The 144179-nt window shown below is 39.1% G+C and overlaps 1 protein-coding gene across 1 annotated transcript; it reads left to right on the top strand.

The window, feature by feature from the left end:
- Positions 1 to 5485: 5485 nt before the first annotated feature.
- Positions 5486 to 91802, top strand: LMBRD1 (LMBR1 domain containing 1). The gene is made up of 16 exons (XM_050893833.1): positions 5486 to 5545; positions 6113 to 6289; positions 15998 to 16058; positions 27106 to 27203; positions 28203 to 28270; positions 33785 to 33873; positions 38871 to 38944; positions 56658 to 56783; positions 59348 to 59500; positions 67546 to 67610; positions 68386 to 68488; positions 69661 to 69765; positions 71047 to 71196; positions 77386 to 77461; positions 90520 to 90611; positions 90777 to 91802. Exons 1-16 carry the CDS (start codon positions 5486 to 5488, stop codon positions 90894 to 90896), a joined length of 1617 nt encoding a protein of 538 aa, XP_050749790.1. The 3' UTR covers positions 90897 to 91802.
- The last annotated feature ends 52377 nt before the right edge of the window (positions 91803 to 144179 follow it).

Genomic DNA, 144179 nt, shown 5'->3' on the forward strand with positions numbered 1-144179 from the left:
ATCTCTGAGTCTAGGCAGGAAAAGAGGCACATCCACTACTGGAGTGTAGGGGAGAACAGCACCACGGGGATAACTACCAGGCTTATCTTGTAAGCCATGCTAGCTTTAACCTGGCTGCTGGAAACACAGCACTAGTGTACAGCGCTGCAGCCAAGACTAGATCTATGGGACCTAGCCAAGACTAGATCATTAGGATCCCAAGCACCCATGTGGCACCACACAAACTTTCAGCTGGGAGGTGATCAGTAACTTTGGTATGAATGAGGCCACTTCACTGGCTGGCCCATACCACAACCCCCTACCTTCCCTCAAGCAATAACTCTCTGCAAAAATATACCTGTTCTTCTGGCCTCCTCTTCTGTTTGGGCAGAGTGGAGGTGGTTTTTTTCTGCACTGGTGACCAATTGCCTCATCTCTTACTTCTTGACCCACGGTCTCTCATTAATTAGTCTTAATGACCAATGTGCCTTATGGTGTTTTGTTCTGTGGTTGCTCATTTTCACCCCATGACATAACAACACAATTGAGTAAAGTGCATGTAGACTTGGGGCACTACAAACAGTAGCCCTCCTAGAAGTTGTCTACAGTGACTGTGAAAGACAGACATAGCCCTGGCACGCCAAGAAATGTCTAACCAATGTATCCTCAAGGGTGGTCCTGTCAATAGACATTGTGAATACTCAGAAATCTGTCAAATTTATCTGTGAGCACCGTCTTACAGACAGAGCTGTGTGAATACAGCCATGGAAAATGTTAGTCTTAGGTTCCCCGGAATACTAAACAAGGGATGAAATTTCTGTCTCAAAAAAAATATCAGAAAAGTCAACACATCAACTGAACACCATTTTTAAGACTGAAGTTTATAGGACTTATGTTGGCACAAGGCACAGGAGAAAGGTCACTATTTGAATAATTAAAAAAATACTAACCTTGCTATTAAACTGTGGGTTTTTTTACATTTTTGCATGTACTTGACACCTGCAGTGTCCCACCCAACAGTAAAAAATTTTAAGTTGATCCTCTGAATTCTATTTGTAGATTATTCTTCAGATAAAGGTCTGCTGATTTTATTAGAATAAGGGATAACATGCTTTGAATTTATAAACTCTGAATTTTAGGGAATAAAGAAAAAACATTCAGATAGCTAGTGGTAACATGGCATTGAACTTCCATTTTGCCTACACCGTACATAAAACTATTACTTCCATTTTGACAAAAACTGAAGTTCTTCCTTTAAACTATGAATTACAGTAATCATTTTACACACAGGGACATGAAAAATTTTTCACTGAAACCTTGAAAACCTTCCCTGTTACCTAATTAAGACTAGGTTAGCAACCATATTTACCAAATAGGAATGGATCTGACAAAGCGATGCTAATTTCTTCAAAATTCCCATTTACTGCAAAAATACAGGAAGATTTTAACAAAAGACTCAAAGATTATATTTTTCTGTTAGTGGGAAATATATCTTTGTTTAGAATGGAAAAGATTTTTTTGATCATGCTGAAGTTACTCTAACTTGCTTTAGTAAATAAGCTGTAAAATATTTTTGTAACCATTTCAGTCAAAACAAAAAGATTTGTGGTAGGATATAGCTATAGCATTTCTTTTTTTTTTTTTTTTTTTTTAACAGCAGCCTTAATTCTTAACTAGTTACAGGTCTCTGATGCTTGGTATTTCAATATTTTATTGATAAAGGTATGCAGTGCTGTACAAAACATAAAATCTTTATATACTCCAAGGGCAAATTACTTCCCTTCCCACTTGGGAATAGTTTATTTTTAATGCTGTTCTTTAAGTTTTTAATTCTTCATGGGTTCTAGGGCAATTCTGAATTATAACATACATATTTAATAGTAATGACATCCAGGGAATTATTTTCTATGGTGGAGATCATACATACACATCAATAGTAATATATAAAAAAAAAAAAATCTAAGAGGACATACACAATACAGTTATCTGCTTACTGACCTATAACTAATTATAGTTATATAGTATCTGCTGCTCTTCTCATCAGACTGTGAGCCCACCTGGATTGCCATGAATTGTCCTTCACTTGGCTCATGAGCACCACAGCCACTGCACAGCCACCTGCCTGCTGCCTGTGCCCTCACACCAAATGGAAACCCAGGACAAGCATCTGCCCCTCCAGAATGAGCCTCCCAGACACCACCACTTCTCCAACAGCAGGCCCTTTCTTGTAACTGTCGTGGTTTAACCCCAGCCAGCAACTAAGCACCATGCAGCCGCTTCCCTCTCCCAGTGGGGTGGGGAGGAAGAAAAAAAGTAAAACTCATGGGTTGAGATAAGAACAGTTTAATAACTAAAGTAAAATAAAATACACTACTAACTAATAATAAAATTATAATAATAATAGTTGCAATAAAAAGGAATATAACAAACAAAAAAGAAATAAAACCCAAGAAAAGACAAGTGATGCACAATGCAATTGCTCACCACCCGCTGACCGATGCCACAGCAGCAATCCGCGCCTCCAGGACAACTCCCCCCTGTTTATGTACTGGGCATGACATTCTATGGTATGGAATATCCCTTTGGCTAGTTCGGGTCAGCTGTCCTGGCTATGCCCCCTCCCAGCTTCTTGCACACCTGCTTGCTGGCAGAGCATGGGAAACTGAAAAATCCTTGGCTTAGGATAAGCACTACTTAGCAACAACTAAAACTTCAGTGTGTTATGAACATTATTCTCACACTAAATCCAAAACACAGCACTGCACCAGCTCCTAAGAAGAGAGTTAACTCTGTCCCAGCCAAGACTAGGACAGCAACGCTACAAGCTCACCTGAAAACTGCACCCATGACCAACCATCCAAGCAGCTTGTGAATAACCACTGCACTCGGCTTCCACCTGCACTGCTGTCACAGTAAGTTAACACATGGTACAGGTATTTGCCCCTGCAAGCAACATTTCCCTCCACGAGCCAACACATCCCCTGCAAGGTTTACAAGCTCTCCAGAACCCTCCTCAACTCCATTATCACTTGGTTCATGAATCTTGCCACATGTCAGTGCCCTCCACACTGCCCTGATAAACAGAGAAGTACAGCATGTGTCCACTGCTCTGAGGGGAAGCTTCCAGTTCTCCTGTCCTCCCAAACACAGCTCCCTTCTTGCAAAGCTGCAAGCCCATCTGAACTCCTGCTGCCCCCAACCACGCCACACATAGCTTTTGACTGCCGTCACAACATTTTCACAGTAAACTGAAGCCCGGCAAAGATGTCAGCCCCTTCACAGCAAAGCTGTTCCACCACACACACCACCAGATACCTTCTCCTGAGAGAACAAGTCCACCTGAGCACACACCTCAGGTGCCCTGGATATAGCTCACGAGCACCGCCACACACTACTGTCTCATATATAGCCCTCATAATAAATTAAGGCTCAGCAAAGGCAAAAAACACTCTGGGGTGAGGCTCTCGCAACGCCTGCACCAACAGATCCCTTCTCTCAAGGGTATAAGCCCACGAGAAGTCCCACTTCTCACCTGACCTCACACTTAGTTCGTGAGCACTGTTGCCACCACAAGCTCCTGTCACCCACACTAGCCTCACAGCAACTGGCAGCTTGCCACTCCAGGGCCAAGCTCCCTCTGCCCCAAACGGTCTCTTCTCACAAGGCTACAAAACAGTCTGAATCTCAACAACCTCTTACTTTGCTCATGAGTACCTTTGCTCTCACAGCAAATGGAAACATTGCAAAGGTATCTACTGCTTCAGGATGAGAACATGGCCACTCCTGCACCCTGGCAGGTCCCTCCCTGCAGCTCTGTGAGTCCCTTGTACCGAGGCTGATGAACTAACAAAGCTCATGCACATTTTCACCCCTGAGCTGCCTGCACACCAAACAGAAACCCAGCACAGCAGTCCATGCTCCAGAACAAGGCTCCCAATCTCCCCCCTCAGGCACTCCTGCAGACACCTTTGCACCTGACCTGCATGAAGCATTCACAGCAAAGTAAAGACTAAGACAGGCGTCAGCACCTTTAAGGTGAGCCTCTCACACTCCCCATGCCACCAATTCCACACTCTCAAGGCTACAAGCTCCCCTGAGCTCCACTTAAGCCCACACCGACTCCCTTCCCAAGGCCACCCTCACACCGGCCATTAGCGTCCCCCTCTCTGAGGCAAGGCTTCTCGAGAGACCACCATCCCGCCCCGAGGTCGCGTATGACGCCACACCCTGCTCCCGCCCCCCACCGCCCTCACAGACCGCGGCGGCCCGGCACCGCCGCGCCACGTCCCCTCTCGGTAGGCTCCGAGCCTCCCCCAGCACCCGCCGCCTAACTCACGGGTACCTCACGCCACTTGAAAGCCTCCCAAGAGACGGGGGTTGCTCCAGGGCGAGGCCACCTACCGCCGTCGACGGTAAGAGCCTGCCTGCGACCCCCCCGCCCCACCCGTCGCTCCTCAGCGCCATCGCAGTAAAGTCAAGCCCGGGACAAAGGCATCGGGGTGCGAAGCTCCCCCACCCCTGCGGCGCACACCCCAGCCCGCCAGGCCCCTTCGGCCGCAAGCCGCGCTTACCTCGTGAACACCGCCCCCTCGCACCCACCGGACGAGGCCCCGTCCGCCCCCGCCGCCGGACGACGTTCCCGCCCTCACGGCTCCGCCCACCCGGGCTCGTGCGCACCGCTGCCGCCACACGCTGCCTTCCCCCCCCCCCCCCCCCCCCGCGAAAATTGCTCCACGTGTGTCCGCACGGGTACGAAACGCTAACAAAGCCCGCACACCTGCAGGCGCCTTTAGGAAGCTGTACGTGACGTGGAGAAATATTTTAGGTACTTTCACGGAGAAAAACAACAATAAAAAAATTGAAAGCGCTTGATATCTCTAAGTGCCTCTTTTATCTTTCCCCAAACCCCCTTTTGCCTCTCCCGCGGCCCGTTAGGCGGGAGTCCCCACAGACCGAGCGCTGCCCTCCCTCTGCCTCCCGGCCCCGGGAGGGGAAGGACAGACAAACCCCACGCGGGAGCAGGGGGTGAGGACACCCGGCCGCACGTGGCAGCAGCCCCCCGCCGCGGCTCACGCTCCGGGGGGGATCACCCTGATGGGCCCTAAATCCCCCATTCCTGGCCCCCGGCCGCTGCGCTCGGTCGCGGGACGGCGGCGAACCCCGGGCGTGGGAGGGGCTCCCGGTAGCCCGCAGCTGCCGGCTCTCGTCACCTTTCCCCTCCGGCCGCGCCTCTCCCGCGTCACTAACGCGGCGGACAGTCCCTGTGTGGCGACCCCCTGGCTACCAGCCCCTCATTGCTGCTTGCTGCGCCGATAGCGGGACATGCCAGACCGGGACAGGACCCGCCAGCTGCCAACTAAAGCGAAAGCTGTCACAGGCACATGACGTCACACTCTGCGGCGCGCCCAGCAGTTGTTAGGTACGGTCCCCGTGGTGACGTGATGCCCGCCCCGTTAAAAGTCCACGCCTCACGGGGGCGGGTATGCTGTTGCTGACGGAAGCGAAAATGGCGGCGGCCGTCTCCGAGCTGCTGACGGGATGGTGCCTCTTCGGAGTGGCGCTGCTGGTGAGAGGCGGCTGTCCCGCGGCCCGGGCTCGGCCGGCCCCATCATACACCCCTTCCCCTCCTCAGGGCCGGTGGGACCCCTGCCTTCCCTTCCGCTAGCCCCGGCCGGGCCGGCTGCTCCTCCTTCCTCGGCCCCTCGCTGTTCCAGCTCCGGGCTTCCAGTCTGGCCTCCTCGTTCGGCCTGTACTCCCTCCCCGCAGCCTGCCCCGGCAGCGAGCGCTTCCCTGCAGCTCCTGCCGGTGCCTCGGCGGTGGTGCCGTAGGGCGCAGCAGAGCCCAGAGCTGAGGGTGCGGGGCTGTCTTGCCTTCCTGCATGGGTGATCAGCGCTGCTTGTTTGTGTTTTAGCCTATTTCGTGTGTGAGTGCTGCTCTTCTTGTTGCTCAAGCTGTTCTTTGCAAAGGTGCAAAGAGTGAGTTGTGTGTGGTGAATATAACACTGATGCTCAGGTAGAAAGGGTGTTGATGCTATGCCAGTCATCAATACCAAGATACAGAGTCTTAACTTCAGTACCTGCTTTCTGACATCCTTATTATGCAAATCATAATTATCTTTCCCTGTGTATTTCAGGCTATTCTAATTTTCTGCTGGGTTTATGTGCGCAAGTATCAGAGTCGGCGGGAAAGTGAAGTGATTTCTACCATAACAGCTATCTTTGCATTGGCAGTTGCTCTTATCTCGTCAGCACTACTACCAGTGGACATCTTTTTGGTTTCATATATGAAAAATCAAAATGGTACATTTAAGGTATGGAATTTTAAAAATGTTAATTACCTTTTCAAAAGAAGCACTTGTGTTGAAAGAGGATGTTCTTGAGTTGTCAAAGTGTTTAAAACCAATGCTAATACCTGTTCTAGTGCCTGAGTTTTTTTGGAAAGCTGGGAACTAGTACTGTGAATACAACACTGAGCTCTGTTTGTTATTTGAACTGGATTTCAGTTTTCACTTCTATCACTTATTTTCTATATGGTACTCATTTCCAAATGCTCATTCCTTCTGTTGTGCTAAAAGGAGTGCTTATACTATCCTGAAGATATAATTAAATCTCTTAAATGTTGCTTTTTAGTATATCATAATGGGGCATTGTAGAATGGAGTTTGTTGCCCCTTTGTTCAAAAACAGACTGTATTGCCCATTTGCAGTTTAAGATTATTTTGATTGTCTTTTTTGCCAGCATTCTCTTATTCTGGTACTGAAACATTAACACTTCTAAAGATTTACTGTGTTAACTCAGGCTCTACATTATAGGTAGATTAATAAGCACTTTTTTTAAAGAGGGAAAGGTGGAAAAACCATTGGGGGAGGTGAATACAGCAGTATCTCTTCTTGGCTGATGGTGCCTTAACTGAACTACTGTTTTTATAAACTTAAACTGTAGGGGGTTGCTGTGCAAAATGAGTTCTTAATGAGATGAGTACTCACTGTAGTCTGCTCTAAGCATTACTGTAAGTAAGAGTTCTTCCCAATGCTTAAGCATTGGTCTTTTTCATTTTCAAGGAGGGTTCTTGAAGGTAGTGACCCAGTGTCTTTGTGAGGGCACTACCATTAAAAACAGGTCAAATTGAAGCATATGAATAATTTGAATAGCAGCTTAGTTTGGTTTGGAGCCTACCTGGGTCTGTAGTAAAAGATATGCTCCTGAAACAAATGAAAGAGTGGGCAGATGGTAGATGCCTGCACACTAGACTCAAAGACTGTATTCCCTTCCAGGCCTACTTCCAAAGGAAAACCTAGGTCCTGCCAGATCCTTGATAAAGCTTCAGAGCTAGCTTGCAGCCGATACAGTGCCTTTTGGCTGGTGCTCATGGAAATGCAAGTCATAAGAAGCCTTTAGAATTGAGCAGTGACATGATTTTTGTTGTGTTTATCGCTCAGTGGTAATACAGAATAAATTAAGCTATTGTTCAATGTTATTGTTAAAAGTTTGTGTCTTCAGACCTTGTTTGTTCAGAATTAAAATGGATATAGAAGATGGAAGAGACCTTTCATATGTCACGATACTAGTAGTTCAATGAGAAAAATACTGAGTATTAAGAAATATATTGAGCCTAACTAGCTAGAGAAATAACAATGATGTAACTAGGCCCAGCTGAAAAATGTACATCTGCTGGAGACTAAGCAGAATTTCCTGTTGCAAAGGAGACCTGTTTTGTTAATGTATGCGTTCCCTGATTTGAGAAGCAAACCTGTGAGGAGGATAGGCCAAATGTGGTCATGCAGTCACTACAGTCTTATTTAAGGAAGTATGATTAATAGAAGGAAAATTACTGTACTTAAAATAGTGGTTTTTCTTGAGCTAGATTTCTTTGTTAATGGCCACATGCTGTGATATGATGGAGTGGGTAGATACTGTTTAAAAATTGTACCTGAAAGCAAGCTTTCATGGTTGTGGTAAAGCTTGTATTTCTTTAAAGTACCTTTTTGCCTATGCCTCTGAGGCTTCTTGGTCCAGCTTAGTTCCTAGTGTTAGTAGATGCTGCTGATGGCCTGTTGAAAGAAAATTGCTCTGTGCTGCCTTGCAGAAGAATTCTTCCTTCTCTTTTAAGGCTCAGCTGAATGAGTTTCTAGGTTTGCAGCAATAACATGAGCTCTTGTGATATTAATACATTTGATCCAACACAAGTGTTGAAATTGTGATATAGAAGTATTAACGTGGCCTTCCTGATAAAGTTGAGTGGATCTGAAGTCAGTCAGAACATACAAGCCTATACGGAAACACACAGCTTTTTTGATTTGGTAACTTCAATTTAGGAGTAATGTCAAGTTAGGAGGTTGACAGCATCTTAACGTGAGATCTTCATGAATTGTTAAAGCTTTTAACACTATCCTGGGTAACGTGCTTCTTTTCTGCTGCTGCTTCACAAGTAGGACAGACTGGATTGGGTTCAGAATATTTCCCAGAGACTACTGCCCTTCCTCTGGACTGTTCTTTCAAACCCAGCACCTCCAAAGCACTATATCCGATGCTGGGATCGGAAGGACTATGACTCTGGCAAGAATCCTTTGTTGTTTTGGATGGCCAGAGTGAGTTAAGTCTTCACTAGATTCTTCTCAGTGAATTTTTGAGGCAGATCCAGGTAGCAGATGTGGATAACACTCTGTGTAGATAAATCATTAGTTCATCAAAAACCCTTCCAACTGGATAATTTCAGAGCTTATGCCAAAAGAGTAGTGGCAGTTATCCAGATCCTAGGTAAACAATTTTTTTTCTGTACGTACTCTTTTCCTCTACCTCCCAACTGTAATTCCCAGTATCAGTGTTAGAGAGATGAGAAAATCAAGGATGCTCAGCTTACAAGGAAGACGTACTCTATGTGGACTTTCACTTCATTTTTAATGCATCTGACCCTACTATCAACTTGTAGATATTCTTGAGGTTTTTCTGTGAACGAACTTGCAGCAAACTCTGGGAGAAGCACGTTATACTCACAGCAGAGGTTAAATTGAAGGCATAGTCTGATGGTTTGAAGTTCTCATTGTGAATTGTGTGTGCAGTGGCAGGTGAAGGTATGTGTCCTGGCTACAAGGATTGGCTTAATTGTCTGAAGTATAGTACCCGGGCAGATTACCCTTCTCTGAAGACTGTCAAAATGCTGCTGCTTTCTGGATGAATTCAGTTACAACAGTGTTGTGTAGCCCTCTTCCATGATGTGTTCTGAGGTGTCTTCCTTGACAAGGGCCATATCCTATACCTTGGTCAGCCTTTGTTAACCTTGACGTTTTGTCCATTTTGACAGGACTGCTAAACTTAAAGTACTGTTTATACATTTTTCAATTAAGACAAGTTATTCTTTACTATAAACAAGTGGCTTATGGCATTTGGTACCTGTTGGTGTCTCTTGCCATATTTTGTGAGACTTATCAAATATTATCTTAAAGCTTTTATAGTGCGTGAGTGAATTGAGCAGTTTTGGTATTAGAAGGTTTTGTACAGTAGTTGTGTCGTCCTTTAGAAAAAGAGCAGTGGTGCATGGACTTGGGTGGTCATTATTCCTATGTACAATAGCATTCATTGCAACACCACCTTTTTTGGAGGCTGGGATTACTTTGATTCATAGTGCTGTTAAGTAGGAAAGCAGGCTTTTGGTTCTAGTACTAATCAAAAGAACTTGAATATTACCTTGTAAGCGAAGTCCTGATAATATTCACCAGCACCACTTATCTTGAAGGTTCTGGCTGTTTGCATTGACAGTGCTTTAGTGTGTGCAATGGACTTCAAATACATCCAGTTGGATCTGATCTCTTTGATCTGAAAGCTAGTTTGATTTATAACAAGCACTTAGGAACAGAAAACCTCACCCTAGCTTGGAGGCTAGGGTTGCTGCTGGAACCCAAGACCTCTGGGTCTGACCTACAAGTCTCATAAATATTTAAAACATATCTGATGCTGTCTTGCAGTAGGAAGACTGCTTGAAACAAGGATGTTATCATCACCATGCTGTCTCTTTTATTCTATTGTTGATGCAGCAGAAGGCAGGGGAGGTGATGAGAACTTTTCTTTTTGAAATGTATGGATTCTTGCTACTATATGAAGTTAAAAGCCGGTGGCATTTCTTTCAGTCTGGTTAGACTGAACACCTCACAAACCTTGGGTGTCTGCCTGAGCTGTTAAAAGCCAGTTGTCTCCTTAACGATTCAAGGAGTAGCATCTGTTTAATGGGAGATCCTTTTTTCCAAATCATTCTATTACGATTTTTTGCACCTTGGGGGAAACTTCTGTAGCTGCTCAGAATACAGAACCACTAGAAATGTCAGATTTTTTTTTATTCTAGAAAGGTGTTAGCTGAGAAATCGTTATCGACTGAGGCCATGCTTTCTGTCCTGAGTAGGAATTACTACTCGTGAAGTAACAATACTTGGCCAAAATATTCATGGTAGGCAGAGGTGTCTGAGATATGCATGTTTCTGGATGTTACTCTCCATCTGGCAGTCAAAATCCTGGCTGTGTCCCATTTTGGAGGTAACAGGCTGGAAGATCTGAGACCAAGATATGAAATTTCTTTATATCTAACCATGCTATGACCCACTCTCCAGTCTTTGGTATTATATCTTCCTTTTGTTGGCTAAGCTTTGGGAGAGGCTAATCACAGAATGATGGCTTCATCTACATTTGATGAAACATCACAAATACCAAAACTTGGAACGTTACACCACTTTGAATTCTGTTAAGATAGATTTGCAGAGAATGGGAGCTATCTTCACTGGGTACTCATGAAATTCTTGCATGGTCCAGCAGTGATAGTAGAAATGTCCCCTTTAACAGGGACAAAAGAGTGAAGTTCATGGCTGTTCCCTCACCAAAAAGTGGGGAAGGTCAAAAATGTCAGATTAGCTTGTACTGCTTTTGTTTGTGGAAGTTATCTGTACAGTTTGAGTAATACTGTTCTGTTGAAATACATTAACATAAGTCACTAACTGGACACAGCTGCTGGGAGAAGGAAGACTCTGATCAATGATTACTGGGGGAAGCAAGTGTTTGTCATAACTAATTTTCTATGACTGTAATTATAAAATGAAACTTTTGCTTTGGTTTTGCATTTAGGTAAACTGAAAGTGTCTTAAACTGCCTTTTTATATCTTTATTACATAGCAACATTGTACTAAACTATTTACTTTTTATGCTTGTAACTATTTAAATTTCCTGAATCCTTCAACATGGCTTGTGTTAAGGAATACTTAAGAGTAATAGCTGAATGTAGGCCATCATACTCATTGCACATATCCTTGCAATTTGTTGATTCCCTTATCTATCAATACAATGCATTGTTACAGGTATTTTAAAGGTGATATGATGTACGCTTGCTAAACTGCATGGAACAAAATGAAGTACAGCAGAGCAGTGCAGAGTGCCTGAATTCTGCAGATCTTTGAGAATTTGTGGTCACGTTTTCACATCTTAAACTGCTGCTGAAGGCAGCAATAAATTCTCACCTTCCTAATCTATTGGGCTTCTAAAGTATTTGCTGTATATATTGTAAACTTGGGCCATGAGGGATGGAGAGGAAAACAGACTAGATCTAGAGGCTGTCCAGATGAGTTCTCACCTGAGTCCTGGATGTGCTTGTCCAGTAAATTCATATACCTATCAACTTGATGTATCAGCACTGCTGCTGAGAATGTCAGAGCTCTGACACTCACTAGGTAGCAGTGATAATTTGCCAGTAAGAACAAGGATTTTTACCTCCTTAGTTTGTGTAAACGTGGGGCTTCAGCAGCTGACTGAAAGCTGACATAATAGATATGATATACTATTAAATTGGCTTGCATTACAGATTCTTCTTGTGCAGAATAATGCAAAGTTTGTAAGTTCAGGCACATGTACACAATGGTGAAATGTGCACGTCTTTGCATCTTCACATCTTCTAATGTAAGATAACATCTCAATATTTTAATATGCTGTAATGTACATTTCCTAGTATATTACTCTGGTCCTGTACACAACTTAACAAAATGAAAAGCAATTACAATGTTTTAAAGTTCTACATCTCTATCCTGTTATAAATGTTATTAATGCTTTTCTGGAGTTGGAGGAGAAGCAGTTTTTTGGCAGTTAAGCCCTGTTGTATTTAAATTACTAGGTACCTCTTCCTGTAAAGTGGCTGTGCCACTTAAACTTCAGGTCTTACTGTTGCTTTTCTTGCTTATTCTTGGCTGGTGTGGGTTTTGAATGTCTCCATTGCTCATAGGAGAGACCTTTTTCAAATGCTTACTTGGAAGTAAATAATGCCACCTGTTCAGTTCAGTCTCGCTTTTCCCTTAGGCATAATTAAAGCAATGCATTTCCTTGATTTTTAAGACTAGGCAATTTAAATGCTTTAATATTCTGTGTAAGTATTCTTAACTTATTATGATCAAATTCTTTCATGGTGTATTTTCATACAAATGCCTAGAAATTTTTCAGTTGAAACACTCTTGGGCTTGAGCCTGACAGTCTTCCAAGATTGGGCTTATTGTGTACCTGACAGACACTTAACTTAAGGTGTTGCTTCTGTCCCTTCTGCTGAAATATTTTTCGTCCTTTCTTTTTGCTGATTAGGTGACAAAATGCACGCATACTTTTCTACTCAAATTCCAGTTGGATGATAATCTAATTTTTCAGACAGTGAACTTAAAAAACTTAATGTAAAGTGGCCTACTGGAAGTCTTAATACAGTAACATGAAGGAACGCAGTGCCGATTTTGAGATAATAGAAAAATGAAGTGTTTATGGTATGTCATCAAGCCCATATTCCATGAAAATTTAGGCAGTTCTGAGAGAACTGAGACAGCAAGTGTTAAACTTCTTTAAGTCTTATGTGCAGTCTTTAAGGAGTATGCTCACTTGCATTTTTCATATGCTCCATATTAGTGGATGCATCTTTACAACAACTGAAAGGGCTTGAGCTTACCAGTTTGAAAAAAGCCTACACACAGAAATTGAAAGGCGCTTTGACAGTACTGGATCTTTTCTTTTCTCACCAATTCAGTTATGTTGGCACATCTCCAAAATTGCTAGCTTTTTAAGAATTTTGCTTCTGGATAACTACTTTCTTGATCTTGACTACATGTAGAGTGGATTCCACAAGACTTGAACAATTCTGGAATATATTTAAGCTGTACAGGCAGGCTTGGACCTCTGGATTCAATCCCTGAGTTTGGCTGCCAATGATCATGTTAGGAAACATTTAGCTTCCTTAAACCAATAGTTCCTCTTGAGGAGAAGAAAAAAGGGATGAGGGCAAGAACTTGACTTCAGCCTTCTGGCTGGGTGCAGTTACCAGCATAGCTAGAGTTGTATTTTCACTTCCATTCTCTGAACAGTTCCCCAGGACTGAGTAATGCAGTTCTGAAAAAGATCAACTTTTGCTCTTGTTCAAATAAGGGATATCAATGCTGTTACATTTGGGGAGCTGTAGGATCTAAATCCTAAGAAACATGGATGGGTCTCCTGCAGTTCTGTGGTAAGAGTTGAGATATATTACCCTACTAATTTCTGTTAAGAATTATGGCTTCTTGATCAGCACGTGACTTTTTGGATAGGAACTTCAGGAAAACAGTCTGCTTTTTGGTATTATGTAAAGAGCTTCAGTGCTTAGGCCAGAAACTCAAGACTGGCATATAGTTAGTATCTAAGCTCTGCTAGTGTGCATAGTATCAAGTAATCCAATAACGTTTTTCTAATACCTGGTTTAGGGTACTATTTTCTGAAGCTAACTTGAATATTCATGCAATTCAAGTCTTGGTCAAACTAAGTTGTAAAGGCTCATACTTCTGAAAAAGGAGATGATGGCTTAAACAGTGGATAACTAATAAAAATGAAAGTTTAAGCTACAACTGAGCATAATAAAAAGCTATTTGCCATTCTTTTGTCTTAAGTACTGTTGCATCTGTATATGTAAATTTTAGTCATAGCTATTCTGTGATAGAAATGCTGTGTGCGTTGTGTGCACTGCATACTGTGTCCAGCTCTGTGGCCCACAGTACAAGAAGGACATGGAACTGTTAGAGCAGGGCCACAAAAATGATCAGGGGGCTGGAACACCTCTCCTATGAAGAAAGGCTGAGAGAGTTGGGGTTCTTCAGCCTGGAGAAGAGAAGGCTCCGGGGAGACCTTATTGCAGCCTTTCAATATACAAAGAGGGCTTATAAGAAAGATGGAGAAACACTTTTGACCAGGGCCTGTAGTGACAGGACAAGGGGCAACAGTTTTAAACTGAAAGAGGGTAGATTTAGATTGGACATAAAGAAGAAATTTATGGTGAGGGTGGTGAGCCTCTGGAACAGGTCACCCAGAGTTGTGGATGCCCCATCACTTGAAGTGTTCAAGGCCAGGCTGGATGGGGCTTTGAACAACCTGATCTAGTGAAAGATGCCCCTGCCCATGGCAGGGGGGTTGGACTAGATGCTCTTTGAAGGTCCCTTCCAACCCAACCCATTCTATGATGATCTTAAGAGAGACCCTGTTATCAAGATACTGTGGGAATTAGTACAACACACTTGGGAGCTGCCAAAACTACTCAATGTTCTTTCTGGCCTGTAAAATCTTCCCTTTATGAAACTGTCCTATGCTTATTCCTGTATGCCCAGTCATTTGCACCTTTGCTAGCACTCTGTAGCCAGTAATTTTTTTAGAAGTAGCATTTTTTTGTATCTGTCTATGTATTTGTGCTCTTTAATGAGTGATTCTCTTATAGTGTTGCCAAATACAGTAGTAACATGAAGTACTGTAGAGATTCTCAGAAGAATATGGGTCTTTATATACTATTTATATCTAGACTTACATGCTTGAAAAATAGATGTTTGATACCTTAGAAAGGGCTATCTGTACAGAATTAATTTTTCTTCCTAATTCGAAGTTCTAACAAAGCAAATTCTGCTTATCAAATTTGACTCTGCCCTTTCTGTTGAGTTGTGTCTAGAAAACATTTTTATCTTGATTATCTGACTTTTCTTAGTAGAAGGTGTTCCCAGACTCTAGTTTGTGTTGCCATTTCTGTGACTGAAGTTCAGTACTGTGGATATGAGCCTCAAGTGGGATTTTGGGGCTGCTCTTTTAGCAATTCCCAGTGTCAGCCTTACTGATATAAAACTAGTGCTTTTTTGATTGAGAGGTGTTGATTTCAAAATGAGTGGATCCTTGACTTGATTGAGTCCCTCCATTAATGCTTTGCACATGCATATTTTCCTGAAGAGTTGCAAAGCAGATGTAAATGTGTTAATTATAAAATTAAATCCAATGCATCCAACTGCTGGGCTGGGCAACTCACAGCTTAGTTGTTTGTGCAGTCTTTTCTAATGTACCATGCTGCTTCCAAGCTTATCGTATGTTGGGTTTTGTAGAAAACTCATCCTGAGGACAGCTTTGTTCCTGCAAAGACTTGACTTTGAAGCTTAGTGTCTGCTGCAGTGCTCAGAGTCCAGAAAAAAGGGCTAGAACTGCAAATAACCATACCTCCAGTTGTCTTTCACAAAACACTTTGAAAAACTGTTCAGATTGAGCTTCAGACTCAGTAGCTGCATTTTCTGATATGTAGAAAACAAAAATCAGTTTCATAAAAATAGGTATTGCTGTTTAAATACTAAGTACACAACAAAAGTAAATTGCTAGCTGCTAAAAATCATATTTACTAATTTATTTCAATTGTGTGTTGACAATGTAATGTATGGTAACTAAGGATTCTTAATCTGGAAAAAAAAATAGAGCTTTAAGTATGAGGCTAACAGCCAAAGTAAGTATAAGCAGTGGGGATACTACTGCAGTGTCTGTCCCCTGAAATGCAGCACATTCCTTAATTGTCTTTGTTAGGTGAGTTAGCGCTAACTTAAATTCCAGCACTTAAAATGGGCAAACTGGGTGCTTAATGCTTTTCCTTAGGCGTTTGATATGAGCAGGTTTTCTAGTTTTGTAAGAATGCTATTGAATGAAGTGTTCTTTTGTTTCAGTTCATGTTAAATGTTTCTGTCCTTTATTACTAGGACTGGGCTGATGCTAATGTTTCAAGACAAATTGAAGACACTGTACTTTATGGATACTACAGTAAGTATTTAACTTCTAATTTTTTTTTTTAATTAATAGGACCTTTAAGTGAAGGCATGAAGTTTTTAGGGGTCATACCAGATAATCCCTTTTGGGCTAGACATTAGTCGTACACTTAGTGCCCTGCAGTGAATTTTTTTACATTCAAGAGCCCCCTAAAAATGCAAATATACTGAAGGCTAATCCATGAAAAGGCTAATGGCTTCTGTCATATAATCTACTGTTAACATGTTTCCTGTGTGTGTATTTAGAGGTCCATTAAGGGAAACATGGTTTTGCTGTAACTTCTATGGCCCTTAACATATGCAGCAGTGTGAAACTTACCTACTGTGTATAAAGTTCATGCAACTGTGAGTGTAACACTTGTGTTTTAAGTGTTCAGATTCAGCAACTACCATATGCAAAGTAAGAGCTACTGTAAAGGAGCATAAAGGAGATGGATCAAGAGCGGTAATCCTAAACAAAACTGAAGCAAAAAATGAACTGAAATCAAATCTAAAATGACTGTTCACCAAAACTCTGTAGTTTTAGATCAGTTATTTTAGTTGTCATTATGAAATGTATCAAAAGTTCCACTACTAATGAATATATGTAAGAGGTAGCTATAGAAGAGTGATGCTTATCACAGTTTGAGTGAAATGTGTGCCTTGGTCAATGATACAAACTCAGAGGTAGTTGCCTGCTTTCGGTCATGTTTCTTAAGACTTGAAGTTTTTTCTCTTGGAAGACTATGGGTTGGCTCTCTTGAACATATTTCTTTAGATCAGGAAATAATTGGTTCTACATAGCGGACTTTTTTGTTAAGTTACAGAATACTTAATGCCTGCCAGTGATAGCGACAGAAACTAGAATGTGCAGTTTCATGCTGAGTGAAGCCTAAAGCCAAAAGTAGTAAGAAACCTCTCTGTTTTCAGAAAAGAACTTTTTAAATACTAGTTTATCTTCCACAAAGATTCTTCACTATAGAATAGTGGAATTGCTTTGTATTTGCTTTCTACTTGTCAGGTTGTTAAGGTCTTACTTAACAGCCCAAGTGTTTCACAACTCCTAATGTGGAACAGTCTTCAAGCTGTTCTGTGGACTATTTTCTATAGGTTTGTGAGACTGATGGATGAATTTCTGTAAGATGTTTTGGGCTAACTGAGTCTCTTTTTAAAGCAAGATGTCTCTTGGTAAATCCTGAACTACTTTTTGGAATAGATTTGAGCTTAAACCTGAAAAACTGCTTTTGGTTTTGGCCTATCTGGACCAAAGTCCTTACCTTGAAGTATTGTAGGACTAATGTTTTATTTCATAGCATATCCTCCAGATGGTGGTAGAGATTTAAAGATGGTTTTAAAAGTATTTTTCTTTTTTGATCTTAATTTGAGGAATTGATGCACATTTTTATAACTAGAGCTACATTTAAGTGAACAGTAATAGGTAACTTATTTTTTCAGAATTCTCCATCATTCCTGTATAAAAACACAACTTAATGCCTCTCCTGCATCATTAGATCTAGTCTCCTGCTGCTGTTGCACAGCATAGTGACATGAAAGCTGAGAAGGAATAAGTTAAACAATTCTTACAGTCTTGCAATACTATTCCATTTTTTTTACTCTTATCCTCTTATAAAAGTATTTGGTCTTGGCATGGTTTTGTTTAAATAAACAGGATGAGCAGAACTGAAATCTCCTTTTGTACTTAAGGATATGAATACCAGCACTTTCTTATCTCCTGAAAATGCAGTGATAACTATATAGATCTTGCCTCCTGTAGCTATATTGGCAACTTATAGTATGAATAATTGGTATGCTTAGGTCACTGCCCTTCAAGTCACTTCTAGTTGTAGCAAGAATTTGAAGGCTGTGGTTTAACTGATGTTGTAGAACACTATGGATTACTTTACTGCCTGTATTGCGGTTTACTGAGACAGCTGTCACTAAATGTAGAAAAGCTTTTTTTCTCTCTCTTTTTTTTTTTTTTTTTTTACAAAATCGTTAGTCCCTATGAACAATGTTCTCTCTCTCATACCCAGTTGGTTTCTTGGCTAGACTGATACAAAAGTAGAATGGCTCTGTACTAGTAGAATGATAAATGAGGTAACTTTCAGAATGAAGCTTGAAATAACTGTATTTTGAAGTGGCACTTCAGTAGCCTAAAAGCTTTACTTAGGAAACCAGTCTACTGATTGCTTTGAAGCCATAGTGGCTTAGTGTGTTAATGCTCATAAAACCAACTGTAGTAAATGTGTCTGCCAGTACTTGAGTGATTGAAGAATGATCAGTGGTTGGCAGATGCTCTAAAACAGCATGTCAGCTTGTGTTTGGAAGGAAAACCCTTTTCAGAAAGGGTTATAATTGGAAATCATCCAACGGCAGTTTCCTCTGTACCACAGAGAATCAGGCTGAAACAATTGACAGTAACCTGGAGCTGTGTTCTGTAGCTCTTATTCCTCTAGTAAGTAAATCCTACCTGTTGGAGTCAGCTTGATGTTTGATGTCCTTTGCTAAAGTGTTGTGAATGGTGAAAGGATGCCATTGGTAGATCCCAGTCTTCCTGTGAGGTAGACTGAGATGTCTTGACCTGCATGTGTTAAGTTTCTCCCAACTATAGTGTGGCAAGGACTGTCTGCTAAATTCTATGGGGATCTCTTTGGGTGTGCTTTAAAGTCTATGCTAAATGTCCAATTTTCCATTTCTTTTTTCTTAAATAGAATTATTTTCTGAAGTCAGCAATAGTTATTGCTGGTTCCTAGGTTAAAAGTTCTTGCATAAGAATTTATCCAGTTGGTATAACTTGGATGACTTTTGCATGGAGTTGTTTTTGCTTACTGCAAGTGTTTGATACTGAGTCATTGACACAAGGACTTGGGCTTCTAGGAATTAGTAGGCGCAAGTAAAATGTGGCTGCATGTTTTCATGGTCTGGTCCTAGGAAAAGACATGCTAAATACTTTGGAAGACATGCATAGCTGTACTTGACCAATATTGTGGAGTTACGTCTATAGAAACACTCTCCTAGTAAGTGTGGTTTTTGAGAAGCAATGTGCCAGAACATAAATTGGAAGTCTGTTATAGTACTGACACTTACTGTGGTGAACTGCATTAACTGTCCTGAACAAGTGTCTGATGATGACTTGAAATTCACTACTGTTTTGTATTCCTTAACTTTCACTGGGGAAAACAAGATGTCTGTTCTTACAGTCTTGATGAAAAACTATTTTGAGAAATTTTTTATTGGATGTAAGAATAATGTATTTGGGAAGAAACACTCATCTTAGATTTTCTGAAGTAGCTTGTGACTTCTCAGCAGAAGTAGTGAGGGAGTAGATAACAAAGCATTGCTTTGAGCAACTTAGTGGTATTGATATTATGCAATGTACCAGTATATGATACCATCTGGAAGAGCAGAAGTTTTGTGTGATGGAAGAGACTTCTGATCATATAATATTCTTGAGCCTCCTGTATTCTCTCAAAGGGATTTGAGGGACTACATTGATCTTGGATACTCTGCTTGAAATCTTCCCAGTTCTTGAAGATATTTTGGTTCCTTCTACCTACTGCATTTTGCTATTCTTTGTTCCTAGTGTTGTTCCTAGTTGCCCTTGCATACTACTAGGAGGAAAAAAAACCAAGTAAAAACATAATGAAGGGACCATTGCTATAATTTAATTGAAGACTACTACCAGGTCTAACTTTCTCATAGTTAAGGTGTCTTTGTATTGATATGGTGCAAAACAGCAGAAAATGAGTCATTTTAACTTGAGATAAGAATTGCTCTGAGAAACATCTTTAAAACAAACCTTACCAAGGAATTCTTGCTGAAGGTTGCTTAGCCTCTGTGGCAGGAACCATTGTTGTACTGGCTATACAGTGAAGCACTTTTCCGGTGGCAGTGCTTCAAGCTTCTGATATAACCCAGAAAAATGTTTTGAAACAAAAGTTGAACCTCTGAACCACAGCAAAAAGCAGTCCCTGATTTAAAACTAAAGTCCATGGAAGTGTGATAATGAAAGCTGAGACAGTTTGTCATGTCACAGGGGAGTTAGGGGGAAGGGAATATCTTTGTCACTTGGTTGACTGGCTGTTTGCTGCTACAAGACCTTTGATTTTGAAGGTTAGCTTTCCAGGGAATAAACAGCCCTTTTAGTGGGCTGAACAACAGATGCTTGCCCTTGGGTAACTAACTTGTATGAGCTGATGAAAGGTGCTGCTCTTCCTTTTTCATAAGTTCTGAAAAATAAAATACAAAAACCAGATGATCAGTCTCCTGTCTTGTTCCTGATAGGAACTTTGCCAAATCTTTTAAAGTTTCCTTTGTAGTATAATAGGAAGAACAATGTTTTACTACTTTAACTATGCAAGCTATAAGTTTAATTTTCAGTTCTAACTAGAAAATTCTCACAGGCAGTTTTATGACTTCACCTGATGGATGAACAAAAAGGTCTGTCTTGGAATGATTTTGCTTGGGAAAAGCAAATGCAAAGCTGCTTTTAAGTTCTTTTTTTTTTCTGTGTTACAGTCCTATAAAATTACTATGGTAACAAGGTTTTTCAACAGAGTAAATAGCAGAGCTGTTGCAACAGTAAGTGTAAGTTGGAGTTTATGCTACTACATGTAAATAAAGTTACCCTCACGTTGTAATATTAAATCTTGTCTTGAAAAGCATTGAAAGCCCGTAACTTCTAGAGAGTACCTTTAAGGTGAACTTAAGGACTAAGTACCAGCAGAGCATTAATGACGGATAGAAAATTTTGGGATGAGTCTCATGCTGAATCTTCCTGTGTATGCAGATCCTGTCTTAAAGTTGATACAGAGTATGCTATTAGAGCTTATGGTTTTTAATACAAAACATCTTTTACAAGTCAGCATTGGCTGAGAACTTCAGTTCTTTTAGTAAAGCATAAATTTGAAGGAATTGTGACTATTTAATGGCTTCAAATGTCTGTGGGACAGAAAACTGCAACCGAAGTTGATTGTTCCTCATTTTAGTGGAGTTGACTACCTGACAGGCTTGTGAACTGCCTGAAGGTATTGGTCTCTACTTGGGGATTTCCCAAGGTCTTCACTGAAGAACCCCCAAGGAGGACCATTATAGCTCTACAGGTCTGCTGACTTCCACAATTGAGTTGGCAGAAACAAAGCTTTAGCTGCACCTGGAATTAACTTCGCTCAATTTTTGTAGTCAGTAGCTTAAATACTGTGAGAAGTATCACTTAAGGATTAAAGCTAGATGCTCTCTGGAATGGAAGTGCACTCTTTGTGCTAGAAGGGGTCCTGTTTCCAGCAGCACGCTAGTGTGCCTTTTGCCCCCCTGCTTGAGCCATTGTTGGTATTTGATGGATGCTTGTGGTGTGCTAACCCAAATTTCAAAATTGGTAGACATTCACTTTGACTCACAGAAATGCTGAGGCTGGAAAGGGAACTCTGGAGATAATATAGTTCAATATACTCCCTATTCACAGCAGCTCATTTATGTCAGACTCCAGTTGGATTCTGAATATTTCCAAGAATGAAGACTATTATGTCTTTGAGTAGCCTGTTCCAGTTTCTGACTGCAGGCAGAATAAAAGTTCTTTTTTAAATGGAAATTCCTGTATTTCAGTTTGTGCTCATTCCCTTTTCATCCTTTCCCTGGGCACCACTGAGAAGTCTGCCACAGTCTTCAATCCCATGCAAGTATTTATACACATGGATAAGATCCCTCCCAAAGCCACCTTTTCTCCAGGCTGAACAGTCCCAGCTCTCTCAGATGCTCAAGCCCTTAATTGCTGTTGCTCTTCGCTGTACTCTCCAGTATGTGTGTCTCTTGTACTGGGGAGCCCAGAACTGGACATGGCACTCCAATTCTGGAGTGCTGGTGAGACCACATTGAGTCAAGGGGAATAATTACCTTCCTCCATCTGGTCGTGACACCCTTCCTAATGCAGCCCAAGGTGCTGTTGGCCACCTGTGCTGCAAGATTTGTGGCTCTTTTCTGCCAGTGTGGTGAGTTAAGGTGACCCAGCACAAGGTCTAGCAAACACTGGAGCTGGTGCAAGGAAGAGTTTTAATATGGCAGGTGGATGGTGGAGAGGGGGAAGCGGGACCCCTCCTTGGATAAGATGTGACTTGCCTCTTAATGGTCACTGAGGAAGGCATTTCAGCATCTGACTGCTGTGGTCAAGTAATTAAGATTCTGGTTTTTCTTTTGTTATTGGTGTGGAATGTTGACTTGCTTTATGGTTTGCTTCTCGGGTGCTTATGGTTAGAAGTAAATAGTTATGTCTGAATATTTTAGCTACACTTATGCAGTCTTGAACTCACAAGTAAAAACTATGTATTTAACTTGGAAACATGATCTAGCTCTGTAGTGTGGCTTTTGTCCCTGCCTTCAGACTCAAGAATGGATCACGGGGTAGAGAGACTTGAATCTAGAAGCAACTCCTGTAGTGTACTTCACATGCTGAATTTCAGCTTGAGGATTTTAGTTTAGCTAAAGACCAACCCAAATGTGGTAAAGACAAATCTGACCTAATCATGTTTTAGATGAGGGTGAAAATTGAAAGCTTTTCCACAGAAATAACTGACTGACTAGGATCAGATGAGGCTTCAATATCCAGTTACACTTACTACTGCTCTAAGTATACTGTAGTTGATTATCAGTACCACAACAGCATCAGCCTTGCTGCTAGCTTTTTGATGTCACTTGCCTGCTTGAGATGGACTCATTTTGAGTAGGAAAAGGGAATAGGCCAGGATGCTCCAGTGGTGGCTGGCTGGGGAGTCCTAAAGGCTGAAACTGCAGGAAGTGACCAGGCTCACATGCTTTCTCTAAGTATCTCCTCCTTTTGCCACTGTTGAGAAGACAGTACTGGGCTTGATAAACCATTGGTCTGACCCCACTTTTGCTTTCTGCACTGATTTTTACAGGATTGTTATGTTTTTTCCAAATTTATATTGAGAATTGCAGAAATGGAAGGATGTTTTATTAGCAAAGGCTTGCAGAAATACACCTTATTAGGTTCTTCCACTAGTTTAATAGCCAGTACAGTCTTTTTTAAGAAGGTGTAGGGCTTGAGCTGAAAGAGTTCTGTGGGAAAGGCATTAATTTGCTATGATCTGGAACAACTAAACCATGGGAATCAATCTTTTTAACATGCTTCTATAGATAGTATGGGACTGGCTAGGTAGGTATTTCTTGTAGCTTGTTAATCAGCTCTTAGATAAGTTTTAATTAGTTTAGTAGTATTGTCTGAAACCAACTTTTTAACCTTATATTGCTAATTTGACAATAAATATATCTTTGGTCAGATGTGGCTTGGCTTTTCAAAATAAAGACCAGAAGGTACCTCTTGCTCTCTTCAAGTTGTTGAGTGGTGTTTTCTAATACTTGACTGACTTTACTTTCCTTCAGAGTTGATTTTGGCTACTCAGGTAATTTCTAAAAAATAACTCAGTTGCTACAAAGTAACCTTTCAGTGAGTTGAAGCATTTAGGTTTGATAGTTGAGGGAAGAGTATACAAAAGAAGGTGGGTAATATTTAGCTTCAAATTACTGAGGAGTTAGCTTGACGTAAGAGGGCTTAGTGGGATCTTTAAAAGGTTCGATCCTTCATCATGCGCTGCTTTACTCCATTTTCCAGAGGATTCAACACTTTACTACATCGGGTTGCAAAAACTCTAGGCTAAACTCTACCCTATTGTTTTCCTGCTGACATGGCATATTGTTAAACCAGTATGGAGTTTTTTCTTAATTTGATAAATTCCTGGCAAGAACTTGGGGGTTGGAGAACACTGGCAAGAGCTTGGGGATTGGATTGAGTTAACTATGACTTGACAGAAAGTACAGTTATTGAACCTTTTGGTAAGGCTAATCTGGGTGGTCATTTGTTTTGTTTACACTGACAATGAAGAGAAGCTTATAGATGTTAACTTCAAAGGTATGAAACTTAGGGAGGATGTCAAGAGCTTTATGCAATATTCTATTTAGAGCTGCTTAGACTTGCATCTAAACTTGACTGAAATACTCCAGAATGCAAACAATATCCTAAACATTGTTATCCTCCGAGCCATTGGATGTGGAAAAGGAAATGAGTTTGAAGAAATTGAAATAGAACCATTGGTAACAATGCATAGTTCAATAGAAGTTAATTCTTACTGAATGAAAATACCTTGTTTTGATGTGTCTTTGATCTGGTTTTACATGAACTCTTTGCATATTGCAATGTATTACTGAAATGGTGGGTTTGGAGAACTAGTATAGTCATTTTTTCTGACTGCCTTTACTGTGGAAGTCAGATCTGATATGTAAAAATACTTAAATTCAGCCACTTGTTTGGCACACAGACTCCTCTAGGTATTCACATGGTCATGGTATCGAACTGTTATCACTTCTGTAAAGGTTTTTTTATAGAATTGCCTCTGACTTAAGCTTTACTGTAATGGTTTAAGCTTGCTAATTCACTATTTGAGTTGAGGCACCACTTAGCCTGGAAGCTTGGAATAGATGACTTAAAGCTAATAAGATATATTTCCAAAACTTTTTGACAAGTCAGTTGCCAAACACTTGTGACAGTCCTTTAAAAGCTGAATGCAGTGATGTTAATAGCAGTATGTGAAAAGAATATTTTTTTGGTAGTGTTTCTTGAACATAGTTGAAAACTTTGCTTACTTGACTTGTTGCATGCTGTTCGGATGCTTGTGCTATGAATGGCTTTTTCAAAACCTGGTGAAGGCTGGACAAACTATACATCAATTCAACAGCCTCAGTCCAATTAAATAAGACAATTCAACAAAAAGTTCAGTGGTAAGTATAGCTGATTGTCAGTAGCCATTGAGAGTAGTCCTCTGCTAATATACTGTTGCAGATCAGTAAAACTTAGAAAACTGGACATCAGTATAAATAATTACAGGAGAGTGTCAGGAAACAGTTTTCAGAAAGGAAAGGATTTATAGTTTTATAATATGATAAAACATACTATGTAAAACAAATTCAAGATATAGATTAGCTATGTATTCAGTAACTGAACACCAGTGGCTTAAATTCAAAAAAACTAAGTTTAGTGTCAGAAGCCTGAGCTGTTCTCTTAAAATTGAATTAAGTTACTGCAGCAACAGCATCTAGGTAGTACCTATGTTTGATTGGTGTAGTGGTAAATGGTAGCCTTATTTCACACAGTTCATAGATATTCTCTTGAATTTGAGTATTTCTTCCTTTATCCCCTTGGAAGAAACATGGATCAGTCCCATTATCTAATGAGCTATGGGTGTACCTCGTATATGGAGTAAGGTACGCTGAAGTTAACATAGTAAAACTTGGAAGCGAGGATGTTTTCTGTGCTTGCAGTGACCTCTATGGGCTGATTGTTCTGATCTTTGTTTAATGACGCAGGTAACTTGCCTGACTTACTGGCACAGTGCAGTGTGGTTTTAGGACTAGTCGGGAAAAAAACCCAGATTTTAGGTTAGAGAGGCTCGATTTCTGAAAGCATTCACAATATTGAAGTGGTTTGAGTACTGCTCTAAAGGTCTAAGAATGCTACATTTCAGAGTTTGAAGTTTTAAGGTGTCTTAGAGCCCTGAATTTTATGTTTTTGGCAAATGTGAGAAAGTTTATAAACTAACCAAGAACTTGTTCTGTTTGTTGCACTGTCGTACTAACTCCGCACTTTAAACAGTAGATACCTCTAACACCTTGAAATATTTTTTCAAAGCATGAATTCTGTTTAGAAATAATTTCTCATTCATACCTAGGTTCTAGGTGTTAATACTTTATTTGGCTTCTACACTACATTCAGTAAAAATGCTGAGATGGATTTCTTTGAAGGACAAGGATACTGTAAGGAGTGCACTAGCCAAGATAAGAGGCCACAAACTTAACTTAGGGACAATTATATTGGTTAGTGGTGGGAAGGCACTAATTAGTTATGCAAAACGAGGCAAAGACGAAAAATAGCCAAAGATCACAGGATTTGTGTGGTCCTGGGTATCTTCACTTAACCACTCAAAGGGGTGATTTTGTGCTGGCACAAGCAATCTTGGTTGTGTGGTACTTCTAACATTTTGAAGACTTGGTTAAATATCCTAGGATACCTTTCTTGTGGGGTGCAAATACTGGAACATACTGCTTGACAGTTTTTAGTTTCTAATAGACTTCTGAAATGTTCATGGTATAAGGTATTTTGAAGTATTGAAGGATTTTGCTAAATAATGATGTCCTAAAAAGTACGTAACTTCTTATAATACAGAGAGCTGAAGATTTAAACTTGAAATTCTTGACCTGAAATTGGTCTCCTCCCTTCATATCACTGGCTAATCAGTCCAACTGATTTTGAATAGCTTTCTTAATGTCTTCAAACTTGCCAGTTAGTATTTGTGAAGACTTATATGTTAGTTTAACCCTTCACTTATGTTAAACTAGCTGGTTTAAAGTCTCTTAAGATCACTTGTGCATCAAAGTAACGACAGTATGACTGTTTTGATTTAGTGGCTACTCAGATAAATGTCTGTTGCAATCTCCAGTTAGTCCCCCCTTTAAAAAAGGGATGTTAAGCAATGATGCTATATTGCTATGGCTTGTTCAATTTTGTGAATTGAGGTCATCAATAACAGGACCATGCCTTCCATCTAGCATGTACTTACATTAATAGTAGAACATCCCCTGAAATGGAGTCCAGTGATCAAAATAGCTTTAAATTTGTTATGTTTTTGTGTATATCTTTTCTATGAACAACTTCTGTTATTAGGTAGCATAGCTTGCTTCTTTGCTACCTCTTCCCCAGTGTGCTAGACCTGTATATCACCTGCATGCAGATGATTACTTTTAGTCTTTTTATCATTGCTGAATTGAAGGTGGATCTGAAATTCTTAGTCTGAAAGGGTTAATTCTAGAAGTCCTTTGGAGTTCACAAAACAGTAATAGTTCATACACTGGCTAGTAAATTTTATTAACTTTTCAGTGCTTGAAATTAGCAAGAGCTAGAATGAGAGGAAACTAATATTTGATTCTTTCCTTTGAATTACTGTGCAGTAAACAAAGTGCCAATGTAACTTTGTCTCTTCATTTAATTAAATTCTTTCTCCTAGCTTTGTACTCCATCATACTGTTCTGCGTCTTTCTGTGGATCCCCTTTGTCTATTTCTATTATGAGGAGAAGGAAGAAGATGATGGCAACACGTGCTCAGTAAGTTCACTTTAGCAAATGCACCAAGCAGTGAAAAGACAAATGAATACAGGCAAAACTGAAAGCAAGAATAATTGTCTAATTTCAATACTACAATGTTAATAGCATTTCAAAGTCTATTAGTACAGTTCTTTTAAGATGCTGAGGCAGCTCTTAATAATGGTTATCTGACATAGTCTACTCTAAGCACTGTGATCTCAAATGAAATGAAACTTCAGTGAGATAAGTAATTAACATCTGTGTTGCCCTGAATTCTTTAAACTTCCTACAAATTCCTTTGAGCCTGATTTCATATAGAGGAAGCTAAAACTTCTTACATGAGATTTTCCTTAGAATAGAAAACATGTATGAACAGGTTTTAAAGTAGAAGACAGGAAGATTATACTGATCCTGAGATAGACACTAAATTTGAGTACCTTCCTTTTTGTAGCGTTTGCATTTTTTTCCTTGAAGTAGGCAATAGTAATTTATATGAAGCTAGCACTTGGTTATTTTTGTAATGCACTAAAGATTTTTGACATGCATGACATTCCAGAGAATACAATAAATGCATGCCAGTAAGGTGCTAACTTCTCAAATGAAAATACTTTTCTTAAAGAATCTTTTAATCATTGATCATGATCATTTCCACCTCTATTCAGTTGTAACCTTAACATGAGAAAAAAGACTTCTAATCATAGTCATAATATAAAGCATGGGTAATACGAATTTTCTTTCAGTGTATTTGCACTGAGTGAATGTACCCTGGCTTCTGGCCACAGCTACTCAAGTGCACAGTTTATGATGGAAGCATAATTCAATGTCACTGTTCATAGTTCCCAAGCTATGAGACTCTTCAAGAATGTATACTTCTGGCTTGTATCTAAAACTACTCATGTTTTCTGCGGAGGTCCTTTTGTAGAACACCTGTTATGCTAAGTATGCTTTGCCATAACTTGTTGGACAAATCCCCTTGGATTTATTTTATGTTAATATATTAACTTTCTCTTTAATATACAGCAGGTTAAAACTGCACTCAAATATACTCTGGGATTCATCACAATTTGTGCGGTTCTTCTCTTAATTGGGTAAGTATTTGTATCAAATATTAACAGGGGATATACTAAATAGAACACCAAACAGAATTTTGTTCTGTGCAAGATCAAAAAGGTAGATTATGGTGCACTCAACCCGTGTAATGAGTATGTAGCTTAATCTCTAATAGGGCTTAAATATCCTGAGAATTAGGTACCTGAAAAGTAAGAGTTAACTGGAAGCTAAAATGGTTTTCTTAATTGTGGAGGTACTTGTGCTTCCAGGTTCTGCCTGTTTGTGCAACATGAACGTCTATCAAGGGCATGATGGCTATGACATTTACAACTGTATTGATATCTCATTGTATAACAGGGAATAAAATATTTGTGCTCTTCCTGTTTTCTGCCTCTATCAAATGCTTTCATGGACATCCCAAAACAACTTTTAGGAATATTAAGTAGGTGTTACGTGGTTAGTAATTTCCTAAGTGGAAGTGTTCTGTGAAGGACATAAGGACAGTGTGGGGTTATACTTGATATAGTTGTCTGCCTTTCAAACAAATGCCAGCAAAACCTTTATCATACAAGGCACATTACTAGAAGTGGGTAACTTGTTTGCAGCAAGTGCTGTTATTCTGAAACTCCAAGCAGTATTACAAATTCAATTTAAGATGACCATTAAGCAGTACATGCACATCAGTATTAAATGTTTCTAATGTATGCTGTGTCATAAGCTTTTTAGCATTTTCACTGCAGCAATGAAGTTGGTAAAATTTACAAAATGTATGCTAAAATGATCCATATTGAAGTACTGGAGTGTGAAGTAGAAACTAGAGTGAAATTAATGCTTCTAATTGTATACCACCTTATTGGAATATTGTTTTAATTTTGATAAACACTTAAGGTACATTTCTAAGAAGTCTGTCCTGTCGATTAAAAGTAACATATTTGCTATTATGAGAGACTAAAGGAGTTTGAGTTAGCTTAATCATGGTCTAGAAATATTACTAAAGCTTCTGACAAAAGCTGTTTCTCTGGCTGTTGGCTCACATCATAGGCATACATATATATACTGTATAATATATCCAGTTTAGAAAATTTTGCAGTATCTCTAGCAGGTGTCAGCTGAATCCTCAGTAGCTGTCAGCATGTTTGTTCTTTTCTTCCAGTAAGATGGAACTTGATTCTTGAATTCTTAATTGTTGTCTGTGCTCTTAGGCTTGTTCTTTAAAGTCTTCGCAACTTGCAAATTACAGCAGCTTCCATGATCCCCTCTGATACTGTGCCATATGACAGTGAGATTGACTTGCAAACCAGACAGCTGTAGTACTTGGCCTGGGACTAAGTCAGTTACTGAACGGTGCTTCTCCATAGGTACAGACTTGAAACCCACGGATCTAAACAGCAGGAGTATCTGCTGCAGGGAGGCAGGACTCTTTTAGATACTGATAGGGATTTTAGTATTTCTGGGTTCTAATTGGAACAATTTTTCTGCTATTATATGTATGAGGTTGCTTGCTTTCTTTTAGGATAGTAATGATTAAATAGTAGCATCATCCTAATGCCCTCGGAATGGGAAAGCACCCTTGCTACTTAAGATGCTCCTGCAGAAGAGTATAATTCTTGTATGTCCCCTTTAAGGGAAACTACAAGACTGAACAGCTCAGTTCAGGAAGCATATGAGGTGACTGTGCTGAAGAAAAATGTGAACTTTTGTTCTAGTATAGTTTATATATATATGTGTGTGTGTATAAAATAGCAGGTGTCTCAGTGTTTATGTACATGCTTGTTATGGAGAAGTTATCTATCTTAGTCAACTGTCCGCACAGCAAGGGCGAAGAACAGCCTCTGAATTCCCAGTGTGATAGGAAAGGGATAAGTGTTCCAGCTGAAGCTTCTACATGAGGGGCTCAACTGAATGTGGTGGTGAAGACCAATCTTGCAGTACTGCCTATACCTGGCAGTAGCAGGAGACTTTTCTCACTGGTGGTCAGGATTAGACCAACATTAAAACAGACTGGAGTTTTATGTAGTGGATTTAATTTTAGGAGGCTAGGCTTAATGGCCTAGAATACTTATGCACACAGGTTACAAGAGCAAGAGGGGTTGCAATATTTCCTGTTAAGCACCTAGCAAATAGTCTGTCATCTTATGCTTACATGACTAGTCTCATATCAAGACAACCTGTGTTCTGATTGATTTAGCAAGTAATCTGTGTAATTAAAACAGGTCAATAAATAGCTTGGTTCCTTTAAAGGTAGGTCTAAGCAAGAAGTTCCTGCCTCTTTCCTGGTCAGCATTCCTCAAAGAAACCATAAAAGCTATATTAAGCTTGAAGTTTAAGAATATCTTATTCTTACCTGGATGTTTACCTTGCTCCATTAGAGATCTGTGTGACTATTTTGGGAAACACAATATCTGTTTTGTGCCACATGATCTTGGAGGTTTTTTCCTAAGTTGATAACACGGCTCAATGAGCAGGATTCCATTGTCGAAATTGTTAGCAGGAGTAGTATTTATACCTCTTACTCTAGTTGTCTGTTACAAAGCCTCTTGCTGTGGCAAAAATGTCCATGTATGTAATAGCACTTAAATGCTCTGCACACAACTTGATGCAGAGTATCATTAAAAGCCAAGTATAGCACAAAGTTATACTGGGATACTCGGAACTAATATTTACTTGTAATGCCTTTCACTTCTTAGAAATTATCTACTTTCCTTGAATATAGTTAATTTACTCTAAATGTCATGTGCTGGAGCAAGGAGCTTGAGATACTACAATCTACATTAGGACACCCTTATACAGCAGTCTGGTTTGAACTAAAATATTAGCTTTTGAGGCTAATGAATGTTTGGTTCTAAAAGGAATGTTTCCGTGACTGTCGGTGTTTGGAATTAAACTGGTTACCTTAAATTTTCTAGAGCCATTAGCTTTTAAAAAGGTATGAATATATGTCTAATCAGCCAGTAAATAATTATGCAAATTGTATTATAGCAGAACTCACTTCAAGGAAATGAGTTTAAATCTAGTGTGTTAGAAATTATTTTCCTAAGGATGACAGTTAATGGCACTCTTTGATTTAAGGATCAAACTTGACCCATCTACACCTGTGTGTTATTAGCCCTGCCAAAAGTTAATAGTTTTAAACTGCTTGTCTTGCATTTACTTTCCTTCTGCAGCCTAGATATTGATCTAGATCTTAATCATAATATTCCCAGGATGTGTTTTAAACAGCATAGCAGTTTGCTTCTATTCTTAAAATTACTGTGGTTAATAATTTCATTTGTGTCCAGAACTCCAAGCGTAAGACATCACAGCTGAGCTGCTCTGTTTGCTTGCATTAACTGAATTCTCAGCTATGCCTGTAAAACCCTGCACTGGCACTTGTACTCTATTCACTTGCTGTCAATGGGCTGACTTGTATTACATCAGTGATGACAGGTGAATGGAGTTATTTAGCATGGAAACTTCTCATTCTTGTTGATGGCTACTGTGACCCTCAGGCTGTGTTGACCATTTAGTCCACATAGCAAAATAGCCAAGACTTTTGTCAAATTTCGTCTTGCTTAGCATGCATGAAGAATAGGCCTAAACTGCTGTGTGCTGTGCTGGTGCAATGGATGGTTTGTGTTTCAGAGATCCTTTGGGAGGGTGGACTAGATGCAGTTCTGTAGAGGGCTAGGCATGCTAACTCTATCTCGTTGTTCTTGTGGCCTGTTAAGCTAGAGGGCAAAAGTCTGTTCAAGTGGGCTATTTAGCCTTCTGGCTCATTTGCTACTAGTTGAGGGACCCTGTTCAGGAGGGGAAATAAGATTCCTGCTTGCTTGGGACTAAAGTGTGTGAATTTATTGCTCCTGCGTTCCTTTCCGAGGCCCTTGGTGCATGGAACTTGAGCAGGAACAGAATAAGATGTCCATCTCCTTCAGTCAAGATTTAGCTGAATACTAATTGAAAAGTGTGTATAATGGGTACTGTGGCTTCTGCTCTGATTATTGTCCTTTGACATGCTAGTTGTAGGTAGTCTCAGGAAAAAAAAAACTTAACCCTATTGCTCTGGGAGGGGGGGAAAAAAGGCAAGCAAGTTGTAAGTGTCCTAGGATGTTCTTACATCTCATTTGTGCCCTGCATGTGGTCCACAGATAGCAAATTCATACTGATGCTAGAATAAAAGGACTTGAGCTCACTTAGTTTCCCAGACTCTCCTATTTTAACCCTTTTAGCAAATAAACCTGCAGTTATTTGTGTTGCTCTCTTGTAAATGGAAATTTTGCCTAACTTTGTTTTAATACCTGCATCTTGATTTTTGCCTGGATGCTATTTTACAGAAAGAATTACTACTAGAGGCAGATACAAGAACAAAATCTAAAGTCAGCAAGCATGCATCAACTTAAGTAAATGCTAGCCTTAATCTACATCTTGCACAGTTAAGAAGCTAAAAATCAAACACTTAAGGTTTTAGTTTTTAAAATTTTAACTTTGCAGAGTACCAGTTTGGTTTTGGTTTTGCTGTGATGATTATAAGTGCACACAGTTAGTTTAGCACTAACCTTTGAAACACATGCTTATGTGCTGTACTTGAAGTTTGAGGCATACTCCTGGAAGATGCATATTCATTATTCGTTTGTTTATTGGGACTTGAAGCAGGGATTTAGTTATGTACTCTTTCTTACAAAAGTCCAAGATACTTGCGAGCATTCTTTATGGACTTTGGTTTGGGTTCTTGCATTCTCTACCTAAAAAGTTTCCCTCCAAATCTGACTTCCTTGTGATTTGTAGGCATTCTGTTTTATGTCTGGAAGCTATGGTTTCAGATTGGTATGGAGGTACTGGTTTTCCAGCTGTTACAAAACTAGCTGTTTTGTCTGTGGAGATGCTGAAGAGTTACTCTTACTATTCGACTTTAGATGGGGAGACTGACAGCAGGAAGCTTTCAGCCAGGGGACTGCTCTGCTTGACATTCTTCTGAGCACTCTTTGCTAGTCTCTGCTTATTGGAAGGTCAAAAATATGTAATGGACTTCTCTGCAGTTCAGATCTCTGGGCCAACTACAGAACAAGGAATGGAATGCAGCAGATGTGTTATAATTTTAGTTGTAATAATGGAAGATAAACATGTCCCTTCAATGCTTGGTGTGGGAATCATTAATTGTTTTATTCTAGCTTCTAGAAGTGTGGATTTATAAGAGAATTTGTCTCAATTGGTGCTTAAAGTCTTTTTGCTCCTCTGCACAAGTCAAACCACGATAGTAAATCAGATTTAATACATCTTTTAATGATGCTTGAGTGCAGGGTCCTTCTCTCTGTTAGAACTGGTAAATAGAAAATCACTTGTTCATTGACCTCAGACGTGACTTTGCACACACTCGCACATGTACTCTGCTGATCCAAACACAGCATTTGAGGGGAATGTGAATAAAATGAAACATTGCCTTCAGAATTTTTTAAACCTAATGTCATACAATTTTTCTTCAGGAATAAATGGATTTCTATTTTCTTAACTTGGAAGTAGAATTCTTTTGATATTTGACTAATTAGGGCAAGTGAGATGACTTTCTTGCTTTGTTACAGTGCTTTTGTTCCTTTGGATATTCCCAACAAGAAGAATTCCACAGAGTGGGAGAAAGTGAAGCTCCTGTTTGAAGAATTTGGAAGTAGTCGTAAGTTTGAGATTTGTTCTGAGCTTTGCATAACTTGCTACTAACTTATTTTGGCGTACTCATCATTGACTGAACAAGAAAACTAACTTTCTTGGTGACAGTTTTCTAGCTTGACTAACTGCTCACTACAGTAAGTCTTTTTGTTTTCTTTCTGTTCAGACAAAAAAAAAATCAGAACTGTCTTTAAAGTACAGAGAGGAGACACTGGCAGTGTCTGCTTTCAGCACAGTCCCCATTTGGCAGCAAGGATTCCAATGTTGTGTCCTATGATATTAATGGTGGGGAGGGGAAGGTACTTTCTTCCATGGAGTCTTCACTTAACACAGCTTTTAGATGTTACTTGGTGTGTTAGATTTGTGTGGCCGGGTTTTGGCAGCGGGGGAGGGGCTACAGGGGTGGCTTCTGTGACAAGCTGCTAGAAGCTTCCCCTGTGTCTGACAGAGCCAATGCCAGCTGGCTCCAAGACAGACCTGCCTCTGGCCAAGGCCAAACCCATCAGCGATGGTGGTAGCGCCTCTGTGATAGCATATTTAAGAAGGGCAAAGACTGCTAAAAAAAAGTTGCAGCAGAGAGAGAGGAGTGGGATGTGAGAGGAACAACCATGCAGACCCCGAGGTCAGTGAAGGAGAGGGAGGAGGTGCACCGGAGCAGAGATTCCCCTGCAGCCCATGGAGGTTAACAGTGGAGCAGAGATTCCCCTGCAGCCCGTGGAGGACCCCACGGCGGAGCAGGTGGCTGGGCCTGGAGAAGGCCGTGACTCCGTGGGAAAGCCCACACTGAAGCAGTTTGTGGAGGACTGCAGCCCGTGGAAAGGACTTGTGTTGGAGAAGCTCATGGAGGGCTGACCCCCATGGGAGGGGCCCCACGCTGGAGCAGGGGAAGAGTGTGAGGAGTCCTCCCCCTGAGGAGGAGGAAGGAGCGGCAGAAACAATGTGTGATAAACTGACCACAACCCCCATTCCCTGTCCCCCTGCACTGCTGGGGGGGGAGAGGAGGTAGAGGAATCGTGAGCAAAGCTGAGCCCGGGAAGAAGGGAGGGGTGGTGGGAAGGTGTGTTTTTAAGATATGGTTCTATTTCTCATTATCCTACTCTGATTTGATTGGTAACAAAATTAAAATGATTTCTTTTCCCCCAAGTTGAGTCTGTTTTGCCTGTGACTATAATTGGTGAGTGATCCCTCCCTGTCCTGGTCTTGACTCACAAGCCTTTTCATTGTATTTTCTCCTCCCCATCCTGCCGGGGGGGGAGGAGTGAGCGAGCAGCTGTGTGGTGCTTTGTTGCTGGCTGGGCCTAAATCATGACACTTGGATACCCTAAAATTGCTGAACTTCAGTATGATGTGTATCTTGTCATATGACAGTGCTTGAGTGCTTACCTAATTAAATGTGATGCTGCTGTTCACTGTAAGAATGAGACTATTTCATAAGTGGCATTGTCTATTTAGACAGGAAAATCCTATGGGTGTTATGATTTTTTTCCTTTGTTCTCCTAGTATTGACCTTTTCTAAAATTGTTTTGTTTGTGTTTGTTATACTTCTTTATGCTAGGGCTATAAAGAACTATTGTGAAGGCCAAACACCATGAAGTTGTATTTAACATTTAGCTTATGCAGTTCGTGTATTCAGCCAGGGTGTGTATTCATGGCAGAGGTGTGAGGAAAGTGTTTTTTAGGTGAGGTAAGACAGACTTGATGTCACTTTCCAAATGTATCCAGAAAAATGGTAACTAAAAGTTATCTAACTAACATTAATCCAAATGCATAAGTACTCTAACGCTTGTGCCTCGTTCTTGCTATGTATCAGAGTGTTGGCTTCTGTCTGAATGTTTTAGAATATAATGATATGAGCCTTGGTCAAGTCGTATTCTGCATTATTCTAGGAATTTTGTACTGACTAAAAGTTCCCTACAATGACAGTTGCCAGTTCTGTCAGCACTTGATGTATCCCTTCAGGGCCCATCAACTTTGTATGTCCAGTTTGCTTAAGTATTTTCTAATCTGATCCTCTTCCACCAAGGCTACATCTTCCAGCCTTTCCCTGTGGTCTCTCAGACCTGGGTTTCATGAAGTTTGGTCTTGATAGTAAAGACTGAGGCAAAGAAGGCATTCAGTACCTCAGAGTTTTCCATGTCCTGTGTCACCAGGGCCCCTGCCCCACTCAGCAGCAGGCCCACATTTTGCTTCGCCTTCCTCTTGCCACTTATGTACTTGAAGAAGCCCTTCTTGTTGCCTTTGACATCATTGCAGAGTCTTTCATCATATGTGCTGTGCTGTAAGCTGTACTTGCAAGCATAGGCGATAGGGAGGACAAGTCCATAGCTTTTTCATAATTTTGGCTGTCTGCTTGTTTGTGTTTCTCTTGCTTCATAAAGATTCTAACTGACAGCACAGAATAAGATGCTTAAACAGTTTATACAGGTAGTGACAGTGGTTGAGCTGAGATGTAAGCTAATTTTTCTAGGCTACCTTGACGTGGCTGTCAGTTAAATATTCAGCTCTGTACATGTCCTTACTCTGGAAGTATAGTGTAGCTAATGTTTATTTCTAGCAAGGTTTAATCATTAAGTTGCTGGGTTTGGATGTGGAAGTCTGGTTTTGATTTCTGACTCTACCAGCATTCTCTTGTGACTTTTCATTTCATAGGATAGTTCAGATTGAAGAGACCTCAGGTCATCTAGTCCAACCTCCTGCACGAAGAAAGAAGCTGTAAGGTCAGACCAGGTTGCTCAGGGCTTTATCAGCTAGCTCTTGAAAAAACCCTGAGGATGGAGACTCTTTTGTCTCATGGTGGAAAAAAAAAAAAAATTTCTCCTCTTACCCAGTGTGGGTATACACACTGTCACCCATTGTCTCACACTGAGCTGCTATGCACCACTGAAGAGCCTGGGCTCCACCTCTTCGATAAGCAGGCAGGCTATACTAGGTCTCTCCAAAGCTGTCTCTGTTCCAGGCTGAACAAGCCTGGCTCCCTCGACTTCTCTGCACAGCATGTGCTACACCCTCTGACCAACTTAGCTCTCCCCTTAACTTGCTCAGATTCATCTGTCTTACCTGTAGTGGGGGCCTCAAAACTGGCTGTGGTATTCCCTATATGGTCTTTTCCCTTAATAGATGGGCATGCTCCTGTTGATACAGCCTAGGATGCTGCTGGACTTCCGTGCTGCCAGGGCATGCTGGCTTATCTTCAGCTTGCTGTCTGCCAAGGCCCCCCCAGGGTTTTTGTAGAGCTACTCCACAGCCAGCAAGTCCCTGGTCAGTATTGTTGCGAAAGGTTCTTTCGCTTTTGTGTTCCAGATACTGGAGAAATGAGGACAAAATTCTTGCCTGTTGTCTTTACTTGTACCTGTTGTCCTGTCTTTATATAAACTTATCCTTTTCCTTTGTCTTTCTACAGTTAACCCAAGAAATGCAAAGATCTTAATTTTGGATGTTTGTTCTATGTCCATTCAGTTTGTAGTGGGATTATAAAAGGAATGCAAACTCATCCACTGAGGCAGAGCCTGATAATATACTTCTGATATACAATTATCAATTTTTCAGCCAGTTAGTTTCTTAATGTTCCATTTAACATAGTTCAGACTTTTAAAATGGATATTAAATGTTGGTTTCAAATACATGTACAGGAGGATCATGAAATATGGTGTTTAAGTACATTGTGTAATACGTTAGAAATAGGGGTCACTTACGTGTGGGGTTTTTTCCCCTCTAAACTTCAGAACATAGGTAAAATTTTCACAAGTACTAAAGAGGGAATAGTGCTGGGTTTTGTGTGTTGTGTGTGTTGTCCCACTTCCCCCCCCCAACATCGCTGTAGTATTTGAAACTTATGTACATATTGCTGTTAGCTTTGGGACAGTTGTTTGGTATTATCTAGCAAAAATAGCCGAGGAAAGATTTGAGCTGTGAAGTTGGGTTTGGTTGTGCTATTCTATTTTTTGGTATTTTTGGAAGGAGGCCTGTAGGGTTGATCAGAAGAAAGATGCAGCTTCTCATAGAGGATAACTGTAACAGGATTTCTCAGTTTGTGAATGCTTGACACTATGTTCAGGAAAAAAGAATGGAAACCATCTAATGAATGGAAACTGGCTAATAATTCTGTGTGAGTAGGAATAAAAGTTACTGTGCTCTAAATTCTTGAATTAACTAGAGGGGAAGACATGGGTGAGAACACTAAGTAGTAGCTCAGTTATTATGACTGGGTGCAAACATGAAATTGATTGCTTAATTTCTATAATAGCTACTATAAGTTTCCATGCTACTATTTAACCAAAAGAGCTTGCCATGTTGTGTCCTGCATGGTGAGGTTAGGGACAGGGCTGTTGTGAAAAATTATGCAGGAGGATTCAGGGAGTTGGATGCCTTTGGGGATGAGTTTAGTAATGCTTTTCTTCCACTATCGCTGTTCATTTCTAGAGTGATAGTAAGGCTACAGTAACTCCTTAGTGCCCTGACCTTTTTCAGGTTTGTACATCTGGATGTGTACGGTCTGAGTGAAGCTGAGGCCTGCAGTCTGGCTTGTTTGGTTGTTTGGAGGATCCATGCTTGCCTGATTCTCTGGATAGTGTTTTATTATGAGAAATCAGGTGATAACAAACAAAACAAAGATGAACCATCCAGAAAGCATGTGTAAATGGTGAAAATTACCATGACACACTGTGGAGGCCAGAAATAAGTCTTGAAGAGGCATTAGACAGCTATGGGAGTAAGTTGATTAGTGGCTATTCAACTATTTGACTGACTGCAACATCTGTGAACTTGTAGCAAAGGTGAGATGGCTGTCCTGCTTCTTGCAGTATTAGAGGAGTATCTACTACTGACAAAAAGCTATGCTAGGTGACTTTTTCATCCGAGTTGTTATGGCTGGTAACTATGTCTCATTTTTTTTTTTCTTCAATCTAATGAACTTAAATATCTTCAGGAAACCAATTCAGGAAGAAATGTTCTTATACCTCTACTGTAGGAATTTTCAACAGGCTTTTTTTTTTTTTTTTTTTGCAGATGGCTTGACTGCTCTTTCATTTTCCATTAGTTCCTTGACTGTGATTGGAATGTTGGCAGCTATCACTTACACAGTAAGTTCTTATGCATATGTTTCAGCTCTTTACATTTATGATACTTGCAGTTATCATAGGCTTTACCTGTATGGAAAACTGTCATCATGCTAAATAGCTTCAACAGTGTCTTCTAGCTCTGGATTTTCGTGGTTTGAAACACTACTTCTAAGTTCTTGGAATGAGAGGAGTAACTTTTTTACTGCAAGTTTAAGAACCACTGTTTCAGACTTGAGCACAGATCAGACTTTTAATTTCAGTACGTTTGTGCAAGGGGAGTTCACATTATTCCTTACGGCTTGTAACACATATTCACTGGCTCCTTCTGTTTTTAAGCCTCTGTCTTTCTCCATCTAGCAGTGAAGAACTAAATATTGCTTTTTTTATTCATTGAACTATGGCATAACCTAGACTTGGTCTGGTCAGTCTATAGTACTGAATATAACCTTTCCTACAACTTTGAAGTTTTTATCTCTACAGAGCTTTACAATGAAAAGTCTGCCAGAATAACTTGATTTGTAAAGAAGTATGCAAAATGTTCTCTATCATAACTGTCTTTGTAAAAGGCTGTTCTTCCTTCAATAAATGGAAAAGCAGTGTCTTTAACAGAGCATTGATTCACAGTTCTGTATTTCTAGAATTTGAGTAAGAGTAAATATCTATGCATGTCAGGATTCAGTTTTAGGTGTGAAGAATCTGCAGCATCTTCTGTGATGTGTGCCTTAAATCAAGAATAGCTAAAAAGTTAAAAGCAAATACAGTTTGAAACTGTTCAGAGGCTTGTTTTCTAAAGCCTCGCGAATATTCTTGTTAGTCCTAGGCATGCAACTAAACTACTGCAGTTCTTTCTGTAGCTTAGGAGGATTCAGAAGTGTTCATTCTGTAATTGATTGTAAATCATATGATTAAGGCTATGTTAGTTCAACTGCTTGACTCCTGCTTCTATGTGCAAAGCAGAGGAACCATTTTAACTTACTAGCTTTGGCCAATGTTTGATGTTCATGTGGTCACTTGCTTTTCCAATCTGTTCTGTTTCTTCAGTCATTTGAATAATCAGCCTGTTTGTAATGCTACATGTTAACTTGTCATCAAGGTAAAATTTTGCAACGAAGATGAAGCTTTAAAGCTTAAGATAACGGCAGACAAAGCTTTAAAACTTCTGAGAAGTCAGTGTTTTCCTGATAGGTTTTAATCTTTAAGTCATGTCCTTGCTAAAATAACTTTCTCTTCCATTGCAGCCTGGCTCTAACATAGTAAAGTTGTTCTCATGTAGCTTTGCTAGTGAATTCTAAGTGGCTCTGTACAACAGCTTATGCAATAAGTTATTTTGAAGCTTTGCTAGCCAAGGAGATGTTTTGTGGTAGCTTGTTGTCAGGCAAAGGATAAATGGATAAAATTATCGTAGAACAAGGATGTAAGAAAGAGGGAAGAGTGTTTTAGTCATAGCAGGTACTTACCCCCTTACCCAGTTAAATACTACCTTTAGACTCTTAAACAAATCTAAATTGAGTAACAAGCACAGCTAATGATTTTCTGTCTCTTTATAGTAGTGACTTCAGCTGGTGTAACTTACAGCAGGATTATGGGAGGCAATTCAGTACAGCTTCTTAGATATAAGTGTCAGAACACTGACAGCTTGGTGGTCATCAGGCTCTGTGCAGTAGGTAGGAGAGCAATTTGGTGGATCAGCTAGTAGGTATCTCAGGTGAGCTGAATTGCTCTCAGCCCCATTGACTAAGTGCTTTAACTTGACCTAAATCATAAATTTTATTACTTTAAGCCTTTTCTGACTGACATGGGTCACTAAATCATTCGGGCTATATTGCTGACATCTAGATCATGTTCTGGTCAAAAAAGATCCAGACCTTCGCTTAGCCTGTAATAACATGTCAGCTTTTAAAATGGTTTCCCTTAATTATGGAAGGAAAGATTAATCTCTTGTTCAATTACATTACTGCAGAGCACATGTAGTGTTTTTTAACCTCTGTCAGACTAACATTAAGAACAAACTCATTAGCTGCGAGAATATCCTCAGTGGTTTTATTTTTTCAAACAGCTACCCAAGTATGGTTTTTATAACTGTTAGTAAACATCTATAAGCATCTAAAATGCAAGATTGTTTTATTTGCACAAATTTATTGCTGACTGAAATGTAAACAGTGTTTAAAACAGTAGCATTTGGAAGTTTTTTAACTTACTGCTAGTATTCCCTTCTTCTGATGTTATTTCCCTGTTTATTTTTGAGCACAGATTGGTTGTAGGTGCCATTCAGCAGAGTATCACAATATGCTTCTGTCCTCAAAACTAGCTGAACCTGGAAATATGTGACTTCCATTTAATGTTCAGTAACTTCAGTATGCTGTGTTGTCTGCATAGTTTCTCAGATGAAGACAATACCTCTGTCCTCAGTGTTGTTGTATTAGTCTTACTGTATTTAGGAGTTGTACAAATACTGGGTGGTAAATGAGGTGAAACATCAAGCATGGGAACTAAAATGGTCTTCTCTGAATGCCTTAATTACTAAGATTTTAGGCTGATTTGTTGCTTTGAAAACTTCAACTGAGCTGTCCATGCAAATGCCTGGAGCATGGAGTTACGATTTACTTTGTTTTTAACTGCTGTATTTGATCCTTCTGAAACTATCCCTTCTGTCTTACAGTAGGTGTTAAGGCAGGGTGGGAGAAATGGAGGAGCTATTTCACAGAATTTCTAGAGATGAGCTCACACAGGAGGTGGCTGTTGTCCACCTTTGATATGAGGGTGTTTTTTGTCATTGTTTGCAGGTGATCATAGAATCTTATGCTGAAACAGTGAGCTGGCTTTGATACATGGGTGGACTGAGGTACAAATGTGTCATGGACAGTGAAAACCACTTATTAGAAGGTCTGTGTTCTCAAAGTTGGAGCAGGAATAGATTTTTTTTTTTTATGCTCTAGTGCTTTCATAGCACTTTGGCCACTGCCAGTGATGATCAGCAATAGGTAAGCAATTTCTAGTTGTAACAGCATGACAGCATGAGCAGTGCTGTCGTTGTGGTCTGAAGAGTGAATTGCAAGTGTGGCCTTGACAGCACGTGGATGCCATGTACCTGCATTCCCGTTTATATTGTGGGCTTTTCCCAGTGGTACAACTTAATGCAAAAGTTACTTCAGTAGTGAAAAGTTCCTGGGCTGTCACACTTCCCTAAGCCTCAGGGAGAGATTGGCCCAGAGTATAGCCTCTCAGTCTCTACCAGTTTGAATTACTCCACTCCTTCCACTTGGGAGGAGGAGAAGCAGAAGCATGATTCTGGAAGGAGTAACTGTTTTTCTTTTGGTAACTTCCCACTTCTTTGTTTTGGATTTTTTGCTGTGTTAGTCTTGCATAAAAAAAAAAAAATCACCTCTAGATAAGACAAAGACATTAGTGCACAGGCAAGTCTGTGAGGCATTGTCTGTAACGCTTGCCTCTGACTTTAGACATCTGACAAGTAAGTAGTTAGGATCCTGATTTTTTCAGCCAGCCTTCTGCATGCCTATCAAATTGTTTGTCCCAGTTTCTAAAGGTGGGAGGCCTTTGTGCTTAGTCATCAAACCACTGTTTGATAATCAGTGGTAGATCTTTTTTAAGCACAAAAAGAGAATACCTTTATATAAGGGTGAACACAAGAACAAACACCTACTTCAAAATTTTCCGCAAATGCTTAGCAGATGATTGGAAAAAAGGGTAGAGAGAATAGATGGGTACACAATGTGTGGTATCTGAGTTCCCTTGTCTCTGAACAGAGGTGATCTCAGATCTTTGGTTTATACTAGTTGAGTTGAGGATTTGTAGTACAGACATAACTGAATTTTTTTGATGTTCTGCTGACTTTTGAATATCCTGTCTGTTCCATTTCCAGTGTTGCAACTGTATTGTTAAAGGGAAGCTAAGAACAGGTGTATCTGGTCTTCTGTATACTCATATTCATGTTTTTACTCTAAAGAAAAAAAATCTATTCTAAAAGAATGTCTAATGAAGGTTGTATTGTAATAAGTTATATGTTAGCAAATACTTTCATACCTAATTAAGAATGGTTTTACATTGAATGCCTACTACTTTAACACAAAGTAAATAGGAATGCTGTGCCTGCACTGACTGCAGTTGACTGATTTCATCTTAAAATTTTATTTGTGGAAGAGTACTGTGAAACAGATGAATCGAGTGATTCTATTTAAGTTGCTTGGAGTACAATTTATCCATTCTACAATTAGTCAAATGTATGTTAACAGTACTGCTTTGCGTGGCCTTCAGTGTGAAGAATTAGATTATGGCTGTTCTAAAATTGCACTTCTTCATACAATGTGATAACTTGGGGAAAAGAGGCTTTGGCAATGGCAGCAGGCAGCCTTGAATTTGAGTAGATACTGAGAACAAAAGCTCACTTCTGCATGTGTACGCTCCTAGGCTTTCTCTATGAAAGCATATCCTCGTGCTTCCACAGGAGGAGGGATGCAGGGGAATGGTGTTCTTTAGATTGTAAATGGCTACAGTTTAAATTATGGAACTAACAAATTTACCCCAATGACTAATCTAGTTAAAATCTATTTTTTAAGGAGTACCATCAGCATCGATCCAGTGTTCTGGGGCTCTCTTAAGGCCCAGGTTGATTTATATATTACTCTGAAGTACATGGTGAGCTATTCATGCAATAAAGAACAGGCTCCTTATCAGACCACACAATATTGCAATGTTTGGTATGTTTGGGCTTTTTTGAGGGGGAGGGGGCACATAGGGGACAACATAAATTGAAGCATTGTGCTGGACTGGAATTGCTGACAACTGAGGACTTGTGTTACTGAGTATGATAGAAAGGTAGATAACACTACAGTTCGATGTGGTTGTCGTCATATTAGCTTGCTGGTTTTCATTTTCTATGGCTTCTAACATCAAAATTGGTTCACTAAATTTGACTCTAGTGATAGCTACCGAGAAGAGCTTTTCTTGTAGTTTGAGGAAAAATGCAGAATTTCACTGAGTTGTGAGCTTCTTCCCAGCTTCTGAATGGGGTAGCATGAAATACACCGTTAAAGCCAAAGATGCTAAAGAAATAAAACTTATTTGGTATGAAAAATTACTGAGTTCCTCAATTTCTGTGAAATACTAGTTATGAATTTGGGGAGGCATTAGTAATGCATACTGAATGTGAAAGCATCTCATTCCTAAAGGTAAATCACTGGGAGGGTACTAACATAGAAATTACCAGCTTAAGAAGTTAATGTAAAAGTTGCTTATCCCAGGGAAGGTCAGGGCTTCCTCAAAACTGCTTTCAGTGATGACTTAATACAGAAGATGGTATATGTTTTTGCAGATGCTCTTGGTTAAAAGCAAGAGTTATTGTAAGAATTAGATTTGAATTTAAGTTTTATGCTTGCTATGAAATATCTTCAGGAGTCAACAGCTCATATTTGAATAAAGGAGCAAATTAAATATTTTATGGTGTTTCTTAACATCATGTCATTCAAATGAGAATTTGAAATGAGATGCAAGGAAGATGACTGAGGAGGAGTAAAAGGAGTGTTTAGAGAAGATCTTAACTCCACACTTGAATTGGAAAATAAATGTGGCTTGTTCTGTTTAGTTTTCCATGTGATGACATTTGGGACAGTCCTGCAGAATGTGGCAACTGTGACTTCTCTGGACCTATAACAGTGTCTGGCTGTGGGCTGTGTGGTTCTCGAGTCTGAACCTTTTTCGGTAGTGTTAGCCTTCTATAGGAAAAACAGAGCTTCTCTAACACTTGATTGCAGAGAGGTGAAAGGTGTCTAGCATGAGGCTAAACATTTTGAAGATAGTGTATAAGGATAAGCTAGAACAGACATCTTAGTTGTATTTGACAAGTCTCTCACCTTATTAAAAAGTCCATAACAGTAAATTCTCAAATTGCTTCTTATATTTATCCTATAAACTTTTGTTCTATTAGCTTTGTTTCTGTTTTTTTACTATAGCTATTCCAATGAGCAGTTTTTCTTCCTAAAGTACTTGTTTTATTAGGAGGTGGGCACAGAACTGCATTGTCTAAATTTTCCAAACACTTAAAACTTTTTATGGAGTGTAGCAAACTTACAGGTTAGGACCAAAAAAAAAAAATCAATTAGATGTGTGGTAAAGCAGAATACTGTTGTTTTTAACAGCACGATTTGTTTGAAATGAGTATACAACAGTTTAGGTGAGTACTATTTGTATACCTTACTCATATTGCTACAGTACCATTTTTTTTAAAAGTAAATCAAAATTCTGAAAGCAAGTTTATGGACAGATATGCATAGCACTTAACTCTTGAAGCTTCAAAAGTTGTATTCTGAAGAACGCTTCTGAACTAAACAGTTTCTAGAGTAATGCTTTCCACTTCAGCCTTCAGCTCTTGACGCACTACTGTACTGTTATAACATGCTAACATCTCTTGTCAGTGATGTGCATTTTCTAAATTCCCATTGGGAAGTCAAGCCTAGCCCACACTGAGGGTCTCCCATAAGATCCTTGTAGAGAAGCTTATGAAATATGGGCTGGATGAGCAGACAGAGAATGGCATTCAGTGGCATGATGTCTAATTGGAGGCCAGTCACTAGTGGTATATGCCAGGGGTCAATACTGGGTCCAGTCCTGTTCAACATCTTCATTAATGATCAGGGTGATGGGGCAGAGTGTACCCTCAGCAAGCCTGCAGGTGACACAAAACTGGGAGGAGTGGCTGATACTCCAGAGAGTTGTGCTGCCATCCAGAGGGACCTCAACAGGCTGGAGAAATGAGCTGAGAGGAACCTCATGAAGTTCAGCAAGGGGAAGTGCAAAGTCCTGCAGCTGGGGAGGAACAAACCCAGGCACCAATATATGCAGGGAACCGCCCAGCAGGAAAGCAGCTTTGAAGAGAAGGACCTGGGGGTTCTGGTGGACACCAAGTTAACCATGAGCCAGCAATGTATCCTTGCTGCAAAGAAGGCTAATGGTATCCTGAGCTGCGTTAGGAGGAGTATTGCCAGGAGATTGTTGGAGGTGATCCTTCCCCTCTACTCAGCTGTGGTGAGGCCACACTTGAAGTGCTGTGTCCAGTTCTGGGTTCCTCAGTACAAGAGAGATACAGGAAGGGGCCCAGTGTAGGGCCACAAAGATGATTAAGGGACTTTCCTCCTATGAGGAAAGGCTGAGAGCTAGCACTGTTTAGCCTAGAGAAGAGGAAGGCTCAGTGGAAATCTTACCAATGTGTACAAATATCTGAAGGGAGAGTGCAATGAGTATGGAGCCAGGCTTTTTTCAGTGGTGCCCAGTGATGGGACCAGGGGCAAAAGGCACAAACTGAAACACAGGAGGTTCCCTCTGGACATCAGGAAACTTTTTCACTGTGAGGGTGACTGATCACTGGCACAGTTTGCCCAGGGAGGTTGTAGAGTCTTGCTCCTTGGAGATATTCAAGAGCCATATGGACAGAGTCCTGGGCAAGCCACTCTAGGTGACCCTGCTTGAGCAGAGGTGTTGGACCAGAGGACCTCCAGAGGTCTCTTCCAACCCCAGGAGTTCTGCAGTCTGTCCACTATGTGGACCTGCAGGATTTAGCAGTGGTATCAATGGGTGGCACTTTACTGTGTTGTACCTCATGGTGTGAGATGTCCTCTCTGTTTAAGCTTGGCTATAGCCTATGAAAAGCTTGAGGGGACAGTGATTGACAATAAGATTGGTTCTTTATTGGATTAATTTAATTCCACAATACTGGCTTTACTGTTACAACCTGATTTAACTCATGTTGGACAGCTTTTTGTTCCATCACAGCTGTTATTTTGTGAGAAAATGATTTATTAGAGATTCTTACTATTATTTATTCACTTCAGTACAGCTAATGTTCAAAAAAGTGCAGTGGGCACTTTGTTGAAAAACAGTATGCAGTATCTTCAGAGAAGTAAGTAGTTCCATGTTTTAGTAACTACTAACTCTTGCAAGACTATTCTGTGTCAGAGGATAGTAATAACTTCTAAATAGTTTGATAGGTGGCCATTTTCAGAAGCTCCTTGTGTAAGTGGAGGGGATAATATGCTGTTCTGGGAAAAAAGAAAACAAACCAAACATTTAATACTTACTCTTAATCTAAGCAATACAAATTACTTTTTCCATCATTTTGTAATGTTAAAAACTTGGTTCTACAAGAAGCAAACTTGCATGCTTCTGCAAATGGATGTAAAAATATAAAAGTATTTTTTTAACTGCGGAAGCTGCAGTTATGTTTTTTGTGACTAACTTTGAGCTGATCCTTATTAGTACGGTCTTCTAGAATATGATACTAAAACTCACACTTCATGTTGCATTTCCTTGCTGAATACACTGAAGAATAGTCTAGTCTTTTCTTGACATTGACACTTTGGAAGACTGCGAAGAGCAGAGAAAGATGCAACTAGGGAAGATGTATATTCTAAATTTTGAACTTTTTAAGGGGATATAATAAAATAGTGGTTTTATCAAAAGTGTAGATGAAGTCTACATATGTTCATGATAGATACGTTATTACTGACAAGAGCATAAACATAGATGTCATTTTTCTCAAGTACATGCAATGTTTAAATGAGTAACATGGTTTAAACTTATTTCTTGGTATGGCTTGATTTTCAACATAATCTCGAATTGGTAGCTGTTTTTCTGTTTTAAAGCTTTAATAACACAAAGTCTACTTTTTTGGCGTTACGTAACGCATAACACTGAAGTACAGTACTTCATATTTAAAGTTGTTTTATAAGAAATGTGAACAAGTGATCCTCAGGGGGGCTCTGCAAATCCATGACCTTGATGATTTATACCGACAGCTTTCCATGTCTATAAATGTGGAATATAACAAGAAAATGATAAAATAGGACTGCCATGCTTTGTTTGAAACAGTTTCACAGATGATGTAGTTTGCATCTATTCTTTCATTAATGTGTTTTTGCATTGAAATGGTTTTATGTTGCCTTAGGTATTAATACAATAGTTGTTGTCAGCTCCAGATTGCTATTTGAATTCAGGGCAGAATAATGTATTACTCACACAATGATAGGCAGATTAATTTTTGAGTGATCTTCTGCATCTCATTTAGCATGTCCTTGAAGGATGATTATAATTGGCTCTGTAATTTTTCCAAAACATTTAATAAGCATTATTTGATTTCTTATGAAACTGTAAAGTGATACTTTTTCCTCCACCCTGAAAGAGATGTTGCAAAGCTCAGTTTGTCTACTGACAAATTTAATGACTTTCACACCTAATTTTTGTCCAGAGTATGATTTACTTTTCTTGTAGTTTACTTATTTTTATTAACAGCCAAAAAGGTTTAAAACCTCTTATCTGTCTAACCTTAAAAGCATTCATTTACTACTGATTTTCTTTTAAGTAGACATCAAACAGTTATTGAGAAATCCAGAAGTTAGTAGCATTCATTGTCATTACCACTTAATCACTTCAATGTCAATTCTTAAATATAAAAGAATTGTAGTTATTTGATTATGTTCACTTCTACATGAAGCAGTAAATAACTGAAATAGCAAACCAATTTGAGTGTTCTTTGTTTTAACAGCCCGATTCCTACTAGACTCTTGGAGAACTGTAGATATTAAACTGCTGGATCAATGGTAGTTTTGTACTTTGAGACTTTAGAGTTGCAGCTTGAAAGGAGGTTAATCTTTTGTTTAGTTGTTAATACTCTTCTAAGCCTGATGGAGCAATGCAGAAGATGGTAACTGGGCAAAACAGTTATGTTCAGTATTACAGCTGAGTCAGAGTTAGCTTTTTACAGATGATATGTCCAGCAAGCACAAGTTCACTGTGTGTAGGAGAAAAACTGTAGTGTAGAGGCTGTCATACTTGCATCTTACAAACCTTGACCGCATTTTTTTGTCCACTGAAACATTGACAAATAAGTGAGACAATCTTTGAATCTGTATGGTGGAGAGAAAACATTAATATGAAAAATGAAGGTGAATGTGTAGCAAGATACTGTAGTGATGAATGTTAGAGAAATGGATAACAAGTACTCAATGCACTGTTCATCTTGTACACAAGATGGCTCAGGAAATGCCATACTGAACATACCAGTTCAGTTTGGTCAGTCTGTTCCATGCTTTGAGATTTTTTTGTAGCAATGTTAGTCAAAAATTTATGTGCTCTTATAGCAACTGAAGATTGGATACTAAAACTTCCCATTAAATAACTGAGATTTTTATTAGTTAACATATTGAATGATTTTCCAAGCTGTATGACATGAGCTTTTCAAAAAAACCAAAAAAACAACCCCAACTGTCCATGAGATGGTCTGCCATCTTCAGATGCATTTAGGTGGCTCTCTCCTCTACTCTTCACAATTTAGGGAGGATGTGTGAACCACTGTCACTGTTTGCCGTGCTTAATGGTGTTCTGGAAATAAGATTCTTGAATTTCAATTTTTATCTTTAGAATCGTAGTATGTGTAGATAGCCAGAGATGGGAGACAGATTTCTTTAATGTGAGAAAGTAGATGGCTATTACTTGTAGAGTCAGATTACTTTTCAAGAAAACTGTGCATTCTAGGTGCACAGAGAAGAAAGGTACAGTTTCAAGAAAGGTGGAGTCCTAGTTCCTCTTACACAAGGTCAGAAGTATTGCCTGTATTGGTGTGACATACGAAAGCGCACCACACTTGAGACTACTTAATTGGACTAGCTTACCTGCTCAATCAGAAGCAATGCTGACAAAGATGTGTTGTATCCATATGAAATAGTGTTCAGTATAGGCAACTGAACTATTATCAATTTCTATGAGGGATAAAAGGTATCATAATGTGACTTCCCTCATGCTTAACATAATTCAAATAAAAACCTAATTAGGCTATGAATGCAGAAAATCTCTTCTATACCAAAATATTCTTGAAATGGAGGGGTTTTTGTGGGACATTCATATTGAAACAAACTAACTCGTACTTGACTTGTATTTCTTTAAAGCACTGCATATCCTAAATTAGAGTTTAGCTGTTTTTAGCTTGAATAGATGCATTTTTGATCACAGTCTAGTTAGTAGAATTGAACATTTTGTCTTTCATTGTCACACTTTCAGGTGAGGTCTTGAAACAAGCTGTTGTAAGAGAATAGGAATTTAAATATACAGATATTCAAAGTTGTGAGCACTTCTTCTTATGCCTTTATACAGTGATATAATAAGATTTCTCTATCTTTTTTATTTGGCTGTTTCATGTGACTTCACTAGAGGGCAGTGCTATGCAAGAAATGGTTCAGTATTAATTTCTACACTTTTTGCACAAGATTATATATACACCTTTTAAAACACATCAGTGGTAGCACTTAAAAGCCACATCAGCTTGATATATGGACCTCTAAAAATAAATGGAATGGGGAGTCTTTCTGCTATGCTACACAAGTACTTTCTGATAACTTCTTGAAATCACAAGTTTAATTCTTAAATATCTTTAACCAGAAAAAGCTGGTAAACTACCTTCAATTACAGTGCTGGTTGTGTACCAAACTGACCAGAAAAAACTTACCTGTTCTGTTTGATCTCTAACAAGGGGAGATTATCCTGTTTGGACCACAAGTTAATCATTAGACCATATCTTATTAGCTGAACATAGCAGATGTAGAAAGTGAAACATAATCAACTTCTAGTTAAACTGTAATGCCTGGTGGCTTCAGGCTTTTTGCAGTAGGTGTTCAAAGTTAGCTTTAACTCATTTAACTCTTTTTCTAAACATGTTTGCTATATTAATTTCAGTGTGTTTTTTCTGTGCTCCTCATGACTGATCTGTGTGCTTATGGCTGATCTGGTTGATTATTAGGTGTTCCAACCTTAGTAATACACCCTCTTCAGTCGAACTCTTTGGTAGCTTGTGCAATTTAAAAATGTTAAACTAGTTGTTAAGGTTCCCAGTGGAAAACCTTTCTGGATCTTTTTAATACTCAAGGGTTTATCCCTGACGTAGTTGCTTGCTGCAACTTCTGTAAAATGCAATTTTACAACTTGGCTCAACTTCACTTGTTTTCTGTCTTCTGCTTATAAGTGACTATTAACATACCGGGCAACTAATAAGAAAGACTATTCCCTTGTCTAGCCATGGGCTATGTGAGTTTGGCAAGTCTAAAGTGTTGTAAGATGCTGAGTCTGCAAGAGACCAAAGGATCAGAACAGCAACTGTTCCTTCTAAATCTTAACTGTGGAATGATGGGAGAATAGCTGGATCTGCTGCAGACAGGATGGGAAGGAAAGGGACACAGGAGAGTGAAGATTAAGTAAGCTGGAAGCAATGCTCACGTAATCGCTATTGAGGTATTTTACTGCTCTCTCTGGAGCACAGAGTATATTTGGGTTCAATGGCATGCTGAGAGAACAGCTAGTGTATGCTTCTCACTGTTCTTCAATGCCTACTGATACTGCATAAACTGTATTGAACTAATTGTTGCTTTCATGTGAGTTACAGGCTCCTGCTTTACTGATGACAGATTTCTTTGCAAATTCCTGTCTCAGGCCTAGCTACTACTTCTGTGAATAACAAATAAGGAAGAAGTCGTAAGAGCTTTGTTTAGACTGTTCTTTTTATAGGATAGGTAAGCTGGGTTTTTTGTTGCTTTGCTTAAGTTCTGGTTTTTTTCTCTTCTCCTTTAGAGTAGAAGGCCACCTACTTCAAGAAAACTATGAAGTATAAATGTGAACTTCATCCATCTAGAGATATTATCTGTATTGCCTGTGGGCAGACTCTCAAATGGGAATGAAACAGCTGCTCACAGATGATGCCTCTAACTTGTACTTACTAGGTAGTGAGCTCTTAGGGTTTGTCTTTCCAGCCCTTAAGCTAACTGATGGGGGTGATCTCTTAAATGGATCACTTGTGGGGATTCAAGAGAGGGGAATCTTCTCTAAAATAAGTTGGTTTAACTATAAATTTAGATTTTTTTTTTTTTTCCTACTGTAAAATGGGGTTTCAGTGAAGCTGATCAGGCATTCAGTAACAGCAGAGATAGCAGCCTGAGACTTTAAAGACATAACCTTGCAGCACGTATTATCAGATACCAGCCTGAACAGTTAGTGTTTAGTACTAGATTTAGTTCACTTTCAAGAACCTATGTGGAAAAAACCCATGTATGCTGTAATTGCCTGTTACATTTGGATGACTGTTTTTACTCTTCAGTGCAGTGCCTCTTATCTGACTTAACACTTCTAGGCAAAGGTTGTCTAAAAATAAGTCCTAGAAACTGTTGTTTCAATGGTATAAATATGTCAAGACTTAATTACTTGTTTTATCAAAATTCATGTATATGAACTAAGTTGTCTTAACTACTTGAAAGGCACTTCTGATCTGGTTTCATTCATATTCCAAACTTTGAACCAACAATTTGTTTCAGGACTGAGCCCTCTCTTGGCTTTAGTGTAGAGCTTTGGTTTTCCTGTGCTATCTTCAATACATTGCTTGCTTGTTGAGTTGCAGATGCCCAAAATAATAGCCCATGAATAACTTAATCCCCTGGGTTAGTGCAAGTGTTAAAACTTCATTCTGGGCAGCCTTGAACTTCTACCTCCAGCCTGAAGGGAAATGCACCCCTGAAACTGAGCTAATACAGCTTCTGTTCAGACCTGTGGCACATCACATGAGATGACTCATCTTTCTGTCCTTCATTCTATATATTGATGTCTTGAAGGACCAGTGTGGCTTTTCCCCCACTGATGATGGGAGGCTTACTTGCATAATCATCTCACTATTAGCATCTTTTGTATTCAAGGAAGCAACTTAGACTGCCTTTATCGCTAGAGCAAGCTTGATGTTCAAGTATGTAATTCACATCTGCAAAAACAGCAAAACAATGCATCACTTTAAGAGTTGCAGTTTGCTTTGTAGAAACTTCGATTTAGAAGATTAAGAACTCTGAATTTTATTCCTTAACTATTTCTGTTGAGTAAATACTTGATATATGTTAGTTGATGATAGCTGTTTGAAGAACAGGTGGGAGCCTCTGCTTAATGGTGAAATCTAATTGCTTCTAAGCTTAGATTTGTAAAATTGTGTAGGCCTATTGTCATAGCAATCTCTCATTATTTATGTGTTTCTACATACTGAATGGCTTTAGCTCTGGCTGGTAATGTTTTGGGTTCCACAGAGGGACCTTGATTAGATTGCAGTCTGCATTCTAGTTATGAAATTGGATGGCTTATACTTTCACCTAAACTCTGGAGTTATGTTACTAGCAGCCAGACCTGAGTGAGCTCTTCAGGGTCAATATGGGCCCCATACTACTCAGTCTTCATAAATGATCTGGATGATGGGTTGAGTATGTAGTCATATAGTTTGAGAATGACATCAAATTGGGAGAAGTAGATACAACAGAATGAAGAGCCACCATAGAGACATTGACAGGTGGGAAGATTGGGCCAACAAGAACGGCATCAGGTTTAGCAGATGTTAAGGCCTGGTCTTGGAATGGATTAATTCCAAGCAATAGTTCATGCTGGGATCTGACTGGCTGGGAGATGGCTCTGCTGAAAAGGACCTGGAAGTCCTAGTGGACAGCAAGCTGAGCATGAGCCAGCAATATGCCCTGCAGCAGAAGGGCAAACAGTGTCCTGGGCTTGCATCAGCAAGAGCATAGACAGTATATCAAGGGACGTGGTTATTCCACTGTACTTGGCACTTCCAGAGCTACACCTGGGAATACTGTGTCTGGTTTTGGTCCCCCAGTTTAAGAAACTGGAAAACTGTAGAGGCTACAGTGGAGGCTTGTGAAAGTGATTAGACAGTTGGAGAAAGCAACCCATAAAGAAGGGTTGAAGGAATTGCAATTCTTTCTTCAGCCTAGAGAAGAGGAGGATTGGGGGAGACTACTTTTTAGCTCCTGTAGATAGCAAAGCAGCTTAATGCTCTCAAAGGAGATACTCTAAAGGGAGAACTGAGCCACATTTATGGGCAGAGTTGTAAAGTCTAGCCTAAGTTAAATTCTTTTCCTTACCTAAAATACTTAATCTTGTAGGTAGGCCTTTCTGTGGTTGTATAGCTGTGTTCAAACCAGAACTTCTAGAATGTCTTGGAAAGCATGAGATTTCGTTGCCATCACTAGCCTGTGATAAGAGATGTCTTTCCCTTGTGTAGCTTTTAGAGCAAAAAGCTCTAACATAGGGACTGAAATTGCCAGTTACCTTTTGTAGCTAAAAAAATGGAGTTTAAGTTTATTTGGAATGGTCTGTAAACAGTGCTGCAAATACTTCTTTTTAGCTGTATTTTTGGGTGACAAATGAGGCTGTCGGCTGTGAAGTCCTGAAATGCTGAGCAGATAGCTAACAGCCTACCTTATTCTTTAGGAGTCTATGGTAAAACCAATTCTAATACTTTATAGCTATGCAAAAAAGTCATGTAGTGCAAGTTGCCAAAGATATAGCTGAATGTGTTCTTTGCTAATATATACTTCAAGAAATATTTGAAGGAAAATACTTTTCTCCTACCCTTACTTAAATACTTTAAAGTGTTTTAACAGGTACCACTGTTTCCTTGGGTTTGAAGCCTGTTGAGAGGCACATATGCTGTCTGCTTGTTGAACTTAACTGACACTGTTCCAACAATTTACTGGTAATTGTCACTTTGAACATAAGAAACCTAATTCCACAGTGTCCTCGTTTCAGCTGGGAGAGAGTTAACTCTCTTCTTAGTAGCTGGTACAGTGCTGTGTTTTGGATTTAGTGTGAGAATAATGTTGATAACACTCTGATGTTTTAGTTGTTGCTAAGTAGCACTTATCTTAAGCCAAGGACTTTTCAGTTTCCCATGCTCTGCCAGCAAGGAGGTGTGCAAGAAGCTGGGAGGGAGCATAGCCAGGGCAGCTGACCTGAACTAGCCAAAGGGTATTCCATACCATGGAACGTCATGCCCAGTATATAAACAGGGGGGAGTTGGCTGGGAGGCATGGATTGCGGCTTGGGAACTAACTGGGCATCGGTCAGCGGGTGGTGAGCAATTGCATTGTGCATCACTGTTTTTTTTTTTTTTTTTTTTCTCCCCCCTTCCTTTTTTTGTTATATTCCTTTTCATTACTATTATTATTATATTTCATTATTACTATTGTTAGTATTATATTTGACTTTAGTTATTAAACTGTTCTTATCTCAACCCACGAGTTTTACTTTTTTTTTCCCCTTTCCTCCTCCTCACCCCACTGGGAGGGGGAGGGGGAAGCAGCTGCGTGATGCTTAGTTGCTGACTGGGGTTAAACCACGACACACAGTAAGTGAACAAGGCTGTCAGACTGCTAAACTTTTGTTTCATGCTTTCGTAGCCTATTACTTGGAGGAATGTTTCTTGAAATCATGGAATATTGTCACTTGCAGAGTGAGACTGAAGTTTGTGGGCGCAGTGTCAGATATTTATATTGAAATGGTTATTAATTTAAATAGTTAATGTGGTTTCGAGCTATAAAAATAGTAAATAAGACCCCTTTTTTAAAGGGGCTTAGAAATGGGTGTTGGTGGCAGGGTATATGGCATGTTGAAAAGTACACAAAAATGGACAGTGTCTTGCTTTGAGTACAATGCATGAGACATCAGTATGTCTGAGTAGGTTCTTAAGCAGGTCAAATCAAGTCTTGTGTACAGAAAGCTCATGTGATCCGACAGCATGTATAGTGACATTTGTAACACACTAGCATTTGTGTTAAATCTATTCTCAGTATGAAATGTAAAACTGTGCTTGAAGGAGGGAGTGGTATTCCTGTGAAAAATCTAGAAAACTGCTCATTTCTGAAGTTAGCGAATGTTCAGATATCAAGCACTCTAGTAAAACTGCCTGTGTTAATTGTGATTAAGAGAAAGAAAAGAAACATTCCTGCTCAGTTCGGCACCAAGAACAACCTATCACCAACAGCCTCCCACCCACAGGAAAACAAATAAAAAGCCTATGGCTAATGTCTCTAAACTGCTTGGAGAAATTTCTGACCTTGGCCTAGATCTGTAAGACTCATAGAGGAGCAGGAAGGAAATAGTGACATTTTCTTCTTGTTTACCTCGCCTCAAATAGCTGTTTCTTCTTATGTTAGTGGAAAGCTTACAGACTTTGCATTGGAAAAATCTGGGCATAGTGTTGATGTAGAAGCTGGCAAACACTTTGAATGGTATAGGATTTATAACTAGGAGTAAATGCCAACAAAACTTATGAATGTGAATGGGTGTCTAAGCGGTATTGGAATGTAACTGAGTTTAGGTGTTCACCTAGCTTCTGCTGTGTCTTTTTACTGCAGAATTTTTTTAATACATCTGGTACTTTCTACATAATTTCATTTTAAAAGTTAGTTGAAGACTCCTGGCTACAAAGAAATTATGTATACTTTGCTTCTAAAACTATTTAAGTGCAATATTTAGAAATTCCTGTATTACACAATGTTTTGATTACGATCTAAAGTGGAAAAGTGAAGGTTCTGGGAAGCTAGATGATTTGACAAAAAAACCCCAAGGGCTAGCTTGATAAATCTTCAGTGGGCTATGCTTATATGAAGCCTCTATTGTCTTGGTGATAGTGAGACACTTAAGTACCATTGGAACAATGCAGGACGGTGGAATCTGCATAGCATGTTTGTTATGTTTTGCTCAAAAAAGGAAAATAATTGATTGCCTTAGTAAGAATCTGTAGAAGGAGGGTGGGAAAAAAACTCAGCAGTGATACCTTATAGCTACAACATACAGCAGCCTTATCAGATGAAAATGTATCGCAGAAAATTTGAGTATGTATGTTTCCTTTTTATTCTAGGCTTATGGTATGTCAGCTTTGCCTCTAAACTTGATTAAGGGAACTACCAGTGCAACTTACGAACGTTTAGAGAACACTGAAGATATTGAAGAAGTGGAGCAACATTTATTAAGGATTAAATCAAAGGTATGGTCTTCACTGTTCTCACTTTCTTAATGAATTTTTTTTTCTTGCTTGCTTACTAGTTTACGGTCATGCTGTAGAGTTTTTGTTCCAGAAAGAATAGCAAGTCAGAAGTGACTAGCTTGCAGTTATTTGAGTTATTTGGAAACAAATGTGGTCACCTGCATATTAGCGATCAGGTTTTTCTTTATCAGTCCTGCAGCAGTAGTTATTTATGTCTAGCTAATAATGTTGCTGACGAGCTAAACTCAAACTTCTCCAGTCCTGCTTGGATATATGGAAGAGATACTTTGTAGAAGTTAAGAATATTAACCTCACTTAGTCTCCTACCAGATATGGCATCCAACTTGTTGATACTTACTCAATGTAGGTATCAACACTGAATACTTGCCACATGGAGCTGTCATGAGTTAGATTCATCAAACTGTTAATCATCTTTATGAATAAATAACAGCCCCAGATATTCTTGCTTCCCAATTAATGTACCTTGCTGTTATAAATAATTTGTTTATGAAAAGCATACATATTGAAATCTCTGTTCTGAATCCTGAACATCCCTAGGATGTTAACACCATTTGTAAACTCATGATGGCTTTGCAGCTCACTGAAATGCTCTGCCTAATGTAAGCAGGACACTTTTAACAACATAACAGCACAGGCCGAAGGACAATAAGATTTCTGCTCTACATACAAGATGCTAGGGATAATCTCCCACTGTTTTCCCAGCCCATTTCAGATAATGGTTTGACCAGTGTTTTCACAGCCCTGAGTTGGGGGAAGGGGCATTAAGATGCATCACTCTCATCCTGGCAGTCCATCTGTGCTGTTGTGTGCTCTGTGATAGTAGACTTTCAGCAGTGTTGAAACAGTTCCAACAGTCTTCCCTTGATACTTGGCTACCTCTACACACTGTGCGCACCTTCAGTGTTCTAGAAATCTTGTTGCATAATGAAAAGTAAAAAGTAGTCTCCCCCAGTTTAAATTGTAAAGTTTCAGTTTTGTACAGAGTACTACAACAACAAAGGCATCTATATTACTGAAATCGACATGAGAAAAACGAGAAACCCCTGAAAAATGGAGTGTTACTTATTACAGAAGAGTATGTTGGATTATGAGAGTTTGCAAGCAACTGGTCTTGTTGGTCAATCTAGTTAACAAATAGGATCAAAAAGCAGAAAGTCTTTAAATTATGTCTATATCTTAGTGTGACCATTAGTATAAACTAATTTTCCTTGGTTTATGGATTGTGGTCAAGATTCTGCCTCAGTCTGTAGTTGGAATCTTAGTTCTTCACTTTCTTCACAACTTCATGCAAATGTAACCGAGTGTTACTGAGAGTAAGGTACAGTGAAAACTAGAAGTATGGAAGTATACTACTTAATCTAATGAAAAGATCCAGTATGTAGTATGGTCTTCTGCTGTTAGTACACCTGGTAGCTTTATTTCATTAGTCTTGAATAATCAAAGCTTGGACTTGCAGCTTGGGAGCTTGGACTATTTTCAGAAAGTCTTTTTCAAGTCACTGAGCTGCTATACAGGGTATGGAGAATATGTGTTCCTGTTAGAAGTACATTGTGATCTCCAATTTAAGTGTTAAATGTGCTTAGAATTTGGTCTTAGCCTTGTAACCTTTTTAGAGATATTTATTTAAAATAGATTCACTTAACTTTAACAGGTGTGAAGTGTTTCACTATTTGCAGGAAGGCTCTTTTTAAAATAAGAGGAAAAAAAATTGAATAGGGAATTTCAAAACTTAAAAATATATAGTAGGAGATGTACTAAAACTACAAGAATCTGTTTTTTAATCTAAGAATCAGTTTGTTATACAGTAGCATCAATGTTAGAAACAATTTTGGTTCAGCTACCTAATGCCTATTTTGTTGCTTTTGCTTATTAGCGTATAACTGGGACTTAAGAATGTGCTACTCAATTTACAACAGTGCAATGGCACCTGCTCAGTATTTAGAGGCTCAGAATTGAAGTACATTATTGAACATAATCATCAAACAAACAATTATCTGGTACACTCAACTAATTGTTGGGGTAACGATGCCTCTTGTTTGGATTTCTGTAAGGTTAATTTTTGGAACAGCAAGTCATCTTGCTCTTGCAAGTGCAAGAAACATAGCTGAGTATCTGTAGTGGAATGCTGGAAAGAAAATACAGATGCCAAGCTTAATATATTGGCCTAGTCATGAAATTTGATTGGAAAGGACCTCTGAAAGTTGTCAGGTTCAACCCTCTACACAAAGCAAGGACCCCTTTCAGGTTAGATCAGGTTATTCAGATCACATCTGAGCATTTTAAGCGTTTCTAGCCATGGAGACTGCCCACCCTGTTAAAATTTTTGAACATCCCCATTGTGAAGAGTGTTTTCTACCACCTAATAGGAATTCCTCTTGTTGCAGCTTGTGACTTTTGCACTTCATCCTCTTGCTATGCATAGAAACACTGTGAATTATATACTACAAAGTCTTTAGAGTTGTTGTAACTCATTAAACTAGATGTCAAGTCTATTTTCTTGATTCAATGTCCCTTGATCTCTTACACTATTTTTTGGTAACCAGTGCAGAGATGGTCGGCCTCTGTCATCCAGGGATAGACGGACTGTACAACAACTAGAAGATAGACTAAGGACACTTCGAAGAAGAGAGAGGCATCTGGAGTCTATTGAGAAAAGCTGGTGGACAAAGTTCTGTGAAGCTATCCGACCTCTAAAGGTAAAACTCTTTCTCACTTTTTGAGACTCAAATTGGAATAACTTTCAGCATTCTTCTTCCCATATACATCATAGGTCAAGCTTATCAATTACCATCCTGAATATCAACTGCTTATTTTTTTTAATTACTATTATGCTACACAGTGACAGCCCTATAGCAAGCTCTGTTTGAGCTCTTGAAAAACCTTCTATTTGCCTAAAATATGATTAAGAGTAGCTTAGGTTAATGTAAAATACATGTAGCCAGCAGAAGTGAGAGATACTTTGAGAATATATGCATTTGGAATGAGCATCTTGCCAAGTGATTACCTGATCAATAGTAAGCTAGCTGCACAGAACTTACGTCTTTATACTTAACCAGTGCAAAGGAGACTAGTACTGGGGCAAAGCTTTGATCTTGGTCTCTTTTTGATCTTAGGACTTTGATTTTAGTAGATACCTGGTTTTAAAAACCAGTACTTCAATGGAACAGTATTGCCATATAAAGTATTTTTTGCCAACTAGATGTAGGAAGAAATTTTAGCATTACTTTAAACTGTAGGCTGCACTTTGGAAGGCTGAGGGGGGGGCTATAAGCAATTTCCTCTAATGTCATTGCTACTGTTAATGCTGAGTACCAACGGAAATGGGCTGAAATTGCAGTTGAACAAAAGCTTTCAGTGTGAAATTCTTAGTGGAGTTATCTTTCTATGATATGTTAGAAATCTAGACTTAGCCCTTTCATTTAAAGGACAAATATCCCTAACTATTCACTTTAACAGTTTGGATGCTTCCTTTGATTCAAAATAGCTTGTGTAGTTCCTTTAACTCTTCACACTAACCTTAAATTTGAGAAATGCTTTGGCCTTATCTATTGTCTGTAGGACTTTAACAGTTCATTGTGTTCTCATAGGATAATGTACAATATCATTAGTTACTTACAGATTATCACTTATGGTCAGGATGGTATTCCAGTGTCTCTTTGTTCTTGTGGTTTGAATGCTTTTTATTTTCTCAGTAACTGTGACAGTCACTGTGAATTGTTGACTTAAGAATCGCAGACTAAAGGGGAGTTGCAGATGGATAATTTTTCCTGATGGATTTTCACTTACAATAGGATTGTGCTATGAAGCATGTTACAAAACTTGTTTACTTTCACTTTTCCTTCAGCTGTCCTGTGAAGGTGATAATGTCCATCACTTAATAACATCTTAACTCTTGCAGGACTGTGTTACTGTTACTTTAATAGCATTTGAGTTGTCTTTGCACATACATAACTTGTCAATCGTTCAATTAGTGGCTTTCATGAAAAAGGATCTTTAAATATCCATATATAATACTTCTGATCAATGTAGAAGTACAGAAAATATCTTGGAGCTTTGCTTATTGCTTTACAACACTTCTGTCTTTAGTGCAACTTGTATATTATTGTTCAAGAATGTGGCCATTTCTCAGACTTCAAGAGAAGTTCCATTTGTTGTGAGGCAAGTACAAGATACGGAGAATGCTATTTCTGCTTTGTGTTTGGGATGGACAGGTTTATGGGAGTTGCAGACTCTTACTGGGACTGACAGAACAGAATAACATGCTCAGGAATAGCACTTAGTCTTGGAGGTCTTTTACAGTGTTAACTTAGTGTCTACATTCAGACTTTTATAAACATATTGTCTTTGCATAGTGTCCTCTTATATTCTTGCTTTAATTATGTTGTTACTGCTAATTATCTATTAGCATGTGAATTGTTGTTAAACAAAGCCAAAACTTTGTTTCTCTGAAGAGTAAGCTTTCTTTGATATGGAATAAAGTAAATTTTGAGAACAATTGTTTTACTCAAAGCTAAATCAAACTCAGATGAAGCTGTTAATTTTTCAATTAGTCAAAAGCAACACATCTGGAAGATCCCAAGGAAATGAGTAATGGTCAGCATGGGGTTGTCAAGTAATGTCAAACTAGTCTAACTTCTTTCTACAAAATGTAACCTTTCCTGTAGATAGCAAATCTACTGCTTCTCCTTTTTTTTATTATGGTTTCTCAGACTTTCATCTGATACTCTCAGCAGCAAGAGAAATGTGGTATACTCTAGGGATAGAAATAAAAACTGTTTAGGGAAGAAAAACTCCAGAGCACATAGTTATATTTGCTCAGTATGTGAACAAGACTATAGGCTGTGAAACATGGACGTCTACTCAACAATGGTAAGTTGGGAATATTGCATCAGTTTTTCATGGGGTACTTGAAAACAGTTGTGAACCAACTGAAGAGATGTCTAAGGTGAGTAATGTAAGAAAATGAAGTGCTCCATTTTGAAGGTTGATACCTGTGTGAACAGAGATGTCATGCAATAGTGGGTTGATGTGGCTGGCTGCCAAATGCCCACCCAGCTGCTCTCACTCCCTGTCAACAGGATGGAGGAGGAAATAAGATGGAAAGATGTGTGCGTTGAGATAGACAGGGCAATCACTTACCAGTTACCATCGTGGGCAAAACAGAGTTGAGGAAAATTGCCAATTAAAATTGATTTGAATGGTAAAAAACAAAGACCATTAAAACACTTTCCTACCCCTAACCCGCTCTTCCCCAGGCTCATCTTCACTCCTTTAGTCCTGACTCTGGAGTGGCACAGTGGGGATAGGGAATAGGGAGTTGCCATCAGTCTATAACACCTCTTCTCTGCTGCTGCTTCCTCCTCACACTTTGTTCCTGTTGTAGCATGGATCTACTCCATGGGCTGTAGTTCCTGGCAGAAGAACCTGCTTCAGCATGTGGGATCTCTGTAGGCTGCAGCTTCCTTCAGAAAATATCCACTTGTTCTGGTGTGGGGTCCTCCATGGGCTGAGTGTGGTTATCTGCTCTAGCATGGCCCTCTTAACAGGCTGGGGGGGGGATGTCTGCTCCATTGGCTGGAGCAGCACCTCCTCCTTCTCTGTGCTTGGTGTCTACAGGGATGTTTCTCACTTTCCTCTCACTCTGCTCTACTGTCTAGTATTTTCCCCTTCTTAGATGTGTTTTCCCAGAGGGGCCACCAGCTTGGCTGCTGGGCTCAGCTTTGGCCAGCAGTGGGTCAGTTGGAGCCAACTGGAAACAGCTGTGTCCAGCACAGGGCAGCCTCTGGCCTCTCCTCAGAGAGGACACCCTTACAGCCCCTCTACTACCAAAACCTTGCCATGTAAACCCAATACAAATAGTGTTTCCCATGAGGAATCCAGCTTTGGAACCCACATTTCAATAATGTGCCACTGGTTTTCTTTACTCTGTTAATGGATACCAGCCCTGAGAGGATGACTGCTCCTTTGAATTTTTGTGTTGCTTCAGTGTTGTTTCAAAGTCATGGAATAGCTGTCCCAAGCAGATTCAGTTTCTTTTTTTGCTGGTACATGACTACCACTGTAGGAATCAGTTGGGCAGGTGAATATTCTTTTAGCTTTTTGGAGGGCCGAATATTAACAATTTTTGGAAGTTAATTCTGAGGCTTTTTAAAGAGTTACTACCTAAGTTTGTGGATCATGTGGTCATTCCTGGTCAGAATAAATTAAGTCCTAAGTTCCATGATTATCTTAACACTTTGGAATTATCCATAGATGAAGCAACTTAACTTGACTGAGATCTGGGAGCAGGGATAGGAGGCAAAGAGCTCTCTGAATAACTCAAACAAGGACGATGCAGGAGTCAAGGGAACGTTTAGGAAGTTGAAGGGAGGTACGAGGGAAAACGATGTAAGCAGAACATGAATAACATCAGAAAAGACTTATCAGCTTGTGGCTTGATTATGTGCAGTAGCAGTGGAAAAATAGGCTAATCAATTGAATATTTCGAAGTTATTTGGCTTAGAATAAAGCATGCTTTATTCTAAGTAGCATGCTTCCATTTTTACTATTGAGAAATGCCTATATTGACATTTTTTGTTTTGGTTTTTGCTTAGCCGTGTCTTTTAATCCTGTAAGTTCAAATGTAAAACAAAGCTTTAAGTAAATCAGTTCCTACTGTCTTGCTGCTTCCTTACTTGCCCGTGTAGAGGCTTTCTATTAAGATGCTAAAGGAACTAATTTCAGGCAGCAGTGTAAGTTGTATTAGTATTATTTCAACTCATTGTTTTTTTTAAATATCTGCAGTCTTGCATAAAAACATGGTTCACTGTTTTTTGGCGTTACTTGTATGCATACTAGCTTGTACAACAGATTGTAGATTAGAAGACCCAAGCAGATACTTAGAGGTGATCAAAGTGATGTAAGTGCAAGGCAGCAGCTCTGAAACCTGTTCTGTAGCAAATGATTGAGTACAGGTGGGTATGGGATCTGTGTTTCATAGCTGAGGGATATGAGGAAGTGGCCTGGCAATGGAGCAGTTCAAACTGATTGTAGCAGAGGAGGTAACATAGTTTGAAGTATGGTTGCATTGAGGTCCTGCTTTCAAAAGAACTAGGGAGTAGGAAATAAGATTGTCTTGCATTGAAAGTTAGACTTGTCTTAATATAGATCAAGGGTTGCTTTTTTTTTTGTAATTACCTTACTAAATTCCTCTGTGTGTTGTTTGGCTGAAACCCAGGCTTTTTGTTTTCGCCTGTTCTAGCACTAAAAGCTTTTCAGCATCAGTTGATAAATAGTCCTGCTATCAGAACAAGAGGTTTTGATTAAGCGCTGTCCTTTGCTCTGAAGTTGAACATGTACTTATGTTCTCAGGGGCTTGGATTCCTTCTCATTTAGACTGACACACTTAGCCATGAAAATTTACAAAATAGTTTTGCTTTGTATCTAGAATCTTTGAAGATATTCTAGTTGGTTTAAAGCTAGTAAACAGCAGTACAGTAGTGTCCCAATAAGATTGTGGATGACAGATTTGTCTTTTGCTATAGGTGACAAGTAAAAAGGCAACAGTGAGTGTATAGCTCCTGCTGCAATGTTTTTCTAGCCTATCTTAGGCTTTATGCAGGGGGAAAGGAAAGGAAGTACTTACTCTTTCCTTTACCCAGATAACAAATGATACCCAACTGGAGGCATGCTTTTAATTTAGGTCAGGTTGATACCACTTGATAAGGCTCAGCTGGACTGTGTAAGTTGCAAGCTCAACTACTAGTCTGACTGTTGGTATTCTCTTAATCATTGGCCAAGTGCTGGTTAATAGACTAGAAATAAGGTGTTGATTGGTCTGTAATCAGTTGAGTAAAACCTAGGTAAGAGTGCAAGGATCCCTTCTGTGAAAGGCCTAAATCAACTGATGCTCTGAAATTGTGCAAGTGTAGGTTGATGTTAATTGCAAATCATTTATGGTTCAGTAGTCTTAATAGCACTGTGGAAATATAGGACAAACTAAGGTAGAATGAAAGTCTTTTAATATTGGCCTTCTCAATCTCGTATTTAATGGGACTGGAGTTGAGGTTAAAATGGGAAAAGGAGTGCTTTTTCGTATCTACTTCTAAGTGTTATGCACCACTTCAGAAGACACATATTCTAGAGGAGATATGGGTACCTGTCTACTGGTCATAGTTGGCAGAAGGTAACGAGGTAATGCAAGCTTCAGACTCTTGGTCTTAATTGTTTTTAAACATCTATTTCCTGTAGAGCTAATACCTAGTGGGAGTTTGCTGTGGAGAGGTAAAATCTTAGTACACTTAAATATGTGGAAATGCGCAAGTTAAGTATTACCCTGATATTAGTCTCTAAATCTATACCTAATAAAGCCTACATGATTTGAGTTGTTTTATAAGCTATGTTCTAATATTGTGTTTGAGTTTGCAGATGGAAGCTTATCTTCAGAATTTAATGAACAATAATAGCATTGTAACTCTGAATATCTTTAATGAGCAGCTGTAATAAAGTTCTTAACCTTTTCAAGATGGCTGTGTGCCAAGTTTTAAGGTTAATAAAATAATTTTAACTATGAAAATCCCTCATTCATGTGGAAGACCATACATTGTGTGCATGTAGAATTTGGAAATAAGTCTGTCTAGGTTGTCTCAGGTCTAGCAATCTGAAAATATTATTGTTTTGGGAAGTTCAGCATGCTTATCTGAGGTATTCCGTGACTAGGGTTTCTAGGAAAATGCAGTGAACCTGTTGGAGCTGTAACTCTAACTTGCTGTCTAGGCTCACTTTTGCGTGCCATCCCGTAACACCACCCCCCCCACCCACCCCCCCCAAGAAAAGATTGTGAGGGAGAAAACCTGCCAAAGAAGTGGAGAATGATCTCCTGAACTAGCTTGTAGCCCAGAAAAAAACAATAGGAGGTGTTCTTGTTGAGGACAGCTTGGAGAACGAAGTCCGTGGCTCGAGTGCTGTACTTGGTAGGCATAATAAAAACACTTTCCTGTGTTTTAATTAAGGTCTTAAGGAACAACCTTATTTCTCTGAATCTACTTGATTCAGACCATTCATAGAAGAACTGAAAGAAATGATGCCACCTTTGAAAGAATGAAGCCACCTTTTATCTAAAGATAAAAATGAGAAGGAAATGGGGAAAACAGAATGTACAAGTATCAGAATATTACTTTCAGTTCTCTAAACTTTCTGCTAATTTGCCTGAATTCTTCCTGTGTAAAATAAACTTTTCATACTTTGACTATATTCAGGGACTAAATCATCTAGATTTAAGCTGTTTGCTTATTTTAATCTAGCCCTTAAAACCTGAAAAATCTGAATGCACGAACCCAGCTTAATGGTTGGATTATAACCCAGTTTATTACATGCTGATATGGTTGGTTGGTCTACAAAAATCTTCATTTACTCCTGGTAAACTTAGTGTTTCATACACCACTTTGGCTTAGCCAAGAAATTCTGTTCTTATTTTGTACGTCAGGCAGTTCTGTATTAGTGTGCAAGTGCTTGCAAAAAAGCCTGCTATTGCTGATTTTAAAAACAGTAGCAGTATCAGATTTAATTGTAGTGGTCCTTAAAAATTTTTACCTGTACTTACCTATGCTTATGACTTACTGGCTAAATAACCACAGCTGTTATACTTTTTTTGGTTTCAAATTCTTGAATAGGGTATGCACTCCAAAGGAAGATTGTGGGGCAAATAACTCGCCTAGTGCAGCTAAAGGGGTATGGAAGCTCTTCTAGAACTTTCTCCAGAAGAGAGGCCTTTATTTGGCAGTTATGATGTGGTCATAGTAATCTCATTTTAATCACTTGTGGATAGAAAGTGTTTTAGAATAATAGTATTTAAGTAGCACTTACCTAGATTTTCTTGAAACTCAAGTATTTTTCCTACTACCTTAGTATTTATAAGCATCTTATTTTTTTCTAGTCCGTTCTCAAGTCTTCACATCACTTCAAAGTTAAATTTCTAGGTGATTTAAACCTTTGAGTCAAAATACTTTGAAGTTGATGATTTCTATAACTTGAACCTTGAAAATTGCTTTGAAATACTCAATACTGATGAGTAACTGAGAGGACTTGCAGGCAGAAGCAAGAAAAAAGTAGACCTGGTATTTGGGCTTGGTTACTTGAGTTTTACATCATTCCCTCCAAGTGCTTTGGTCATTGTGTGTTTCTGAGTAGTGGTACAGAAGAGAGCTCTCACTTGGGAAAGGTGAGAGATTCCTTGTAAGCTGTGCACAGGTTGCCTCCTCTTGGAAGATGAGCACACAGGTGTGGTGGCCAAGGGAAGCAAACTCCAGTTTCCCTTAAACACAATTACATGTATATGGTTAAGGTTTTCCAAATAATATAGCAAGTACAGGTTGTGCATTCTGCTAAATGCTGTGTTCATTTAATATAACATCTCATCTGTGTTCTTAATGATGCTTTTGACTTACAGGTAGACTTGTGTATTGCACTACAGCATGTGATCTACTTTAGTGCTTGATTCTGAGTTTAGTGTATCCACCAGGCGAAGAGGTGGTTCTCATCTTAGATGATCAACTTTTTAAATGCTTGACATAAACCCTATTTAACAGCGTAAACATTTTGTTAGCAGTTCTCTCAAGTATCTATCAAAAAGTTACTGTTTCAAGTGTTTAAGCTCTGAGGTTGTCCAAGATCATTAGTCCTTTATTGAAACTTAGACAAGTCTTCACTTTTTGTATCAACTGCAAGCACTTTCAGTTAAATTGTAATAAATCTTTACTTTTAGATTGTGTGGGGCGTATTCTTCATCATTGTGGCGCTGCTCTTCACTGTCTCTCTGTTCTTGTCAAAGTAAGTACATTTCAGCATTTTTCTTAACGACTCAAATTACATAGTTTCTGCTCTAACATTGAAATTGGAGGTGGCTTGCTTCAAGAGTCAGCCCACTTCTTTTCTATGCTACATTTCTGTAACTAGAGCTGTATTTCTCATTATAATATTATATATTGAAAATGAGCAAAATGTGCTAAAACAGATTCAAAAAAGGACATGGTTCAGCTTGATTGACTGTATGCTGCTGAAAACAGTTCTGAATCAGCAGAGACGTTAAGTATATATGTTAAGGAATTTTAATTCAGACTACAGAAGTATTCTGATTGCTTGAATGAATCTTAATGCATGTAGGTACTTCTTGGGCTGGGTAACAGGTGCTTAAATTCTTGCAGTAAATGACATGTATAATCCATTATGATGTGCATTACATTGTAATTGTTTCATGGTGTTGAAAGCAATATAGCCAGCTGCAAATCTGGTGGATTTCAATGAAGATCGACACTAACCAGAGGTCTCAAATGTTGGCATTTTTAATTTTTCAGACTGGCAAATAAGCTCTATGACCCAAACTAGGCAAAAGTTAAAATGCCAAGGAGATGCAGAAATCAATATATCTTTTCATAGGACAAGTGCAATGAATGTGGTAGAACAAAGCATGTGTCTATATAGATATGAAAAAGCTGTCAGTCTCTGGGCTTAGTTCAGATTTTTTTGAGCCGCCCTTTTAAATTTAACTGGAGACAAAGCTCTGGGAGAACCATAGTACTTACCCAATTTTTCTTAATTACCGCAGTTTGGACAAAGCTCTGCATTCGGCTGGCTTCGACTCAGGATTTATAATTTTAGGAACTAATCTGACCAATCCATTGAATATGCTGTTACCTGTTCTTCAAACAGTAAGTAAAAAAACTGGTGATATACATATGTAAGGATGCTCCTCTCTGTTTTCTGGTAAGCTGTCAAAAGGCAAACTACACTTCTCCAAGTAATTCATTAAAACAAAATTGTCTGGATGTGAGTTCTATAAAAGCAAGGCAACTTCCTTGTTAACAGTCTTCTAGTTATTAGATACTGATATGAAAATCTTGGGTGGATGGAAGCCAATTGCTGGAGGAAGGTGGTGCTTGAAACTAACTTTCACCTGATGAGAAAATAGTGGCAATGAAGAATGACATCACTTGTAGTTGTCATGCACAGAATAAAAGCAACTTTTTTCATGCCCTACCTACATTCTAGTTGTTTGTGTACTTGATAGTTTATCCCCCTTCAGTGAAGTAAATGCACTTTTCACTTTTTAATATATTTATTGCACCTTGAAAGATATATTACACTCTGTGCAGTTATGTATGTTATAGTAAGGCATTAGTCTTTGAAACAAACTCTACGTAAGAACAAACATCTGTTAACTTCAGTAGGGCTGGAAGGCAACAAGGCCACATATGAATTTGGCAATCAGTCATGGGTAAGCTAAGAAAAAGAAAAGCCTTAATGTGAGATAGTGCTTTAGTCTCCCTTAGTTGAGTTCTTGCCATATTCTTGGTATAATGGGTTGGCACAATGCATTGCTTCCCCATGGTTTCTAAAACTATTGAACACCTAAGCTTGCAGTTTACTGAGAAAAGTAGAGTTCAGCAGCAGTATTATCTCAAGCTGTTATTAATATAAAAATCAAGTTTTGTACGCAAATATGTTCAGAAATATTCACAAATAGAATGCCTATACAGTCCTAAAATGATTGTTGCTACTGTGGACTTTCTTTTAAATGTACTTTCAGAACGGAATTAGTATTTCTTGGCCTAAAAATGTATAGCACTTCAAAATTAAGGCAAGATTTTAAATTAAGAAAAATGTTCAGTTGCTTTCCCAAACTAATTTTATAAGCTCTATTAACAGCAAGCTATATTAGCTGTGTTTGGAGCCAGCTATGTAAAACTTTTAAATGGAAGGACTCTACTACTCACATGCTATAAGTAGAAACTACTTATTTAACTTTAAGTGGGGGAAGAGCTTGTTTTCTAGTTTGAATGTTTTCTTGTCTTTTTAACTGCTTGTGGTGTTCTTGTTTTAGGTTTTTCCACTTGATTATATTCTTCTTACAACTATTGTTATGTACTTTATCTTCACTTCAATGGCAGGGATTCGAAATATGGGTATATGGTTCTTCTGGATAAGGGTAAATATGACTTAATTTAGTTTATAATAGTAGGATATTTAACAAATATGTGATATTGAATATATTTAATACATAGTCATAATTTATGTCCTGCTTAATAAATACTGGATATTGCAAATAGCATTGTCTGTATGCCTAATGAGTGTTAGAAGCACATTGTACAATTTTCACTGCTGTTGAAAGGCGTTCCATTTTGCGAAGTTATCAGGCCAAAACTGATGTCTTAGTTTGAAAGAGTCAGCTGACTGTATTGCTTATCAAGTGTTTAATCAGTGGCACTTTGGCTTCTGACTTTTCTAAGTTAAAGCCATATGATTCTGATACACTGAAAGTATTAGTGAATTTTATGGTCAAAATCTGAAACGTGCATACAGTCAGTAGTGCTTGACTTGCTTTTTAGGTGGCGAGCAAGTTTATCTAGCTTTATAAGAGATAAAACAGTACAGTAATGACATGGCATATCTAAATATGATGCGAATAATATATTACTGTATTTGAAAAAGCGGCTTTGTATCCAACAGTATGCCATTCATGCCTGTGATACTTGGCTAAATATTTTCCTGCTTCTGTGCCTACTTTCCCTTTAATACTGTCGCTCTTTCATGTGGTGACACCCCAAAATTGTGAACAATGACCCTGAGTCCTTGCAATGAGTTGTGAGATTGGCTGTTGGTTTTGGTCTTCCATCATTTACCCCTTAGTTGCCAGCTTCTTTACCCTAACATGGTACTCATGTTGAGCCTTTGGGGATTACAGAATAGAGTGGTAACTGCAGGGTAACAATGAGGGGTTATACTGTTCCCTGCAGCGTAAAGTGGAAAAGATGCCACCATATAGTGCACAAGTTTTTTTCAGAGCCTGGGAATACTCTCTCATAACTCCCTCCTCTGTTTCTAGATCTGATTAGAGGTGTAGTGACAGATGACACCTCACCTTGACTAAAGGACACAATATTCTTTGACAAACCAAGGCACAGTTTGTTATCAGTGATAGACAACACCATTTAAATCTTGCTACTAACTGCTGGTGTATAAATGTTCTGGGTCATTAATACAAATAACAGTTAACTTAGTTAAAAAGCTGTGCTTTGAAATTCAGGTAAGTACACCTGAAAACCTGCTTTGGCTCCATTGGAATTAAGTTGCCAGAGGATAATTTTAGCAGCCTCCCATTTCTGTCAGTAGAATTAAAGCTGTTACTTGAATTAAAGAGGATTTTAAATGTCTTCAGGAAAAAGAAAAAGATTTTTCGTTATCTTAATATTTGTATGGGTTTTTTTAGCTTTATAAAATCAGACGAGGAAAAACTCGACCTCAAGCACTCCTGTTTCTCTGTATGATACTTCTGTTGATAGTTCTTCATACAAGTTACATGATCTACAGTCTTGCCCCTCAGTATGTAATGTATGGAAGCCAAAAATATCTGGTACAGGTGAGATGTAATACTTTTTTTTTTTTTAAATCTTACCTTCTGTATCAAAAATGTACTATTTACAGCGACTTTTAAAGCCAGGCCCCTTCTCAGTTTTGAAAACTCTTTTGTAGCTGGGTTTTTTTAATTACTAGTAGGTCTCTTGATATAATACACAAGCCAGAAACTGGTTGTACTATTTATAACACAACTTAATTCCTAGATCATCTTCAAACAGTGTAACACTTTGAGTATTGCTTTACTACTATTGATATGACAGCTGCTAGCTTCCACTAGATTTTTGTACTGGTATGCTTAGGTTGCTGAGCGACTGCAATGAGGATTAGTTTTAGTGTGTAAGGCTGTCTATAGACTGAAAGCAATGTTGTTGTTCTGTAGTTGATAGTTTTTATGTGCATATTTGTGAGAAATGACAAAGATAACCTGGTACAGTAGAAGATAATAATCAGAATGAAGCTGAGTATGTGCTGATTAATCACACTTCAGACACTCTGGACCATCCAACTTCATGAAACTCATTGTAGTTCTTGTTCTATAATATATTCTACAGAATTAAGTAGTCAACATTAGTCTCTGCTTTTGTTATTGCACTTTTGTGTACTTCAAGGTTTTGGTTTTTTAAAGTCTTTCATCTTCTGTACCTGAAGGCTTTAATTCTTGTATTTCATCTTAGTTTGAGTGGAGGCCTGCATATTTATGGGGAAGTTCCAAGTTACACATCATAAGCATCTTGAGAGGTTTTATGGACAGCTGTTTACCAAGATCTGGTATCCTACAGGGGTAGGCTTTGTTAGATCTGATCTTGCAAATGTAGACAACTAACTGGGTCATGAACTGGTTGCTCATATTCAGGCACAACAAAGTCCAGATCTCTTGGTGTGCTGTTTGGGGTTTAAGTATAAATTTCACAAAGACAAAACAATTGAGCCAGAGTGGTTGGGAGAAGGGATTTAAATGAAACTGAAGTAAATGAGTGCTGCTTTGAGCATTTGGAATACTTCTGTCGGTTTTCCAGAAGTCTGTGCCTCTGGGAGGAGAACACATTGCTTAAAAAAAAAAAAAAAAAATCACCCACAAACCTTCTTCAGCTGAAAATATTTAGTAAAATGTGTAACTTATCACTATCAATTCTTTCAGTTTAAACAGAGGAGATGCAGAATACTTTGAGCAAAAGGATTACAAGGAGAAATTGAAGTTGAAGTAGTGTTAAACATGCTAGGGAAGAGGAACATGATCAGCTTCAATGTGCTGAGTGGATGTGGTAGAATTGTCACTGCAGGAAGTGAAGCATTCTATAAATGCTACTTTTCTGCTGTCTTTACATCTAAATTGTGTCTGATAATGGGGGTCAGTCATCCTGATATCAATGCAAGCGCAATAATAGAAACACTGTAGGGGACTTGAATATTTGGTATTTAGGAAGTTTAATGCATTTTTGTTAGATTTTATACTTGACATAACTAATACAAAATAAACATGCTTAGGCATCTATAAATTGACTCAACTTGTCAGAATTAGGGTAGTAGCAGCAAGAAGCTAAGCTGAAAATCAGTTTAGAAAAGTGGTTTGCTTCTATGGTGAGACTACATAGAACTCCTGGCATGATTACTTACTGTGTATGTAGCCTAGAACATTCTATAGCTATATCTGAATTAGTTATGAGCTCAAGTCCCTGCAAAAGGCAGTTTGTTGTTTAGTTTTTTATATTGTAGACTGATTGTATGTCTCTAATTACAGTGCAGGACCATTGTGGGTGGAAGGGTGGGAAGGACAATTTCATTAAGGATCCTACCAAGCTAGTCTAAGCCTTTCAGTGACCTGAGAAAAGAATCCTTCATGATAAAGCTTACAGATAACATGGAAGACTGAAGAGAAAAGCAAATAATCAATTGTAGCTAGCAGGTTTTTTGCTTTATGAATAAAATGTCAATGTTTCAGTAAAATAAAATGTGTGTATATAGAGGGGGGCGGAAGGATTGGGACTTAACAAACACTTGCATGTTAGCTGTTTGTGACAAATAGTATCTGAACATAGATATGTAGTTTGTAATGAAAAGGGCCAAGAGAATGGAGCGCAGCAGTAGGGAGGCTCTTATGTCATTTGAACAGCTATTGAAATACAATCCTGGTCAGCACTGCAAGAAGGATTAGCTGGAATGGTTGAGTAGAGCTACAACTCTTTCATTTAAAGGATTAAAAAAATGTTATGGTCAAGATAGCTGTCCTAGATCTTTAGCTTCTTATGTCCCATTTCAAAGAGCTGTGTTTAAAGTGCATAAAGTAACTTGGGTAGAAACTGTTTTTATTGTTAAAATAATGTGAAATATAAATGTGCTGGTAAATTACATCTGGACTTCTCTGGCATACCAAGTAAATACAAGGTTTTCAGACAACATCCTCTCAATCTTTCAGAATGTACCACATATCTTCTGTGTCTGACTACCCTGATAACTGGATGTTAAATTTTTGTATTTTGAAAAGAGGAGAGATGGTGGCTGGGAATGAAGAAGAGTGACAGATTTTTCTGTGGATGTTAGCAATGAAGAGGTTCTTAAGAGTTATGAATTGGTTATTATGGAACTGAGGAGTGGCCAGGAACATACACAGGAACTGGACAAGTGAAGTACATTCTGTGCATATGGCAAGCTTCCTGATGATGGAAGCTGTATGCACCAGTTTTGCCTAGTGGACCTGTAAGACTTGACTGGCTCAGGCAGGAGTTAAAAGGCCAGCATTTGCTGTAGGTGACACTGACACTTTTCCCCAGTTGAGGGCCAGAGCAGCAGCAGTCGCTTTCCTTTCTCAGCCTTCACATAGATAATTTGGAGGAGTGGAGCTAAGCTGCAGGACACTGAGTGTCTGCATTGTCATCAGTAGGAATCCAGAAGTGTCCCTTAGATGGCCAAGTGTGCAAACAGATCTTTTGAAGTTCTTGATCCTGAACATAAGCAGGAACAAATTATGTAAGTGTAACAGACTGCAACCTAACCCTGTAGATGATAGCTTGTTATTTTCTTAAGTGTCCAAGATGTCAGCTCTTGAAGTGTACACACTGTTACCGTACTTGGTTTTGTCTTCCACTTGTCCTTGAGGCATCCTGCTTTCAGTTTTGGACTGGATGTGATAACTGGAACACTAGTTTTACTCTGACGATACTCATACTAAAAATGTCTGAGACTTGAGTGCTCTACTGCATAATGCTAAGTATATTATTTTGAGGGCTTATTCTGTAGACACATCTCTGCTGTCACTTATGCATCTTTTCCATGTCCAGTCATTTTCTGTGCCCTGTGGGCCAAAAGGGGCTCTACCTCAAGTGTATGTATGCTAATACAAAAGTGCGGAGATGCCAGCATTGAGGGAAAAGCTCTCATACCTTTTCTGGGAAATCAGCACAACTTGGGTGCCTCTGAAGTGCCTGAATACTAATGCAGGGGAAACAAAGGAGGATTTAGAAGTTTGCATGCAGTTGCAGGTCTGCAGTCTCACTGGGATCAGAGATGTGGTGAAATAGCTCACAGCTGGAGTGCTGCCATGGCTAGGTGTGGGCTCTAAGAGCGACAGGCTGGGATGGCCAATAGGGAGAGTTGACCTTTATGTGAGAGAGCCGTGGAAATGCGTGGAGTTTTGCCTTGGGATGGATAAGACAGCTAAGTGCTTACAGGTTAGGATTAGAGGGCAGATTAGGACGGGTGATATTGTCCGCTGCAGGCTGCCTGATCAGGAGGAAGTAGCAGATGATCCCTTAAGACAGCTGTAAGTAACTTTATGTTCACAGTCCCTGGTCCTCATAGGAGGCTTGAGCCACCCAGGTATCTGCTGGAAAAGCAACATGGTTGAGCACAAGCAATCCAGGAGGCTTCTGGAGTGCACTGATGACAACTTCCTGACACAGGCAATTGAGGAGCTGAAATAGGGAGATGCTGTCTTGGACCTGGTGCTGAAAAGAAGGAAGAAGTGATCAAGGGCAGTCTTGGCTGCAGTGAGTGTGAGATGGTGAAAGTTCAGAATCCTAAGAGGAGAGAACAGGGCAAATAGTAGGATCACAACCCTGGACTCAGGAGAGCAGATTTTGGCCTGTTCAGGGACCTGCTTGGAAGAGTTCTAGCATGTAGAAACCAATTCTGTGCTGGCAAAGGTGTGATTTCCTCCCCCCCTGCCCTTTACTCTTAACTTTTCACTGGATGAAGTGATACTGAACTCTTGCTGAGTCTTACCATAAATATTGTTAGCTTTTAGTTAATCCTTTAATGTAAGTAATAACTTCCAATTTATTTCTTTTCTGTGTGAGTTAGCTTTGTGTAAGACTACTTTTGCTTTAATACTTCTGTAGTTTGCTTTGTGTAGTACTAATTATATATTAAAGAATCTTAAATTTGAATGTTAGAAATTCTAGCTACATAAAAATGAAAGTGGTATTCAGCTGACAGTTAGAGATTATCATTCCTCTTACCATGGCAAATGTGGTTCTTAATTTTTATTAGGAAGGGTTAATACTATGAAATGCTTTACTTTATATCTCTGTTTTAGAATACATGTTTCACTTTTTTCATGTCTGTTTTGTGAAAAGGTAGAAAACTTTCAGCGGACCTTTACAAGGTTTTGCCTTGTGTAGGAGAGAAGAAAGGATTGCTAGGGAAAGAGAGGTTAGTTTTATGACTTTAAGGTACACCCCAGTGCCTTGAGCTTGTGGAAAGCATTTAGAGTTGAATCCAGATGTGTCAGAAGTCTTAAATTACATGAGTGTTCACGGAGAACAAGAATATGAGACCTGGAAAAAAGCATGGATGTTATCAAAGGAAACCCACAGGTCTAGCTATTGTTGCATGTTGTATTTTAAACTTCTACTATTTAAAAATTAAAATGAATAAATATAAGGAAGACAAAATCTTGAAATGGCAAGATTCTGATTGTTCTGTGCTTTTTCTATGTTCCTATATGATTGTGCAATGTATAATGCTGTTCTTCTGAAAGAAGCACTCTCTATGGCTGAGCAGTGTAAGCTGTAATGGTGACAGCCAGCTGGAATACCTCCTGGAGATGGACCACTTCTAAATGTATACTGAATAATTGAAATTTCACGTCTTCTGTTCTTATCCTATTGTTTCTATCTACACACTGTCCTCTTACTTTTGGTTCCACTTTAGTTCCTGATTCCTGTGCATAATCATACTCCTTTTGGATCAGTTTCTTCTAAGGCAGTAGTAGTCTCCATACTTCCATGTGTTTGCATGAAACAAAGTTAACTGCTCGTACAAACTGCTGTTTTTTAGGGTAGGCACTTGGTTGTTTCTCTTGAATGTTCGGAGTGAAAGCTGAATTTACTTAATATTGATAAACTTTCTCAATTAAGTTGTCAGAGAAACACTTAGTTTTATGTGCCATCCTGTACTGATTTCTGGTAGGTTTTAAGGGACATGTTTTCTTCAGCCTGAAGGAGAAAAGGTGTTGGCCTTTAGTGATTTCTTTAGAGGGCTTCCTGTTTAGGAAATCATGAGGGTGAAAGTACATACAGTAGATATAAGACCCTTTGAAATGAATTAGTGTATGAAGAAATCAGTGTAGTACAAAGGATTTGTTTTGAACTCTGCTAAAATTATTCACTGATTATTCAAAAGTAAGTGTGGTACATGAAGAGTTCATGTAGTCTCTGAAAGGGTCAGTTTACCAAAGATTTGAGACATTTTAAACAGGAATATTTGGGTTTTCAGTAGTTCACTTCAGCATAATTTGTCTTCCTCTACTCTGGCTATCTAAGTATATTGGATACTATCATCTGGCTTTTAGACCAGAAGTAAGCTGTATTAGGTATCATTATGCAAGCCTAACACTTCCATGCTGTCTTCATCACCAAAGATGAATTCCAAATTCATTTTATGCACAGTTAAAAGGTTAAATTTCAGAGGTCAAGTTTTTATTTTTCATGAGTCTTCAAAAAGAACACAAGCTATTCATTTTTTCAAAACGAAAGCATATTTAGAAATGTTCATGTTGTACCACTTACAGCTTACTCTACATATACTGTTCAAAAACAGTCTTAATCCTTTTGAATATTATAAGAGGTTTATCAAAGCCTTTTTTGTAAAATTAATAATTTATTGGGAGATGTGTTTGTTTCAGGGACTATCACTGTGTATGGAAGAACATTGCTGGTAGACTAGTGTACTAATTTCTGTATTTATAATGCAGAGTAATAAGACAATTGATGGCCAGCCAAGGAGTGTGACATTTGTATCTAAAGACTGTGATGCAGATGCACCTGAAGGTAAGATAAATTAATTTCTTGTATTTCCTATGTGATATGTGCATGCTCAGCTGTAATAAGCAGTTCAATCTCTTCATGGCTTTGATTTGCTTTAGTCTAATATGAAGCTTTGATGTATAGCTATGTCCAGCAAAGAGCTTGATTATAGCTTATTTAATTTATTTGAAGAAATTACTATTTTTAGTAGAAACCACATGTAACAATGTATTCCAGTTAACTTTAAAATCTCCCATTTGCTTTAACATGTATGCAGACCTTAAACACTAGCTGGTGCATAGTTTAGCATCTGAAGTGTCACTTCAGTGTATATGTTTATTGTACAAACATGCAGATAAGTATTCAGTTAAATTTCACAATGTACTCAGGAAAACTAAGATCTGAACTTCTCAGTGCAACTTTACAGGTAAGAGAATTCTGCAGTTTTTATTAAGATGTAAATATGGGCTGTTCCATGAGCAACAATACCAGTGGAACTAGACATCTTAGGCTATTTTCCTGTAATTCTCTTAACTTATCATTCCCTATAATATCCAGTATAACTCTTGCTCATCTGTGTTATTAACCATCCCTTTTTGACCAGTTATTTGGGCAGAAGATGTATTGTGGATATTCTGCAGCTGTGAGTAGTGACTAGCAAGCAAATGGATAATTGTGGAGCTTTCCTTGACTTTCCATCTATGCAGGCTTTAATGTTGAATTTTTTTGAGCGAATAGTAACATTTTATTTGGTCTTCCTCTATGAAACCTGGCTAAAGCTGGGAATGAGTTTTAGCCTGGTTTCATTAAAAAAGCAAGCTAATTGAAATCATGCTGGATTTGTTTTTTACAACGCTGCCTTTCCCCTTCCTTTCCTTCTGCATATAAACAATTTTTGCACAGTTTGAATTGCACTAGCCATTGCAATACTGATACTGCTGTTCAAGGTCACCATCAATTTTATCGATTGCTTTGGTCTCTTGTTAAAAAAAATTGATCTCAGCAAAAGATTTATGGCCTTCAGAATGGTCCAGATTTTTTCAGGCTGAAGCTCTCAATTGTTCTCACTCTGGCAAACTTTCAGCTCCTCTGTATAAAGAGGAGTTGAATTATGTATGCATTTATATACTTCTAAAAAGGCTTGACAGTGTTTGTTAATTGATAGAAAACATAAATAATTGTCCCATATTGTCATCTTATTACCAGTATTCTGTAACTACTGAATTCTGACTCTGCTTCTAGAAGATCTTAGCAGCTCCTCATGTTTTCTTCCTACTTGTGTTGTTGGGAAAGATAATATTAAATTTTAAACAATTTTTGTACTAGTGGAGATAACTGGACCGTTAGTTCTTTATTCCTAGTCTATCAGGCTGTGGTCTCTTTTGCAAGGTGGTTCCCTTGTATTTAAACTTGTCTTCAAATTTAGTATGTAGGTGTTAGTCTTATTGCTGGTGGTTCATATCGTTTCCCAAGGGGGATGGATTTTTCTCCTGTCTCCCCCATACTTCAAATAAATCATTCATCCACCTTTATTTTTGATGGCTATTTTTAGACTTAATGCAGTTTGAGGTGTTCTGATAGTTTGTCAAATGTAACTGTTCAATTCATATTTAAGCTGCCATATTTTTGTGATTAAAAATAGAAACTCTTCTGTGGCAGAGTTTAGAAGAGCAAAATCTCTCATCTTTCAAAATGAGATCGCTTTGAGCAGGTTGTACAGATCTTTGTTTCTTGTAAACAGCTTCTCGGCTTGGCTAGTATTTGCTGGGAGAAGAATATATTCACTGGCATCGATAAGCTCATTAGTCTTGACTTTTCTGGGAGAAATTCAAATAGTCCGATTTCTTCAGACTTTGTTGCTTAATCGTAGGAACTGGGGTTGGACTGAAACTTCCTAAATTCCACCTATGCTTGATGCTATTTTTTGAGTACTTTGAATACTTTGCATGATTTTTTTCTAATTTGCTTTGATCAATGGAAACAGTATAGCTGATGCTTAAAACTAGCATTCTGATGTGCTGAACACAAGAGTTGGCCTGTGTAAATGATGGCTTTGGTTTGACATCATTAACTTGTTGTTGCACTGGATATCTTCGAGTCATGTTCTCCTTTCTTAATAGAAAGGAGATGGAGAAGGTATTGATAGGCTGTCCTATGCTAGCCTAGTGTAAGTAGAAGATGGATGGATATTTCTTAAATGTGAATGTTAATGTGCTCAAAATGCTATAGTGGCATTCTGTTAACTACAGATACAATCAGGCCATTAAAGTGTTTTTATAGATGAAAGAAAAGTTTCTTTTGTAGTGTTCAACTTAAAAAAACCAAAAACCAAAAAAACACCAAAAAACCAAAACAAACCCAAAACCAAAGGTTGCAGTAGTGAAAACACTTTATTTGCTGTTTTATCCAGTCAGTTTTAGAAAGTGGAAATGTAATGCTTGCCTTGAATACCTGCCATTTTTAATACCTGATAATGAAAACTAATGAAAATAACTGTTGTGGATGCTACTGTTATGCTCTGTGGTCAGATAAAATACATTGACAAGTGAAACTTATTTCAAAGGTAGGAACTAGATTTTTAAATACCATTTCTCTTGTTTTTAAGGATACTGGACACAGAGCAAAAATAGGTGCAACTAACTTCAAGTTAAGATAAAGGTTGGCCAAGCACTTGTAGTTTTTATTGACTTCTCTGGTACTAGGGTTTTATCTTATGTAAACCACTGAACTGGAACTAAATGCAAATATTGATTTGTATTCTCAGCACTTGCTTTGTTTTATTTAAACTGAATTAGTTCTAACAGGTGTTTTTCCTTAAACATAAAACAAAGTATGACCTTTTAATGGCTGTGATAGAGCAGATTGCTATAAGCTTATCTGTCTACTGAATAATCAGATGTTGTAGATATGATCTCTACTTACTGTAACTAAGTACATTTTTTTCTTTCTGAGATGGTAGAAGACACCTGATCTGATCTTGTTGTAGCAACTAATACTCTCAAAAACTTCAATATTGTTAAAACTTCAGGCTTTAATGGGCAGTGTTTTCTATATATGTGTTTCAAACCAGTGTTTGCCTTGATGAAAAGGACAATTACACTTTCTGGAGAAACATAAGGCAGTTAAAATACAATCTTATAAAAACCACACTCTTAAGTATTTATGGTTAAATATATAATTTGTGGGGTTTTAGCATTATATTGTTTGCTTTCATGCAGCAAAACTTGTCTCTATTTATTCCTGGTATGCAGGAGGTGAATCTGCTTTATACTGAATGCCAGAGGCCATAATAGCATAACTACACGAAGCAGACAGAACAGAAGCCGAAGTAATAGAGCACGCTACATCTTATAACTCAATAAAGTACCTTTTCTTAGTTACATTTAAACGTTTTGCACAAAAAGCTTGTGTTCTGGTTACATAGACTTTTTAAAAGCTTTTTAAATAGTCTTTTGGAGCAGCAAACTTGATATATCTGTTAGAGGCAACACAAGCATTAGTTTTCAGCGTTCGATACAGTTGGGCAAAGACCTCATTTGATCACTGTTTTCAAGGACTAATGCCAGCTGAACTGTTGGGTCCACAGTTCAGTTGAGCATAAGGTCAAGCAAAGGAGTTCAGTTATGTGATTAAGACTCTTGCAGCTGGACTAATGCATAGGAAACTTGGCATAGGTTTAGCTAAACAGGTTAATGAGATTTAATGTAAATGAGCGGTGACTCAGCTGCAAGCCTGTATACAAGACTTTTTTCCCCCACCCTAATTGTGAGATCTGATAAATGCTATCTGCCTCTTTTTAGACCAGAAAACCATGACAGCTGTTTTTTAAGCATAATTCACTTTAAATGCATAACATGCTATGAATCCCCCTTGGCTTCTCATTTCCTTAATTGGGGAAATGAGCCTTACCTAAGGCCTGCTAAATGCTGGGTGCAGTCTATCTGCTGGGCCTTCTGCATAGACCTGCACTAACTCCAACTGCATGTAAAGTGGGAAAGAAAAAAGGTTATCTCCATTTCTAAGGCTTTGAACTGAGCAGGACTTTGCTAATTAGATCTGTGTGTTCTTATAGGAGTCTCTTGTCAGCTGGAAGTCAACAAGTACAAGATCTCAGGCTTTATTTTAGCCTGAATAAAGACTAGATGTAGACATTACTCAAGCTGGAAAGGAATCCCAAATATGAATGCCAAAACTGGAGCATATTCTTTGTTTCTCCTTCAGAGAAATCCAGGAGGCATGCAAAGTGAAAGCACAAGCAAGTTGCTCAGAACCTTCAATATTAGTAATTTTGTATTAAGTATCTTATGACCATAGATTACCACTTCCAAATGGTTGTTTAAATGAATTAATTTGCAAAGTTATAAAATGCTTCAAAAAAAGCCTAAATGAGGATTTTAGTGAGGACCCTATCCATTTTCCTGTTACTTTACTGAATGACCTTATGTACTTTACCCTGAATCTCTACTTATATGTAACACTATTGAAGTCCTCTATAATCATGAGAACTCAATATAAATAAGCACAATGGTGCATGTTTGACTACAGAAAGCCCTGTTTGGCAGCTGTAAATAGTATAAGTAGCTAACAGTGCCGTTAAGCTTTTTCTGCTGTACGTAGAAACATCAATTCCTACACTTTTTTTCTGCACCTCACCACTATGGACAGATATGAGCTGCTGTGAACTACCCCTCTTCTCCCTCCAAGAGATTGTAAATGGAGAGAGAAGAGGCTACATTTACTAAATACTCTGAAATGTTAAATGGAGATTAGCAGTACAGCAACTGCATATTCTTTTCTTGGATCAACATCCTAGTTCTATTGCCTGTTGGATTTAAGCCCAAGAGTAAAGTGAGATGCTCTGATATTATCAGTACTTTGGAATAAGAGTTGAAGCTCCTTTACAAAGAATTGAGGGGTATGCACCCATTCTTAAAAGGAAGTAATGAACCCAGTGTAAGAACCCCTTTGATTAAGAAACCTACCAACGCTTTGTCTACAAAATGATCCTTTTAATAAAGGTAGTCGTCTTACCAAAAGAAGGCATCATATTTGGCCTCTCTAAGTAGCAATGCCACCAAATCTTTTCATCACAGACGAACATTAATTACAACATGTATTGGAAATATTTTCAATGACATGTTGGTAGCTGCTTCTGCTGGTGTAATCAAATCATCTTTTTATCTTTGTAGACAGCTGATGAATTCGCTACATAACATGCTCAAGAATAGCCATGCAGAAAACTTAGACAGCAGCCTGTAACTACAGTTGGTGAAGCTCCATACAGATGTTTCCTGTCCATCTTCAAATATGGCTTGCCCAATAGAATTAGAAAGGATCAATTCATGAAGATGGTCTTTTTCACTGCCTAAGACATGTCCTGCAGCTAGGTTGGATGAATGACATTGGACTGGGCAAGTCCTATCTGAACTGTGAGAGAGAAAGCTGACTTGATTACGGTCAAATGTATCATAAATTATGAAGGAGGCAGAAGATGGGAAAGGTTGGGAAGGAAGCCATTGTTTTCAGAGCGTCATTAATGAGAAAATCACAAATTCATATCCAACTTCCTATTTAAAAGAATTTGGCATTGGGTCTTTTAAGCTTGACTCTTTAATGATAGTCATACTGGTTTTGTTCTCCAGAGAACAAGCAAGGCATTCCAGCACTGAAGGTTGCCCTACTTTGTCAAATGCTTCTTTGAGTGTTAGCTGGCTATAAAATACTTCTGTCTATGGACAGAATATGAGGTACTCCGTGTAAGGATATTAAGAGGTCAAGATCAATCTGTTAAAATATCTTCTTTCTCCCCATCCTCCAAATTCTTTTCCATGTAGCATGATCTCAGGATGGAGAAAACAATGAATCCTTCTCACACAGGACATCCTTCTTAAGTGGTCAGCTAGACAGTATGAGGCAAGTAGAAAGGACATGGCAAAAATGAGGTTAACATTGAAGGTCAAGTAGTATAACATAGTTTCAAGGAGAAGTCTGAACTAGTGTAAGTTTAAGCTTGTACCAAGCTGATACTGGAAAGTGTGGTAGGTAGCTAATGCAAAGTGTTTTGATTAGAATGAAAATGATAGGTTATGCTGTCCATTGACTGCTTGCTTTCTGGAATCTTGCATCCATGTTCATCCCTAGGGTATTGCCTTCAAAGTTTATCAATAGCTGTGTCTTTAAAATAAGGATTACTTGCCTTTTGTTACTTAAAAATAAGATGTTCAAGGGAGACTCAGAAAACACCTCTTGCAGAACTTCAAATTTAAGTCAGTGTTTTAAAGGCAAGAAACAGCAGTTACATGGCTTGTGTCCAAATGCATCTGGCCAGTGTTTGTAATTAACCCAAATTGTACATAGTGTTTCAAAAGGTATCTAGTTTCAACAGAAACACAGAGAACACTTTTTCCCTCTGCAGGGTGATCCAATGGTTTATTGCTCCCCTGTAGAAAAAGGACATTATCTCTGTTTGGAATTAACATGGCTTTGGACTTTAGTCATTGGTTAATGCTGTACCTCTTCACTATACACATGGTCTTGCAGCATTAATATTTTCTTCACTTGAAGGTATTTAATAAACATTAAAATCAATTCATCCTTTAAACTTATGAAAAATGAGATCAACAGGTTTAGCTCTTTGAATCTCATTAAATGGTTTTCTTCTAGTCTGTTAATACATGCAAATCTTGGCACCTTCACAGATTCTCTGTAACAAAACTACGATAGAAACGTTATAGCTCGGTGCAATTTTTCCATTGTAATGCCATAGCTGTGCTAGGATGAACTCCAAATCTAAAATGGCAAAAAGAGGACTGATAGGCTCTTTGAATGTACAGAGGGAAGTGGAGAGAACTCTTGCGTATGTTTAGCTGAAGCTTGTTTGTGCTTGCTTGTTTGTAAGATCTAGTACTCTTTCTGCAACTATATCCTGCATTTCCTGTTCATATGTGCCACTTTGTTTAAATTTGGCTGTTGGAAAAAATGGTTATGTGACCCAGATCGCTTGATAGGACTTTGTTCTCATTATTTAGCATTCAGAAACTTTGACTAGTGACTTTTTTCTTCTCCTTTCAGCATAAAATCTTGGAGTATCTTCCTGGAAGCCTCCTTACGCTATGAAGTCCTACTAGCACTGATGGGACTTGCAGATTCTTGAGCCATTTAATGTAAACATTCATAGCGTGTAATTATCATCAAGAAGTTGTACGACTGCTGCAATAGTTCATGTACTGCAAAGTAACTGCAAATAGCTATTGGTTATCCAGACTTGTAACTTTTGTTACAAAATCAGATCTGACTATTTGTTATAAAACCAGACTGGTTCACATTGATTACATCATTTTCTGACTGTCTAGGTTTATATCAGGTTGTGTTTGATTTGCAGATATGCAATATGAGGTGTCAGATGCAACTTATCTGTAGCTTTAGTCACTGAAAAAAGCAGAGTTTGCCTTCTAACTGGTAGCTTGTCCCAAATAGTCTTTCCAGGTTCCTCATTAGTCCCTGGTTTCCAAGTTCCTGGCTCCTCCTTAGCCTGCTAAATCTTTTCCTGTGGCAGAATTTGATTCCAAACCTACTGAGCAGCTCTTGTTGATTAAGGTAGGCTTTTGGACTAGACTTTATCCAGCTAGACTGTTGGTTTCTACTTTTAGGTGCTGTCTCACTACCACTTCCAGCTAAGCAAAAAAAAAGAAACAAAACCAAACAACTGGGATGAAACAGCAGCCAGCTTTTTGTACTTGCATGTTAGACCTGTATTTAAAAAGACTGTAGATAGCTGCAAACTATTGTTTAACATCTGAGTGATTTGATACTCATGCTTCTGTCGTACACTGTAGTACTTCAAAGTGCTGTCAGCTTGAAATGTTGGAAGCTTAGTGATTCATGTGTCTTTAAATGGGGAGCTATTGTAGCTACATACAACCAGTTGGGAAATGTTTTCAGATCCTTGCTATATGTGAATGAACCAATTCCAGTAGTATGTTTTCCAACATGCTTTTCAGTCTGATAAGGGATCAAAGGTGTAAATTTGTTGCAAAGTTAACCTTGAGGCAAGCTCTGTAATGCTTGCGTTACAGTGAAAGCTGAAAGAGCGACAACTTGACGGTTTAAGCAATTTCTGGAAAAAGTTAGCTGAGGGAAAGAGATAACTGGTATGGGATGCCACAAACTAAAAATTGTAAAAGCTTTGTGTAGCAGATTGATTTTTAGCTAGTGAAACCAGAGAAGCAGCAGCAGAGGGGCTGGATTGCGAAGTGCAAAGATAGGCTCAACAGCTGAATGAGGCTAGTATTAATTTTGTGTGTGTGTATGTATGTGTGTGTATATGTATATCACAGCAGAGAAGAATATGGAATAAGTGGGGATGTGCTCAAATAGAATATGTGAAAAACCACTTTTGTAGAAACTGCTGAGTAACAGGCAACTAAGAACATAGTAATTTTTTTCCCTGTTTAGCCAACAAGAAAAGAAAGAAATATTGCCTTTGTGGCTGGGGGCAGCTGTTACTGCCACTCCATGAATCTGTTTCCAGAGAAACCTGTGAAAGTGATACATGAAATACAATCTTAAACATAAACTTCTGTGGAAATAGGAAGTCCTGGAGTGATCTTAAAGAAATATGGATGAAGACATTAAGTTGAGATGATAGGTACAAAAGGGAAACTTGTAATTACAAAACTTTTGATATATCTGCTGATATCTGAAGACTCCTGAAGCTTATTTTGTCTTGTCCATCTGAACAGTTTGGTCTGTGACCAAAGCCAGGACCAGAAACAAGTCTGTGTTTTGTCTCGAAGTTTCAATCTTTAGCAGAGTATTTCTTTCTAAATTTTATTACTTGCTGCTTATTTCCACTATTTTCTGTGTTTTTGGAATTTTTTTATTAAATGGGAAGACCAGTACCTGTGTCTCAGGATTGCTTACAGTACTGTAGCACTCCTTCCCTCCAATGGTCAAAAGGGATTCTGATCACTCAACAGGTATTTATGCTAGAAGTGGAAGTGTTGCTGCTTCTTGAGAGAAAAATTAATTGGACATTACGCAGTGGTAAATATGGAATATGGCTGTATGGGTCTTACACCATTAGATGTCACTTGGTTTCTTAGTTGAAGTGTCATGGGGTTTGTGGGCCATTAACTTCCTTGTGCAGTTTCTTTGGGCAAAGTTACTTAACTTTGGTCAGTTTGATTACTATAAATTGACTATAACTCTTTGCATGATTTCCCTAGTGAAATGTTGAATTGCAACACAAAATTAAATAATAGGACTCTTATTCTGTGTACTCTATAACCACATATAGCCAATCCATGGGTCTTACATATTTCTGTAGTCTTTCACATTTCCGTAGTCTTTCATAAGTGGTCTGAGTTACAACACACTTTTCTTGTCCAAGATGAGATATCCAATTAAGAAATCCCTTTGATATTGAAGTTTGAGAAAACATTACATATATTGCTGCCAAGAAAATGTTGCCATTATAAAAATAACAAGGCTTTGTCAGAGCCCTTACTTTACCTTAGTGAGTTGCTTAAGGGGCATACCTATCTGGGAATCATTCTACCATCCAGTAAAACATTTGCTATCATAGATCTTTCAAGTAAAATAATTCAAAGGCTGCTTCATCTTCTGCTGTTGCTTAGTTTTTGGTAAGTAAAGGCATGTTTCTCTGAGGCCATTTTCAAGCCTGAAATCTTTGCCCTGTACCTGCTCAGTTCACAGGAATCCTAGTGTTTTTCTCGCTTTGTTTAAAATACTGATACACTGTAGCAGAGAAACATTAATATTAATACTACTTGTAGGTTCCAGATAACATACAAGAAGGTGTTTAGGAGTGGTCTCTCCAGCAGTGTTCCACGAGTTACAGCATCCAAAGCCAAGTGTTCTTACTCTAGTTGTTTACTCTATTTGTCAAAATACATTTTAGCTTTGTTGCAGGAAAGCCATACTAAGAAAATATGAGCATCTTTAAAAACAATTTAGAGGCAGTTGACTTGTTTTATTGTAATGTAGAACTGACTTGGCCTGTAGGAATGTTGTTTGTTCTGTGATATAAGATGCTGCTTGTCTTAAGTCACGTAACCCAAGTGAAGCATACAGGAATGGCAATAAATAGTAATATGCGTATGTCATTGTATCTCAGTAGCACAATGAGAAATAATATCTGGAAATCAAGAAAACCCTAGAAAGAATGTGTTTAAGATGTCACAGCTGTTGAAGGGCTGCTGCATCTGAGGTACTAGAGATGTACGTTAACCATCATCCCATGTAAATGTTCCTATCCAAGTTAGATGATTTAAACTGTGAGGCCAGATGCAGGCCCAGAAATAATGCCTATAAGGGAGAAATGCAGGTTTGCCCTTAATTACACTTCCCCAGGTGAAATATCAAACCTTTTGGAACTTGATGTATAATTTAAGTTTAGAAACACATCAAACCCTTTCTTGAAGCTCAACTTGCAAGCTGGACTGCAAGCAGCAGCTGCTTTTTGCAACACAGCTTTTGAATGCTTGGCAGCAGAGCCGTATGAAACACTAAGTGTTCTTGGATTTGTTTATCCTTGTAACTCATCTTAAATGAGCTAATGCACTTCTTGGAAGAAGCTTTTGTTTGAAAATATTAATATGTTGATCCTAAGGGTTTTCTAATTCACCAGAATGAAAAACCTCATCAGTGAACGTGAAGTAAAATATAGTTGACTCTTCAGGTAGTCGTGGCTATTAGCACTTGTCATCCTGTGTTTAAAAAAATTGTTTTGTCTTGAATCTTGGCTGTTTGGCTTTGCTTGGTGAGCACTATGTAATATGCTGTATTCTTAAAGTGGTGGCCATTATCTATCAGAGGCTTGGTAGCTTTCCACGTATACTTTTGTTCCAAATGATCAAGACATGTCAGTAATATTCACAATGATCATTCTGGATAACAAGTAGTTATCTTCAGGTTATTCATTATAATATAAATTATGTCATATGGAGGAATAAGTTGATTAAAAATGTCATGTTATGTCAGCCTATTTAGTATTATCTTAGTTCAGAAGGAATAACTAAAATTTAGTTAGCTGAACTTATGACACATTCCACAGAAATGTTTTCTGAAGGTCAAACTGTTCTGAAATATTTACCGTCATCTATTTAATCCAATTACTGTAGAGAGCCATCTGAAAGTCTTTTAGCTGTTTTTTAATTCAAGTAACCAGCTGGAGAGCTGCAGATGGTGTTGACAATACTATCTGCAATTATGAAGCATCTTTGCTTTACCAGCATTTCTTACTTTGTTGGAAACTTCACCTTTTCTATGGACACATCATGCTAGCAAATAATGGAATGTTGTGAGTGGTGTGCTACTTCACAATTTTCTTTTTTCCTCTTTTGTAGGGTAAATACTATTGACTGGTGTTAACGGGGTGGGGGGACGGGATCAATTTTCTCTGCATAATGGAGATCTAGTCTGGAAAACCAGGAGGGATTAGTTCAGCCAAATTCCTTCCTTGTGCTTTCACTCTGTATGTGTTAGTGGAGAAGCATGCTTTGTCTAATTAAGCTGGTTTGCACTTTAATTGTCTGCAGAATGTGCCTATTGGTATGTTGTATCCCTTGTGTCTAGTAGTTGTGAAATCCCAGTTTAACTTCTTTTTTTGTCTGCTGATACTGTGTAATAGATTCCAGAAACCAGTCTGCTGCATAAGTAGTATTTAACTTAGTATTTTAAATTATTCAGTTAGTTTTATAAAGTATAAGTCATTGGAGAACTGTTGAAGGAATGGAGGAGTTTCTCTATTTAGATACAAGCATTCTAGACACTGCAGGGATTTGGTTTGGGGGTATCATCTTGGCAAGGTCGAGCAGCAGACCTTCCTGAAAAAGACCTATCCTTAACTCCTAACCTTTCTCTCCCCAGGAAATAGTGAGCTATAGAATGTGGTATTGTTAAAGCAGCTTTTTATCTAATGTGGAAGTTGAATCTTTAAATAAAATATTTACCTTCAGAAACTGATGATTGTCAGCTTGCTGGCTTGTTAGATGGCTGCTAAAAGTTAAACTATATAAGCAGCAGCATATCACTCCAACTTTAGGAGGTGGGAAGTCTGTACTTCAACTGTACCTAGGGGGTATTTCCAATCTTGGAGTCAGAACTGAGGGAAGAACAGGCAAATTCTGGGTTGCTTACTTTCTCTAGTCTTCAAACTGTTTAGATACCAATTTCTGCTCTGAAATGGGCTTTAGGTAGGGTCTGAAACATAGTAAATGAGAAAACCAGGAGATCACGTTATGCCTTAGCATGAACTCAGTGCACCTCTCCTTGCACTGGAGAGTTTTGTCAGCTGGCTCGCGTGTCCTGCTGGCTGCCCTCTGACATGACCTCTGCAGTGTTACAGGCTCAGTGACCCATAAAAGCCTTTATGCTACCTGTCCACAGTCTTAAAAATGCCTTGACAATTTGATTCTTAATTCTGTTAAAATCTGCCACTTTGTAACGGAGAAGAATACTTAAGTAGTATTTTTAGATGTGGCTGTATTTATGGTGTTAGAGAAGGAGTAAGATTTAACCACTACTGTCAGGTCTTGGGTACAAATAAGCCCTCTGCTATCTGGGTCACAAAAAGCCCAGTATGTGGTGGGGTTTTTTTTGCCTACATGACTCAACATGGAAAGAATGTCTCTACCAGGATTGCATCAGTTTTGTAAAAATCAAAAGTCAATTACAAAGTACTGAAATGTGGTTTTTAATACAGAATCTGCTTTGTATCTCCTCCTTTTGGCTACAGTTTATCTAAAATGGGAAGTGAGTAACCAGGATCTATCAGAACAGGCAATAATTGACACATCTGTAGGAGAAGTTGTACCCAATCGTAATGGGGTTACCTGTGTAACTCTAAGCTTAGTGTTACCTGTTTTCACATTCACTCTCCCATAATAACAAATATGTCTTGTATACCTTCTTGGTAGAGGAGAGTAAATTTGATTTAATGGAGTGTAACTGTTCTTCAGAGCTGAATACTCTCCAAAACCGTTGAATTATCCTATAAATTGGAATTAGCTGAGTTTTATTTGTTGTGTGTTAATCAGTACTATTTGCTTTCCTTTTAGATCAGTGTATTGTTACTCGGACATACCTCTTTCTTCATAAATTTTGGTTCTTCAGTGCTGCGTATTACTTTGGGAACTGGGCATTCATTGCAGTAAGTACTTTGATTATAGAGATCACTGAAACAAGTTGGATAATTTACAGTAGTTCTCATTGAATCATTTGCATCAGCACACTGCCATTTTGTTTTACATATATTGCCCTCATATGCCCCTTAATTGAATAACAGTAACTTTTACTACTTACTTTAAATTTGCAGGTCTTTTTAATTGGATTAATTGTTTCATGCTGCAAAGGCAAGAAATCAGTCATTGAAGGTGAAGTGGATGAAGATGATTCAGATATGAGTGATGATGAACTGTCTGTTTATTACCGTTGATAGCCTTTTGCCTTCAAGATGGAAAAATGTAATTGAAAGTCATACCCATGTGGAATTGGTATCCAAATAAGCATCCTTGCACCTGTAAAAATAGAGGAAATACGTATACTCACTTAAAGGGGTAAAAAAACTGAATATCACTTTTTGAGTATCACTGTTATATCAGAACAAATAGTGAAGCTAGGTTTAAATAATATATGGAAAACATTGTTTTATGATTAAGTGTATATGTAACTTTCTGATGTATAATTTGATGAACTATTGTAACTATTTCATAATTCATGATGCTTTTCTGTTAACTTAGGTTTTCTTGAAGACTTTCATGCCTAACTTGTAGGACTCTTTTAGTCAAGCTCATAAATAAAACTAGCTAAAATCCTGCGAAACAGCTGGTGCAAACACTGCTACAAAGATTTGGATGAGGTTTACACTTTCAGAAGGATGTGACTTAAGTTTTGCATTAGTTTTGCTGGCAGTTCTGGGATTCCCATATAAAACTATAGCTAACAAGAGGCTGTCCTTAAAGTATGCCAAAAACATCCACTTAAGTGGTGAGTTCCCAGTCTGTGAAGAATAAGTCATTTTCATACTGTTATCCCCACCGAGTTACCATGGGAATTCTCAGGTAATTGAGGTGGCTTTTGCTCTATCAAAGGAAATCATTAGTGTAAATGACAACATTCAGCATTGTTGCAGTGTTTTAGTACAGTTCAGTTCTGAAACTGCCAGGTGCCTGACTTAGTAATAACCAATGGAATAATTAAGATGTGATTAATTTTTAACTTATTTTTCTCTTTAATGCAAATTGTCTAGTTTGAAGTTTTCTTTCAATATTTAATGTAAATGTTGTCAACTTGTAAACAAGCCAATATGTTTATATAAACACAGTTCATAAATATTTTTGTCATTCATGTTGTCTTTGTAAAGTAATTCTGTTTTAGCTGTATGGTTACTGAGCTATATTTCTAAGGCTGAAAAATATCTTCAGATATCCTTTGACAGAATCTGAAAGAGAAAATGTTTACAAGTACAGGTTTTTAAACTTCTAATGCTACCTGAGGGAAATTATAGTCCATGCAAGCACATGGAAATTTAACTTAGGTAATCTTTTTATAAGATAGTTAAATAATTATTGAACTGTAGGGGAACTATTAGTACAATGTCCTGCTTACATGTTTGCGAACTCTTAAAACTGACAGATTTCTGTTATTTCAATAACAGTCTGCCTCTTCCTGCAGTATTTCAGAACAGCAGGCTCTCAGGAACTTCTGAATTTTCATTTAGTTTCAGTATTTTAAGAAGTCTTAGGTGAGTTGCTTAGTTAATGCACGAACACAGGGAACTGATGTTTGGACTCTTACAGGAACAAACAAAACTGAAGTCGTTTTGTTGGCACAAACAAGCCTTCTGTGCCAACTGCTCCAATAATATACATGTTTATGTGGCAACCTGGAAGGATGTTTGATGTTGTAGCTTGATCATAAGCTGCAAATATGCAGTCAAGTCTGCTCAACTAATAGCAATCAATCTGTTTGCTACCAATGAGACATTTAAAAGGACAGAAGTGTATTCAAACAGTGATAGTAGGTACTGAAACTTGACTAGGCAGTCTGAGCTCCCTTTGACTAGAATTAGCTGAATGCTATTTAAACATGACCATTGGGGAAACTTGCAAGGAATTATTTATAGGAAGATCAAGTAACTCAAACAGAAGGTGGAACCTGATGTTGACTGTCTGGAAGCTGCATCCGGAGGATATCAAGAAGTTAGAGTATACTTCTTTGTGGATGCCCTGGTGGAAGACTTACATGAGCTAATTTAAATAAAGTTAACTGCTCAGATGTTCTCCTTTTTTGTGGATTTTGTTCATATTTCATCTTCAGCTTTAACCAATGATAATTATCACTTCCTTCTTTGGCTGTATCATGTAAAGATTTGTTTGTTAATCTTTCTGGGTGTGAGATTGATCTGTGATACCCAGTTTTGCAGAGTTGTATCCATTCTGTCTTAACTTTTCACTGGGGAGATCGCTGCTTGTCTGGGGAAGATTGGCAGGAAGGTGTTGGTTTCATGCCATGTAGATGCTTGCATGTTGCCAGCAGGCTTAGGGGTCACTAGCCAAGATGCCTGGCCAGTCCCTAGGTATATGTTGCTGTAGGTCTCCCCTGTTTCCAGACTTTTCATTTCCAGGTTTTTCCCAATCCAGTCCTGTTTCCTGTCTAAATAGTCTATATGCAGAAATACAATGATCTGCCTTTGAAATGGTGGCTTTGTCTCTTGTCTCTTTAATTGGAGGATTCAGTAAGTACCACTTTTTTTAATCCAAGTGTTAACCAGATTTACAACCAGCCCATTGCTAGTTGCAGCTAGCAAGAAGCAGGCTTCTGTATGAGAGTTCAAAAGTTGTTTCAGACATTTGCTGTCACCCTCTGTCACACAAGCAGTAAATAACTGTCAGCATTTATAATCAGAATTATTCTTCACCTGCCACATCCTCACTAAAGTTTCTCAGGAGTTCAGTGAACCCTTTGACTGACAAGGTTTTAAAAGATTTTTGTATGCACTAAGGTAATTATAATGAATATACACTCAAGCATTCATCTCTAAGCAACACTTCATGTGATGGAAACTTGACATTTTTAACTGTACTGTGCCTTTAAAATGAACTAGAAGTGGTTTTGAAGTTTACTGTGTAATGAACTCACCAGCTGGATTTATACATCCAGTATCACCCAGTGAAGAAAACTAGCAGTGAAATTTAAGATAGCCCTGGCTTAAAATACTTGGCTTTGATCAATACTTGCAGGATCTTTAAGAAACAGAACTTCCAGTATATATTATTCCTAGTTGTCTCTTGTGCTGTCTTTGATAAAATACTTGTAAGTAAAACAATGAATTACTTTCCTTCCACAAAGTTCTCTCTGATGTGGCAGCACTTGTAGTATGATTGAAATAGTTCACTCATTTAGCTGTTAGCTGTGAAATGATAGTCCAGAGTGTTTTCTGCAGTTTTGGAGCAAATTTGAACTTTCCAGTCACGTTATAATACAGTATTCTACCTTGTAAGCAAACATGTAATGTCTTCAACTGAGTCTTTAGAGATCTCAATTTTTCTGGAATAGTCACTTAAAAATGCATCAGAATTGTTTCACTGCTTTGATTATATGCATGATATTCCAAATCCAGCTCTGTAGTGTGAGCTTTCAAAACTTCTGAATAGGTGTAGTGCTATTGTTGGACCTGGCTTAAGTTAGATTTTTTTGTTTGTACTTTTCTAGTCAGCTTCTACCATGTTGGAGGCTCATGAACATTTAGAAACTAGTGAACCTTAAATCTTGCTGACAATATCAAGCATGAACTGTGATCCACCAGGACTATGTTTAATAGTATTCAGCAGCACCACATGCCAAATGGGTCCTCATCTTGCTGCTTGTTTTGTAGTGATAGGTAGTTTATCTGGTGTTAAAATCATAAATACAATAAAGCCTGTAATAGTCTTTTGTTTCTTAGCTGAAAGCTGACAGTATGTTGCAGATTTCCTGCTGATTGTCAGAAACAGATGAAAAGCCTTTCCTGGTAAAGAGTGCAAAGAAACATCCACTACCTTTTTGGTATTTTCTGCTTTGACTTCAGGAAAAGATTTCAGAGTGGACTTGAGATTTTGCACTGAAAACAGTAATCTACTTCTAGGTAGAGTGTACCTGTACCAGACTCATGCCACACAGAATGGTAATTTCATGCTCGGATAATGTGACAACATAAGCTAAAAACTAATGAACCCTTTCAATGCTCATATTTTGCTTCTGAATAATCAGTGCAGACATAACTATTCAGATTCTTTGAGATGCCTTCTCCTGCTTAAAAATTTTATTTCTTGGGCTCACAGCTGTTATTTGTCTTTCTCAACACAAGTTTCTGAACTGGACAATGGCCTACAACAGCATTTTGAAAAACATTACCCTGTTGTAGAAACTATTATGTGGTTTAGCCTAAAATACTGGAAACTACTGGTGTGCATAGCAGAGTTACAGTTGAAGTGTTTAAGAAAACTGATGAAGCGTAGAAGGTAACTCATCTCCATGTAAGTAAGTAGATATTCAACCCACTGTGACAGCACTGAAACAGTTCTGAGTATGGATAGGGGAAATAAAGTACTGCTTGTGAGATTAAGCAGAGGAAGAAGATTCATCCCTTTCTAAAATCCTCTGAAATAGTTTGAAATACTCAAGCTGTAATATTTTTCAGGCTTAGGTTGAAGATTATAGTTCATATTGATAATATATCTTCTTACTTTAGTGTAGGTCTCTTCTCTTGCAGTCTTCTGCGAAGTCAGCTTTCTTGCAGATGAAGCAAAGAAATGAAACTGAGAATCACTATTTTTTTCCTGTAAATGTGTATTTTGACTATACTTCTCAAGAAATAAAAGCCTTGTTTTGATTGTGGTAAGATATCATTTTCTGTTAATAGTCTAAATTTTAAAACAAATTCTGCTTCTAAATTAAGACACTTGCCAATTCTGGATAATTAAATGAATCGGAAATTCTAGTGTTCTTGACCAGCTTTAGTGAGATGTGGTTGTTACAGAAATTATCTGGAAGTTGGACTAATTTTAACATCCTCCTATTCAGAGAGATAGTCTGAGTGATAGCACTTCAATCAAATTTATAGCTATAAGAGGATTATTTCTTTGAAATAAACAGACAATTTGAGCACATTTAACAAAACCATATTTATAGCTTTCTTCCAGATTCACCTCTAGGAAAAGAGTGATACATTTAGGGGGTCAGACAGAAGAATTTTGGTTTCTGGAGGGCTGATCTTAGAGGTAAGCCACACAGATCTGGTAAGTTTCCTGATCTTCCTGTGTTCACCACCCAGAAGATGTGGGGCCCTCCCTTATAACAGCTCGGTAATGTTGAGTCTTAATTTTGCTTGTTGTAAACATATCTGCTTTTTTTTCCCCCAGAGAAAATATGCAGGTTGCCTGTAAAACATACACCTTAATTTTTTTGAGCAATTTTGAAGAATGATGTCAAAATCCTTATTGTGAGAACGCAAATGTCTTGCATAAAGGTAGAGACTGTGAGAACATTCAAAACAAATGTGAAGCTGAACATGTGTGTAGTTCCTCCTGAAATTCAAGTGTGGATATGGGGCTTTTCACCAGAATGTACTGAACTTCCTGTGAGGAAGTAAAATATAGATTGATTTAATAGCACCTCTGCTTCTGCTAAGCTGCTTAAACATAAATCATGATGTTACTGTGAGCTATATAGAGTTTGGCAATTCTCCCACATGTAGAAAGTGTATCACTTCAACTCAGAGTACTTCAGAGTCAGGACAGCAAGGACTTCTTATAAGGCAACTGTCTATGACATTTCTCCCCCCGACCCCAACTTGCAGCCTATGGACTTATTACTGCATTAAGCACTTGAAGGAATGTCCTGGCACTGAAATGGTTGATTCTGACCTTTAATGTATAATTTAAAGGTACCACTTACATCCTAAACTTAGAATCATAGAATTGTTTAGATTTGAAAAGACCTCTAAGATCAAGTCCAACCATAAACCTAACACTGCCAAGTCCACCACTAAACCATGTCCCTAAGCACCATATCTACATGTCTTTAACTTCTCTGAGTTATACTGGTTCTTCTCTAAACTTTTAAGTTAGAACAGTGCAAATCTGCATCCTTATTGCCTGCTGACTTTACATCCTTTCCAAATAGAAATGATCAAGATGCTGATGGCAGGTGTATCTGATTTGCGTAGAATATTCTTTTGGAATGGGCCAGTGAAGAAAACTTCCATTTATTGTAAAGAGAAATGTTTTCTTTTGTTTTGAGATGTGTAGTCCTGAATGTAGAACAGCTTTTTATTTGAACCTGAAAGTTAAGTTCTTAACAATGGACATATCTTTCTAGTACATGGAGAAAAAAAAAAATCACAATTATAAAACATGAACTCCAGAAGAATCCTCATTTTCCCAACTATGAAGCGAGTACTTTATTTTTTTTTTCAAAAATTGGTCTCGAAGAAATAATGATAGTTTTATTAATATCCTTGACTAGAAAAATATGCCTGTGAAGTAGTGCAGACACTGATAACGATTATTTTAGGGTAGGATTGTCAAAAATGAGGGATGCAGCTCCTACTGAAAACCTCTGGGAGTTCAGATCCTAGGTCATTTGGAACATGCTGCTTTGTGCTTGAAGTACTTAGGGAAAATATAAAACAGTTTTCCTTCCTAGTTCATGAAGGAATTAAAAAAAAAAAATATCCTTTTAATGAATGGAGTTGAACATGCCAGCAGTTTATGTATTTGAAAACACCTTCCTGAAAAATTAATACTTGACTAATGCAATTGTTTTAGAACGGTTTTCAGGCTTAATTAGTCATGTCTTCAATTCTGATAGGGAGCAGAAGGGTACTGTCAGAAGCTGGATTGCATCTTTCCTGAAGTAGCTTTGAGCACAGTGTTAGCAGACTTAATAATAGCGAGAAAATTTTTTTGTAGATACTATTTTTATTATGTGACTCCTAGCCCTGGGCTATTTAAAGCCTCTCCAAACACTACCTGACAATATGCTGGAAGATGCTGACATCTCTAGGAAAAGAATGTGTTTGAAGAAGCAATTTTTCATAGACAAGACAAAGGTTGAGAGAGAAGACTCTTCCATGTGCTAGATCCATAGAATAACTTACACCTTGTACTGTAGAGCTCAACACTACCTAAATTTTAGACAATCTGGTGTCTGAAAGTTAGATGCTGCTTCACTCTAGGCTAATTCTCATTATGGGGAGAGTTAATGCTGCAGGATGGCGTATGCAAAACTAGAGTGCTAAAAAGGAGCTTGCTGGTTACAGGTGCGCAGGGTCTAAACCTGATGTGGACATTCCTAAGTTTTGATCTATAAAGAGGCTTTCATTGCTGATGGGGAACCAGATTTGTCTACTGCATCAGTGGACAGCTGATCTAGTTGCAGATGTCCCTGCTCATTGCAGGGGAGACTGGACTAGATGACCTTTAAAAGTCCCTTCCAACTCAAACCATTCTATGATTCTCTTCATAGAATCATTCTCTTGATGCGTTAGATCTCAAGAGCTATGTCGCCTATTTGGGAATGTGGCAAAGAGATGAACATTTGGTGGAAGCTGAGTAGGGACTGAATCTAGATTTTTAGACCTGGCACTTGAATTCTTTTGCGTTCATAGCAAAGGTTGATTAAAAGATGTGGGCAGAACTTAGTTTGAGCAAGTCCTATCTAAATCCTGAGCCATCTAATTTTGAACAGACTAATACCAGGTGTTTTTTTTTTTAAAAACTACTAATACATGATCTGGGCTACCAGGCTTCCTAGATATCTGTAATTAAGGTCCCTTGTATGTTCAGAGATGTTCTTCTCTGCAGATGTGCCTAATATCTGACTTGTACTGTTTGAAATACAGCTGGGACTACCCACTTCATACAGACAACCAGCTGGCTGCAATACCTGCTGTCCCGGTTTTGGCTGGGATAGAGTTAATTTTCTTCTTAGTAGCTGGTACAGCGCTGTATTTTGGATTTAGTGTGAGAATAATGTTGATAACACTCTGATGTTTTAGTTGTTGCTAAGTAGTGCTTATCCTAAGCCAAGGATTTTTTCAGTTTCCCATGCTCTGCCAGCAAGGAGGTGCACAAGAAGCTGGGAGGGAGCATAGCCGGGGCAGCTGACCTGAACTAGCCAAAGGGGTATTCCATACCATGGAACGTCATGCCCAGTATATAAACAGGGGGAAGTTGGCTGGGAGGCGCGGATTGCTGCTGGGGCATCGGTCAGCGGGTGGTGAGCAATTGTGCATCACGTTTTTTTCCCTTTTTTCCCCCTCTTCTTTTTTTTTGTTATACTCCTTTTCATTACTATTATTATTATATTTCATTATTATTATTGTTAGTATTATATTTTAGTTATTAAAATGTTCTTATGTCAACCCATGAGTTTTACCTTCTTTCCCTATCACCTACCCATCCCACTGGGAGCTGGGGGTGGGGAGTGAGGGAGTGTCTGTGTGATGCTTGGCTGCTGGCTGGGGTTAAACCATGACACCTGCCCATTACTGGTAGATCATGACACTCTCCTCAATTTGAATTGAACAAACTTTTGTTTTCACACCTGGAAAAGAATCCTCATCATCATGCTCTGAGGGAGAACTCTATACCCCTGCTGTTTAACTTGATGTATTACAGACTTCTAAACATCTGTTGACATCAAAGAGAGAAAAGCAGAAGAACCAGCTTTTATAGCCAATTGCTCTGCGGTGTGTCCACAAGCCAAGAGTGGTGGTGGTGTTCTGACTAGAGGGTGATGCGCCTGGCTGGCAGCAAATTATCACTTTTGTGGTCTTGGAGGTATTCCAAGAGTAGCTAGGTTGGTCCTACAGGCTTGAAAAAAGCTGCATTGTAACATAATCAGGCAAAAGAGCACTCATTCATCCCTCATCCTGCCATATTGCCCTGCTGAACAAAGGATTTATCATGCTGTGGAACATGTGATGTGTGTGGAACCAGCATTGATGTGCAAGACTTGCTGAGCAGACAAATGGTGCCAGCTCTAAATCGTAACAGTAGAAATCTGCATCCCACCAACAGGAATGCTGCCTTCTCTCAGAGGTGAAGCTCGTCTACTTTTTGCTTTAGAAAAAGCTTAAGATCAGCATCCTGACAAGCTGGCATCCTCCTACAGTGGAGCAAAGAGCAGTTTTAATGCCTTTCAACTGTTTCCACAGGTTTCCGGTGCAACTGCAGAAGTCATGTGAGGATGGTTCTGTCTCATCCTCTTAGCTATGTGTGAACAGTCCCTGTTTTGACAGGCTTGCTGGATGTGTCTTCACAGTTCCCAGTAAGGCTCCCAGGTCCCCTGCCAAAGACACAGTGATAAGTACGTCATTCAGACTTGGCAAATCTACGATGGGGCTGGATGAGTAATGTGGAGAAGGGCTGCTCTTCATGTACGTGAATTTCTTTCTTAAGGAATGTACTCTAAATAGAAATGTTTCCGCATTAGTGTCCGATTTTAGGCTAGTGCCTGAAAAAAATCTTTGTAGCAGCAACTCTGAGTTGTCTGATACGATGGGGATGTTTTGAACTGAAGAGCTCATAATAAAAAAACCTAGCATATCACTCCTGATAGTGTTACTTTTAATCTTACTCCATCTGTTTCTGAAGGGCCTTATGTAGATTTACCTATTCATTTTAAATTTAACATAGGACTTAACTCACTGTTCTCCAATGACAACTTTTTAGGCTTTCTGATTTTGCCTTTTTTTTTAACTTATTTTTTTAAATGCTTTTTCAGGATTGTCATCCAGTCCTGTGGGCAAATGATCTCCAAGTGCTTTGAGGAATCCACTCATTTTGTACAATAACGTTGCAAAATTTATCCTCAAGTACTGTTGGAGTTGCATTTAAGTAATGTGGTTGCTTAGCTGAGTTTTCTCCTAAGTCATGATCCTCTCATGGATAAAAGGAACTACATGCTCTTGCTGTACCTAGTGCCCCGTTGTTGCTCTCTGACATGGTTGTATTGTTTGGACTCTTTCCAAAACTGTTCTCAGTGATTCTTTTGCAAATCCTCAGCTCTTTAACTGCAAAGATTATGCTGCTAGTTGGCAGATGTACTTTTTTATTTCCCATACATTTTATCACAGCTCATACAGCATCATCATTTTTTGAAATATGCCAGTACTCCCAAATCTGTAATGCTGCTGAGTATTTGCAGTTATAAAACTTTACGTATTGGACTTGACTATTAAATTGCATGCTGGATGAGAGCTATTCTCCATACTGTAATGGATTCAGCTAGCTGCTCGTGTTCCTGCTGTTCTGAAGAGGATCCTGCTCTGTAGTCACCTACAGTGGCTTTCATCAATATGAAGAAAAAAAAACCCAAAACACCTATCTTATGTGCTCCAGTGGGGAGTCTGGCAGAGTATCTCTGAAGTTGCCCAGCCCCAGCAAGCCGTGTCCAGTTTTTAACTATCCTTGAAGCACTTCTAGTTGTCTGTTTGCTGTTGTGTTAGTCTCTCTCAAGGGCTAGTAATGAGTCATATTAGTCATAAGAGTTTGCATCTTATATGTTCATATGATCAGTTCTTAGTTATGAAAAATGCTCTTCTACAGCAATGATGTAAGTCTGATTTTTAAAAGTTCCTAGGGTGGAAACTGTTGCCCCAAAGTACTAAAATTACTTTTGTTATTGCTCATCTCGCCCCAGAGATAGGTATGTTAAATGTAATTGTCATAATGTGGACACTTCTGTAACATTTTATTAATGTATAGTTTGTAGCAATGAAGTTTAATGTAAATTATTTTGCATTTAAGCATACTTTGAGTTATCAGAAGTGAAAGTTACCAAAAACAGGGAGGGAGTTCTTCTCACTCTTGAATCAGATTATTTTTGTTTACCAGAGAAATACAAAAATATGTATCTATAGAAGTGAAACAGTGCCCATTTGAATTAAGAACAATCACACCTTGTTCCTTAAGTAAGGAAGGAATAGGATGAGGACGAAACGGAGTCATGCTGAACTGCTTTAATAGCTTGCTGCCAAAAGGGGCCCTCTCTGTATTCCTGCTGCATCTAGTGCTTGCCTAATCTGTGTGTGAGCTGATTCCGTTTGCTGATTCAGTAATAGCAAAAATAAACAGAGACTAGGAGGTGCAAAGGAGGGAGAAGGACTGCGTGACTGGAGTGGGGGGAATGAGCTGGGGAAGGATAGTGACTGACCTTCTCAGGACAGCCAACAAGTTGCTCCTAGGATCACATCGGAAGTCTCTAGAAGATTGTGCATCCTTGGAAGACTCCAGAAAGACAGCTGTAAGAACTAATGTGCTCTACCAGAAATGAGGAAGGTCCATGTCAGGGATGCAGACTTGGATATTAAGGTGGGTATGATGCTCTGTTAGCTCTCTTAGCCACTCTGGAGATCACTTATCTAGCTAAGGGAGACCTACGTCTTAGGTAAGTCTGGTTGCCAACGGCACTTTTTCTTGTCCCTTCCCTTTTTCTATCTCTGGCTCTTATCACACCCTAATCTTGCTTAATCTTTACTTTTGAATTGGTAGTGTGTAGCGTCTTTTTTCTTTTTAAACAATTAATAAATCTTTTTGGAGTGTTTTGCCATACCATGACTTGAATTAAATGTGGTCTAAACGGCAAGTTGACAATGCGATGTTTTTCGCACAAAGGTGCAGCAAGATCTCTGGTATGCCTTAGCAATGCCCAGCTCCCTTGCATGTGGTTCAGGTATCCAAAGAGCAACAGACTTGCATGGACTAGGGAACAGCTGTCACCCACAGGGAGAGAAGCCAAGCTTTTTTGACAGGTCGCCACAGAAGAGTTCTCGGACTGTGCTGAGGCATCGCGGTGCACACTTGCTCCTTGAGGGTCCATGAGGAATTGATCAGAGATGAGCCAGCTTGTCATCATCTGCCTGTTCCTTAGCAAGTAAGTGCATTTGCACTGCGTGAGCGGGTGGGCTTACAGCTAGCTATGGAGTAAGCCAGGCTGAATTTTATGCCCCAAGGAGGAGCCCAGAATCATCTTTGAGACAAAGGTGAAACGGAAGGGCTTTAATTACAGTAAAAGGTAATCCTACAAACATCAGTAAGGAAACAGGGAAGGATTCCTCTGTGACTCAGAGTGGGTCTCAACATGCATTGTTAAGACCATCAGAGGATTTACTACATTTTTACTGTGCCAGTCTTCACTGAGAAGGTCATATGGCTGACTCCTGTGGGCTGGTGGCTGAAAGATTTAATCCAGTGATGAAATGGTAAAATGTAGCTTTGAATAAAGATTAAGAGGGTACTTCAGTAGGATACTTTAAAATGGGTTAAGCCTGTTGAACTTTATCCTAAGATAAAACACTCCCCCTGCTCCTGCCCCCTCCAAAAAAAAAAAAAAAGGGCTGATGAGATGTCAGACCCTTTCAGTTATTTGGGGGAATTCAGTGATGATGTGTCAGAACACTGAAAAAAGAGCAAGTCTAGTGTTTCTTTCTCTTGGAGAGCTGAAAGTAGTAGTCAGAGAAGTTTAGCCCAGTCAGCTTCCAGGAAAATAGTTGAATAATTGGTAAGTACCTGGAAGCTTGCCAGCAGATAAGTAATAATTGATAGAGATTTACTGAAATTAATTTTCTACCCTGAGAAACGTATGGGCATTGTGGGCAGAGAAGAAAGTTCTGGCTTTAGAAAGCATTTTGACAGTCCTGATGGCATTCTGATAAGCAATCTCAGGAAACCTACTAGTGGGTAAATGCAAAAGTGATTGGAGAACTGCACTCAGAAGATATTAACTGATCATTAATAAACTAGGAAAAATGTGTCAAGTTGGGTATTGCTGTCTGTCCTGGATCCAGTGTTATATAATAGTAACATTATGGATGGACCTGGATGATGGAACGGAGGGTAGATTTAATAAACTTGCAAATAGTTTAACTCTGGGGAGGGGTGCAAGCACTGTAGAATAAAATAATAGAATTTAAAATGTTCTGACAAATGACAGGAATGGGTGATGTGATCAGGCAGAAAGCCAAAATGAAGGACAAGTGGCTACCAGTTCTAGTTTAGAAAAGGCTCTGGAAATTACTGTGCATTACAAGCTAAACAAGTAGAGCTTGTGGCTACTATCTTTTTCATCCCTTAACAAATTGATGGGAACACATAAATGAGTCGTTGATTTGCAAGAACTGTGAAATCATTGTTCTGCTTAACAATCTTAAGGCTTGACCTGGAATACTTCCTGCTGCTCTGGATACTGCATTTCAGAAGCACGTAAGCAAATGGGAGAAAATTCTCGGGAGGATAACAGGAATGATTAGGTGTCAAAATATGACTTACAGGGACAGGCTGGATGAACTTTGGGGAAAACTATTCTAATAGCAAGAACAGTGAAGTACTGGAACTCGTTGTTTAGGAAAGCTATGGAGTCTGTCATGGAAGATCTTTGTCTAGCCTGTTCTTAAGCATCTGTTTGAAGGAAAGTGCCTGCCTTTACTGTGTCAAGGAGCTGCAAGATCCTGCATTATGCTTCCAAATGCTTAGCTGTTGAAGAAAGGCTTGCAGTCGTGCTAACCAGCACATGTTAGAGCCCGTATCTCTCATGAACACCTGTGTTGTGAAAGCCTCGTGTTGGTGGACAATGCTTCTAACCTGCTGTTCAACATTTTTTGGTAGTCTGTCTGTTACTTGCCACAGGTGAGAGTCAGTGAGAAGGAGATTGGAGGCAGGGGTGTTGGACTATATTTTATACCATAGTGGTATTTCCATGTTGATTTAAAGTAGTTATAGGTGTTCTAGAGGCTGAATTCACACTATAGAAAGAAGTGGCCCATCTGAAGTTCATTCCCCATTATAGTGGTTTGTACAACAAGTAATTCATGTTTTTTCAAATATTGTCAAGGAGCAGATGAAGAAAAAATTGCAACTCTGACTTCAGCTGATGTCTCTTAAAGAGGGAAGACCAAGGCTGAATATCCACTGCTGGTGACTGCTGAGCAATGAAGATAAATTGGGACAAAAAATAGATCTCTGAAAACCTGTAAATCAACTGTAGTGACATAAAATTGCTAATGGAAACAGGCTGATTGGGGACAGAATTTCTGAAAGTTAAGCAAATAGTTTAAAGAAAATCAAAATGTGATAATATGTGGCACTTAAGTGATATACATTCTCCCTCCCCATCCCCCTGTTTAAAGAGCACTTGTGTTCCTGTTTTCACATTGGGACACTGATAATAAGAGCTATTCAGTTAGGATAGCAGGAAAATGTTATCCATAGAAGAAAGTGTAAAAAAAAAAAAAAAAAAGTGTAGAAAAAATCTTGTAGAAGAAAATGCAACTGATTTGATGACTTACTCTTGACAGGTTAAACATTCATTTTAGCTGTCTGTGCATTGCTTGCTTATGTTCCAGTCTTTTTGGAACTGAATTTAAGCTATTTTATGACTTTTTTTTTTTTACTCCTTATTGTATCCCTATGAAAGGCAGATAATGACCTTTTTCATCTTTTCTGGAATTTCTTCTCTTCATGGCCCTGATCTTCATGAGTTCTAATATATAAGAATAGATAAAGAACACAAGGATAGCTGTAGTGTGGGTCAGACCAAACATCTGTCTAGTCCAGGATTCTGAAAGCTCAGGGAAGGAGATAAAAATATGGCGAATGTGTAGTGATTCTTTCTAAAACATTTTCTCAGTATCCAGTGGTTCATTTGGGTCTTGCCTGTTCTCTCAATTTCCAGCCAGAATTCTTGCCTCATTTGTCTTTTCACTTTCTTTGCTGTTCCTCTTGTGACTGTCGTATGTATGGAAAATTCTTTGTGATTATTAGCAAGGAACAACATCTCTCTCTCTGTGCCCTGGACTTTCTCATTTGACTCTCCTACACTTAGTAATTTGAACCCATTTTCATTTCATGTGCTGCTTTTTCAAATTTTAGGCTGCTGAACAGCTCATGAGTTCTTGTCCTTTATCTGCTCAAGGATTCTTTTTCTCTGTGCTTTTACTATCATTCTTTAAGAATTGGAAATCTCTCCCTTCCCACCATAATCTTATCCTTGTCTCCTAGCTAGTAAATTTGTTTTGAAAACTATATTCTTAAAATCTGTGCTCCACCTTCATTGCCTAACTAAAGATGCATTAGCAGTATCATTCCATAATCACTTGTGTACAAGTTTGCCTCTTACTATCACCTTTTCAACTAACTTTTTTTCCCATTTATGTGAATCAACTATAGGAAAATCTTCCTCTTTTTGTTTTCTCCAACTTGGAAGAGGTGGTCTACTATTTTTTACTTGAAGACATTGATGAAGAATCTTTATTCTATTGCACTTGTTTCCACAAGGGATGTCTAGGTACTAAATTATCACTATGTTGAGCACTTCAGAATATTTCAATAGTTATTTAAAAAAAAAAAAATCCTTATTCCTCTCATCTGCCTGGTTTGGTGCTCTAAAGTAGTCCCTACACCATGATGGAGGCCTTGTTTTTTTTACTTTTTCTTTTCCTTCCCTTCATGTCCCCTGGTTTTATTGGCTTGGACACAATGCCAGTCCAATGTAGCTATATGATATTTGGTTGGTTTACAGCCTAGACAGAGGAGTGTTGTTATAACCTCATCTAATGTCTAGACATGAGTAATAGTAATTGGAGAGAGAGACGCATGGGGATGTGGATTGGATATGACTGTAGGTGAAGTCCTAACCTGGCAGATTTGTTTTTGGATTTCATTTTGGTCTTAATTAAACCATAGCCTTGTCCTCAGATATCCCAGTTGTGTGTTCTGTCTTTCAGGCTGGTAGCAGTCTTAGCCAGAGTTTCAGCCTCTGCTGTCTGAAGTTGTTCTACTCTATTAAAATAGTTACTAAAGGAGGGGTTTACACTTGCCTCTTTTAGTAGTGCCCTTGGCCACTTACAGTGAATATCATTCTGGCCTAGCTGTAGTGCGTTGACCACAGCCAGCAACTAAGCACCCACCCAGTTGCTCACTTACTTCCCCTTACCCCCCCCCAGCAGCAGGACAGGGGAGAGAATCAGAAGAGCAAAACCAAGAAAACTTGTGGCTTGAGATAAAGACAGTTTAATAGGTGAAACAAATCTGTGCACCCAGGCAAAGCAAAATAAGGAATTTATTCATTACTTCCCATCGGCAGGCAGATGTTCAGCTGCTTCCTGGACAGCAGAGCTTCATCATGTGTAACGGTTACTTGGGAAGACAAATGCCATCACCGTGAACGTCCTGCCTGCCGCCTCCTCTCCCCAAGTTTTTATTGTTGAGCACAACATCATATGGTATGGGATATCCCTTTGGTCAGTTGGGGCCGGCTGTCCGATCCCAAATCCTTGCCCACCTCCAGCCTACTCACTGGGGAGCAGCATGAGAAACAGGGACGGCCTTGATGCTGTGCAAGCACTGCACAGCAATAGCCAAAACACTGGGGTGTTATTAATGCTGTTTTAGTCACAAATTCAAAACACAGCATCATACTGTCTGCTATGAAGAAAGTTAACTCCATCCCAGCCAGACTGAGTACACTACTGAATGCTTAAATGGATCTTTTTCTTTCTCCGTAGTTGCCATCTATGTTAGCTCTGTGTAGCTCATTGTTGCCTGTGAATATCACACAGTTGTGCCCATTTCTGTGCATGTTTTGTGTGGAGACTGTGGGCCTTTTGTAAGGGGTTGAAGATTCCTCTAAGTGCTTAATTACCTAAAAAATTATGTATTACCATCCTTAAACAAAAGTGAAGCTATAAAGGAAGTCTGAGAGAAGAACTGAGTACCATTTTCTATGGCTTCAATTCAGGCTTTGACTATATTTTCTTCCTAATTTCTGGCAGCATCAAATTCCTTCCAAGATTCACAAGCGTATCCCTGAAGTTTCTGTTCTGATCTAATTTTTACTGAACTTGGTTGAAAGAAAAGAGTTCAGATCTGATGCTTCTATAGCAAAACTAACACTGTTTCAACATTTATTAATGAACCAAAAGACTAGGTCCTCCTCTTTTGACTGTCTGCATTAGTGGGTACTGTGATTCAGTTAAGAGTAGATCTATGGAACAAATCACTTGGTGTGAAGACCCTTGTGTCGATGCTATGTGCATTTTGGAAGGGTTTATTTGAAATAGTTCTGATCCTGCAGACTGTTTGTGGTTGGAGCTCATGAGGTTCACTCTGGATATGCATCCTCTGGTTTTGTTTCATTCAGAAAAAAATCCCAGTTTGTACACACTAAGACTACTCTGCAACGTGAACCAGATCCAAACTGGAAAAGTAATCTATTTGCATCCTTTGTCTTTAGAATTGATGATAAAAATGAGTGGTTCATTTCTGAGAGGTCTGATACCTGTGAAGGACCTAAAGGGGCTGCTGTTGGTGCAAACATACCGACCTGGCTGGCAATAGAACATACTGTGCAATGACTGTGTGATAAAATGTGCTGGCAATAAAATGTCCCTTGTCCATTTCACCTGTGGGGTGAAACAGTTGGTGTTTGACCTGTTCTGAACCTCTCTGGGATCAGGCTCCAAGAATCTATAGGGCTTAAAAGTACCCTTTAGCTGTTTTTTTTAGCTTTCTATATCTAACTTTTTGCTGCATGGTGTCTTACTGCCAACAGGAGGGACAAAAAGTGCTTCTCCCTTCAGCCCTGATCAGTTATGCTGTAGTGCTGAGTTTAGAGAACTGCCCATGAAGTGGTATGTTGGGGAAAGCCCTTGGGCCGAGGAAAGAACTGACCCCTTGTCTGCTGCATCCTGCCTGAATTCATTTATTGCCTTATGATGGTGATGCAAGTACTTTCTGTTTTGCCCGATGTTGTATGTGGCTAAAATCTTTTTATGTGTCTTAATTAAAGTGTGTCTGGTTCTGAAACTGTTTCCCATGGGCACCCTGAGTTTTCAAGAAGAAATTATATGTTGTGTATGACTGACTTTGGTACTTCTTATGGATGCCTTCTGTATTGGGTTTGCATGGCAAGGTTTTGGGGGGGGGGGGGGGGGGGGCGGGCGCTACAGGGATGGCTCCTGTGAGAAGCTGTCAGAAGCTTCCCTATGTCCGACAGCCAATGCCAGCCGGCTCCAAGATGGACACGCCACTGGCCAAGGCCGAGCCCATCAGTGACGGTGGCAGCACCTCTGGGATAACATATTTAAGAAGGGGGGGAAAAAAACCTCTGCATAACTGCAGCCAGAGAGAGGAGTGAGAATATGTGAGAGGAACAACTCCGCAGACACCAAGGTCAGGGAAGAAGGAGGGGGAGGCGGTGCTCTAGACACCGGAGCAGAGATTCCCCTGCAGCCTGTGGTGAAGACCATGGTGAGGCAGGCTGTCCCCCTGCAGCCCATGGAGGTTAATGGTGGAGCAGATATCCACTTGCAGCCTGTGGAGGACCCAAAGCTGGAGCAGGTGGATGCCCCCTAAGGAGGCTGGATCCCATGGGAAGCCCACGCTGGAGCAGGCTCCTGGCAGGACCTGTGGCGCTGTGGAGAGAGGAGCCCACGCTGGAGCAGGTTTGCTGGCAGGACTTGTGACCCTATGGGGGACCCATGCTGGAGCAGTCTGTTCCTGAAGGACTGCACCCTGCAGAAGGAACCCACACTGGAGCGGTTCATGAAGAACTGTAGCCTGTGGGAAGGACTCATGTTGCAGAAGTTCATGGAGGACTGTCTCCTGTGGGGGAGGGGAGCAGTGTGAGGAGTTGTCCTACTGAGGGGGAAGGAGCGGCAGAAATAATGTGTGATGAACTGGCTGAAACCCCCAGTCCCCGTCCCCCTGTGCCACTGGTGGGGAGGAGGTAGAGACTTTGAGAGTAAAGTTAAGCCTGGGCAGAAGGGAGGGGTGGGGGGAAGGTGTTTTTAAGATTTGGTTTTATTTCTCATTATCCTACTCTGATTTGACTAGTAATGAATTAAATTAATTTTTTCCCCAAGTGGAGCCTGTTTTGCATCTGATGGTAATTGCTGAGCGATCTCCCTGTCCTTATCTCGACCCACGAGCCTTTCGTTTTATTTTCTCTCCCCTGTCCAGTTGAGGAGGGGAGTGACAGAGCGGCTTTGGTGGGCACCTGGCATCCAGCCAGGGTCAACCCACCACACCTTCCTTGACCCTAGTCAGAAAGCAGGCAGCTGTGTGTCCTGTTCTTATGTTGCTATCCCTGTTCGCTTTGCAAGGAGCCGAAGTACGTAATTCAAACCCCTGTAAATCTGCACCTTATACTTAGTGCTGGAATGCTTGAATATCATGACTTAAATCTCTGGACTGCACCATTAAGGATTTTACTAGTTTGTGAAGAAATGGACGAGTGGCCACATCCTTTTGTTGCAGCTCCCAGCACTCTAATTTCAGAGCATCATTTACTGGAGGGTCAGAATCAACAATGCAGAAATTAAGTACCAGAAAAAATGCAGCCTGTTTTGCCATGGCAGCCTGACCATCCCCATGTTTCAAGTGCTGCTGGATGCTGCAGAATGATTTAACTCTTTGTTCTGAGTTGCTGAAGCTATGAGGGATGAAAAACACTAGCTGTCATACTTTCTTCTATTTGTGTTGAATTTCATTACTGCAAATGTAGATCCAACTGTTCATTTCAAGGCCACAGCTTATACACAGCACTTTCTTTATAAGTTCTGTTCCTTGAGCCTTTGAAGTATTTGTGCAGGATGACTAATAACATTCTCATTAAATCTTTTTTCTCACTCTGTGAAGATTCACTCTGAAGGCTAGTATTATTTGCTTGGTTTGAATGGGTGTTACAGCTAAAATTTTTGCACTCTTAAGTGAAATACATTATACTGAAAAACTGTCAGACCTGCTCAATTCCTGTTACCATAGGAATTTATGAGCAGCAGAAGACTATTTTATAATTTTAACAAACTTTCATTTCTTCTTGGAATCCCATTTTATTGAAATAGGTAGCAAGATAGTGTTTTGATTCCAGAAAATATTGACTGAAGAGTCAGGACAACAGGCCAGCCTCATTTATCTTAAAAAGTGGTAATGACAATGCAAAATTATCACTATGGGAAGAGAAAATAAGCCTGGCTTTTGTGTTTCCTGAGTCTCAGTTCTTTTCCTGAAGGCACTGGTCTGATTCAAAGATTCACAACGATCTTAAAATGTCATGCAGCATTATTCTACACGGAGCTCATGCGGGAATCTGCTGCAAATGAAATGCGACTCCCATCAGCTGTTTCTGCTCCAGTTTCTATATGCAAAAGTAAACCCCAGCTCCTCCTCATAGAACTTGGAAATAAAATGTACTTGAGCTGGTTTTTGGACAGGGCTTTGAAGTAGGAAGACTGTGGAATAATTGTATTTCATAGTCAATTTTAAATCAGTTTGGGAAGGGATGTCGTATATCACAAGACAACAAATCATCAGAACATCTGTAATTTAAGATAGTTTTCCTTGATCATGTAACTGGAAAATAGCATTGCAATTTCACTGGCCAAAAAGCTTCAGTCTTCAAAAGGAGAAAGACAAAAATCCCAGTCTTTGAAAAAGAGTACAGGAAAATTTAAAAAGAAACACTAATGATTAAAGTGACCACATGGCTGAAGGGCCACAAAGATGATTAAGGGACTGGAGCACCTTTCATACGAGGAAGGGCTGAGAACTGGCACTGTTCGGCCTGGAGAAGAGAAGGCTCAGGGGGATCTCATCAATGTATAGAAATACTTGAAGGGAGGGTGCAGAGAAGACAGAGCCAGGCTTTTTTCAGTGGTGCCCAGTGACAGGACCAGAGGCAATGGGCACAAACTGAAACACAGGAGGTTCCCTCTGAACATCAGGAAACACTTTTTCGCTGTGAGGCTGACTGAGCACTGGCACAGTTTGCCCAGGGAGGTTGTGGAGTCTCCATCCTTGGAGATATTCAAGAATCATCTGGACATGGTCCTGGGCAATGGGCTCTAGGTGGCCCTGCTTCAGCAGGGGGTTGGACAAGGTGACCTCCAGAGATGCCTTTCTATCTCAGCCATTCTCTGAAAATCAGTCCACAATTGCTATAATCCACAAATCTATTTCACAGAAAATGACTATTATTTTCACATGTCCCACCCTCTTCTGCTTAGCAGTAAGGCTCTTGAAAAGTCCTCCTTTCGTCTGCTCACATTCTCTGTCAGTTCTCACTTTGGGCTTGATTCATCATCTGGTCAGTCTCATGTTTTATCCTCTACTTGAGATAAATGGTCTCCTTAGGTGCTAATGTCTTCATGCTCAATGTCAATCCTTCCTTAGTAATCGTGGTGAAATAAGTGAGGAACCCATGGCTAGCTGTCAAGTGCTCATGACAAGTGCCTTTATGCTTGTATGTGTGTATACATACTTTTCTACATACACACACATATATGTATTGCTGTATATGTTAGCTGTTATAAACGCTTATATGCTGGCCCAAATGTCCCCACAGCCTTCCTGTCCCATCTCATTCTAAATTTGTACTCTTCACCTGTAGCTAGTTTTACTTAATAGTTGACTGTAAGTGCTAGGAATGGGAGCTCTCTCTTTTAATGGCTTTGTGAAATGTCAGCAATAATGGAATCCAATCATGATCTACGTCTCTCAGGATTCCTGTAGCATAGACAAATGGTTTCTGCTCCTATATTGCTCAGTCCCACAGTGCAGGGACTTTTATTATTTTCAAGTAGAAATGAAGCTGAAGCCCACTTATATTTGCTCACTATTAAGTAAATGACACGCTTGTTATTTAAATGGTTTTTTTCCTACCTTGTTCACATCCTTCATTGTTGTAGCTTATCATAGGCTTTAGATTAAGGTTTTAATGATACAATCAGGTTTTTAAGGTATTCAGCGGAAGTGATACAAAAATGTGGTACTTTGCAAAAATCTATTTGTAACAGCTCCTTAGAAGCCACGTGTGAGATGACTATTGTCATGCTGAAGAACTCTACCTGAATACTGATTTAAAGAATTCTCTCTAGTGCTTCCTTTTCTATTGAGAGTATAGTTTCAGTCTAAACTACCACTCATTTAAAAAAAAAAAAAAAAAAAAAGCCTGGCTTTGTTTTTCTATCACAGATTTGGCTCTTTGTGCCTTCAGCCATACTTCATATCTCCATTATTGCACCAGAACTTCTCAATGTTAGGAAGAGTATTGATTCTCTGAGGAACTAATCCTTCTTTTTACTGACTACCACTTGAGACTTTAGAAGTTCTGGATTTTTTTTTTAGTTAAGTGATATGTATACAATAAATTCATCATTTTTCTTCTCAAAAGACTATTTGTGCACTTGCAATGATCAAGCCACATTGAATAACCCAAGTTTTCCTTTTATAGCCTTAGTAGTTTGTGTAGGCACCTCTAAATTAGCTGTCTCTTTCCCTGCTCCAATAGCAATCAAACAGGCCAAAAAAGTGAAGATTAACCAGGAAGAAATCTTTGTTATGTTTTTTCTTAAAAGTTCTAGTAATTCATTGACTGTTTTCTCCCTTGGAATTTCTTTTTGGAAGTTCATGAGTCAGAACACAATATTCTCTATCTGAAGTGACTGGCATCACTTCACTGCATTTGAGTAAACCACCTATATAAAAAAAAGAACTTCCACTTTTCAGTAATGTCTGGCTTGGAGAATCTGTGGCTATCAAATCAGTCAGCAGGATGTTTGAGATTATGGAAATGTACAGACAGAGCCATAATCCTTCTGTAAAGTCCTGATTGAGAAATAAAATTAGAAATGTGAGGCCAGCAAGAATTGAAATTGAAATAATAGTGGTATGACAATTATATATTCAATTAGCTATGTATTTAGGAAGACAATTGCTTATTCTTCAGCTGTTCCAATTCTGGACACAAGATGATTGTAAATTCTAGTTTGGTACTCAGCTGCCTGGCTTAGATTTTATGTTAAAAATTACTCTTCAATGTGAAAGGTGAAATGTTTACTTGTTCAGAGAAAAAAGAAGTCTTCCTTTTTGAAGTTCCCTTCTCAAAATCTAATCTGACTCTTACACTTTTTCTTAGGAGCCCTGATAAAGCTATTTTTTTCTGAGGAACAGAAGAATCTCTGTAATATTCTCTTCTACAACATATATCTTCTTTGATTTTATTTTTAATGCTGGAGAAATCTCTATGTTGTTCACAGCTACTGGTTTAAGGAGCTGCAAAATTTGCAAGTCTTCTATGTCCTGAATGGAACTACTGCATGTACTCACCCCAGCAACTTGAGGCTGACACAGCCTAGAAAATTCATGTTACAGTACAGGAGGTCACAGCTGAAAGTGTCATGGTGGCATCTAAAACAGAAATCAGTACAGTTCAGTGTGTTTATTTCAGCATTTCCTGATGACGATGGGTTTTTTTAATTGACTGGCTGACACTGAGGGATCCATATCGGTATATGTATATGCAGAACCAATCAGCTCCTCTAACTCCTGTGGGAACAATAAGGTATTCTGTACTTTGAGAAATCAGATTTTTAACTTAGGTATATACAGAAAGTTAAGGTCATTAAAATAAATAAAATTTAAGAAAACTTTGATAAGATAACCTCTCCAAAGAGCTGAACTGTGATTTATTGGCTGGCCTTAATGTCTAGAGTTACAAATGGTCTTGTTTGCAAGTGAAAATGGTAACTTCTGTCATGAGAAGGGAGATGCCTTATATATAGCAAATATTTCTTATAAGGGTTTTTGCAATCAGTTATTTAAGAAGTGTGATTTTTTGGGGGTGGGGGGGTGGTGTTTCAAAAAGGGTACCAAAGGCCATTGTAAATGAAGTGGAACCTTTAAATTCTGGTCCTGATAATTTTAGAAAATCCAGGAGCTCCACTGAATAATTTTTAACAGCTAGCTTTAGCAGGACTTTTCTGAATTGGCAGTAATCCAACTCATTGACTCACGGTCTTAGAAAGTGCTGTGGATGATTTGTCTAATGGCCTAGCATAGTGCTCCAAAGCAGAGTAAATCACAACGCGTAAGACTTGGATGTGTGACCAATGTGTTTTGTTCACTGGGTCAGCAAGCAATTAGAGGGATGATTCAAGCCCTGGCACACAACACAAGCTATCCTGAGGAAGAAAGGTACCACCACCACTATGAGCTCTATCAACCTTCAAATATTTTCTGTTTGCCCCCTAATCTCATCAGCATAAAGTCTTGTATTAACTGCACTACTTGTAGGAGTCATTCCTATTCACAAGTACAAAACCAGAAAGATTTGAAGACTTTGCATATTATTTTGTCTTTCATCTTAATTCCTCCTTCATCTCCCTTTTTTGTCTTCTGTTTCATTTACTGACATTCAAAAAAAAAAAAAAAAAATCTTTGGTTGTCTGCATGTGTGTACGCTTCTAGGAATACTTGGATAGTCCAGATGAGGAAGGTGCCAGAAAGGAAATTCCTTTCAATTAAGTATATTTTTGAAAAGCAGAATATAAATTTTTCTTATCTGTATACAAATCTAAGGAAAGCTGTCATCTGTACATTTTTCTATAAGAATTGTTTGATTACTTTTTTGAATGCTCTATTAGAGAGGGATACCTGAGTGGGGAAGGGAACGAGAAAGGTCTTTCAGTCATATAAAAACTGAAAGTTATGCAGGAAGATTTAAACAGCTTTTAGGCTGTGAGTTAGAGGAAGCAATAATTTAGTTATGAATCCCAACTATTGAACTTAACCAACAGCAGTAAATAAAGACCTTAGTTGGCTGAATATTTTAAAAGATAGCTACACCTTTTTTTTTTTAAATTATTTGTAGGAATAGATTAATTGTGGTGCTAACTTTATGATTCAACTAATATGTCTTCAGACTAATATAGCAGGAATAATCCACAAACAGAGTTTTAAAAATTAAAATACATAGTGTTCTAAAAGAAGGACCATATTCTTGCAGCTAGGCAAAATGTGCAATAGAAGCCTGATATAATCCAAGAGAACCTCTCCAGTCCTTGACTGTCAGGAACAGAGGAATTCATGGCACAACAAACCTTTTTCTCTTTTACCTGAGCATGGAGACATTGCACCTCATATTTTGACATGTTCCTTACAGGGAAAGTTTGCCTCTGTGTCCAAGAAAAGAAACAACAGAGTGTACAGTGTCTAGTTCTTCTCTGCAAGACTCCTTCCCCATCATTTCTCTTTCTGGATGCTGTTTGTTCCAGCCAGGTTAATCAGGCATTCCAGGCATGGGTACTCTGAGTTGATGAGACACCATTTAATCTTTTCCCTTCACAGCAGCTGAGAACTGAATCTGCCTGATGGCCATCTCTTTTTGTCTTCCCTGACACTTGCTTAGACCTGTAGCTTCCTTTTCAGACCCAGGTCTTTTGATTTCTAGGGAGAAAAGCTACTTCACGTTGTCTTTTCTTCCTTTTCCTCATAAAAAAGAATGGTATTACAATGCTAAATATCTGCATTTGGAATGCATATTCTTGTTTTCTCTATTGTTCGATCAGGAAAAGGTCAATTTTTAATGGAAGCTGTTTACTTGGTGAGTGAACTCTGAGGCTGTCTTTTGTCCATTTAATTAGTAGTGCCATCTTTTCTGTTAATGAGTAGACACTTCCCACGTGAATGGTTTTGTGCAGAGGTAGAGAATAAGGTGTTCATTATCTTCCACTCCTTGAGAGGCCTGTCTCTTGGCTATTGATAGTGATACTTCAGAGTAATTTCTCATTGTAAAATTGGTACTGAGCAGGACTGACTTCTTGCAGAACTGTCTTTCCAAATAAGTAAAGTCTTTTCCATGATCTCCAGTCCATCAAATTTTACCTGTCCATCACTGTACACTCCTTATGACAGTTGGGCACCCAAGTAGGCTTTTGGCATAACTAGCAGTTGCTCAGTCCCATGTCAGGCTTCAGCAGATTTGCGTGGTGGTTCCATAGGTGCTTCCTCTTTCTCAGGAGCCTGAGCTTGTAAAACTAAGCCACTTCACTTGCCTCACTGTCTGCTTATCATACGGCTCCTTACCATATGCAGAGCAGTTTTGACTCTGGACAGTCTCTCTCCCAGTCCAATGTTTTAGTCCTGCACTAAAGAAAGTGGAGTGTTCCCTACCCTGACTGTGTTGCTTTACCCTTATCCAGTGAGGTGAGGCTGCAGTGGCAGAACAAATTCAGGTCTTCATTTTCTTGATGTCATAGATACCTCGGTGAGCCTGCCTTCTCAAAGCTTTATTTCCTTTTGCACTTTTGAACACAAAATCTTAATGAAATTTGCTTCAAGATGTTTACTGCTTCCTAGAGATCATAACAGAACCTCTGAAATGCTGTGCTAGAATAACCTGCTGTTGTAGTCTGAGATTATGCTGGCATTGTTTCATGAATAGTGTGGATTTGAATTATGATAGCACATTCTTATTAAATGATTTTGAATTCTCAGCATGCTTCACTTGACATTATTTGTGTCATCAAAATTAGAAATAATTAAAACCAGAGAAAATTCTTTTCCATTCAAGAGCTCAGAATATTTCCTTCAAAATATTTCGTTAGCCCTCACTCACTTGCACTTCATCTGGAGTTGGAAATCACCCATAAAAGAATGAGTGAAATGTGAAAATTAATTCCACAGAGCTTCTGAGGATGACTTGTATACTGAGGATCGTTAAGAAACAGAAATCTATTTGCTGTCTCTGTAGCAATCTGATAAATCCTGTTGAGTCTAGATACCCTGTTGTGGATACATCAAAAAGAAGATGTACTCATATGCTCCTCTAAGTGCCTCAGTATAACATTGAGCTCCTGCTAATGTTCACAGAATATCCGTTAGACTTGCAGTCACTGAAGCTGACTCTGCAACTAAGTTTTACTCATCACTGCCTAAATTCTGGTAGCTTCAAGTCATTTAGTTCCTATCTTATATAAAAGTACTGGCAGAATTGACAAAACAGACATTTGCTTTTGGAAGAGAGAGGTTCTGATACATATTTAGATGTCATCTAACATGATTAAGCACATGTCTTCCCTCCCCTTCCTCTTTTAGAGACCATTGATTTAAGAATCGGGGTGTATGGTGTTTTTCCACTAGTCCTTAAGTTTTATTGTCTTGTAATAAATCCAGTTGGTACATACTACTTAAATATTCATTGAGGGAAAGACAGAAAGCAGAACAGACTGGGGCTGTACAGGCTAGCAGTTAGGGCACCCATTAGGGAAGCAAAACACCATCGTTTTGTTTCCTGCTCCAATGAATACTTAATATGAAATACTGAAATATTCATTGGTAAGTGGAAATAGTATCTGACCACATAAGAAGTAACATCTTAGGTTGCATGAACTTAAAATGAAGGCAATCCTACAATGAGCCTGAGGAAGAAAGGTCCAACATCTGATGTGATGTATAATTAGCTGGTTGTTAGGGAAGTGCTGAAAGAAAACTTGCCACCAGTGCTATTGAGAAATCTCTTTCTGGGTTTTTATTAGGAATTTAAAATAATACATATTTGTTATAATGTAAGATGTATGACTTATTTCCATTCTATTAGGCCTGATGGGACCATACTAAAAAATATAAAAAAAAAAAAAAAAAAAAAAGGATAAATTTTCATTTGTAACAGCTTGGTCAGTACCGGAACTAAAAAAGAGACTCTGCATATTAAATAGCACCTAGTTGTCATCTTTTCTAAAAGAAATAATGACTTTTTCAGTGTACCATGAAGTGATGAGCACCAAACTCATTTATTTTTGTGGGGAAATTGTTATACTGCACACTAATATTTTGATGCATAAAGTAAAGGACAGCAAGCAATATATTGCAGTGAAGTAGAGAAGTCCAAGCTTTCTGTGAGTGCTGAATAGGTGGTAACTCATGAACATGTGTTGCTCAGTTCAATCCAGGTCCTAATTATAAAGTGGGTATTCAGTTACTGGGAAGATGCAAGTGGTAGAAGGCCATAGATGGATGGGCAAGTCACAGAAACTGCCACCGAAATTAGATGGAAGCCTTTGTTGGTAGCTTCAGCTGAAAGGTCAAATCCTAAATGGACAAAGAAATTAATCTAGCATCTCTTTCTTACCTGTTGGTAGTAATTAGTCTGAAGGACCTTTTTCCCCCTTTACTGGTCTGAGGCATTTACACTCTGTGGTATTTTAAAAAATTCACATCCACTGTAACTTCTCATACATTTGGAGCACTGGTAGGTGGTGCGTAGGTAAGGTGAGCAACTAATCACTCATTATGCAGTTCTGCCAATCAAACACATCTGCTACTTTTTTCTTAGTGCAAAACACTGAATACAATTTTGATCCTTTATAAACAATTTGGGGGGAATGTTTTACATAGCACAGGTAGTTAGTCTTTAGACATTACACTGTTACTTGAAAGTAATGTAATCATTAACTTCACATTTTTTCTTCACAAATAGCCAAGGTTTAAAACAAAAGTGCTTGTCTGAAAATGTTTGATGATATCATATAAACATGTTTGAAATTGTGGCTCTTCATGACTTTTTTTTAGAATTCTGCATTCAGGTGGTTATTAGTTATTGAGAAATTATCATTTATTGTTTGAGAGTTTTGTTGAATGTTTGATTAGGCGATACAGAGGTAATGATCTATTCTGCCCTCCCAGTAAAATTTGGTTACAAAATTAGCCTGTGTTTAGTTACCATGGTGATAAGGGTTTTTTAAATGTAGCTTTGTTCTTTTGCCCTTTTGTTCTTTTAATGAACAAATGTACGCTTCAAGACTTTTCTTAAGCTTTCATATGAACAAAAATTTGATGTATAAAATGTTCACAAATTCCAAATGAAATACTGTATCAGTGTGGTTGAGAAGAAATATTTGCAGGTGTATCTTTCTTCATATTTGTAAATAGCTTCCTTTTAAGCTATCAATCTAGGCTATACATCTCTAAAAAAGTGCTAAAATATGTGATACAATAAAAGACATTAATGTGGTCATTTTGGCTCCCTCTTTCAAACACCTTCTAATGAACAAAAGAAATTCTGGCCTCTCCCTCTCCAACTGTGTAGGACACAACTTGTTCACTATTGAATATAATTAAACTCCCCTTGGACATGTATTGATAAGATGACAATAATGGCAGCTTTTCCAGAACTGAGTATTTGGTGCAAATCTGTAATGACCATAGAATGTGTGCTGGAAGGAAACTTGAGGGGTCACCTTATCTATCCTCTGCTTCAAGGGTCAGTTAGGTTATTTATTTCTTAGGGATGTTTGCTTTTTTTCATTCCTGATGACCTTCAGTGGTCAAAACTCCACAGTTTCTTATGGATCAAAAAGAAACGGGGGAAGTACATGCAAATGTTTGAAGTGCGAATGTGGTAACCTCAAAATTATCTTCTTTATATATCCATGCATGTTGTGTAAGCTAAACTGATTATACACTTCTGCGCCAAATCCTGTTCCTATATAACCCAACTTCTGTAGCAACTGTGCATGAAAAGAGGCTCTCGGAAAGAGACACCATCATTTTTGGGACAGCAGTGGGGAGAAGAGAAAGGAAAAAGGAAAGGAAGAAGGACTCCTACAGACACAGGTGTAGGAGTCTTCTCTATTATGTCAAGCTAGAGAAAATTTGGTTATGTCTTTATGCTGTGGATTGGTTATAAGACCCAAGATGACAAGATTGTCAAATTCAAATAAAATTTTGAGTCTTAAGTGCATTTTAAACCTGAAGACATAAATACTATTAATGATGAACAAATTAATTGGAGATTTATAGGAAGATTCAAAAGCAAGATGTGCAGTATGTACAAGGGGAGTTGTGTGGGCAGAAATAGGAAATAACTGGCAATGTAAAATTGCAGAAGTAAAAATATTTAATTGAATTATTGTGATTAATTGATCTGGCTCTGAATGCTAAGACTTGGACTTTGGGACAGAAAAAAAATGTTTCAGGCAAAAATGAAAGCCAATCTGTTTTTTAGAGCAAAGACCAGCACATAGGTCCAATAAGGAGATGCCTTATGCTTAAATCCCTGTTTTGGTGCAGCCTTTATTTCTCCTGTTATCTTAGAAAGTTTAATAAAAGCAGCTAGCAAGTTCTTCCTAAGGCGGTATTTAAAAATACCATTCTTTTTTTTTCAGGATAGACCTCAGAAACACTACAGATGACATACAATTTTTTCCAACTTTTGAACTTTTCACTTAATTGCTAAAATATTTTATCTGTCTTTATGTTTTCTTACATTTAAAAATATTGAAATTGTTTATAGTCTAAAAGTTTCTTTAAACTTTGCAATGACTAAACTTCTCAGCTATATCTGTAACCCCACAACTTCATAACTTATATTTTCCCAAAAGTAGTATAATTGTGAGACCTTTAAATATTCAGTTTGTTTATTTCATTGTCTAAAATAGTATTCTAGATTTCTAGAAGACTGGATACAACTATTCCATAAAGTGAGCAGTGCAAAATAAACACAGATAAGATGTCCTGTGAATACCTGTGGTTTAACCTATCAGCTGAACAGGGAAATGATGAGCTTTGCAAACTTTACAATGGCTATTGAATTTTTGCTCAGAGTGGGGGTGAACCAGTCCCGATATTGGGGATACTTTTGCCAGCAGGCCTATTTCTTTGCTTTTTCAAGGGTTTCATCTGAGGTTCTTCAGCTGTCCTGCCCTCCATGTCAGAATGTGCAACTCAGTCGTATTTAAACAACATTACAGCTTGTTTTAAAACAAGCTTACCTATTGCAAATCTGTCTGTGGTATAAGAAGTTTTCATGGCACAATGTTTTAAAAGGTAAACAGACCTCGGGTGTAGCCATAGACTCACTAGACTCCATTCAGGGGTTCAACTAAAATGTGGCAAAGGTATGGCTAATTGTGCATATGTCTAGAGTGAGGGGAAGGAAAATAATCATACTTTCTTTCTGAGTGCAGATGGATAACAACACAGAGACAGCTGTTACAGTATATTCCAGAACTGATATTCTGGTGTTGACTTGTTTTAGACACAGTAGTTGAACTGGTTTAAATTCCACTAAATCTTCAGCTCATCAGCACTTAAATAGGATGCAAGCTTGCTCTCATGTAAATCTGTTCTGCATTTTTTCAGACCTGTGCATTACAATCCTATAGCTCTGGTTTTAACTTCTCTTTCAGGAAAACAGTGTGTTGCACAGATGCAGAAACCTACCTTTGGTCTTTGCAAACACAATCTTTCAATATCCCTTAATCACAACAGAGTCGGAGGCCTAGCTTCCAAATAGAAAGTAGTGTTAGCTATGCCACTGAAGATGGCCAAGAAATTCTCTTGCGTGCCAGAACCTCTTAGCTGACAGACTCTATGGCAGCAACTATATTAATGTTTAAGTTCAAATCAGGAACGTACTTTTGATGTGAATCTTCCGACTGTTCCTACTTACCATGCTTTGAGTTGCATTGTGGAGAAGTTTCAGACTGCGTGAACTGAAATGAAATCTAAGGTTTGCTCCAGGAGGAAATCTAATGTGCTCCAGCCACTAGGGAACGTTCAGTCTGTTGGACCAGACCAGAGGTAGTCTGAATTAAAACCTTCAAAATGCAAATACTGTGGACGCGTATCATGTTCTCAGCACCAAATATTTCACTCTACAAATCTCTCCCATTGTGCAGCACTACTTTTCAATGTAGATATAGCCTGCTAGATCTCTTTTTCTGTCTGATCTGTTTACTTACTCTTGAAGGAGGAATGGACACAGTAGGCTTGATTACTTTCTGCAAATTGTATTTGGTTCAAGCTAACCTTTTTTCAGGTGGCCTATTACCAGTAAATCACAACCTGTGCATCCCTGGCTGCCTGAATACTGTGCTAGAAGTTTAACAGCAGAACCTCATCTTGCACTTCAGGGATTAAATCTCATCGCAACCACTTAACACTTAAGGTAAGGAGAAGAGAGAAAATTGTTTAAAATTATTCAAAATACATGAAGTCTTATTTATAGTGATGCAAAGGAAACAAAAAGGAGTTGACACTATAGATTTTTCCTGTTATTCACTAACATTCTTTTGTCTCCTCTTGACTATTGGCCAAGTGGCAAAAAGGCACTGTGATAAATCAATTAAGGGACCAATTTATTCGGAGAGTGTTCAGATGGTTGAAGTGGGCTTTACTAGCACAGCTTTAATAATTAAGCCCTTTAACAGAAAGAAAACAAGATAAACATTATTTTGTTACCAAGCTTGCTTCCACCTTGCAAGCACAGGGAAAGCATTCTTCAAAAATTTGCCTGCTTTCTGATAGCTTTTTCAGTGATTTTTCATGAACTCTGTCATACAAAAGGTGAAGCTGTTTAATTTATTTCTAGTTCCTAATTCAAGTACTGTATATAGCAATATTCTCACTAGCAATCCATAGCACCCTGCTGTAAAAAATGGACTCTTGCTCCACTTAAAAAATGTCCTGAGGCTGGGACCCAGCATGAGACTGTAATTATTTGGGACCTCTCTGTCTACCCCCCAGCTCCTCCTGGTGTGCGAGGTGCCAGCTCTTCCCCTTTCTGTGTTTTCTTGTGATGGCAAGAAGTCCTGTATGTTTTGTTTAAAGAAAAAAAAACAAAAAAAGTTGATGTACCTAGGGAAGAAAAGGACGTTTTGCTGCTGCAGGCTGCTTCAAATGGGAACCCTAAAAAGGGGAGAAGAGGTAGCGTGTGCCTTTCTCAAGAACAGCTTGGGCCACGTGCTTCCAGGGAACATACTGGAGTGCAGGGCAGGATGGGCTGAGGGAGACTACGTGGGGACCCTGCAGTTCATGCTCTCTATATAAATACGTTGTTGGCGGGCAATGTGCTTGTTAACAGTCTTAAATTCTTTTTTCCCTCCGTAGATGAATTTTTGCTATTAATAGAGTTATATGATTAATAGACTTTATGTTAATTGTGTCCTAATAAGGTCTTTTGTGTCTTACAGCAGGTGCACAGTGGAAGAAGGGGCATAATTGCACTTCAAGGCTTTGGCCAATTGAAGATCCTGGCCCAACACTGCAAAGTCCCCTCCATGTCCCCAGCCCTGAAGGAGGAAGATGATCTTTAAAGAAGATATCTCCTGTTTTCCACCCTGTCTGTCCATCCTTTGTTGGTGTAGGGAAACTTTGGTCCTGAGCTTTTGTCCTAGCTCTTGTATATATCCAACAATAGCTAATTATTTTTCAGAGAGCAGCAGAGAAGGATGTAAAAGACCTCTTACTGCAATAGCAACAGCCTTTCCCTTTCAGTTTGTATTTCCTGAATCCTCAAACTACCAAGCAAGATGGGACTTTTGTACCCAGAGGACAGAATGAACCACAGAAGCTATTTTTGTCTTAAGTGGTAAGTAGAAGTGAAAACAGTTTGGCTTATCCTGTTAACATAAGCCTTGGGTTTGTGTCAGCAGAGCAGGACTGAAGTTAACTGTACAGCACTATGAGAACCCATATGAGAACTTCTTCCAAACATTGACATTCAGACCTTGTGTGAACCTGCATTGGAGCTCCCTGGTGCTGGCAGGGCTGTGTTTGAACCTATCTGTGAGGATTTACGTATGCTGCCTTTAGCTTTCTGCCCGAGAAGCTCGCCCTTTCAGTCTTTAAGCGAGAATGTGCAAAAGTGGCTAAAAGCTGATGGCTGTACCCTCGAAGTTACAGGGGTCAGAGTGATATACTGCTGCCCATAGTGGGGGCTGTGCTTTGAGTCGAGGCCTTGTTCCTCACATCATGATTCAGGGCTTGTATAACTGTCATGAGAGAACAACCTAGAAAATTTTTGTCACAAATTCTCTCCCAGCTCGACCCAGAATTGTTAATTCCACTTCCCCTGTTTGAGGTTTTGTCTTCCCAAAGGGATGTACAAATGACCCTACATGATTGAACCAGAGTCCCAGCGTAGCAGTGGTTTGCACTGAAGGTGTCTGGAAGCCTGCAGAAAGCAGGATGGGACTCACTTGTTTAATACCTTTATCACCCTGGAGGAAGTGACTGAGTGCTTGCTCATAAAGTTTGTAGATGACACCAAACTTGGGTGACACCAGTTGATATGCTCAAGGGCATGGCTGCCATCCAGAGGGATGCAGACAGGCTGGAGGAATGGGACAATAGTGACTTAATGAAATTCAGCAACGACAAATGCCAAGTCCTGCACCTGAGAAGGAAGCGCCCCTTGCTGTGACACAGACTGGGGCTGCCTGGCTGGGGAGCAGCTGTGCGGGAAGGCCCTAGGGGTGCTGGTGGGCAGTGAGCTGAGCATGAGCCAGCAGTGAGGGCCAACAGCATCTGGGGCTGTATCAGTAGGAGCACAGCCAGTAGGTAGAGCGATGGATTGTTTTCCTCTACTCAGCACTTGTTTTATCACATCTGAAATACTGTGGGCAGTTTTGAGCATCCCAGTACAAGAAAGACATCAATAAACTGGAGTGAGTTCAGTGGAGCTTGCATTGTGTTGAATTGCTACCAAACTGAATCTTGAGATGCACAGAGGTGATGGGCTCAATTGCTGAGTGAGATAGCAGCAGCTACCCCTACCCTTGCAATGGCCTTCACTCTTCCATTTTACGCTTCCCACCCCACTATCTCACTTTTGAGTTTTGAAAGCTGCTTCCCACCTCCAAAGCAAAGTGGGATCTCTGGGAGGATGTTTTCAACAAGGCAGGATTTTAAAGGAAATGCTGTTGTTTCTCAGTTTGCCTACATATCTCAGTTTGGCTATGGTTATCATTTGGAGGCTAATACAAAAAGATGGGCCTGAAAGAATATTTTAGTGCTGAATACTGCCAAGCCTTGTGGGGACTGAAATTCCCAAACTGCTCCTTCAAGACCTTAAAAGCTGTGAGTCAGGACTCAGAAAATCATGATGTGTTTGGTAATAGGAGTTATTTATGATGATACACTTAGAAGTGTCATCACACATTGAGATATGTCTTCTGACAATACCCTTTTGACCCTTCTGGCTTTGTGGCCCATTTTCAAGTTTTTCCCTGTAACCAGAAGGGTTAGGAATATAAAGTGTGTTTTTTTTTTCCTGACTTTTTTCTGGCTTTGCTTTTTAAACTTAATTTAAATTGGTAGTAGTGTTCTGGTGTGTTCAGACAATGTCAGATCTAAAGTTTTTAAGATAAAGGCCCATGATTAAAATCTATGAGCTGGCAACACCAAAAATTGGATGCAAATATTGTAATTTAGTCTTATTTTAGATATAATTTATACGGATGTACAATATAATTCTTATGTCTATAATCATAGTTCCTCTTAACTGACTGCTTAGCAAGTGATTATCACAGTACCTGGGGTTTAATATCTGTAATAAAATAATGTTTGCTTTCTCTTTTCTAAGAAGTTAATTGGCTCCAGTAAGCGTGGCAAAATTTTTCTCCATAGCAGAGAAAAGCAGCTATCAGTGGAGAATTTGTACCTAAGTAGCAGGCTGTAGTGAGAATTTAAAATTATGAGTTTCCAGGGTAAATTATTATTTGAAGATTTACACTTAGACCTATACATTCAGTGTTTATATCTGATGCCAAGCTGCAGGGAAACATTCCTGACAATGTTTTCCTTGTGCCCTGCACTGACTGATTGAAATTTACAGCTGACCTCCCTGACAATAATTCTGTCAGAGGATCGGTCCTTCAGGCAAGTTGCCAGCTCAGACATGAAAATCTGCAAATGGAAGAATGCAGAAAGCCTTTTGCATTAAAACTGTAGAGATGTAAATTTTCCCTGACAAAGCTGGCATTGTGGCTTCTTTTGCAGCTTTCTCCTTCGTCATTTTTCTTCCAACTGAGGAGGGGGAAATGATATTTTTCTTCTCCCAGGGCATGTCCAATCATACTAAAATGCTGTTGTACTAAATGCCAAGGACTCATTACTGTTCTTGAAAATTTGTCTCTCTAATGGAAATTTGTGGCCTCTGAGAAAGTTTCAGTTAGTTCCCAATTCCAGGTATCAAAATGACTTCAAAATATCAAAATAGCAGAGTTTCATTATGAATTAATCAAAGGGAAAGATTATTTTCATTGCAAGGGTTTTACTGGTAGGTCATGCCCCTTAAGAGCTTTATGGCCATCAAGTACAAGGTGCTGTAAAAAGTGTCAGTGGTTCAGTAGGACACACTTTTTTATTAACAAATTGATACATGGAACAGTTTCACAGGCGTTATGTTGCTGAAGGTGCTGTTTTTGAGCTGGGAAATGCATTCATCTGTGTGACTATGTTCTGCCTTATGATTCACTTTTCATGTAATTAACCATTTACTTCTCTACCCACACTCTCTGTTGGCTGTTGCTGTGTCCTGTAGAGTAACTACTGTGTTTCAAAGATCAGGAAGATGAACCTAGAATTTAATGAATAATTAACATGCAAATTTCATAGGTAAAGTGCCTTGGAAGCCCCAGGGATGAAAAGTACCATGCAGAAATACTACTCTGACAGTTAGGGTGAATTTATGTTGAGCATAGACATGATCTCAGTTCAATTCCTGCTTCTTTTGGACCTTTCCCAAGTAGTTACAGGTAATTTATATAGGCTCAGGTTTTTGTGTCTGGTTCCTGCAGCAGACCACTGCCCTCATGAAGGTGTGCTTCACAGAAGCAGTCAGGAAGCTGAAATAAGATCCCTTATGGCCAAAAAGCTGACAGAAAGCTCTCCCAGGCAAGAAGCAGAAGATGATGCACTCAAAATCTTTTTACGGCCAAAAGGGAACACATTGTATATACATACATATGTATATATATGGAACTAAGAATTTATTGTTAGGCCAGTGAATACTTTAACATTCTAACCAAAATACAACAAACATTTATTGTTAGTCCGTTTGCAGGAATACCAACACTCATTGTCCACATTGATTCAAAAAGAAAAAGAAATGCCTCTTTAATACTCTTACACAAAAAAGCTGACAAATATGGACCCCTTTTCTTGGGTATCATGCTCATCCTTCCAACGTAGCTTGGACAATGCAGGCTGACAGCTTCCTGCTTCTTGGAGCAGAGGGACAGAAGGTGTTATGACAAAGCATCAGCATCCTGTGGTCCTCAGCAGGAGGAGAGTGATACTCATGGTGGGGCTTTTTTCTCCTCAGTGTTTTCCTTCTCCTGGGCTGCCAGCTGCAGCCTGGCAGTGGCCCCCAGCCCCAGGCACACAAAAGGCTGTGGTTTGTCAGGCAGTGACTGGGGGGGAGGGGGCTGTGTGTGTCACCCCCTCCCCACTGGGGCCACCCCCAGAGCTGAAGCTGGAGCAAGGGAGGCAGCAGTCACTGGCACCGGCGCAGGGGTTAAACCAGCGACACCCAGCTCAGGTTCTCCTTCCTTTCTCTCTATTTTATGTTATTCTCTAGTTAGCTTTTCACTAGTAGATTTGGTCCTGAGCCACAAATTTCTGATTAGTTCAGGTTTTGCTGATCTACACTTATACTTCTCGTCAGTCTCTAGTTTGGCAGCAGCAATGTTTATTTCGTTGTCTGGTTTAAATATTGTCAATACTTGGTCAAGAAGCACAAGCACTACTTACATAGTTCCCAATACATGGCAAGTGCTGTCCATAACATAAAACCTAAAGGTCATGTTGCTAACATGAACTGTTTAGTTCCTGCCACCTCCAAAACAAAAGTTGCTGACAGGTAGTGATTATGTCCTTCCTCTAGTGAAAAATTCAGTGGAATCCAAAATGATTCAGGAAGTTTTCATTTGATAGTTGGGTGCATTATGGGGCGTCAGGCTGGATAGCAAGCCACTAAAATAGACAGCTGTGGAGCCTAAAAGTCTTACCTGCTTTTGCGGCAGGTCACAGGCAAGGGAAAGGCCCTGGTTATCTTTGAGCTCTGCTGTCACAGTGCAGGAAGATGAGAGACTAAGAGGCTGCTAAGAGCACTGGGCCTGATGAGAAGCACTGGCTAGTGCTGCTCCTGAGGGTCCAACCCCACGCACCAACACCAGGGACACCATCAGATGGCCCATAGAGCACTCCTGCCAGCAAGTACTGTCACCTGAGCTCACCCTTCTACCTGTTTTCCACAATAGGGCAGACATGAGCATGATACCCTTTATACCATGAAATGTTCAAAATCATCTCCTTGTTTGCTCCTTCTGGACTAAGAAAAAACTCTTAGCTCCATATATATGGTGTGTTCTCTTCTACCCTCAAGAAGATTTTGAGTGTAACAACATGGATCTTGAATTACATTCTCCTGGAAACTCCACTGACTTGGAAATTGCGTCTTGAAGATAGATGCTTAGTTTCTTCCAAATAGTGAAAGTAGGATCATTTTTTTGGTTGTTTCATGGCACAGAAAGACCTAGCTAGGTTTTCTCCCTTTTATAGTTCAACTTTGCATGTAAGCCATTTATCCAGGATGTAGGAGACTCAATTTCATTTCCCTTTCTCAGCTAAAAGGGTTTCAATTCCATCTCCTTGGAGAATGTCTCACTACCAGACTGTTCAGGGATGAATGGTAGAGAGAAAAAGAGCTCACTTCTCTGCCCTTGCAGTTCTGTCGCTGGCATGAAGCAATTCAAGACTCCTTGTGCCTGTAAGTGTGGCATGACTGTACATCGTACCTAGCTTTCAGAGCTCCTTATGTGGGAGAGGGCCTAACTTTGACTTCTATGCCTAGATGAGTAATACATTTATGAAACATTCATTGGCTGAAATTAATAGAGACCTTTGGAGACCTAAAGAGATCTTTATTTTTAGTATGCTTATTTGAAATATGTAATAACCATCAGAAATCACAAATCTGAATCAGTGGAAATAAGTCATATATATACGGTGTGTAAAACAACCTCAGTAAATTTTTCTTGATCTACGTGATATTGTGCTCAGAAAGTACATGTGTTCTGGCGCACTCTTCAATCATAACAGTTTCATGTGACCAAATAAAAAGGGATTAAGAGGAAAAGAGATTACTTCATTTACTAATTTCTCTTCGTGGTTAGTCTTGCTAAAGCAGATCAATGATTTTGGTAACTGGTAGAAGGTTCAGAGCCCTGGAATTCTGTATTTCAGGGAAAAAAATTGCAACCTGTACTGACAGATTAAAAAAAAAAAGAGAGACATGAACCAGCGAATGAGATTTAATAACAAAATTTCCTCATTTTCCTGTGCAAATAGTTCTATTGACTTTTGCAAGACTACTGTAAGGTGAAACTAAGGAATTCAATAATAATAGCTGTCAGTTTCCAAAGAATTAATCTCTTCCTGCAACAGAGAACTGTCCTTTCTCCTCCTGTATTATAGTTAATCAACATCCGTTTCTAATGGGTTGTTTTGTCTGCATGGGATTATTTAAGACTTACTTATACACCTAGAGGAGTATGTCTAATGATAAGCAGTGCTGATCCTCTGTACTTACACAGTGACAGTCTATCCTAGCTTCTTAAGATGGTACCATGACTGGTATCCTAGCTTCGTAAGACTGTCCCCGTGTAACTGCTATTTCTGTCCCATGTTACTTACAGCTATTCCATAACTATTTCTCTTGTGCTTTTGAACTTTTATCATTGAAGAAAGAGAAAACAAATGAACTAGGCAGCTACAAACCCTGATGTCTGGATTCAACAGTGTGCCACACTTTAGGAGTAATTCTGATGATAACAATAATTGAAGAGTTAGAGGTGAAAAGGGGTAAAATGCAACATAGTTTTCCAAAATGAGACAGATTATGCTAGGCTGTGTTGCATGCAGGTGCCCAGGCATTGGCAGTGGGGGCTGCAGGGCAGCCTCTGTGAGGAGGGGCCGGGGCTGCCCCTTGCTGGACACAGCCGGTTCCAGCCGGCTCCAACCAACCCACTGCAGGGCATGGCTGAGCCCTGCAGCCAAGGTGGTGGCTTAAGAAAGGGCAGAAAATGCCACAGGGAGAGGAGGAGGGAACAAAAAGAGTGAGAAACAGCAGAGGGAACACAAGGTCAGAGGAAGAGGAGGTGCTCCATGGTGGAGCAGATATCCACGCTGCAGCATATGGAGGACCCCATGACGGAGCAGGTGGATACGGTCTGAAGGCACTGCAGCCCATGGAGAGCCCACGCTGGAGCAGAGAAAAGAATGAGGAGGAAGGAGTGGCAAGAGGAGCTGTTATGGACTGACCCCAACCCCCATTCCCTATCCCACTGCACTGCTCTGAGCAAGGGGAAGGTAGAAGAGTGAAGGAGTGAACTTGAGCCTGGGAAGAGAGGAGGTAGGGGAAAGGTGTTGTTTTAATGTTTATCTTTGTTTCTCATTACCTGAATCAATAATTAAATAGTAGTTTTAGTTGGCAATAAATTAATTTTCTCTGCATTGAGTCTGTTTTGCGTGGCATGGTAACTGGTAAGCAATCTCCCTGTCTTTATCTCAGCCTGTGAGATTTCTCATTCCTGTTTGCCCTGTTTTCTCCCCCTGTCCTGCTGACTGGGGGGGAAGGCGAAGGGTGAGCAGCTGGGTGGGAGTTTGGCTGTTAGCCAAGGCTAACCCACCACACAGACTAATCTCAGTTTCCTTTAATAACATTTTCTTGCCTTTAGTAGCTGGAGAGAGAACTTGCTGTCCTGGAAAAGGGCTGTTAAGTCTCTATCAGTTTGTCATGACTGTATGTGGAAATCCAGTTTGAAGTCTGAGCACCTAGGGAAGCTGTTATTGAAACTTCTTTCACAGAATCATAGGATGGTTGAGGTTGGAAAGGATGTCTGCAGGTCATCTGGTCCAACATCTCTGCTCAAGCAGGATCACCTAGAGCCAGTTGCCCAAGACCACGTCCAGATGGCTTTTGAATACCTCCAAAGTGGGAGACTCCACAACCTCCCTGGGCAACCTGTGCCAGTGCTTGGTCACCCTCACAGGAGAGGTGTTTCCCAATGTTCAGAGGGAACCTCCTGTGTTTCAGTTTGTGCCCATTGCCTCTGGTCTTGTCACTGGGCACCACTGAAAAGAGCCTGGCTCCGTCTTCTGTACACCCTCCCTTCAGGTATTTGTATACATTGAGGAGATCCCCCCTGGAGGCTTCTCTTCTCCAGGCTGAACAGTGCCAGCTGTCAGCTTTTCCTCATAGGAGAGATGGTCCAGTCCCTTAATGATCTTTGTGACCCTTTGCTGGATTCTCTCCAGTATGTCCATGTCTTTTTTTGTACTGTGCAGCCCAGAACTGGACACAGTATTTCAGGTGTGGCCTCACCAGTGCTGAGTAGAGGGGAAGGATCACCTCCAATGACCTGCTGGTAGCACTGCTCTTAATGCAGCTCAGAATACCATTAGCTGCCTTTGCCATAAGGGCACAGTGCTGGCTTGTGTTCAACATGGTGTCCACCATGTCCCCCAGGTCCTTTTCTGCAAAGCTGCTTTCCTGCTGGTGGTTCCCCAGCAGACACTGGTGCCTGGGGTTGTTCCTCTCCAGCTGCAGGACTTTGTACTTCCCTTCGTTGACCTTCATGAGGTTCCTGTCAGCCTGTTTCTCCAGCCTGTTGAGGTCCATCTGGATGGTAGCACAAACCTTGGGTATTTTTTTTTTTTTTACGGAAAGGGAGAGGATGAAAGCTGTTGGAGCTTTCAAAGTGGCTAGGTTCCACTGGAGAGAGAACTCTCCACCAGCTGCAGATGGAATAGACCCCATTTGCAGTTCAGTTATGTAAGGTTTGGAACATTTTAGGTAAGAAATTGTTTTGCTTTTGGAGTAATAAAATGGTTTTGTTTGTGCTGGCTACCAAAAGCATCAAACGTTCAGCTGGCAAAGAGTCTTTCTAATCTATATCACAATCTGTCCAATTGAATCAGGGAGCTTAAATGAGAAACTCAACTCTTTACAGAAATGCAGTCAGGAAAAATGTAGACCTAAGAAACACACCTAATGTAAATGAGTTGCATACTGGGTACTCTGACACAGAAGTCATCCTTGTCTTCTAGAATAAGGTGGCAGCCTTAGTTAAAGACAAATAAAACTAATATATTTGTGTTTGATTTTTGTTAGAATTGTTTGCATATGGAAAATTGCAAGGTGAATATTGACATGGCAACAAGTTAATGTGTTGACATCAGCTTGGTGAAGACAATTTCCATAATTAATCATATAATTCTTCAATTATTTTAATGAGAATCAATGCATTAACCAATAAAATGAAGAGATGTTTAGAAAATTAACACATTTGGTAGAAAAATTAAGATGAAAAACTATGCAAAATAAGGTGGTTTTAAGTTTTTCCATCACTAGTGCTACTGGACCTCGTGAATTCTTTCTGCTAGGACATGTCAAGGTAATCTAGAAAGCCAGATCTAGCCTCTGAGCAGTAAATCCGCTACTTGATTCCTGCAGGGTTTGCAATAACTTTATTCTGCCTGGTCAGTGACAAATCCATCTGGTGTAACAGATGTTGCGTGAACCCTGTCTAAACTCATTCTAGTTGGAGGACAGCAGAGAAAGAGGCTCCCCTCTCTTGAGGGAGTCTCCTCCTATTCTGAAGCAGTTTCGTAAGTCTCATAAGTAAATCTGCATAGCTAAGGCAGGTACAGGGTGGTGACAGATTGGATGTGGAGGCAGCTCTGAGGTGCTGAACAGTGTACAGGTGACTTGATCCGAGATGCTTGTTTAGGAAATTGAATTCTGCCTTAGGGGAGTGGAATGCTTGCAGGATGGACAAGGACTATGTAGTAAATAACTCTACTCACAAAGGTAAATTAGAGTCCTAAATAGTCATGGTTTGAGCTGCTTTTGTTTCCAGAGGAAAATTCTAGATAGTTCAACTGAGGCCTTTGTTGATACCAACAACATACTTGCAAAGAATAATTATTTCAGCTTTAGTGTATGTAGACTGGAGTTTCACGTAGTGAGTTAGAAATATGGGGAAGAAGCATCATAATAATCTATAGTGATGAAAGTAGTATGATAGATCTATGCATTATGAGAGTGATATTTCTGGACTCATAAGCCAAATTCAGAGATGATCTGTTGAAGTTTAAGTAGGAGAATTTACATCTTCATAACATTCTCTAGTATATAATCTGCATCTCTTAGGCTATGTATATTACAGCCTTGTTTTATAGCATTTTTGAAATTGTATCACTGTGCTTGTACTAGGGTTTTAGAATTTACTTGTTCAGAGTCTAGCAGAATGGTGTGAGATAGTCAAAGCAGAATGGCGTTAATTTAAAAGAATGGTCCTTGAGTTTCTTGTATTCTCCTTTAGAGTGGGATCATATAAAATATATAACAGCAGAGATAACTTTGTTCTTACATGTAGTGGGACAAATTACAAAGGTCGTGTGTAAAGGTTGCAATCTATATGAATCAGATTCTGTGGGAGTAGGAAAGAAATAAAAGTAATAGCAGCTCAGTCTCCCTTGTACCCATTTGCATTCACCTCTGATTTAAGCCCAGTGAAGCTGGGTTTTAATGAACCATGCACTCTGGTCTTAAAACACTAACATAAACTCTTCCAGCTTTGATTAGCGGAGGCAGCAAGGTATTAATTTTTAAATGGGACATTCTGTGCAGGGGAGCTTTCTGCCAAAGTGTATCTCAAAGTCCTACTTAAGATGGAAATCTAAACAAGGTGCCAAAGGAAGGAATGAAATAGGATTGTCAGCTAAATTTTACTAGGAGAGATTACATAATAAAGATTGTCTGTAATATTACATTACAGTGAAGTCCTACTCTAGGAATTACTAATAAAACACTAAAACATTTATTAGACTCAATTATGCATACCTGAAACCATTTTGTGGAGCTCTTCATTTAGCTATAGCTTTTAAATGAGTAAGAACGGACAGATGCATTAACTCCCTTGTCCGCTTCCCAAGCCTTTATTCCACCATTAGGTTTGCTAAACCGAAATCTTCTGTACTTATTCTAAAAGCCTCCTCTCAGAGGATGGATTCAGAGTTTGATATGGTCACCTCTCGGTCTGCACAAGGGCTTGAGACAGCAACAGCAGTCTCACACATATACACACATTGGCTGCCCCTGTTTTGTCTCGTGCAGTGTTGGTTTGTCACAGGCTGTTTGCTCTGGATCACTGTAGAGTTTAGGAAAAGGATGGCTGTTTAAGGCTAATTTGAAATTTAATGGCCATCATGACAGGGATTAACCTAAAGCAACTGGTATGTTCTTGAGTATACAGAGGATCATATGTAGGAAGGGATTCAGTGCCTTGGGAGAAGATGAATAATACATTTTTCCCCATGACTAGACAGTTACATCTTGCAGTTTGAGGCACAAGTCTACCTTTGTTTTAATTAGGATAAAGAATTTTCTTGGTAGTTCTTTTATGAAGATTACTATGCCCAATTCAGTTTGAAAATTCCTTAATGGTTTATAATTTGTAGCCATCTGTCAGTGGCCTGGTAAGGCATAATAACTGTCTCCTGTTCTCAGGCATTAATACGTTGCTCTGAAGCATCTTTTTCCTAAGCCATACCAGTCATTATAATTTACCCTGTATTCCATTATGCTTTAATTACCTGATCATCTGTGCAGATTATGGTTCAGTATTTAAAAAAAAAAGGGAGATTCACAATGTTTGTCAGAAGCAAGTGCCCTTCTCTCATCTTCACCTGCTGTGTATGTTTGCTCCAAATTAAGCTGAGGTTGGTAATTGGAGACATGGAAGAGGTTGGGTGAACTGAAAATCAATTTGGTGTACAGGAACACATGGCACAAAGAATACTTTCTTATGAGACTTTTTTGGTTTTCGCCTTTTTATGTACCTGTAATTATTTATGCTAATTATAACTAAAGTATGTCTCTCTCACACGCATATGAGGCTGGCAATTATATGTGACCTGAAAACCAGAAACTTGTAAGAAACAAGTTAGAATTACAGTGCTAGAAAATACAAGCCCTGCTATGGGAGCTTCTGCATCCAGGCCTGTATTTGTCCTGGAACCAAGGCAGTATTCTCACTCCACTGCACAGAAGCACAGTTTGAGTTTAGAGTGAAGGACTTGTCTCTTCCAGTTATGTGCTATCCAGTTGTGTCATCAGAGAGCTTGTTCAAAAACTCCTGTTTTCCTTTGGTTGAATTTAAGCCAGATCCTTAGCTGGATAAATTGCCTTGTCTCTGAATCCAACAGAGCTATGTTCACGCACCAGCTGAAGGTCTCGACGGATTATGAGCAATTGAAAGTAGCTGATTACCTAGAATGGAGGGTAATGACCCCTCTGTGGCATGGAGTGGAGAGCCCTGTTGGTTGGGAGCCTTTCTCCCTCGCTGCCAGATGGCAGACTTCCCTGTTCCCTCATCCCCCAGATCCCACTCTTTGCTCAGGAAGGCATCTCACCCTGAAGATTTTGGCTGTATCACTATTTGACTAAAGAGTCAAGACAACAGCATTTTATTGCAAGGCCCTAGCAAAATTCCTGCCACGTCGTTTTGAATCATGCACAGAAATATGCTCTACCTAGAAATGAAAAAGAATCTGCAGAGGGATGTTCTTTACTACTTTATTTAGGAAACTAAGGTAATAGAAGTAACTAAGTTGATATATATCAAACATATATATATTTTTTTTTGCTTTGGGCAATAGCAGACCATACCAAATTTATGGTGTATTATTCAGGCTAATGCTTTATTTGTGCGGCTCCATCAGTTGATTTCATGCAACTTTAGCTGATGGGGTAGTGATATGAAAGAAATATGGTAATGGCAACAAGTTAAATCAAATTATTCTTTTGCCTGCAACTTGTGGAAGCAGCGTTTGAGCTCCAAGTCCTACACTGAGGGGAGGGATAGGCATTAATTTACACAAATCTTGCATGTTCCATATGCTGTTCACTTCGTGCTATGACAGTAACTGATTTAGAATACATGCCCATTGTTTCCAGGCTCACCACATTGTCTGGGCTTTACTGTTATAGTCCTGAATCTTTTTACTTTTTTTTTTTTTCCTCACATGAGTTCTCCTGGATCATATGGGCTAGATGTATCCTGATGTAAATGGGAGACAGAGAGGCCACGATTGTGTCATTTTAGACAGGTACCATGTCAGACAAGGACATGTGGCACGGTGTCTGTGGCAAGGGACTGAGGCAGGGCTGTAACATGAAGCTATTGGCACTAATTGTGGTTGCCAATGGAATATTTTGGAGAAGAGTAAGATTTATTGCTTGTAGAGTTTGTGACAAATCCTGCAGAAGTGCATAATGACATATTTCTGATAACTTTACAGGCTTCAATACTGTTACTCATATAAAATATTAAGCAAATTTGTAAGTAAGTACTTGATGGTCTGAGGACCATGTTACATGGATGAAATGGTTCCTTTGACTGTAACGATTGGAAAAGTTTCATAGGCAAAAGAAATCATACTTGATCGCCTTTGCCAAACTACCTGGAATGCTTCATATTATCAGGTAAATTTGAATTTTTCTTGTAAAGGTATATGGAGAGGAGAAGTATCATGTGATAGGTCAGTAGCTGATGGTATGCACTAACTTCAAACCTACTGGACTTAAGACAAGTCACAGAACCACATAGTGCCTTAGTTCTTCAGTTACAGAAAAGCACAAAAATATTTGCTTAATTAAAGATTGAAGTCTGTACATACTATGGTAATGAGACAAAAATATTCTTAAGATAAGGTATTCCCGCCCCACAGATATCTAGGGTTATCTGTATACAGTAACCTTCTGAAGTGCAGTAAAGGCAAATCCAAACTGGCCCTGCATAAGCCAGCTGGGATCTAGAAGCCCTGTATCTCTTCTTTGCACAATGCACATCCAAGCTGAGACGGCCTGTTGATTGATTTGGATAAAGTCTCAGATGGCATATTCTGCCTTCAGATCTTGGTTGGATGTCCATATTATGTTTGAATGGTACCATATAGGCTGACAGCCTTGGTCTTCCTTGGTACAGGGATGTTTGCACCACCCTTCATAGATGAAAGCAAGTGAAATGTTGTTATATATCTATGCATTGAGTAGTGTTAGCCTGAACTGGATTAGAAGGGAATAGATTCCGATCTCTTCTGAAATGAAGAAAGATTCCTGAAAGATGCTGCATGTTTTATCCGATCATACATATGTAATTTTGATTCAAATTATTTTTGAGGTATTGATAGCTGGCTATATGAGTGAATTTGAATATTAAAAATGTCTGTTTACATGTCTCCTTGCATTATATGCCTCTGTATTGTGTAAGGATATTGGATCTTGCAGGTATACTTGTGAGACACAGTACACACTTCAGGTGAGTGACCTGTTACCAAGTGCCAGGTTTAAAGAAGCTAGACTTTAAGGAGAACTATAACAAACAGACCAAAAAAATGCTGTAAGAGATTGAGTAATGCACTGAAGAACAAACAGCAAATCAATGGTCTATTTAGTTTGCAACCCTTTGGTGTTACATCTTATATTTGTTTGCACAGTGTCTCATACTTTACATCTGTTGGCAATATCATAAACATATAATTAATATAAATTACAATTCATGATATTCAATGATAGTCCTAAAAGACCATTTGCTGAGGACAAGTAACTAAAATGGGAAGACAAGTTCCAGATGAGTTGCCTGGCAAGATAAAATAAATTCATTATAAAGGATGAAAACATAATTTTTGTGAACCTGACTTACACATAGCTTTATCACCTCCTACAAAGATAAATAACAACAACAAAAAATTCCAAACTTCCCTTTTAAAGTCTTCACCAGTATCAAGGATTTGCCTCAGCAATGACTTTGTGAGACTAAGCTCCCTAAATGCTTTTGAAAACAGTATGCTGGAGGTAATAAATGAGTGACTCAATGCTTTGGCACACTCCTGAAAATGTGAACAGTTGGGACCACAGCTAACAGCAACAGATGGGGAGTTCTCCAGTTTTGAATGTTCAGTAGGAGACCACAGTAACTCTGTAAGCATGCCAAAGAAAACACCAAGTTGGAAGAAATAATTATTAGGCTTGCGGTCTCCTAGCCTCTTCAGTCCCCAAACTTGCTGTTCAATACCTTCCTTCGTGTCCACCTGAGTATTGGGCCTTCACAATCTTTCGCATTAAAAGCATAGCAAAACTCACCCCAGAACGAGTAGAACCTCTTAATTTCCTATATCACCTTTAAAAATATCAGCTTTATGTCACCCTGTTTGGAGATTGGCTGAAGATGTTTCATGTGGAAGCCTCGAACCGTAGGGAGCATTATTGACAGTGTTAACATCATTTTACATGGTTGGTGCTACTTTAGTCACAGCACAGTTTATGAATGTCACCAGCAGTTTCACTTATATTTTGCCCACTTCATATCAAGCTGTGTGCTGAACATCCCATCTCTCTATTGGGCCACAAGAGAGGGTAACAATGTGGAAAGGATTGCAGTGATTTTACCGTTCTACTGACACAGCTTTCTATCACCATATCAACCTACGAGACTAAATACTTAGGCCAGCATCCAGGGCTGACCAAGGCACATTTGACAGCTAGCCAGTTAGGGACCATACTGTGCTGATGCTAACGAGTTGGAGAAAGCATCAGTCAGGGAGGAGAGGCTGAGAAGAGACGTCTGACACTTTTTGATCAAGACTTGTGATTTGATGTTGCATCTGGCTGTGATACTGAATCCTTATTTTCTCTTAGATAAAAATTTTGCAGCATTCTGGGCAAGATTTTATGGGCATTGTAGAAAATGTTTTCTGTGTGTAGACCTTGCCCCATGAGCTGTGAATCTACCATTTCAAGGCTTCATTAGCCCTGGAGGTGTAACTACAAATATAAGTCTTTCAAAACACAAACAACTATGACAGGTGCATCCCATACACGAAGTAGAACCTTGCAGTGCTGCTTATTACAAGGCTACACAAACTGGTGATTTCCAGATGGTTGTAAGGCATCCATTTTCACTAACAGAACACAAACCACGTGGGAGTAGTCAACTGGAGATAAAGAAGGCAGGATTCAGCCCAGATGATTGGAAACCTAATCAACACAGCTAACAAAGTTTAAAATGCAGTTTAGCTAACCAAATTCAGATGTCTACTTTAAGTGATTTGAACTAATCCTGAGTCACCACTGACTGTACTGAGTAGATCTTCATAGATTATAGTAGGAACTTAGACATCTAGTATACCTGTAGGCACTCTCATGTAGACATCTAAAGGTAGGTGTCTTAGTCTGGAGTTGAATCCCACTTTGCCTTTCTGGATCATATTCTGACATTGTTAGAATCAGCAGAGGCTGACCCCTAGCAAAAAAAAGAAAGGCTTTTCAGCTAGAACTATTTTTTCTAAGCTTGTTTTTCAGTTCTAGGTTTAGAATATCCGGTGTCATGTGAAATTCCACACATTCTGTAAAGACGCCTCCTTTAGTGGGCACCATGAGAAGACAAACCAGAAGTAGTATTTCTGACTAATTGTTAAAGTGTGTGTGTGTGTTCTTTAGCTTAAATATAATTTAAATTGGAAAATTCTGAATTTAAGCTTAACTATTAGAGCAAGCAAACATTCATTTCAACTTGTGAAACTAACAGCAACAATAAGCCTGCATTTGAGAAGCATATCTGTATCTATAGCTAAATCTGTATCTATATGTAATTAGACACAGTGAAATACATGGCTTCCTAATAATTAGTCATTATTATTTTTCCCTGTGGTATTTTGGAAAAATATGATATTAGGCTTAATCATGGCAATATCAAGAAAAAAACTTCTTTATGAGAATCATCAGTTTGTTGGTTAAGTATTCCAAATGGCAGAAATCTGTATGAACTCTGCTCCAAAATCTACCATAACACTCTGTAGTGAGTACTCTGTGGGCATCTAACATGTCTGATCCAAACGCCTGGGAGACTGGCTAGTGCTCACTGAGTGCCACTTAGTTGAACAGTGAATTTCAGATATCATCTTCCCCTTGTGATGAGCAGAGGGAGAATTATAGGCTATGTCTCTCTGCCTGGCAGCTCAGTCCCTCCCTTTACAGACATGTGCAAAGAGAGGAAATGTTTTTTTCCTTGAAAAGCATATGATAAATAGTCATGACAGCAGTTGAAGGAAGGAAGATATTTTTAACTTTTGCTCAGGCACACAGCTTAAGCAGTCTTGTACAAGATAACAGAGAAAATCTGTGGCGGAATAGGAAAATGACTTTTGATACTCTGAGTCACAGCTCAATGCCTTGCCAACAACATGCTTTTCCTCCAGGGAAAGTTTCCTCTTTTTCCATCAGAATACTTGCTTGTCCTGTAAAAGTAGGGTGATGTTAGTTCCCTGTTGCTTTTTAATATTCCTGCTATTATGCTACTGCTGGTCAGGCGAAGAATATCAAATAAACAAAACCACCTCCACATGTCAGTAATGTACTCATTTATTAATCATACCAAAGGTAATTACTTTAAATAGGTAAATCTGAGGTGGTGCATTTTTCTAATTTTTCAAGTGTGTAAAAGAATGATTAATTCCAGCATGGGAAGAAAGTTAAGTACAGGATAAAAATGATCTGAAATCTATATATTCCACAAGGAATGAGAAAAAATAAGGAAGAACCTTGCCAGTCTGATAATGAGGCTGTGGGAGGTGGAAAATATCAATAAAGAGTCCAAAAAAGCTGATCTAAGCAATGATCTAATGAGCTCCTATTTCACAGTATTAGACTTTTTTCTTTTAAAGGGACATAGTCAAATAAATAATCTTAGACATGATCTTGTATTAAGGTCATTCTAATCTTGTGGAAATGTCCCTAGTTGTACGAGCATTTATTTTGTTCTTAAAATATTTCACTTTAGGAGAAATTTAGGAGGAATAAGATAGTAACTGCTTATAGGCTGTTATGCCCTTATTTTCCCCCTAATGTCTGTGCAGGAGCCAAGAAATCTTTCCATATTCTTTTTTTTTTTTTTAAGTAATCTTAGTAATTTCATCGTGATGAAACCAAATCAATTGCTTGTAGTCAACTGGGAATTAAATTTAATTCAGATATTAGTAATTTAAATGGGCCACAGATCTCTTTCTGAGGTTTGACTAATCAAGAAAGTGTGTTTCATCCAGATCCAGTTAGGCGCCCCAAATTTCTAGTTTCAGAAATATCATTAAAATATTAGTGGTTATACTTTGATTTTGCCCTTTTTAGGGCTTGCTGCTGTGACATCTACCAAATGCCTTGAGCTGGAGCTCCATTTCTTCTCCTAAATCTCCTCCCTCTCTCCCTCTCTTTTCCATGTATCTTTACTTCCCCCCCCCCCCCTTTTGTTTAATCAGTGCTTCCCAGAATCCTATTCTGTAGCAAAGGGAGGGAACAAAAAGAGGTGGCCTAGGGAAAATAATTGTTTCCATTTCATGTTTCCATTTCCATTCCATGCAGTTCCACTGCTGCATAAACAGGTATGATTATTCCTTACATCAGTTGCTAGTAGTTCCATATGCAGCTCTGTCTGCTCCCACCACTGCCTTACTAAAATCTGCCAGGTGCTGCTTGCACACTGCCCAGTCCACAAAGTGAGTATAAATGAACAGCGAAATGGCTCAGCCTGTCTTGGGGAAGGTCAGCCTCATGTCGAGAAGGAAGGAAGCAAGGAAGAACTTCTTTCGGTGCTACCAGAAGTGAGAGGTTTCTGGAGAGGAAGTAAGAAGCCATAGCCTGGTAAGAGCATCTAGCCAGCTCTGTCCTAGGTGGAGGGAATGGTGCAAATGCAGTTACTAGATGTGTGGCAAGGTAGAATGGAAATGGTCCAATCTGAACCTTACTTGGCATAGGTCTCAGTAATACCTCTACCCTGCAGGCCCAAAGGTGGTCCCAGAGGTGCTCAGAGTCCAGAGGGATGGTTGAGACATGTCATGAGTGAGAACATTAGTCCCCTATTTACCTGAAAGGATGTAATGCACATGCTCAGTGCCCCTTTCTTTCTTAAACTGACAGGTTGTACCCACAGAAGCAAGTAGGAGATGCAGATGGTTGCCTTGAGTTACCCTAACAGATCAGCAGAAACCTGCAGAGCTTTCCTGGCACGAATATGCCGAACATACCGACTTGCAAGAGGTGGCAAATCAATAGGAATCTTATCACTGTTGTTTGTGTGTGAAATCTTAAATTTCATGGTGCATTAAGTCACAGTTCTGTGTCACGTTAACCTACCTTTGAGAAAGCAGTAAGTTTCGAAGAGTAACGGGTGTCTTTAAATGGAAAAATCTGTCTTATATTTGGTCAGCTATTAATCTGAACTGAGTTTCAGTCTTTGAGACTTGTTGATTCATATATCAAAAGCAGGCCTGCGATGTAAAGGTTTATGACTAAAGGCAAGGTAGGTTAATTACTAACCAATGGGCTGAATCCTAAGTACCCTGCAATGTGATTTAAGATTTATATAATGGTGATTAATTAATACACAGGCCGGATTAAGACCAGGTAAAGGGGAAAAAATGCTGGTGGAACAATAAAGATGATAACTTACTGTGGTTGTATAGAAACATTCTCTTCTGTTTTTCTGAAGTGCCCGATAAGTCCCTGAGAACCACTGCATTTTTTATAAGTAAATATACCATTCTTTCTATTGCCATTTGATGCGTATGGCATATTTTCCAAGGTGTTTCAAGTTGGCTGGTGAAACTGGTTATTGAACCAAGGTGTGAAAATACTAAGCTTAATAAGTCTCAACCTATAAATATGAATTGTCTTCCTCAATGAGCTTTAATTATTACAGATTTCGAACTGAAGCCTATTGACTTATATATGTGCCTTTAGATTTCAAGGTCTTTCTTACAGAATCATGTTGCATTTGCCACAGATTCTGCACAATGATCTCTTGATAAAATTAAGGGTATTCTTATCGGAAATAAATCCTCATTTTCAGACTAAGAAAGGATTTTACTGCTGATCAATGACTTTCAAATAACTTTGTTCTTCTCCATGAGCTTTCAACCAAAAAGGCTTTCCTCTGCTCAAATGAGGCTATGGGAAATATAAAATGGCTATAAAATCTGAAGTTCAGTATTTAATTTTACCAGACTAATTGATTCATGATATAGGTTCCTTTTTTCTTTTTCCCTTTTTTTTCCTTTTCTTCTGTTTATGGTGAAATACTTATCCCTGCAAAGCCATAGGTCCGCACAGAAGCAAAGCAGGGTCAAGGAGAGGGAACCCACTGCCAGCCTGCAGAGACGGTAGGCAGTGTTCTGTGCTGCTGCACTCCAGCCTACTTATGTTAGCATGGGAGGACTTGACCCTTGAAGACCATCTTGTCTATTAAAATAATTTTAAGATTGCCCTCTATTCTTCAACAGCACTTTATAAGTGGTATGTTTCTTCCTATTGTTCCTCTTTAAAATATCCTAGCTTATTTTAACCAAAACAAATACTGACTGTAACTTGGATTCCTTATCTTGACAGCATGTGCATTGGACCGATGCATGGTGTGAGGCCAGGCTAGTGAAACTGTAGGAGCAGCACAATCAGAGGTCATTAACCCAGCAGGAAAATCACTTGCCTCATTGGCTATGGGTGAGAATAAATTGGTGAGATACTGAGCACAGATTGTCCCTTGTGAGTGGCTGAAGCCACCCATTTCTAAAAAAGTGCCAGCAGGTCGGAGGCAGTCATTGAAGAAACTGATTGACTGACACAGCTTTAATTTATCGCAACAACAAAAGACTATTTCAGTGTATGCCAAGGAAGGTATATTCTAGTGCAGCTTTGGATTTGGACCCATTCAATGCTTACATTGTATTTTTTTATTCTTCTGGAGGCAATATCCATAAATATTGATGGAACATGTTTGGTGATTTGAAAGCAATGACTGCAACCTTAGGTGGAAATTTGCATCTTTTAATGCAGCTGAAATCTGGAGTAGCCATCAATAAATCAATACAAAAAGGCCCTAAATTGCTGTGGATATCTATAACTATTTCTTTCTGACTGTAGTCTAATCTATATTGAGAATATAAATAATAGTTTGTATGGTTTATGTGAAAACCTCTCTTTTTTGAATTCAAGAAATATG

The sequence above is a fragment of the Gymnogyps californianus genome, chromosome 3 (assembly GCF_018139145.2).
Source record: "Gymnogyps californianus isolate 813 chromosome 3, ASM1813914v2, whole genome shotgun sequence".
Taxonomy (NCBI): domain Eukaryota; kingdom Metazoa; phylum Chordata; class Aves; order Accipitriformes; family Cathartidae; genus Gymnogyps; species Gymnogyps californianus.

Excerpts from the sequence above, each read along its gene's own strand:
- LMBRD1 (XM_050893833.1), top strand. The coding sequence starts at position 5,486 with ATGGCGGCGGCCGTCTCCGAGCTGCTGACGGGATGGTGCCTCTTCGGA. Across the intron at positions 28,271-33,784 it reads GCGGTTCTTCTCTTAATTGG|TGCTTTTGTTCCTTTGGATA; the intron begins GTAAGTATTTGT and ends GCTTTGTTACAG. Across the intron at positions 69,766-71,046 it reads TATGGTTCTTCTGGATAAGG|CTTTATAAAATCAGACGAGG; the intron begins GTAAATATGACT and ends GGGTTTTTTTAG.